The 142,909-nt window shown below is 43.8% G+C and overlaps 9 protein-coding genes across 14 annotated transcripts in view; 5 read left to right on the forward strand and 4 right to left on the reverse strand.

The window, feature by feature from the left end:
• Nucleotides 1-18,485: 18,485 nt before the first annotated feature.
• pax3b (paired box 3b) lies at nucleotides 18,486-40,685 on the reverse strand. Of its 4 annotated transcripts, none has more exons than XM_070906269.1 (9): nucleotides 40,601-40,685; nucleotides 39,790-40,025; nucleotides 39,445-39,574; nucleotides 38,912-39,055; nucleotides 26,279-26,478; nucleotides 25,503-25,668; nucleotides 24,746-24,960; nucleotides 21,672-21,951; nucleotides 18,486-18,520 (listed from the first exon to the last, which is right to left on the reverse strand). In XM_070906269.1, the coding sequence occupies exons 1-9, from the start codon at nucleotides 40,683-40,685 to the stop codon at nucleotides 18,486-18,488; spliced, it is 1,491 nt and encodes a 496-aa protein (XP_070762370.1). The 4 variants fall into 4 exon arrangements, with proteins under 4 accessions (XP_070762370.1, XP_070762371.1, XP_070762372.1 ...); XM_070906270.1 differs by having other exon boundaries at nucleotides 21,672-21,956; nucleotides 24,739-24,960; XM_070906271.1 differs by having other exon boundaries at nucleotides 18,503-18,520; nucleotides 21,667-21,951.
• Nucleotides 40,686-48,058: 7,373 nt separating this feature from the next.
• Nucleotides 48,059-48,829, reverse strand: LOC139285895 (RING finger protein 228). The gene has a single exon (XM_070906568.1). It carries the CDS (start codon nucleotides 48,827-48,829, stop codon nucleotides 48,059-48,061), a length of 771 nt encoding a protein of 256 aa, XP_070762669.1.
• Nucleotides 48,830-50,816: 1,987 nt separating this feature from the next.
• Nucleotides 50,817-61,776, forward strand: sgpp2 (sphingosine-1-phosphate phosphatase 2). Its single transcript, XM_070906267.1, has 5 exons — nucleotides 50,817-50,890; nucleotides 51,991-52,152; nucleotides 57,145-57,324; nucleotides 60,060-60,149; nucleotides 61,041-61,776. The coding sequence occupies exons 2-5, from the start codon at nucleotides 52,144-52,146 to the stop codon at nucleotides 61,584-61,586; spliced, it is 825 nt and encodes a 274-aa protein (XP_070762368.1). The 5' UTR covers nucleotides 50,817-50,890; nucleotides 51,991-52,143; the 3' UTR covers nucleotides 61,587-61,776.
• A 508-nt stretch (nucleotides 61,777-62,284) lies between these two features.
• Nucleotides 62,285-76,475, reverse strand: farsb (phenylalanyl-tRNA synthetase subunit beta). The gene is made up of 18 exons (XM_070905262.1): nucleotides 76,396-76,475; nucleotides 75,895-75,950; nucleotides 75,518-75,672; nucleotides 75,128-75,200; nucleotides 74,862-74,977; nucleotides 74,027-74,177; nucleotides 73,827-73,935; nucleotides 73,667-73,737; nucleotides 73,511-73,572; nucleotides 73,296-73,347; nucleotides 73,126-73,187; nucleotides 72,391-72,598; nucleotides 72,200-72,280; nucleotides 71,697-71,789; nucleotides 70,900-71,017; nucleotides 70,301-70,453; nucleotides 63,689-63,836; nucleotides 62,285-63,256 (listed from the first exon to the last, which is right to left on the reverse strand). Exons 1-18 carry the CDS (start codon nucleotides 76,451-76,453, stop codon nucleotides 62,470-62,472), a joined length of 2,553 nt encoding a protein of 850 aa, XP_070761363.1. The 5' UTR covers nucleotides 76,454-76,475; the 3' UTR covers nucleotides 62,285-62,469.
• On the forward strand, nucleotides 74,998-103,659 carry acsl3a (acyl-CoA synthetase long chain family member 3a). 3 transcript variants are annotated; one of them, XM_070905265.1, is made up of 15 exons: nucleotides 74,998-75,007; nucleotides 84,469-84,851; nucleotides 86,719-86,896; nucleotides 90,754-90,863; nucleotides 91,305-91,443; nucleotides 93,431-93,581; nucleotides 95,141-95,264; nucleotides 95,606-95,677; nucleotides 98,991-99,130; nucleotides 99,242-99,414; nucleotides 100,781-100,855; nucleotides 101,286-101,477; nucleotides 101,865-101,979; nucleotides 103,042-103,199; nucleotides 103,322-103,659. In XM_070905265.1, exons 2-15 carry the CDS (start codon nucleotides 84,477-84,479, stop codon nucleotides 103,477-103,479), a joined length of 2,160 nt encoding a protein of 719 aa, XP_070761366.1. In that variant the 5' UTR covers nucleotides 74,998-75,007; nucleotides 84,469-84,476; the 3' UTR covers nucleotides 103,480-103,659. The 3 variants fall into 3 exon arrangements, with proteins under 3 accessions (XP_070761366.1, XP_070761364.1, XP_070761365.1); XM_070905263.1 differs by lacking the exon at nucleotides 74,998-75,007 and having other exon boundaries at nucleotides 84,477-84,851; nucleotides 91,305-91,457; nucleotides 93,442-93,581; XM_070905264.1 differs by lacking the exon at nucleotides 74,998-75,007 and having other exon boundaries at nucleotides 84,477-84,851; nucleotides 93,440-93,581.
• A 2,775-nt stretch (nucleotides 103,660-106,434) lies between these two features.
• Nucleotides 106,435-108,582, forward strand: kcne4 (potassium voltage-gated channel, Isk-related family, member 4). Its single transcript, XM_070905696.1, has 2 exons — nucleotides 106,435-106,486; nucleotides 107,007-108,582. Exon 2 carries the CDS (start codon nucleotides 107,040-107,042, stop codon nucleotides 107,583-107,585), a length of 546 nt encoding a protein of 181 aa, XP_070761797.1. The 5' UTR covers nucleotides 106,435-106,486; nucleotides 107,007-107,039; the 3' UTR covers nucleotides 107,586-108,582.
• A 24,918-nt stretch (nucleotides 108,583-133,500) lies between these two features.
• Nucleotides 133,501-135,408, forward strand: scg2a (secretogranin II a). The gene has a single exon (XM_070905670.1). The coding sequence runs from the start codon at nucleotides 133,501-133,503 to the stop codon at nucleotides 135,406-135,408; it is 1,908 nt and encodes a 635-aa protein (XP_070761771.1).
• Nucleotides 135,409-136,170: 762 nt separating this feature from the next.
• ap1s3a (adaptor related protein complex 1 subunit sigma 3a) lies at nucleotides 136,171-137,995 on the reverse strand. The gene is made up of 4 exons (XM_070905671.1): nucleotides 137,817-137,995; nucleotides 137,158-137,266; nucleotides 136,284-136,421; nucleotides 136,171-136,206 (listed from the first exon to the last, which is right to left on the reverse strand). Exons 1-4 carry the CDS (start codon nucleotides 137,993-137,995, stop codon nucleotides 136,171-136,173), a joined length of 462 nt encoding a protein of 153 aa, XP_070761772.1.
• A 2,057-nt stretch (nucleotides 137,996-140,052) lies between these two features.
• The window catches only part of dhrs12la (dehydrogenase/reductase 12-like a), a 7,349-nt gene continuing 4,492 nt past the window's right edge, over nucleotides 140,053-142,909 (forward strand). The window contains exons 1-2 of the mRNA XM_070905827.1: nucleotides 140,053-140,108; nucleotides 142,132-142,265. Coding sequence (XP_070761928.1) covers nucleotides 140,053-140,108; nucleotides 142,132-142,265 — 190 coding nt within the window. The remainder of the gene's footprint in view (nucleotides 140,109-142,131; nucleotides 142,266-142,909) is intronic.

Raw genomic sequence — 142,909 nt, forward strand, 5'->3', positions numbered from 1 at the left:
GTATCGACGGTGCCCAGAGGATTCATCCTAATTAATTTCTCTTCATCTAGCGCGCCCAGTAAGGTTCACACTTGTGGTTTTGAGTTAGCTATTGAAATAGATCACCTTGTGGGAAAAGGTCATTTTTCACTATTTTATGACATTTTATGACGAAATGATTAATTGATTAATCAAGAACATTTTCACCAAATTAATTGCCCATGAAAAATAGCTGTACTTTATGTTCAGTGCTAATTAGCAAATGTTAGCATGCTAACACGCTAAACTAAAATGGTGAACACAACATCAGCATGTTACCGAGCACGCTGTCACGCTGACATCACGGTTGGGCGTCACGGTTACCCGAGGAGCTGAATGTAAAACAGGCTAAATGAGAAGTGAATCTTCTGCAGGTTATTACAGTGAGCGATACGTGTCCTATCACAGCGTCATATACTCAGCTAATAGCTCGCAGCTCGTCCCCCCCTCTGTCTGTTTTAAAGTCTCCTCCAGCTCGTCCCTCTCTGTTGCATGCTGAGGGCAACAAATTGCGGTGCGACCCATTTCCCCGGTGTTTGTGTTTCTCCAGCGAATCGCCTCATCTGTTAAAAATGTGTGGGTGATGCATCTGGAGGGATGAAACATTTATCGAAGGACGATTTTTCATTAAGGCAAGGAGAGAGCCTCCATCAATATTTCAATGGCCCTGCCTGCTCACAGTGTGTCAGTGTGTGCAAGCCTCCGTGTGTGTGTGTGTGTGTTCCAGTACATTTTATAATGACCAAATGTCCTCACAAGGATAGACAAATTTCCTCCAAGGTAAGGACAAACGTGCCAGGTCTCACTTCAGCATGGATTTAATCTTAAGATTAGAATTAAGACTCGATTTAAACCAGAAATGGGGAAACTTGTTTTTTACAAACTGCAAACGCAGAAGTCGTCCAGCTCACCCTGTTTCCCTCTTCAGCCTCTCGACCTCTTCTTCACACTCACGTGCCGTCTCTCCTCGTCTGCCTCCCTCTCCCAGACGTCTCTCGGAGCTGCAGCTCTTCCCTGCGTTTTGCTTCTAGGTGGCTAGTTGTAAGCCGCTCTCCTCCGAGCATTTTCAGCTGTCACACTTTTTCAGAGTTCACGGCGCTGGTTTTAGTCCCTTGCATCAAATATTCATAGAGGGAGAGACGGGGGAGGCAGGTTCGCCACGTGCTCTTCTGTCCTCCATCCATCTGACTTCCATCCCTCTCTTCTGATGCCCCTTAAATCTCTCTGCCTCTCTCCCTCCCATCTACGTCCTCCACAGAAGCATCACTATAATATTCCTGTGATGTTCCTCAAAATGTGTCTCTGACACACGATTCTGGGTGTAGTTTTGTAAGAACTTCTATAATATTTGTATGATATTTGACTTGCTATTTATACCTGTGTTTATACTATGGCGCTGGCAGTGGTGGAGGTGAAGTATTCAGAGCCTTTGCTGACGGTGACTGACAGTATTAACTTAATTATTAACTTATATTTTTGGCCACTTGTGGGCAGCAGGACCAGCTGTAAACACCTTATCGTATTATCACTTATTATACATTTGTTATGGTGAACGTGTTAGCAAACAATTAGCCTGTCGACACATCCAGAAGATGCAGAGCAACGTTAGCATTCATGTGCAGTCGTGTTCAATGAAGCTCTTTTGCCTCCTATATGTTTTTTGAGGTTTAAGAACAACTCGCAGGTGCATGCTTCTCACTGGACTGTTGAAGGTGAGTGACAGGTGGTGAGTGTGAGGGAGCATGCTTCAGTCGCATGTTATTCTTCTCCGCTTTCAGCTTTCGCTTAAGATGCCTCAGTGTTTTTGCAATCGTGTTGGAAAGAGTCTAAGTGTTCCACGGCTGCTTTATTATCTTAGCCGTGGAACCGACTGGAATACACATGGGAGAATAGGCTGCACGTATCACTCCCACCTGATGTGTTAACTGCATGTGAAGTGTGACCCATACATGACACACATAACCTGCAGAGAGCATGCTATACGATGAGAGAGGGCGGGAGAGGCATGTGAGGAATGACGTGACGTGGGGGTTAAACACAGAGGTAATGGAGAGATGAGGAGGGAGATGATGGGAGGGCGTATGAATATTTGATCTTGCGGTGAGAAGGGGTTGGCGAGGTGGGGAGGGCCGTCCCAGAAGCCCTTGTGATGAGTGGTGCTGTAAAAATATTTACCTTAAACACAGCACTGTGGGACATGAGCAGCAGGGAGGGAGAGCGAAAGGAGGAAGAGGGGAGCTGTGATGTCCTTCCTTCCTTCCTGCCATCTTTCCTCTCCCTCAGTCGCTGCCTCCTTCTTCTCCTGCTTGCCGTCAGACAAAGTGGGTCAGCATTACACATCAGTACAACACGCTGGAGGGGAGGAAGGGGATTTAAGCTGCGAGAGAGAGATAGATGGGGAGGAGGTAAGAGAGTGCAAAAAGGAAAAGGTGCTGCAGAGAGAGAGAAGGGTGGAGTGCAATGTTGACACTTGGAGAATGAATGTTAAAGCGGAGAGAGGTAGAGGCGAGTGTTTGTAGGAGTTTGAGACAGGAGCGGAGGAATAAAGAGTGAAGAGGAGCGTGGAAGAAAAGGCAATGATTAATTCATCTTTATGTTTCGGTGGGCCACTAACAGCCGCAGGTCTGGCGGCTGCAGGCCCTAAGAGGCTCCGCATGATGGAGGGTCGGCCATTACCGTGTTTAAAGAGTTGCCTCCCAACACTCCTCATCGTCCTCCCCATCCCCTCTCACTCGTTCCTCATTTAGATCCTCGGGTTCATGCAGTTTTGTTTTAAAAGTGTGGGAGATGATGATGCGATAAAGCCTGGGGGGGGGGGGTAGATGGAGAGATTGGGAGCAGGATTAGCTCGGCCATGTGTCAGCCTGCGCCTGTGGGCGTATTTACCCGTATCCAGTATCTCTGAACACATGTTTACCCACCTCGCAGACATCCGAAGGCAACCTCGTCATATTTCCCCCTCAGACGGCTCAGCATGCCCGGCGGGCCAGCGTCTTCTGGGCAGCTGATACAAACACAGGTGAAAATAAAACACGAGGCTTTTTAACCTGCAAGCACGGAGACGGTGATGCTAAACCCAATATAACTCATTTAATTCTTTTTCATTAGAGGAGCAGTGGTAACCATCGAAGTAAGAGAGAAAAAGAAAACATTTATTCTGTAAATTTCTGTTTCAACACCATCAGGAATAAAATCATTACATTCCCTGATTAGGCACCAATATCGACACTCAGAAGGCATTTATATTTTGCCAATTTAAGTTCATAAAGTTTAAACATATTGTTTTGAACTGTAGAATTCAGACTTTTAGCAATTTCTCTTAAAGAGAAAAAAACCTTGGGGGTAGAAACCAAAACGAAACCTGTAGAGATTATTAAGAACATTTATATATATTTATACATTTTTTGGTGATTTGGGAGAAACAACCCTTTAATGTTGTTTGCAAATGTACAACATCATAAATACCTACTTGATATGTGTGCTGAGATAATTCCAGGTCAAAGAAATGACTCCTTATTGACTTTTTTTCTTTAACCTCAATGGGAGAAGTTGGCAAGTTACGGAAAGATTTTGTGATGTTGATTCTGCAACCCAGTGACAAGCGGACATTTTGTACACTCAGTCTAGCTTCGCCTCCTCTCTGTTTACCACGACATCACCTCTTCCACTTTCTGTTTAAGCATCTGCCAAGACAAATCCAGCACATCTAAGGCAGCTGAAACTGTGCAAACCCGGGTGAAGTACCTTTGCCTGATGCCATCCAAACCCACCTAGGTCCCCTTCAAGCCTGCCAGCCTGGATGAAAACATCAGGACTTTTCTCTGGCTTTTCAAAAACTACAAAGCAAAAAGGTCTTTTTAAGTCTGGCGCTGGGACACCGTCGTGAGCGCGTCGCTGAGCTCCTCTGCAACATCAAACGGTTGGCAGAGGGTTTGCCAACCAGCTGGTGCAGATGGCCGGACTCAAACGGGACATTCTAATGAGAAGCAGGTAGGGCATTAGCAGTCTGGGCAGGGTGGCAGCGCCCAGGAGACCGCTGCAACACACACACATGCATGCAAAGACGAGGTTATGTATGCTTTAAGGAGTGAGGAGGAAACCAAGATGACAACTTACTTCATCCTACAGACATATTCACATATCCACACACACACACACACACACACACACAATAGATAATCATCCCATAGCACAGTCAGGCAGCATACACTGTCAGCGCATCTCTGTTATAGTGCTGGGGGTGGGAGGGTGGAGGATTCTCTCTCTTTCTCTCTCTGGGGTGGAAAGTGGGGGTTAATCGGTTCATATGTTCCAGCCAACGGCAGGCTACCACTGCCACCTGCTGGGCTTATTGGGTAAAAACATATTATGTTCTAAAACCCGGCTATAAAAGATGATGAGGCTTTGTAAACTGGAGGAACATGTGTGCTATCTTGTGGACACTGTGAGTAATATTCAAACTAGGACATTAGAATTGTCTTGACATGAAACGCGGGGGTATCTTTGGTGTGTTGAGATGAGGCCGTTCATTAAGGAGAGCCTATCGAAAGACAGCGAGTTGCATTGTGGGAATTGTAGGATCCATGTGTTTCTGGAGCTTGACCCGTGCGGACTAATAGTCAGGGTATCTCGGCCTCTGCTGCAGCAATTTTGACATTTATTTTTTTAATCTGTCTCTTGTGAGTCCCCCAACTTCACGAAAGTGCAATACTGAATCAGCGGAGTGCCTCTGTGGCATGCATCGGGTGGCATGTCAATCACTACAGGAAGATACTTAGCAGTTTAACTTCAAAATTTCACCACCATTTCCTCATAGACAGAATAATATTATCAACCAAAATTGTTGTATATTGGATAATCCAATGCAGGTTGAGGGTTTAATTTGTGCCCAGTGCCCCCACTTGTGCCATTAAACAGCCCCAGTGTGAGTTGGATGGTGTTTACAACAAGTAGCCAGCAGAGGTCAGTGTTCAGCAGTGAATGTCACTGCAGCAGGAAACGGCAGTCTGTGGATAATGCTGCCTTCAAGGTCTCCATGTAACTTTTCCATGTTCAGATTGCAATAAATAATAATAAAATCTTTCTCAGTAATTTAATGTATTGCACATTGACTGAATGTTAAAGAGAAGAGTAAAAATGGAAGCTTGATTTCAAACTATATATTAAAATCATTGACACCGTAATGAAAACTAATCTGTCGTGCTGATGTTTTCTGGCCTCTACGTCACACCTCAATAACTTATCGTAGAAAATGTTCATCCTCCAAATTGTAAATGCAATGTTTCCAACTGTAATTGAAGGCAGCACAATATGGAAATTCCTTTTGAGACTGGAGAAAAGACGGGCTGGAGGAAACCTTTACACTTGGATGTAAATTGAATAAACGTCAGAGAGGGAACAGTTTGAATAGTTTTCTGTGTATTAAGTTGAATTAAATCTGTTTTTCTATTCAACTGAAGGGAAATCACAACAATTTGTAATCCATCTCTGTTTGGTCTGAGCTGAACTTGAAATAACTTTTATATTCTGTTTCTGTTCATGTTGTCGCTGATAATAAATCCCCCTCTCACAGCTGATGAAGCAGTGGGATTTAAATTTGTTTGCAGGCTTTAATGTAGTTTTATGTATTTTCGAGGCTGAGCCTCCTCCATTTGATCTGCTCATAATTATCACCCCTTTGTTCTGCCTTCACGAGGATTGGATTTATTAGATACATGACACCACAAAAACCAAATCCTGCCGCAGCAATGTGATAGATGTCAATACGGCCATATTTCAAGGCAGATTATCTTCTGGTAAACTATAATTAGGCAGTCAGTCACAGTGTATGAAAGTGTGGCACAGGGCTCTGAACGGGCCTGCAGATTATCACGAGGCCCGGTCGCAGGACAAAATCATGGAAATGTTTATGAGCAACATCACAAGTTGTTTACGGAGAGATTATTTATTTTACAAAGTGTGGTCAGTGCAGTTTGTGTGTTTATTTTCGGGAAAATGAAAAAGTGTATGGATATGTGGAATCTTAAAAGACCTCCCAGAAAAAGGCTTTGACCAACATCTTCCAGATAATAACCAAAAGAAATATGCATTAATTTGAAATATTCAGGATACATTATTGTTAATGCCTATTTGTTTCAGCTGACTCGGGAAAATGGCTCATCCTATTAAAATAGCCATTCCAAGAAGTGATTCCTTTATATATTTGTTATGCATATTTGCAAAGTTTTGAAAGGTTTTTTTTGTATTGATTAAAAATAAGTCGATTAAAAAAATTATTTTCTAGAAATAACTAAGCAAAACCATCACATAACGCCTGGTAATTATCTGAGTCCATGAAATGCAGCTCCTCTTCCTCGGCCCATCTCTTTTGTGGCCTGTAAACTGGGATCATATGGGTTCACTATGGGTTGAAATCAGTCACAGTCTGTCTAACTTAAGTCAAGCAGACAGGGATGATGGGCTTTAGGAAACCATTCATTGCAGCAAACATAAACTTTTCAGGCCCCATTGAAACGCTGACCTGCTCGGATGATCTGAGGGCAGAGTATCTGTTGCAGTTACCTCACTGCTCCCTCCTTTTGTCTTTGTTGTTTTCCCCGCTTTTTTAAAAGTTTTTTGTTTTAGTTTCATGTGAACCAACTCATCAACTTATTGCTGTTCAGAACAACAAACAGACAAAATAACGATTTAAAATAAGTGTTAGTTAGTCTTTTTTATTTTTTTAAAGTGTTAAAACTACTTTTGGAAGTTTGAACTCAATACCAAATGAAAATCTAGAAGTTAAACAAAACGTAGAAGTTCACACACGTCATGCTTCTGCCTTGATAACATCATTTTGTTCGTGTGTGTGTGTGTGTGTGTGTCATCTGGAAATAAGTTTTAATACAGTTTTTGTTTTATCCCTGACATTTTGTAGGCTAGATGTGTGTGTGATTTAAATGTTCCCCACAATGTCAAATAAACTAAACCAACAACGTTTAAATTGTCTTAGCAGTTAGTTAGTTGTTAGCTTGCTAACTTAGTTTGGGTTAGCTTGCCAGGTAAAAGACTTTAGCTACTGTTACCAGAGTTTATACAGCGATGCTACAGCGACGCGCACACACACACACACACACACACACACACACAGTACAGTATATGGATGATTAACATTATGTGAACTGGCTGGTGTAGTTTTATGACAAAAGTTATCTGTAGCTAGCTGAAAAAGCTGGTGCTCAAGCTAGCTAGCTAGCTAGCCACAGCCACACACTGGACCATCCGTTGAGCTGCACATACATGGTCACACCCTTCTCATTGTAATATAAGTATTTATTAAAATGGTACATTTTGTGTGTGGAAAATAAGGAATAAATGATTAAATGTTGCCAAGATCAAAAACAAAAGGAAAACTAGAATGAGCCAAGTTTTAATGTATTTGATCAACTAATCAAAAGATATGTTTTTAAAACAACTGATTGGAGGTTAAAGTAGAAAGCAGAAAGCTTAATATTATACTCCATTTTAACAGTATTATCATATATACATTATATATTGTATATTATCATATAGTATTATGTATTGTTCTAATCAGTTAGAATTTTGACTCATCTAATAACCTTTTACTGGCTTTGGTCAGTTTTGGGCTCCATATGTACGTATTTGCTTTCGCTTGCACATAAGAGCCTGTTTGTTCCCATCCTGCCTCTGTGTGTGTGTGTGTGTGTGTGTGTGTGTGTGTGTGTTCCTTCATCCCTGCCAGTCGAGCCAAGGGCCCATCTGGCTCCTATGAGGGCCGCTGCTTCACGGTGCCTCAGCCTGATTCATGGGAGCTGGACAGCCTCAGCTGCTATCCCACTTCCACCGTTTTACATCACATACCTCTCCAAAAAACACTCTGCATACCTCCCAGCTCCCACCGCTCTCCCACCGACAGACCAGCTCTACAGAGACGCTGTATTTCTCTGAGTAGGTAGAATCCTTCCAGAAATGTTGGCCATCATTTCCATCTGCCTCTGTCCATCCGCATTACGAAATCCCTGCTTGTTCCTGATCTGGGAGTTACTCCATCTTTGTTTTCTCCTCTCCCTTTGCTTTCTCTGAGGGATTACCAATTTTCCCTCAAATGCCACAAACCCCCTGTGCCACGCCCTTATGGAAGGATGTGTGTTTGCAAATTACAACCAACTTTCCTCTGTGTGTTGTTTTTCCTTTCTCTTCCTCCGAATTCACTCTGCATCTTAATCACTCACTTTCTTTCCCTTGTCTTTTCAGCTTTCACACTCGCCAACATGACGTAACCACAAATGCGGGGTTGCCAGTTTGTCCTCAGACTGCCGGCCAAACCTCACTGCGTTTGGCTGTGCAACTCGTGGGCGATTCTGTTGCACAATCTGCAGCCACGAGACCCTCATAAAGTCTCACATAAGCACTCATAGGCGCTCCCCTGTCAATCACACAGCAACACCACAACTGGATCAGATTCATATTCTCTGCTGATCTGACAGTATGGCAACATGTGGCCTGTAACACACATACAGAGAGGCACACAGGTTCACTTCTCTTCTACTGCATGCAATATAACATGCAGTCAACACTTAACTGTTCTGAATTAAAAACACTGCAAGATGCATTTATAGTACAAAAAAACAAAGTAGAGCGACTCCTGAGAACTTAACATATGTGATCAATTGGAAAGTCAGAAAGTTCTTGTGTTCTGGGAGTCCGGATGAAAATCTACTTTCAGCGTTGACTCCATGTTAGCTTTAAAACAAAACCTCTATACTGTAAAATTACAGCATTAAATGAACTCTTCCCTTATTATTAACTCTGCAATTAGATACGTTTGTCAGTTTCAAGCCAGGTCGACTTAAATTGGCGTTCAGTCTCATAACTTAGTGCCAGCTACAAAGAGTTTTTAACTGGTTATGAAAGAGTCTAAATTTAATACTGATGCCTCTATATGACCCACATAAGCGAATGAGACCATCAGCGAGAAGATTGGCTATTTCAGTAGAGTTAGTAAAGTGAGTAGTACATTAAAAAGGAAGCAGGAGGACGTTTTTCTTTATTAACTTTATTTTTCATGTGGTTATGGCTGATAGTGGGGCAGGATCAGCAAAGACAAAAGGACAAGAATTGACCGCAGACCGAAAAAAAAAAAAAGCTAAAAGGGACAGTGATAACCGTGAAAACAGATGGAGAAAATTGCAGGATTTGAAAGGATTCAATCTCCTCCTAGACAGGTATGTCTATTTTGTTTATGAAATACTTTACTAGACGTGGTTTTATATCAATAAATGAATTCAGTTTGATGGCTAAAACAAAGCTAGCTAACACTTTGGCTGACGTTAGTTGAACGCAGCTCATGTTACGGCTGTTAGCTTGCACCTTAGCATATAATGCAAATGGCTGTGTACATTAACTGGCTTATAATGTAACATTTTATGTTAGCCTTGTTACCGAGCTATATCTTGAATACAGAAAATTACTTGCGTATGTTGATAACTGTAGCTTTCTCAACCAAAATTACTATTACGGAGCTAGCCATATTGCTAGAGAGCAAGCTAAGGTTAGCCAGCTAGCTGTAACTTAGCTAAGCTGCATGGATCTGGTGTTGGTTGCTTCGTATCGTTAGCTGATAAAGTGATTTGCAAACGGCAAGCTAGCCAGTTTACCAGCCAGATTAGCCCTGGGAGTCTGGATTTTAGCTGGCGTTATCCATTCAAGACAGTATTTTGCTAGAAATTCGTCCACGTTAGCAAGCAAGCTAAGTGGACTTTGTGTCGGGCCCTGTGTTTTTGTGGGTGCCAGTCCTTTGTTGACGGTAGCGGATTGAGCTGAATATGGAGCTAAAGCTAAGTCCTCAGGAGCATGCATGAAGTCCTTTACACAGACATCAGTCCATAGGCTGTTATAGGCAACTGAGAAAGTCGGGGAGGGTCTAATTTTTTAAGTGACGTTACACTTGCTAGCTTGCTAGCTTAAAAGTTGCTGGTAGACAGATTTTGTTACCTTCGGACCGAGCCAGGCTAGCTGCTCCCCCTGATTCCGGTCTTTATGCTAAGTTAAGCTATCTGGCTGCTGGCTGTAGCATATTCAGCGTACAGACCTGAGAGCGCTATTTATCTTCTCATCTAATTCTCGACAGCAAATAAGCGCATTTCTTAAAATGTCATACTGTTCCATGAAACGAACGCTCCACACAGCAACAGAGCCCACAGGTCTGTTCAATTCGTTTTATTCTACTGATGCAGTTAAAGTTTGTCTTTGTCTGCTCGCAGTGACTGTTACTGTTCATGAAATCCCAACAAATCCCAAACGTAAAATGCATCATTTCCTGTGACCCAGAATCTTTTATTTCCAGGAAAGGCCTACTAGCAGGAAAAGACAAACTGGATATTGAATGGCTGTTATCAGCGGGAGATGGAGTAGAAAAACAGATTTGCTGAATTGCTGATTTTTCCTTTAAGCCGAGCGAAACGTCAAGAAGTAGAAGCCATGGCTGAAGCCGTCTGAGACAGAAGTAAATCCACGTGAGCAGGGTTTTGCCGACAGATGTCTATATGTCGGCCCAGATGACTGTCGGGAGAGATTAGAAAGACATAAGCCCTGGCAGGAAGTCTGTTTTAAGTTGTGACTGCAATCAACGCTCAATAACATCACTTCGTCGTATTAAAATTGTTTGTGGCATGTTATTGTATCCTGATATTAATGTTGTTCCTCTAAGTCAAATGTAGCGCTGCACACAAGAAGCCACCGTTTAGCCTCTGACAGTTTCAGTGCCCACAACACTGACACACACACAGGACATGTGATTTTCTCTGGGCAAAATAAGCTTCTAAAAACAGTGCGAGTGCGAGGCCGAAGAGCGGCACAGCGCTCGTATTGATGTCACGTTGCTCTTGTTGTGCTAGCCGTCATTTCCTGGAAATTCCTGTCTGACTTCATTCCTCCAGCCCTTTCCCACTTTCCCAGTCACTGTCTGACAATCGTCATTTTGCCTTTACAGAGAAACGCATGCAAGCCGGAACTCACATACTGTATATCGCTTCCGCTGACAGACAAAAAAACCCCCAGACATATTGTTGTCTGCAATCCTCTGCTCTGTCCCCATCCCTCTGTCTCATCATGTGATTCGGTCCTGCCTTTCTGTTTATATTTTTGCTCAGCTCCCCCTCTGTCAAAACAGTCTTTGGGCTGCTGTGGATTACCCTACACCTACCCTACACAAAGCCTGTCATTTGAGTATCAAACGCTAACCCAGCGTTGGCTTGAAAATGGCTGTAAAATGTCTATAGTTTCCTCTCTTGTGGTCGGCTTGATTCCAGCTTGATGGTGGCAATTAATTCCAACGGTGACATGGGTATCAAAACATCTTTAGAAAATTGTCAAACCACAGCTTCATCATGACCGGCTTCTAAGCTGTCCATCCATATGTTCAGTATGCTCCAAACACTCATAGCTTTGCCAAAATGTGGCCAAATGTGCAGCTGCAGTGCATTTAAAGCTGCTATAATCTATATTTTTATTTCTAATTTATGGAAAATAAGTCTATTCACTTTCTTGCCTATTGCTGGATGAGAAGATTGATGCCACTCACATCTCTCTCCGTTCAATATAAGGCACCCAGTTAGCTTAGCTTAGCATACAAACAGAGGGAAAGAGCTAGCCTGGTTCTGTCCGAGGGTAACGTAATGCACCTACCAGCACCTCTAACACTCACCAATTAACACATATAACACATCTGGTTTGTACAATCCATAAAAAAACAAAGTGTAAAAAGGACAATGTATGGTGTAACGTGAGGTTGTATGCTGAAATATTTCTTTAGTTTAGCTGTTTCCCCCGTTTCCAGCAGATTAGATTTAGATTTTATTTCGAACAACAACAAAAAATAAAATGTACGAAACACAATGGCTCACATGTCTACTTAGTAGTGCTGAACGCACAGAATCATCTCCTAACTGGAAATTAAGTGTTTTTGTTCACTCTCACCGCGTAACCTAGTTACCGTGACGTGACCGAGTTTGGCATTTTGGCCGTTGCCATCTTGTTTTTTTGCCAGAAGTGACCATATTTGGACAAGAGGGTGGAACTGGGGATCTAAGAACCCAAACATGCGTGCAGGTATACACAGGTTGTCGTGGTAGCGACTTGTCAATCACAAGGTAGCGACGATTTAACGTCTATTTTTACTCTAAATGGGAACGTAATTTACGAAATGAACATCAAGCTGTATTGAAGAAGACTTGAAACTAGTGACTGACACCATAAACTCATTAGGAAAATGTTTACTGAGGTAATAAATCAAGAGAGAAGTCGGGTCATTTTGACTTCTTTTTGCAACCAGTGGAGTCGCCCCCTACTGGCCATTAGAAAGAATGCAGGAAGGTTTAAGGCACTTCTTTATTAGCTTCACTTTTCAGACCCAGAGGTTGGTGCTTGTGTTATTTTCACCAAAAAACCTCTAAAAACCCACATACTTTCTTTCTACTGGTTCTATTTCTCTCTGTGAGCCAAGAAAAGATGATTCTGGTAAATTATATTATTATTATTATATTACACACGCCACAATATATCCCTCTGTTACGTATTTAGTAAACATAAAATAACGATTCCCACAGGGGAACTGCAGCAGCAAAGCAATAAATATATTGGAATTGGAAGATATTAATCATTTCAGTAAAAGTTCGGAAAAAGTAGAAGAAGAAGAAAGTTTAAAAACGTACAACTAAAACATGATGAAAACCTTCAGCGTCACCTGAGTTAATTTAACCGCCATGCTTTTTCCTTTTCCTCCTGTAGGTCCTGAAAGGGTTTGCTGAGCCCCAGAGCCATGCACTTCACCTCAAGACAGCCATGTAAGTTCACATGAAAACATCACCAAATCTGATATGGACACGGTTTCCACATGACAAAAGAGATATAGACTCTAAATAGAGTCGAGAGGTAGAATATTTAACAGATTTAATATTCTAACGTGGAAATATATCAATTAACAGTTGTGTATTGTTTGCTGGGTGTCTTCCAGTCTCATCACACACACACACACACACTGATCCCTCATACCCCCCCTTCTTTTTCTGTGTCGATGTGTTTTTCCGTCTGGGGGTCCAGAGGTTAAATTGTCCCCAGCATGTGTTAGTGCTCAGGTCAGCAGCAGCCAGGACTTGTGATGACAGAGTGTGTGAACGCTGGGGAGTGTCAGGGGGTTAAGTGTGTGTACAGGGGTTGTGTGGCAGGCTGGGGTATTATGTAGGAGACACCCCCAAAACACTTCCTTCCACCTGGTTACCTCCTGGGCAGAACAAACAGGTCTGATCGCATGCTTTGAGGAGTGACGTAGGGTTTTTGGTTCGATGCCTGAAATAAGTTCTGTGGTTAACACAAGTTTAAGAGATTTCAATGCTTTGTTCTACGACATAAAATACGTCAGTAGACACCCCCACTCGTGAATTTTGAAGCGTTTACGTGTCTTAGAAAAGGCGGTCGCTAACGAGCGGCTAAATGAGACTACAGAGGTTGTCGTGGACGTTAAACGTCTTAATGCCGAACACGGAAAGTCATCTACTCACTAGTTCACCTTCCTAGTTCCTTTATAGCCTAACATTAGCTTTATACTCCTGGCGATTCCATTTACGCTTCAAAAATCAAAAAGTTCATTAGTGAATCTGATCTTGCTGAACAAAACGTGTGAGTATCATACTCAGCTTGTTTTCTGCACTAATCCAAAATCCCATGTAAATGTCCCGTTGGCTTTTTGTTGTGGGAACCAGGACGGTGTTAACTTAAATTATTTTGCAGACAAAATTTAGCATTGTGCTAATTGGCGTTGGTTTCATACCTTTTATCTTCTGTCAAGTTGAGAAAGAGAAATATAATTTCTACATAAACATTTGTGTTTCTCAGCCTCACAACAGGAAGTGTTTAGATATTGTACGTTTAGATAAACAAGCTATGGTTGGATTGGATACAAAATGAGCTAAGTCATATTATTTTTCCTTAGCAAATGTAATAAAACCTCTGTACAATGAATTTACATCACAGGTGCTTTCAAAAGTTTATACACCCATTCATCCGTTTTTTAACTCATTCTGCTCAGGACTCACATATAGACAGACGGACACATTCACATCCATTTCAGCATGTGTTTGAACTGTAGAAGGAAGCTGGAACATCTGGAGCAAACCTGCACAGACACGGGGAGAACACGGGGAGAATACGGGGAGAACACGGGGAGAACATGGGGAGAATACGGGGAGAATATAGGGAGAACACGGGGAGAATACGGGGAGAATATGGGGAGAATACGGGGAGAACACAGAACACAGGGAGAACACGGGGAGAACACGGGGAGAATATGGGGAGAACACGGGGAGAATATGGGGAGAACATGGGGAGAATACGGGGAGAACACAGGGAGAACACAGGGAGAACACGGGGAGAATACGGGGAGAACACGGGGAGAACACAGGGAGAACATGGGGAGAATACGGGGAGAATATAGGGAGAACACGGGGAGAATACGGGGAGAATATGGGGAGAACACGGGGAGAATACGGGGAGAATATAGGGAGAACATGGGGAGAATACGGGGAGAACACAGGGAGAACACAGGGAGAACACGAGGAGAACATGAGGAGAACATGCACCAGCCAGCTCGTCGTCAGACTCGAACTGAAAACCTTCTGTACTCATCACTGAGTCAATGTGCTAATGGTTTTGACCAAAGAGCCACAGCACACATGGTAGAGACAATCAGAAAGGGTTCACACACACACACACACACACACACACACACACACACACACACACACACACATCTAACGTGGTGAGAATGACAGAAGCAGCTGCTGGCGTGAGCTGGAGGTCATGTTAGATCACAACACTGAGGAAAAAAACAAATTCTTTAACCCAGGGGGTTGTCTAAGATGTGAGTTACTGGATCACATGGTTATACAAGGCTGTGAGTGTTTCCCTCAATGTGTGTGTCTGTCTGAGTGCAACAAAGGCGGAGAGTGAGTTACTGTGTGTGTGTGTGTGTGTGTGTGTGTGTGTGTGTGTGTGTGTGTGTGTGTGTGTAGTGGGGTTTAACATTAGAAATGTTTTACTTCCATTTTATGACAATAATTTCACTCTGAAGTCTAAAACGAGCGCAGCAGGAGTGAATTTGTCTCAGCAGGAGAGTCTTTAAAACCATCAACTCACACTCTGCAGAACATAAAATCATAAAATGAATTAACATGATAAATAATTACACCGCAGCCGGGAGTCACACACACACACACGCTGTGAACTATGAGCTAATGGACGAATGAGGGATGCTACTTTCTTGTGTACGGCTATAAAACAACACAAACAAGAAAAGCAAGGATCATTTAATGCATTCGTAAGGCTATAATGCACACCTGACCAATCCCAGTGGCTTATATATTTTTGTTTTTGGAACATGGATAATTTTTTCTGGTTAGAAATGGAAAATTATAATAATAATAATTTTAAGAAAAAAGTCTTATTTTATTTGGATTTATTTGAATATAGCTGTATGTGTGGCGGTCCTGCTGCCAGCCCATCAATCCAAAAATCTGTCATTATCTGGCAGTGTGAAATACCATGAAAAAAAAAAGTTCCATTTAACTACACTCTGGGGTGTATTAAAGAAATAATAGCCTTTTCAGTGCACGGGAGGGTTCATTAATAAAAATAATGTCTTCGCTTTGGAATTTTGCAGGTGTGATTTGTCTTCATCTTTAATGGTATGGACTGATTAAGAAAGCAAACAGTGTGTGTGTGTGTGTGTGTGCGCACCCACATGTACTTACATGCAGTGTGTGCACGTGTGTCCGCCAAAGTGTGTATCCGAACGAGTGTTTGTGTGTGTGTGCCGCAGGTGATTAGAGCTCCACTGCTTGTACTTTTCCAGAGTGTGTGTGTGTGTGTGTGTGTGTCTCAGTGTCCTCTCATTGGGTGAATTATTCAGGCTTAGCAAACAGAGCTGACAAGACTATGAGTGATCCTCAACGTTGTTATTGACTTAGACTTTATTTATAGAGTGTGTGGTCCGGCTGCACGAGCTGCACGCAGCGGCCGCCCCTCCGAGGCCCGCGAGCAGACACGATTAATCAGAAGAATGTTATAATTAGGCTTAATACCCTCAGGCTGCATGAACCCACGACACACACACACACAGAAACAACACTATACGTGAACATGAACATAATGTATGAATGCATGTGGTACACACACACACACACACACACACACACAGAGTGGGCCCTGTGTACGTAAGCAGGGTGGATGGGTTGCAGAGGTTTTCGGAGGGGCTGGGTGTGCTGTTAGTCCAAAACGCTTTAAGGCTTGTTTTCCTCATCGGAGAGGTTGTTAAACAAAAGTCAGTTTGTTACAGTAGCAGGGGGCCAGCGGGGGTATTAATACACACCAATGCAGATGGCTGAGCATTTACAGCCATCCGTGAGAAAGCCTGTTGTGTTCAGTGTCAAGTCTAATGTCTGGTGATCCCCATTTGGCCGGGCCTATTTTGGTTGGAGGGTTCACATGAGCGCCTTCAAAAGTACACATTTGTCTCCGAGTGCACTCGCACTCTTCTATGGAGGGAATCACAATCACCCGCTTTCTTTTTCTCAAGTCGTGGCAAAAATATATACAAAGGCTCCATTTAGTAATTACCATCAGCCGAACAAAAAGTGAATAAAACAGCGGCTATTTTCATCATTTTTATTTTATTATAAATAGTAGTGATAATGCGCTTGTACACATGACCTTATGTCATATTGCTTTGTCCAATAATACAAAAAAAAAAATATATCAAAGGAATGAAAGGACTGGTTCATTCTAACATAGACAGATATACAAAATCAGAGTGCTGACGGAGGCACTCTGTTATTCTGAGCCGCAGTTGGGTGGATTGATGAAGTATTGTCACTCGCATTTTACACCGCTGACATGCAGCACGTTTGTGACAATAAATATGTCCGGAACGCGTTGGAAACTTATTCAGTATTTCCTGCGTATGCAAAAATGGAAACAAAACAAAAAAAAACGTCCCAAGCAACACACAAAATAAGACACAGTTTTGGCTTTGTCATTCCTGGTAAATGTTCTGTTTACATTGGCTTTCCCTTGATTCATTCTCGTCCTCGTGACACTACACTGACTTAAGTCCTTACAAATGTGGTCCCCTCAGAGTCCTATTACAGCAATATTAACAATGGTTCGCATTTGTTTTGGACCCAAAAGCCTTCAAAGGCACATGTGTTGTTCCTTTAGAGTATGAAGTGTTTCGTAAGACTTTCAGAGGCACGTTTGAGTTTCTCTTTTTATTGTTTTGATGGTGAGGTTGACTCTGAGATACATGATATTGCACTTCTGGTCAGCTGGGAGAACGGCCCTTTAGTCTTAACTCTCTCGGTCTCTCGGTTTCTCAAGTGCCTCTCGGCCGTGACTTGTGACCTGGTGGCTTTTTCTCGCCGGGAGAAGATCTTTAAAGGGTTTTTTTTTTTTTTTTTAACCCTGTGATCGATCTTGCCTATCCCCCACCCCTTTAAAGCCACTCTCTCCGCCGCCCTCCTCCGCTGCTCTCTCATCTGTCACTTTCCCTAAAGTCACCCCCTGACCTCGACCGAGTTCCTCTCTCAAACTACAAAAGGCCGGGGTCCCTGCCTCACCGTCCGAAACATCAATGAGACAGAAGGAGCAAGACAGAAAGGCGAGAGGAGAGAGGGAGCGGGGGAGACAGAGGGGGGGGAGGAGGCAGCAGGAATGTTTGAATGAACTTTCTCTGCAGTACAGCTGTGGTGTACATTAGATTTTCTGATACAATAAAACCCACAGACTCGTTCGCTCACGTTTGTTTTCTCTGTCTCTGGAATTTCTCTCCATGTGTGGGATGCAGAGATCTCAAATAAATGCAATAAAATCAACAAAGCCCTTTTCTTTTCCCCTTTCAGCAGATACAATTTGGGGATTTGGAGATACATGGAATTTCATTTGTACTCATGTGGCTCTAAGATATGTAAACATGCTCCTTCAAGCGTCGGCTCAAAGGATGGCAGTGTGTAGATTTGGGTTTGTTGTCCTCAAAAGGCTCCACAGGCGAGAGTCCACGCATGGTGTTTGGTCCCTGGATGTGTGGAAAGTGTCTCTTTGTGGCCCTGTGGACGGTCAGGACTCCACTCAGCCAACCACGTTAAGCGCCGACATCTCTGCCGTTCATCTACAATACTGATGCAGCAATGTTCACAGTCAACAACAGTTTTTGGTCTGATATTCCTTCTTGTGGTCCCTTCTTCTTCTTCTTTTTTTTTTTCTTTTTTTTTTTGTCCATTTCTCCACCAAGAATGAATAATACAATGTCCTGCAGGAGAGCATGTGTCCCGGTAAATGGTAGCAAAAGTTTGGTCCGTATATTAAAAGGTTCCTGTCGCTGTACACGCAAAATGTCCCTCTGTGAAGTCCAAAGCTCATGATCAGGTGATTTCAGGCCTCAGATAAGGAAGGGCACCTGCAGAAAAAAGGGTTGAGACAGATGTTGAATTATTACCAGCGAAAAAGGATTTAAAAAATAAAACTGGAAAGATGATAAAAGAGATATATGGCTGCAATAAATTTTGGGCATGTGTTTTAGCGTGCAATTCCGCTAACATATGGCTATTGTTAGCATAGCATGTGCTAACAGGGGTTTGGGGTGTAAGGTCAAAGGAGGGAGATGTGCGAACAGAATAGTGTGAAGATGCATCAGATAAATACTATATTTCTCACACTCACAAGCAAATATGCAATTAGAATAAAAAATAACCTTATATCCAGGGTATGATGCGTCATTTAGTGCACATGCTATATAATATTCAAATATTCAGAATATTTTGACCAGGTACCAAAAAAATGTTTTATTTATGTGGATTTGTCGTCCCTTAAGCCTTTAAAGCCTCTTCCACACTGTTAGCAATACAATCCTGAATGATTTGTATATTATATTATATTTATTGGTATTAAAGTAGTACAATTAAAAAAATATATTTAGTCTAAAAATATTGGAATGTGATCTTTTTTTTAAATTGTAGAATGTAACTTTACAAAATCCACAAATTCTATGAAAACAGGGGACATAAAGAATTTCATATATGAATTTCAATGCATTGATTAACCCTTGTGTTTTGTTGATTAGTTAGTTATAATATTAGTTTTCTTTTCTTCTGGCCATATTAAAATGCATGTAGAAGAGCATTAACACTTTGCTTTGCCACAAACTGATCTTGCACATTTGATGACGGTAACAAAACGAAGAGTTATTACACTAAATATTCTGTGTTTTATATGTTATATTGGCTATGCATGAAAAAAAAATATATTCCTTTTATATCCGTTTTTCATATTACAGTATGTCCTACAGAACATAGTGGTGTTACGAGAGGTCAAACCAGACACTGTTATAAAACATTTAATAAAACATTTAAATAAGCATATTTGGGATGAGGGAGGAGTAGTGATGAAGTACAGTCAACACCAATCACAGATACAGAGTAGATGAAAATCTATCCATGTTTTACAGCTGGACCCAAAACAGAAGAAACGCGTTTGCACACTTGAAGTGCCGTGTTTTATGTCTCCGGTCTCTGAGCTGTGACTGCCACCACGGCTGAACAGGTAAAGAAAGTTCATCCAAAGAGACAGACTCTACAGTCTTGGGCACACCGATTGACAGGTGACCTCTGCGAAGCGCTGAACTCCGGTGTAATGGCGGCTTAGCAACAGAGACATTACCCAAATAAAAACAAACAAGGACTTTGTGGACTACCGCTGTAGTTTCCGTGAGGCGGTCCAGTGAGAGCTACGTGTCGTCAAAATGTGCCGCAGTACGGTCCGGCCTCTTACTCTGGAACCTGGAGCAGCACCATTCAGCGCTGCTTCCCCAGCTGACCTCAGCTCTAGCACCTGTTTCTAATAGCCGCCCTGCCAGAGGCTATTAGGATCCGTCCACCCCCAGAAAGGACCTTTCCTCTGCAGCTCCAAACCCAACCGCACACCGGCTATCCAGTCGCACTGATTAATCACATCAAGATGGACTGCTCAGGCTTGTAACTCTGCGGAGGTGTATGTGAGTGCGTGTGCTGTCCTGGTGGCTGCCTTTGGAGTGAGTGCGTGTGTGTGTGTGTGTGTGTGTGTGTGTGTACACGCACAGTGCCACATGCTAGAGGTTTTTCATGTGCGTCGCCTTAATTCTTTATTCTGTTCACTTTGAGATATTTGACCGAGATATTTCATTAGACATTTGCTGCTCTCGGATATTAAGGCAGATATTCATTTGATACCTGCCGCCCCACAGAGCTGCATGCAGCCGAGTCTTGTTGGACCGGTGCCGCGCTCTTTGAAGGGCCCGGTCGTCTCGAGGTTGCCACGGGGTCAGTGGATGAACCTGATTGGTCAACCCCCTGTGGACCAGATTTGGAAATCTGGTAATCACGCTGTGACGGAGAACGACGTTGCCTTCCGAGGTTCGATGGAGGTTTGTTTGAAGTAGATTTTAACCCTTAACGTAACAGTAATGTGAAGTGAAAAGACCCTCTCGCTGCTGGACAGGTATCGCATACTACTGGAGCTCCACTTCACCCTGATGGGAGCTGACACTACGGCCCACCTAACCGCAGATTTCAGTATCAGCGCCGGGCTGATCGCTTCAGATCTGCACAATTAACCCCAACACTTGAGACTGCATGATTGGACCAATGTTGGACAAATGTTCACTGCCTTTAACAAGCGGCACTGCAGCAACCTGTGTGTTGTCTGCTGCATGCACGACTGCTTTTTTTTCTTCCATCCCTGGAATCAAAGCAAGGAATTTGCGGTTACAAGTTATGTGTGTTAGACCACTGGACTACCAGAATGCCCGATAATCATACGCCGTATCGGCTGACTTGGTTCAGATGTTTTCATCTCAATTCTTTCACTGAAAGTAAGTGAAAGGCCACTATAAGACCGGGCCAGCGGTTTGCACTCGAACATTGGAAAGGTCTTCAAATTACATAAATTCATAGATTAAAAACAATCCTGTGGCTTTCTTGTTTTGCGGTTACGTGACCTCTAAGCCCAGAGACAAGCTTTTCAGACATTTTGACAGATATATACATATATAAACAAGTCTGCAACTGCGAGAGCCACTACGACTGCTTTGTAAAATCATTCACATCATTACAAAATGTAAAAGCATCACTGAATCAAGCTATGCAACAATAACGACAGTCGGTGTGGGGTTTTTTTGTTCTGTTTCCAGTAAAGTTTCTAACCCAGGAGCAGGGTTTATAGCAGGAAAAGCTGTGATTAAAGTTGTCGTGGCAGGACCAGGATACCTTCTGTAAAGCGTGTCAAGCATCACCTAAAGATGAAATAACTCCAGTCAGCGAGGATGGAGTTGGTGTTGATAGTGGCAGTGCTGTACTTAAGTTCAGTTTTGAGGTACTTGTACTTGAGTATTTCTATTTTATGCTACGTCATACTTCTACTTTTTGTTACCTGCTCTGTGAAGCTCTTGGTATTTTTTTAAACGAATGACTGAACGTGCAAAGGAAAGGTTATTATCATCACATGTGGTATTGGTTTGAATTTGTCCGTGCAGGGTGTGGAGGTGAGAATAAAAAGGTGAAGTCTATTGACCTTACTTTGTCCGTACTGGCCGTACTGGTAGGACGCCACGTGGTCGACGGTGTAGCCCGGTGAGCTGTAGGAGGGGGTGCAGTAGGACTGGGAGCTGGGCAGGGAGGGCAGAGCCGACATGGAGGGAACGCTGGTGAGACCCTCCAGGCCCTTGATGTGATCCATGCGCTGGCTGCAGCTGGCGGCCATGCCGGCAGGGGGCTCGAGGCCGCCAGTCAGAGGGGAGATGGCGTAGTCGCTTTGGGGCTGATGTGGCACACCGCCCGGGTTCAGCAGACCCATCACCTGATCGGGAATGAAAGAGAGAGAGAATTGAAGTTTTGGGGTGTATTTTGTACTCTTATCAGAGCTCTTTGAATGGCTCTAATGTTGTTGTAGTTAATGCAGGACAGGTGACAATGGATCTGTCACCGTCCATTTCTTTGTCCATGTGGACGTCATCAGTGGAATTATGAAAAACTGGATGCGGTGTGGAATGTTTTATATTGCAGTGATTGGCCCAAACACTGAAAACCTAGTCAGCAAAAAGAGGACATACTTTTACAGAGTTTTAAAGAGTGGTGGAGCATCGTATGTGTAAGATATGTAACACAGGAGTGTGTATAATGAATCAACACACACCGAGACAAACGCATGCACTTAGGAAATCCCCGTCGCTGACATCAAAAGCCCGTCCCAGACAGAGATAGCACCAGAAAGGAAGAATTAAGCAATTTGTCTCAGATGCACGGCTCCACTTATTCTAAAATTCCTTTTTGACACCGCTCCAAAAAAGATAACTTATCTCCGAGAAAGATACGCCGACAAAGATAACACAAAAGAAAGGTCTGTGTGAGCTCGGCTCTGTTCGGCCTCAGAATAGATTTGCAGTTTGAGAAATCCGTTAGCTCTTGACCTGGTCTTTATTAGCAACCAGATAATCAAATTTGGGGGAATATTCCTGGGCCAGCAAAGGACGGAAAAGAGCCGCGGGGCAAAGTGTTTCAACAAAACAAGACTCTCTACCACCACCCCCCTCCACCCCTCCTTCGACGCTCACTGAATTTACCTGTCTATCATCAAAGTGCTCAGTAAACCGTTAATAAGACATAGAGACGGGTTTTATCACATATGAAAGTAGCTCTTGCTGAACCTGCTACCTCTAAATGTATCATATCCCACCTCGTCTACAGAGCAAAGGCCTCGAGGCTCCTCCAGTTGTCCTAATAAGAAGCAGGTACGCAGCTCTTTGGGTCCTCTTGGCCCTCTAAGTGACATATTATTCTACATCCACACACACACATGGTCCTGCTTAAGTCATTTCCCAAGTAGGGGAGGTGAATGGAGGAGTCCATGTTGATTTGGAGAGGGGAGTTGTGTTTCCTCCCATGCCCGGTAACATTTTCCTAAAAAATTAACCTGCGTTTGGAGGGTTTGGTTGAAACAGAAATAGTGAAAGGACACGCTTTGGCGGGTGGGGGGGGGGGCAGGGACACGTGCTCTTCAAACTGGTGAATTCTAGTTTGGTGACTCTCCTGCTTGTGCTTCTATCTGTTTGCCTCTATCTCTTTAACCTCCACCCATCAGCCCTCTCTCCTGAGCCTCTCCCTGCCTCATGAGATGGCTGCTGGCTGGCCCATCCAGGGCGTTTCATATTGTAACGCTGCTGTTGCCAGCGGCCTAAATCAGAGCATCCAGGAGTTAGCGGGGGAAGAATGTCGGGACGGGGGGAAACATCTGAGACGGGACATTCCTTCCCCGCTGTATGAAATATATACAAATAAATTAGAACCTTTGCTTTCCCGTGGAGGAATGTCCAGGCAAACATTTTAAGAATGCAGCCACGAGCAGCGTCCCTTGAGGCTGTAGTATAGTGTGGAGTGTATAACAGTGCACACGTACGTGACCATGAGGATGTCTAGCTGCCTCTATGCACTACTCTGTTTGTAAAGTGTATATAGTTTGTTCATGTTTTATGCATGCAGCAGTTTGAAAGCACGAATGTTGCATAAGGACGGACTCTGCAAATGGTATATTCAGAGGAGCTTACTGTCCCAAACACATACAACTTTGTTATTTGTGAATAAAAATGGCTCCTTTTTTTTCAAATAATACAAATGCAGTAATCAATCTTCCAAATCTAAACACAAGGTTGAAGCGCTGACTCAACCATGTCGTGTAATATTTGTGTAAAAGATGTTGCAGAATCCTTAACTGATCCTCAGAAGGTCGTGGGGTTGATCAGTTATCTGCACTGTGTGTTTGGGTCCCTGTAGTGATGTGGACCTGTGTCTCCGTCTTCACACCGCCTGTTCTCTGAGGAGCCAGACTGCGCCAGGCTGAAATCTCATTTTCTGCCTGTTAGGGTCTCTAAGTCCTCCGTCTCCTCTGTTATACCCTCTGTCTAGGTGCAGGGACCTTGGGACTTCATGCCTGGATAATTGGCTGTAATTGTCTTTTCACTTCTCATTTGTCACACACTCAATTGTCCTCTTGTCCTTCCAGAGTCATCTCACTTTTCTCCTCCACCGGCGAGTGACCCATCCTGCAGTGCTGCCGAGGACGGCGTGATCGCAGAGCGTGCAGTTTACGGCGTGTAGTGGACGAGCGGATGAACCGGTAAGCAGTTAAGCGTGGGCGTTTATGTGCTCCACACCTGGGTGAAATACGACTTGAGAGGAGCGTTTGACTTTTTAAAGCTCTTGATGTATTGTGTGAAGCTCTGCGTCTGACGGGGTAAATCATGCGGATCTCAACCGGGTTCAACTCTTTGAAATCATGTTCAAATCTAATTCTGCCCAGCTCTGGTGTGGCATGTTGAGGGTTTTATCCACGTAAAACTATCTTAGTCTCCTGGGGCATGTCAAACACACGAGTCTTATTCCTGTCAAATGAATGCACTGCAGAAAACTTCAATCTGAGGGCTAGTATTCACTTCTCCTAACAGTTGGAACTGCTTATGAGACGTGCGAATCTCATCTCACTAATTCATTTGCTTTACTTTCTTATAGGAAAAAAAATCTAATAAATTTGAGGTTTAATTGATTTAACTGCTTTGACTCAAAGCAGCTCAAATAGACGTTTCAGGCTGTAGTCTCACCTGAGGAGAGAGTCCGTTTCCTATGGCGGGGTTCATGGGATTGCCCGGTCCTCCGGGGCTCACGAAGCTGTCCGAGTAGCCCGAGAAGGAGTGGCGTCCGGAGGCGAGGCAGTAGGCAGAGCCTCCTTCTCCCTGCCCTCCACCACCGGAGGCTTGGTGGCCCGAGGAGGGAGGGAGAGGCTGGGGCCGGTGCACCGTGCTGGGGGGCTCCGACACTACCAAAGGCATCGCAGAGAAAGTTCAAACACTTTTAAGAATTGTCAGTTAAAAGTCAGTTGCCGCTGGGATCAATGGAAGTGCAACCAAATCCAAAACACCCAGCGCCCACTTTGTCGTTACTGTGTTGAATTTTCAGAAGCAAAACTGCCTGAAAACGTGTTCAAAAGAGTAAATGTTCTGAAGTTTGTTAAGTTTTAAATACAAAAGTCAACAAATAATAGTTTTGCAATAAAAAGCAATGCTTCTGTCAAAATATACTTTGTTTAATATAAAATTATGGATTTCAAAATGGAATAAAAAAAGCGTATATTTACACTAAGGATAGCGATTCAACATAAATCATCAGACTGTTGGTTTTCTAACTACAATTTTAGAATTTATTCTTTTCAACCTCAAATAAATTGTCTCTCTGTGGGAAGTTATTTCGACCACTGAATGAAAAATGAAACAAAGCTGTCTTTCATTTTCATACAACAACATATAGTTTATTATCAAACATTATGTTCATATCATGAAATAAGATTTTCACATCTCTTACCTTGTGCTATAGATGAGGGGGGGTAGGTGCTGTCAGAGAGCTGGTATGGGGGGATGCTGGACATGGCTGAAGGTGGGAAACCCCCTGGGATCAGGTGATTAAACGCCATCAGTTGATTGGCTCCCGCTTGCTTCCTCCACCTTGCCCGCCTGTTGCTGAACCAAACCTAGGAGGACAGTGATGACGACGCGTTATGTCATGTTACACAATCCATATGTTGTTGTTATCAGCCGACATTTATGGAGGGAAAAATCACCACGTGTTCTATGTGACGCTGAAAAGGAAGGCGAGAAAAAAAGATGCGTGTGTGTGTGTGTGTGTTAGATGTGCATCATGAGTGTGTGTGACATGCCGTGTGCACATGGACGGGGTTCATGCTGGGCCTGTTTATGCTTCCCATATGGAGCCTGTGGAGGAAAATTTACTGGAGTCCAGATCAGAAATAGTAAAGTCCAGATTGGGGCCCTGGGAGTAAGTGTGTGTGTGTGTGTGTGTGTGTGTGTGTGTGTGTGTGTGTGTGTGTGTGTGTGTGTGTGTGTAGAGCAAACAGAGATCAGCAGGTTGCCATTAAATGGTCAGAGAGTGTAAGGGTAAGGGGTAAGGACAGGCCATCAAGTGCGTGCTGGTGTGTTATGTTCGACAGATGTGAATGTGTGTCCATCGTATGAATTCCTGTGTTTAACAAGCTAAAATCTGTTTTGATCTCTCCAGTTCCTAAAAAGCAGACATTTTGCATTTTGTAGATATTGAAAATACATGCATGCGTCCCCTCGTACCTGAACCCTGGCCTCGGTGAGTTTGGCCCTCTGAGCGAGCTCCTCCCTGGTGTAGATGTCGGGGTAGTGGGTCCTCTCGAAGGCCCTCTCCAGCTCCTCCAGCTGCTCTGCCGTGAAGGTGGTCCGACTGCGCCGCTGCTTCCTCTTAAGCGGCAGATCGGGCTCCGACTCCACGTCCGAGCCCTCGTCTGAGTGACTCGCTGTTCAAACGCAGGAGAAAGAAAAAGGAGGAAACGGTCAGGATGAGATTTTCTCCCCATATCAGATGTTTGACTGGGAAAAAAGTTGAACATACAACAGAACTGAAAATAGTTTTCACTCGTTTTCTTACAGTTTTCACATGACCACTTATAGAAGGTGGATATTTTCCTTTCTTTACACACTGCCACACACACACACGCACCATCAGGCAGCGGTCTTCCTCGTGGTCTTGTGGCCAAACAGGCCTCCATTCAGAGGGAATATTCTGAGCCTCAGGAACAATCCCACTGGACAAGATTCCCAGGGCACCACAGGGGGGACTGGTGGACTAAAAGCCACACAAAAGGCTAATTTGGATCCAGGGGCCATTCTTTGTGTGTGTGTGTGTGTGTGTGTGTGTGTGTGTGTGTGTGTGTGTGTTGCCTGGATGAGGGACAAGGTAAACGCTGTAGATATGAATCAGTCTCAAGTCTGAAGACATAAGCTGTCAAGAGTCTAAGTGGAGCGTAAAAAGTTTAAATCTCAACTCAAGTCAAGCCTTAAATCCCTAGAAGCCATTATCCCTATATGTTAAGTCTAGTGTCAAACTAACTGAGATTGAATTTAATTTAATTTATACTGTATCTGGGGCTTCAATTATCAGCTATTTTCATTACCGCTTAATTTTTAATGGATTGTTTGGTCAGAAAATAGTGAGAAACGCCCATAAAAACATCTTCAGATCGCTTGTTTTGTCTGAGCAACAGTCCGAAACCCAAAGTTATTACATTTCAAATGATATCAAACTGAGAAAAACAGAGAAGCTTTAACCACAGAGGGACTCATCATCATCATCATCATCGGTGTGATCTTCAGCCTGACTGAGCTGCAGTGATGTTACGTGTCCCGACAGCTTTTGTGTTCCCACTTTTCATCTCTGTCTCAGATCAGTATTAATACTATTGTGAGCTACGTTCTATAAGCCAGCAGCTCAGGTTGTAGCTCAGTACTTCAAACACCCCGTCTAAATTCACCAAGGCCAATGCACCCACTTTTTGTGTTACACTTAATTAATTCCCCCTCAGCATAGGGGAAGTTTTGTGTGCAACACTGTATTAGTTCCCCCTCAGAAGCAACAATAAAATACAAGAGAATCCAAATAGCTCAGGGCCCCTCATGTGAAACTGATCCTCTCTCCCCCTTCGGCGGTTTTCTCCTTGCAACACCAATAGCAGTGGGAGTCAACTTAACATGCATTAGGAGCAAATTGGTAAAGAAACATTCAAGCATGAGGGAGGCAATAAGTAAAATATTTTCAAAGGGGGGGGGCGAGAGAAATGGAGACATTTCCTTAAGCCTCTGCTGAATATATTGCAATTTTGCACTCATAGATTTCTTGCTCTGAGTTTAGCATTTGAACAGGGCTGATAGAGTCTAGCATTAAAGGGGGGTGGGGGGCACATCTCCTCAAATGGATGCAGAGAAAAGAAGCACAAAATCAAAATGGCCACTGTTGCAAGCTTTCAGTTCAATCATCTGCAACTTTTTACACGCTACTTCTGAAACACAGCGACAGCAACTTTGACGGCTTTGCAGAACGCGTCGCTCTCAACGAGAAGCTCGCCAGCGTCTTCTATGACTGGGGGGGTAACGGGACTTTTTAGATGGTGGGGAAGGAATTCGGGGTGTGGAGTGTGGGGCTTTGGAGTTTTGGACAGGATGGCTGAAAAACAAGCGATGAGGCCTTTTGTAGCCTCCCCCTCTCCGGTTCCTGCACGGAGGAGGGCCGCTAGGAATGCTTTTTCGCTTACCCCCCGACTTTAGCAGCATGCACGTTCCTCAGCATTTCACAGGGATTTGGGCCCTGGGAAAGCTGAGGCGGCCGGGAAAATCCTTAATCACTTTGGAATTACCTATCGGTTATGACTGCTACCGGGGTTTTGAGAACTTTTCAAAAGAAGCGACAGAGTGGCACCTCTGAAGTCTCAGGAGTCTGGTCGTGATACAATCCTGAATCAGATCCTTCACAGAGGACTCATTTGTTTCGCCTCACTTCGTTGGATTGTTGCATCACTTGATGTTAAGATACAAGATAAGACTGACGTTGGGCCAGTGCAACATAAAGATACCAGGAGAGCGAATGCTTTACGCTGACAGGTGGAACACCGGGTGATAAAAATGGCGACCAGCAATGTGTGAAACAGCACGGAGAAAACCTCACAGTCGCACATTTTTCGCTTCAAACAACAGCAAACGCTCCCAACAAACGTGCTTTTTGCACTTGGGCACACCACCCTCCTTAAACAAGCACCACCTTCTCCTCCCTCTTCTCTCTCTCGGGTCTCCCCCCTTCTCACCCTCGCTCGCAGCCTCTCTTTGTCTCGCTTCTCCCCATCCCTCTCTTTTCCACCCATATTTCTCTCTGTGACTCTCGGGCTCTTTGTTGCTCCACAGAGCTGAGGTCTTTGCCGGCGATTTCCACGCTCCATCTGTGGAATCCGTCATGGCTCCCTCGGCCCTTCACAGTGGAGGGCTGTCACCTGCCCCACGGGGGAGCTGGAGGGGGGACATAAAGAGGCTCCGCAGAGGGCTTGGGGGGAGGTGGGGTGGAAGGGGGCACAGCCGGGGGCATTCTAGCCCTCCCCCCCCCCCCAACAAAACACCCCCTTCCTCCAGAGGGAACTGTAAGAGCACCTGAGGGGGTGAGAGGGCAGCGGAGAGGGGCAACAGGGGCTGTTGTTGCCGATGTAAATGTACCCATGGGGATAGTCTGTCTGGGCATCTGTGTTGCTTTTTGTTGTTGTTGTTGTTGGTCGAAGCAGTTTGTGGCCCTCTTAAATGCACGGACACTAGTTGAGGTGAAAGGAAGTACGCCCCCCCCCCCCCATCTTCTTCTCTCTTCAGTTACTCTAAAACAATAAAATCCTGTCTGTCTCTTTGTATGTTTGTGTCCAGGACAAAGCTCGTACCGTCAGTTTACTGTGACTGGTTAAAAGGTGAAAATAAGATGAAACGAATATTTAGAACAGAAAAATTTGTCTAGAAAATAAATACAACCTTTTATTGTCCTTTTTAAATTATTTTGAGAAACTTCACTTTCTTATGAAAGCATTTTCTGAGAAGTGTCCTGTTCGAATGGAAATCCCATTTGGGCGCATGTCGACATAAAATCTGGGTGAAAATCAATTCAAACTGATCTGCTGCCTTTAATTTTGGCTATTTTACAGCAAAATCACTTGAAAATCATGAGCCTTTACACTTTAGACGGCAACATGTTACATATAAGATCCCGAGTGAAAGCTGCTTTAGCTGAGGCTTTCAGGTGGGAGACACAACTCAAATTTAAACATTCTCAAATTTTAAAGTCATCAAACAACAAACTCCAAACAACTTCCTGGATTTGTGAGTGTGTGTGTGTGTGCGTGTAACCTGAAAGAAGCATCAACCACACGCCTGAAATTCTAAAATATAATGTAATGCAAATGAAAGTGGCAGGTGATGAAGATTCACGGGGTGACACATGGGGGGTGGAGGGTCTTTTGGTGGCAAACTTGTGCCAAGACGGAGGGCAGCCACCCAATCACCCCGTAAGCTCGGTACTCCCCGCAGCTTGGCTCAGAAGCTCATAAACACACACACACACACACACAAAGACTGTAGCTGCCCAAACACACGCCCTTGTGCACACACGTCCTCAGCGCTGGGCTTCCCCTCATTCTATATGCATTTTAAGGCTACGATAATCGAGCTTGTCAGCCCTGAGGCGTCTCCACTTTAGCGTCCATTAGCAGTACCCCCCCCCCCCCACCCCCCCGCACACATGCCTGTGAGAGTGGCCAAACACACACACACACACACACCGACAATACTTTCCAAAAATGACCTTTGTAACGATGAAATATAATGCCAAATCAGCATCAGGCTATGCATTACCTCTCTTACTGAGACAAAGAGGAGCAGAGGGAAGAGTCGAGGTTGAAACCCCCCCCCCCCCCCCCCCCTCCCCGGATCTGTTCCAACCTTGTAAACCTGTGGTTTCAGAGTGCCCCCTTTGCCGTCATCGCCTCGCTATCCCTAAGATCTGATCACATCGATTTGGCACCGTCAAATAGCCTCGGCCAATCAAATTATCCACTCTAACCGTCATATCGCTCCCTGCCTGTATACATATGCTATATCTTAAAATGCTGTATTTAGAGCCCCTGTAAACACTTGACTTCTCTCTGTATACTTTCGCTCCACCTCGGCTTAAAGGAACGAGGGGGGGTTGCAGACATGCTACTGGCTCTTGTCATTTCATCAAAATAGGAGAAAATATGAGCCTTAAAAGGGTAAAATTATCTGAGTAGGAGAAGGCCTGGAAAAGCAGCCTCGGCAAGATCGCCCGGGAGCCGAGGAGCATTAAGCCACAAAATAAGAGAGGAGCAGTTGGAGGGGGTGGGTGGAAGGGGTTAGAGGAGAAAAGAAAACTGTTTAATTTAACCAAACCGAAGCCCTGAGAGGCACACAGTGCATGAGACCCCGAGCCAAAACAACCTCTCCAAAGCCAAGAAAGCCCAAAATGGATCCTGCCGTGCAACGCCATCCCATGGAAGAGAGAAACGAGGAGGAGAATAGAGGATTTAGCTGAAACAGACTGTTGGAAAGACTTCGGCATTGCTGATTTTGTTTTTTTTTTTGGGGGGGGGGGGGGGGGGGGTCGGATGAGGACACAAAGGCTTAAATATGTCCACTGAGACATGAGGCAGTACGCATTGAGCGTGTGTGTGTGTGTGTGTGTGTGTGTGTGTGTGTGTGTGAGGGAGTGAAAGGGTGTGTGTCAAACTTGGATTTTGGGACTTGGGGGAATTCACTGACCATATGTGGACTATTTACACCCCTCTTCGGACATCCCAGTAACTCTTCTGGGGCTTTGGTTAATAGTGAGGGTAAATTGAGCCTCTGACACGTCGCCCCCCCACCCCACCCACCCCACCTCTTCTCTCCACCTACCCCTCTCAAAAAACACAAAACAAAAGGCAGAGGAGACAAACGCAGCATTTATTTGGGCGGGCCGACCGTGCTGCTCCTATTCAGAAGCCGGGGGACTAAGTGACTGGCCGACTGCATTAAACAGTATATAGAAGTCAAGACGGGCAGATGCTGGGCCAGATAATGGCTCTACTGACAGCTTATGGACCCATCTGTGACTCTTTCTGCTGGGTTAAGAAAAAGATGGTGTGTGTGTGTGTGTGTGTGTGTGTGTGTGTGGGAGGGGTGTTGGAGGGCGAACTCACTTGACTTTCTGAGGAGGAGTTTCAACCTTCACAGCTGCCCTGTAAATGAGAGTGTGCCAGAGCTGTGTGTGTGTGTGTGTGTGTGTGTGTGTGTGTGTGTGTGTGTGTGTGTGTGTGTGTGTGTGTGTTGTGGGTTTTTCAGCATGGGATTGTGATTACACAAAAGAAAAAAGATGAGCAATGACGTCGTCAATCACAGTCTTGTTACGCTACAAAAGAGGATGGAGGAGTCTGATGCTGTCAGCAAAGAATCATGAGTTGTTGAGGATGTGTGGGGGGGGCGGGGGGGGGGGTGGATCAGGAAGTGGTTACCTGTCATTTGGAGCTAAATGTGTTTCTAACCCTGTTTCCTGCGTAGCGCTGGGGGAGAGTGACCCTCCGCGGCCCTCTGACCCTGACTCACAGCTCCAGTCAGCGGGGGAACTTGTTGGAGTCCAACAAGGTGAGCGGCGAGCAGGTTAACCGTCAGTCTCAGTTTTTACAGTTGACGAGGAGGATGTCTGACAGCTTCATCTCTGTAATTCTGCTCCGCGACTACAGCGGCTATTAATGTAAACTTCCACATGAATTTCAATTTCCGAGAACATTCTCAAAGTACTTTCTCCTTAACATCGTGGCCACGCTTTAACAAAAACAATGCAAGTATGATGAGATCTAGCGGGACATTTATGTGCTGTATAATGCTGCATTCATGTTACACGGGTGAGGGTGGATCTGAGTTTCAGATGGTAAATGTTACGAAGGAAACTCCTGGTTTGGCAGTGAATCCCTATTTAAACAAGGAAATACCTGTAATCAGGTTCCACAGAGCGGTACATTCATTCAAAAAAACCCGAACAAAATTGATTATTTTCATCGCACACTGCATTTTGAAGCTCGCGCTGTAAAGCTCGAAGACCAACACGGCGACGAAGTGTGAAAACATAAATATGTCTTAAAACACAGTTGTGAGTTCGCCAGAAGCCTTCAAGTTTGAGTGTGTGCACATCGGTTACTGCAAAAAAATATTCCCACACGGCACGACTACAGCATAAACACACACTTTAAGCCTCTTTCCCGACGCGACACAAAAGCTTCTGGGCTAATTAGTTAACAAAGCTCTGAATGAAAGTCAGGCTTCATCAGTCAGGTGATTGACAGCTGCCTGTCCCCCCATCAGCAGCATAGATGCTGCATTTACTGGCCTCTGGCTGGCCTCTGCAAACTCTGACACTCAACCCTAACCCCGATTACACACACACACACACACACACACACGCTAAAAAACAGCCATGCTCACAAACACACGGACGGATGCACGAGAGGAAAAACACGCACTCACATTCTTCCTTACTTTCTCAGAAACACACACAAACACACTCATGCACATTAAAAAACACCCCCCCCCCCTCTTCCCCCCCAGCTGTTGTGCCTATAGTGCATACTTGCAGCAGATAAAGAGGGGCCTTATTCTAAGGCGAGCCATTCTACTTGACCTTCGCTGGGCCTTTTCACTCTTTCACTCCCTTCAAACCGTCTTTGGGGCTCGCTCGCTCTCAGCTCAATGTGGCTAGTCCATCACGGGTGAAGGCTGGGGCGCTACAGCGGGTCTTGAAGGGGGAATACCCCAAATACCCCCTGCCCCCTCCCCCCTATACACACACGCACACACACACACACATGCACGCACAAGCCCCCTCCCTCTCAGAAATCACCCTGACTTCAAAGTTGGTGTGCATTCATTAATTGCCCTTTGAATTGATATCAGAGGGTCACAATAAGAGTGTGAAAGGAAAAAGAGGCTTTAATGAAGCATAGAGCAGCCATTCATTTGCAGATAACTATGTTTTCATGCTTGAATAGTCATCATGCATGGGCTTATTAGAAAAAGACTCACGAGAGAGGGAGGAGTGCAGGACGAGGAGTGAGGGACAGAGGGACAGAGGGACAGAGAGAGCCCCCGGGGTAGAGGAGAGTGATTTGGTGCTCGCCACTTGGCCCCCGTGCCCCCCTTTGCCCTCGTGCCCAGGGACTCACTGAGTGACACATTCATTCTTCCAGCGGACAGACAGAGCCCTCTTCACCAGACGCTTGGCTCAGGCCAGTTATAGCCAATAGCTATTATAAGATCCATCGAGATCTTATTGGTTCTGTCCCGGTCCGATTTCATGAGACAGAAACACTAAACTGGCAACTTTTTAAGGCTACAACTAACGATTACTTTCATTATCAGATTATCTGCTTTTTTTTAAATTATTCTCCCAATTAGCCGATTAATCATTTGGTCTATAAAATGGTAAAAAAAAAAAAAAAAACACACATTAGAGAAGCTAAAACCGGAGGATTTGGTGTCCAAAAAATGACCTCATTGATGAATCCATCAGCGATCGACCGGTCGGTGAATTGACAAATCGTTTCAGCTTTACAACTTACTGAAATCATTCAAATGAAATGTAACATGGTAAATAGTTAATTCTGCGTGTTCAAAAACATCTTTTGTGATTGTTAACTTTGCTGACCACAGTTGGGAATATCAGAGCACTGATCATTCATGTAGTATGTAGAAACATACACGTGAAAAGTCACTTTTTTTTATCTTGGAATAATGTTTTGTTTTTGTTTTATCAGAAAACACTTTACAGTGTGAGTACTTCAAGTGTCACTGACACTATGATAACAACTGCAAACAGCTGATGTAGAGAAGTGAGTGTGAGTCAGTCTCTTCTCAAATCCCTCTGGAGACACCATCATCATCATCATCATCACGCTGCACCTCCTGCTGTCAGCCCATTCTCCACCTCTGCTTCTTCCTCTCACTCCTCTCTTTCCTCCTCTCACCTCCTCTCCTCCCCCCCCCCCCTCCCCTCTCCTCTGCCCTGGCACTGACCCAGTGTGTGCCCACATATCACATTTGCAGCACGCCATCCTTCACCCCGAGAGGCAGAGAGACCCAAGTTCTTCATTCACTGGCATTATTTACACAAACAAAGTCCTACTCCGTTTCTGTGACAAAGCCAGCTAAATCTTTATGGCTCTTTCATGTATTGTCTGCTCTCGGTTCTCTTTTGTCCCCCGGCCATTGGCCTGGGCCCTGGATACAATGAGCCCGGGGGAATGGAGGCAGATTGAAGGAATGCGCCTCAATAAACCTAATTATGACATGATGACTGCGCTCACCATGGTAGGGGTTTTTCAAAGATCCCGGGCTTATTCAATTAGCCCTTTCCAGGATCTCCTTTCACCAAATAAAGTTATCCCTTTGACTGTTTGCATTGCAGAGTGGAATGTGTGTGCATGTGTGTGCATGTGTGTGCATGCGTGTGCATGTGTGTGTGTGTGTATGTGTGCACGCACTCACACGGCTGGCCTAAATGGAAATGTATCGGCCCTCAACAAGGCTCCTCTGTATTATCTGGCTAATTTCACCTAACGAAGTATGGACTCTAAAAGATACACTGTGAAAATGTGGAGCAGGAGGAGGGGAGGAGGCGGGACACCGTGACTGTTTTAATCATTAACTTTGTCTCCAGGGTTAATTACTCTGACGCTGGGAGTTTGGTACAGCCCAGCAACAGGCCTGCAGGGCCAGCGTTACTGCCAAATACATAAATACAGAGAAAATGGAGGGGTGGGGGGGGGGGTTTGAGTATGAAATTATTTCTGTCTTAACTTATATTTACTGATAGTTTGGAAGATGTGATTAAATTTATATTTACATGTTAAAAGATCACATTTTAATTATTTATTACTTATTACTTATTATCAGTATTTAACTAATCAACAGGCTGTGAGAACATGATGTAGTGGCTCCTTAAAAGACCCATAAACTCCCAGCTTTGACCATATAGAACTAATGGTTACTATATAATAATAATAATAATAATAATAATAATAATGTTCATTCAGAGAATTAACTGAAGGGCTTAAAGTTTGTGGTTTGCACATTTCTTTTATTCGTTAGGGTGCTTTCTTGATATTTAGTGCTGATGATTTATATGTTTAAAACAACTTGTTCCAAAACAGGCAGCTTACCAAATGGAAAATACTTCAATTAGGCTTCGCTGCTAAATCAGATGTAGTTACTGCAATCAATTTTTAGGCCTGACATTTTGAAATTGTAACACAATATATTTAGAACTTGATTAGAAACTTGATGGAAGTGGACTGACTTTCCTTTGTGCGCTCCGCGGGATGGAGCCCAGATATGAAACGAGCTGCGCGCCGCAGGCTGAGACGAGCCGAGAGAGAGGGAAGGAAGCAGGGGGAGAGGGGCGGCGTGGCTCTCCAGATGAAAGTGAGATGAAATAAAAGAGTCGATTTAATCTGCTTGAAGAGATTTGGAGAGCAAGTGGTGGAGAAGGAGGAGGAGCGGGGGGGGGGGGGGGGCTCGGAGCTGTGCGCAGCGCAGGACGGGTGGCCGGGGGGGCCCATTGTGAAGCTGCGCTCCGGGCCAGACCGGGGCTCTCCGGGGAGAACATTGGTCCCCATTCACCAAAAACACTCTTTAATACACTCCCTCCGTCATTAAATGTGACATAGCACAATATCGACATCATTTAGAGGACATTATTAATGTTCGAGGGGGCAAGGCCGGGACTCATCAAAGCATCAACGATAGATCATGAGTTACAGGCCGGAGACGTCTCAGTATATTATTAGCGTCATCCTTCAAGGCCACTTTGTTTTGTTGACCAATTACAGTCTGAGTATTATGGCAAACACAGCAATTAGGCTTCATTACAGCTGCTGAATCGGACAATGTTGTCTTTTCCGTTTAAAGGCGCCGGAATTACAAATGCAGCAGGACAGCGAGTTATTCAACGTTTACTGACGTCAGAAAGACCAAATAAACCCGCAACGTGTATAAATACACGTGTACTTCATGTAAAGACCCGCAGAGGATCTAAATGACTGCTTGTGGTGTTTCTTATTGTCACTTTTGGACTTTCTCTTCCTCCCAAACATGCGCGCACACGTCACACCCCACATTATGTTGCTCTGACTGGCCCGTCTATATCTTAAATGAGGGGGGGGGGGCGCTTTTAATGCGTATTTGTGCGCGTACACGTGCGTTAGAGCGTGGGCGAGCACGCATCCTTGGGCAATACGTGAGTGGATTTCAGAGGCCTCAGTTGTCCGTCTGAATGGCGGCCGGCTTCTTTAGCTTCTTTAGCCGACCCCTAAAGGAAACATTTTGTAGGTGAAAACGGCCATTTTCTCTCGGTGAACGGGCCGCAGCGCTCCCTGAATAATTCATCCTTCATTGCGGCCTCATAGTGTGTTTTGTCGGGCCTCTCTGTGCAGAGGCTTCTCTTTCTCCGGCTGAATTATAAACAGGTCGCCTTCTTCTTTAGCGGCGGCCAAAGCTGTTTCCAAGCTGGCCTTTTGTCCGCGCGCAGCCCAAGCGTGAGCCCCAAATAGACTCTCGCGCCTTTGTCTCCCAAGTTCATCCCTGAGCGTCCCGTTGTGCGCGCGAGGCGTGTCTTTGTGAGGACTTGGAAACCGTTGAACAAATGTTTGATCAACTCATCTGGGGGACATTTTGTCTCCTTCATCTCTCCTCCCCTAGTTTACCGATGAGGACGGAGACGGTGCGCTGAACGTGGAGCCGCTTAAACCGTTTAAAAAGTGCAATCTGCTGAACGCAGCCTGTTTGAACAACTCATTATGGGGGCCGTTTAGTGTCTGGGGGTGGGTTATTACGTGTTAAAACATGAAACATTCAGAAGGCAACGTCGCCAGCTCTAAAATGTTTATCACAACTCCCGTCACCTCCAGCGGTTCTTTTCCTGGAATTAGCCGGCCCCATTTCAATGCAGCTGTCACACTCTGAGCCCGGGAGCTCGGCTCAACAGTCTGATTCAATTTCCCGAGGTGAGGTGAGGAGAGAAACGCTGACATCGATTCAGCCGAGCAGCGCATCACCCGCACGAAGACACAAACTCAGGAGAGGACACGTGTCCATCGTGGAGGTGAGAATCATTTGTGCCAAACTGAACGAGAAGCCGAGCGTGACCAATTTCCACTCTAATGACGTAAGCAAAACGTAAAGTAATGACATTCAGGGGAAAAAAGGCTAATTAGCCCCAAAACGCTCTCAAATGTCCAGTGAGGCTTCTGTCTGAGAAACTGAGTCATGTTTTATTCTTTGGCCTCAAACACATCCGGTGCCACTTTATACAGTTTTCACCCCCCCCCCAAAAAAACAAGTTGTCCTTGTTTAAAAGAGTCTTTGTTAACAAGAAGGTTTTTCTTAAATAGGAATATATTTTGAACACTTGATTTGCAGTTTGTTTATTCGACCTCGTTCAAATAAAAACTAAAACAACTTGAATTGCATCGAAAACAACGTATCTAAGTCATTTCAATTATTTTCACTTATTTTCACTCGTTTAATAAAAAGAAAATGTGATTTTTCGACTTTTCGTCACTTCTTACAGTGGACTCTAAACACTAATAAAAATTGATTTGCTGCATTGAAAAAAACAGCCAAACTATAAACAAACGAAAAGAAATATGAACTAAGTTTCCTTAATGTATTAAGGCATCACACTTGAACGTGGTGGGTGAATGTATCGTGCATCCTCATCCACACTGCTTTTAAACCGCTGCACACACACACACACACACACACACACACACACACACACACACACCCGACTGCACTCTCTCCTTTCCCGCACAGAGCCATCACCTGCTGTTTGATTTACGGTACGGCCTCATGGGAAAAGCATTAGCCGGAGAGATATGGTCGATAAAGGACTCCCAACAAAGGGCGACACGCACTCTCCCCCCCCCCATCCAACAACTTTACAGCATGCTAAAACTTCACGTGGAGGCTAGTTGTGCGACTAAATAAAACTCCTTTCCTCCCTGCTCAGACGCAAGCAACAGGTTGGAGGTGTGCAGACCGGACATTTGTGTCCGTCCTCTGTAATTTAATTCCCTGGAAATGAGCCTAATTAGAGAGCCGTGGGTGAACAAGCCTGTCCAGTTTTCACTGCGCTAATATTTCCCAAAGCACAGCTTAAATAGACAGTTTGAGTCAGCTGAATGCTAATCTTCCCATATGGACTCACTGAGATGATATCTGATCGAACAGGCCTCCGCTGGGCTCTAATAATGTGTGTGAGGTCACTGATATGAAAACGATAACCCTCTCGTGCACCAGCCACAACAACCCGAGCGGTTCACTCACATCTGTCTCCCAAGATGCCCTCGATGCTGTGTTTGGCCCTCCGCTCGCTGTCCTCCAACTCCTTCTTCTCGATCTCATCTTCATCCTCCTCCTCGTCGCCTTTCCCCCCGAACTTACTCCGCATGATGCGACTGATGGAGCTCACTGCAAGAGTCCGTTCAAAAGTGGGAAATGCAAAAACAAAAAAAGTAAGTAAAAGTAAAGTAAAAAATAAAACAAATGATACTCACAAAGTGTTAATTGGCTCTACATTAAAATAGGGCATTCATTTGAAATAAATGCGCGTTTGTCAAGATTCTCTAAAAATTAAAACACTATTTGTCAGATTTGTTTTTATTAATCTACTTATTAATTTTCTTTAAAAAATAATAATAATAAATTTAAAAAAAAACGAGGAGGCTGTATGTCGAATTAAAAAAAAATATGGAATATAAAGAATGATGTCCAAATGGAAAAATAATCTACTACTACTAATAATAATAATATTAATAATCATAATAATATATAAATCCAGTAATTTCTGCCCTTTTTACCTGAAGGCACGTTGTTGCGGTCACATATCCCATCCTTCAGTAATTTATCCCGAATCTCCCAGCTAAACATACCCGGGTTTTCCCGCTTGTATTCTTCTATTCTCTTCTCTACGTCCGGCGTTGTTCCCTGCTTCAAAGGTCAGAAAAGTCGCAGTGTTTGTTCACTTTGTTGTGGCCCTCGGGGCACAAAACATACGTCTCCTTTATAGATTAAAAATCAACAAGTTAATGTATTAAGTTATTATATTTGGAGTTTAGCAGTCAATGTATGAATTTACATCAAAATGATTTATATAATCTGCAAACACAAGTGGTGGTGCAGGAGCCTCCACCTCTGGTTCATACCTTGGGTTTGCTGCCACCGATGGCCCCGGGTCTGATGGAGCCCGTCTCCTGGTACCGGCACAGGATTTTGGACACGCAGCCGTGGGAGACCCGGAGCTGTCGGGAGATGACACACGGCCTGATGCCGTGGTGGGCCATCTCCACGATTTTATGACGGATGTGGTTGGGTAAGGGTCTGCCATTTATGAAAACCCCTCCGAGCTGGTTCACTCGGCCTTGACCCAGCGGGGTGGACACTACATTTAATCAAAACAACGAGAGGAACGTGTGACCAAAGTGGAGTAAAGATTTAACTGAGTGCACCAACAACAAGACTGAAGGAGAACGAAGCAGCAGTTTAATTTAACTGCTCCAGAAACACATGGCAATAAATGTTTTCCTTATTGTATTTTACGCCATAAAGTTAGAACATTATCCCACTGAAAGACTGTCATTATTTATGAAAATACAAAAGTGTTATGTTAACAGCCTATAATTTAATATATAGCCTACAAAGTTTACTAAAAGTTGCTGGAAGCATACCGAACATTGTGAGAAAAGAAAAAGTAAAATAAGCTTCCAGCTTATAGTGAATGCATTAGGAAATATGTCAGTTCAGCTGAGTTGTCCAGTGAGATGTGAGTCTTTAAGACGTTCAGGTCCTGTAACTGTACGGAGTTTGTGTTTCTAAGCCGAGGTCTGGGGCCAGGCTGGATGACAGGTCTATGGCTACAGAAAAGCAACAGCGACTTCTGACTAACTGCTGGAACCCAACTCTCCTCCGTCAACATCCAGAGCTGCAACCTTCCCTCTGGCAGTGTGATGCCTTTACCTTCCAGTGGGAACCCACTGCGGGGGTAGTTCTGAGCCAGCGTGGGTCGCATCATCCTGGGTAGTGACCCCGCCAACGCAGTCATACCTCCACCGACCCCAGTGACTGCAGGTCCCTCCTCCTGACGGGGAGGCTGCTGCTCCGACGCCGAGTGTGCAGCGCGAGGACGCCGTTGAAATCGCCTTTTTTTCCGCCCGTGAGGAAGCTTCCCGGAAGGTTAGCCTCGGTTAGCCTCGGTTAGGGTTAGCCGCACCCGGGCTACAGCCAAGCACCAGTGTCCCGGGACAGCCTAAACCCTCTGAGGAGTCAAATGTGACGACAAAAAAAAAAGAAGAAATTTAGATTTTTGGATGTTGAAGAGTTCGTTTCTGAGTCTCCCCGGTTGTATTCGCCAGGATGGAGGCTCTTGGGAGTGTGGTTACCCAGGCGGCGCAGCGAGGGCGAAAATATTGTTGTTGTTTGTTGACACCGGTTCAAAGTGAGAGGAGACAGTCGAAAGTAGCGCAGCTCTTCTCTCTCCCCGTCGGCGCTCCCGGCTGGGATTGGTCGAGACGGTACACCCGGCGCGCAGCGGGCCGCGGGGATTGGCTGAGGCTGAAAACTTTCGTCCTATCAGAGACGCTGTCACAGTTGCGCTCGGACGGGGACAGGGGCGTCGATTCATAAAACCCAGAGCTGCAGCAGAGTCACTGCATGAACCAGAATATTCTCTAAATCCGCTCATGTGTTGAGTGAACTACACGGAGGAAAGAGAAGCATCAAATGATGACTGACGAGGAATCATTATTTGGTTAATGTGGTAAATTATTTCTTGCTCACCAAACTATTTCTGCACAGACGCACACTTTGGTCCTGATGTGAGCTTTTTCCAGTAAATTACAGTCGATTAATCATCTCTCCCCTCGAGTCTAATCCTACAAAATAACAAAGGAAAGAATTAATACCCGGACTGTGCACGTTTACCACACAGACTATTAACGTGTACCGACCCACAGAAACCCAAGAGTGGAATGTAATCTAATGCAACAGACAATAAAAACACTTCTATAACTTCATTGGTTGTTTATATGAGGTGCACGAAACATTACAAAACACTCTCAGTCTAATGGAGCACCTGCACTGAGCACGGCCTCAAAATAACAACAAAGACTGGACATTTGGAGAAAGTCACAGTTACTTCTGGGCTGATTTTGCGTGATTATTTTGTCGCATTGTATTTTACTTCATTGACAACTGACGCCATCTATGGATCAATGATTTGACACCAAATTCAGTGACGACTGACAAGTCAAATTCATATGTGGTCGGTTGATTTCACATACACAGACCGGTGATCCCGACATGACTTTCTCTTCGGCTTCTCTTCTTCTTCCAGCCTTCTGAAGTTTGCTTCATCTCAGCCCTCAAATGTAGGCTGATTATAAAACCAAGACCAAACATGGGTTCTGGCCTTATTCAACAATACAGTAGTGTAATGAGGCAAAGCCCAAACTTGTGATTTTTGCGTTTGCAGATCTTTACGCATAATTGATATAAATATATATGTCAGTGAGATTCCTCTGTTCCTAACTTTGTCCCCAATCTGTCCGCGATATCATCTGCAGGCTGTTTAATGCATATCCACACGACCCCTAATTTGTTTCCACCCCATGGCCTCGTATATGACACAAATGGTGCTAAAGTGTGTGCACCTCAAGGAATTTATTGCGGTTTTCAGACTGAGCACCGGCCAGCCGAGAACAGTCTGAAGGGGGACGCGCGCCACAGCAGGATACGACGCCAGGGCGGCCGTAAAGCCAGTCTAGCTTTGTGCCACTCAGAGGAGTGCGTGTCTTTTCATCCCCAAATGTCTAATAATCAATATCGTCACCTCCTCAAAAAATAAAAAAAAGAAGCAAAAACAGAACAGATGAGCGAGGAGTTGTTTATTTTAAAGTTCAGCCAGCCTCTCTCTCAGTATCGTGGGTCACAGCATCCTTTAGTCCCCAAACAGTCACTGAAGCAAAGGTTCCGCTGCTGAGACTGAAGCTCGTTTTACTTCACTGTCCAACATCCGAAGACCTGCAGCTCGGCCCTCGGCATTAATGCATCACAGCTAATCCTCTGCACGAGAAGACGGATAAATGTTTAAAAATTTAATTCATTTAATTTGATTCTTGAGACGACGGAGCGGCAGCAGGGTCAACCCTTCCTCAGGTCGTTCAGGTGCGGGTTTGACCTCATGTGTCCAGAGGCAATCCGGATCCAAGACAACAAAGCAAATTGGTGAATATGTATTTGTGATCAGACACGAGACCTTCGTGCAAACATGTTCCGTGTTTTCTGGCCCTGTTCGACGCCTGCGCGGAAAGCCCCGAAACCTTCGTGAGACTCGCGCAAAACTAAATCTGAAAAGCACCCCCCAGCACCTGATCAGCCCTTTCATGTCTCAGCCCGCTCACCTATGGGCTACAGAGCAATAGCGGGGGCCCGACGGGGGGCACCGGAGTCCCTGTCATTCACCTTAATTTACGCAGGGAAGAGAGATATCCCACAGGCTAAGTAGGTTTCAATTAACATTCGCCTCTTTTAGTGGCTTTGGGGAAAAATCGCACATCAAATGTTGACTTTGCTGTCAGAAACGTGCGTGGACAATGGGGGGGGGGGGGGGGGACGCTGGGTTTAAAATAAGCAGGGCTAACGGGGGGTCTTTCACCTGCTAAGGAGGATGTCATTATCTCATCATGCCTAGAAACGAATGAGTCCTGCAAGTTGTCATAACATGGCTCCAAAGAGAGGGGAAATGTGAGTTTGTTTCTGACCGATTTTACATTTGTGATAAACCCGGCACGCTTTAAAGAACGGCTGCATTACTGCGCTGTAGCTGGAAACTATTTGGGTCCCAATTCAGGCCAAATTATCATCAAATGAGTGGTAGTCTATTATGGGCTGCTGCAGGCTTTAGGCAAATAAATGAATAGGCCACTGTTAACACGCGGACCTTATAAATGTTTTCAGCAGTTTGAGCAACAGAACACATTTCAGGGTGAACTGTGAGGCTGTAAAGCACTTATTTGTACTTCATATGTGTTTGTGTTTGTCGCATTTGTACTGACTTGTTCCTGAAAGGTAGAAACCATCAGTCTTTACGCTGACGAACGTGACGATTTGGGAGTGTCACTGATCTTATTGAAATAGGATATTTCAGACAAGAAGGGGGGAAAAAAAACAAAAAAAGAGAGAGGGGGGGTGCAAATGGAAAACAGAGAAAGGCATGATGCATACCTCGGCTCTTTCTTTAAAAGCGACACTGAATCTCCGTGTCCAATCCATTACCGGAGGATGAAATTCAAAGTCAGAAATCTCTCTTGATGAGAAATAAATGAGTTGCATCACATGCTCTGCGTGGAGGGCATTCACAAACACAGATTTGTGAAATCAATTAGTTTCCATTTCACCTAATTGCGGTAATAATTCATACAAAGATGGAGGGGCTGCAGGGCAACGTCAATAAAATAATAGTATATTAATTTATATTATGACTCACAGTGAGTGTGCAGACTGGGGAGATATCTTTTAAATCACTTTAATATTAGCTAACCAGTGAGTATGCAGTTTTATCTGCTATGATAAGTTATTTTCCGTTCTTATTAAATGATTAAGCTAATATAGTTTATACTCAGGCGTGGAAGAAGTATTGAGATCTTGTACTTATATATAAGTAAAAGTATGACAACAATCAAAAAAATACTCCATTACAATCCTGCATTCAACATTTTACTTAAGTAAAAGTAGGCTACTGTATATAAGAAATAGAAGAAATAGGAGCAAAATATACTTTAAATATCAAAAGTAAAAGCTGGTCAAAATGGCCCAGTCAAATATTTATCATATTGATATTATTGGAATGTTATTACAGATTTATAAACTTAGGTAGCGCTAATTTTAACAACTTTATACTCTGCTGGGAGGCTTCATCTGTAACGATGCATATTCATCAACTGATCTTGATTGTAAAAGTAGCTGTGAAATAAATGTAGTGGAGTAAAAAGTACAATATCAAAGAGTGTGTCGCATAAAATGAAAATATTCAAGTAAAGTAGGCTACAAGTAGGACCTACCTCAAGACTGACCTGCACACAGTAGGCTTATAGCATTTTAGCATTTAGGCTAACACTTTATATTGTTATAGTGTGATATGGTTTCGTCTCTACTTTTTAAAATACTCAAATGGTATTTATTTATACTCAAAGCTGAATGAGCCACCGTTGTATGTGGAAATAATGTGTTCATGTGGGGATACAAAACAACGGGAGACATAAATGAGTAGGCTAACAGTAGTAACAGGCTAACAGTAGTAAGCTAGGCTATATGTTTATTTTCCTGTTCCTCAAACACAGCTCGTTGCACGCGGAGCTAAATGTCCACTGAGAGGCATTTAAATTCATTAACCCGGCATCCTTTACAAAAACATGTCGTCGGATTTTGTTTGTTGCCATGGCTAATTTGTAAACACACATTTGCCTCCAACTATTTCCCAGTAATCAGTGTAACTGTAGCTGATTGAAACACACAGCCAGGCTCCGACGCAACAGGCCGCAGCGTTGTGCGGCTGCGCTGGTTTGACCAATCAGCTGACAGAGGCTTGTTTACACGGTGCTGGGAATATGAAAGGTATATTATCTAAAGCGGTGGACTGTGTGACAGCCTGAATTTATGGGGCATGAAGCTTTTGGTTAATGCATGATGTAAAGAAGCCTGTAACTGGATGGGGATTGGTCAACATTGTTTTTTTTTATCTTTTTTTTTTTTCTGTGTGTTTATGAGGGGGAATCATGTTGCTGAATGGATTAATTTATATCAACTAAAAGGGAGCCTTGTGTGGACAGATAAACAAATCTCAGTCTGCGATATTAACGGCACATCAGCCATCCCGTCCATATTGAAAAATGTATTTACTTTTAATCACGTTTTAGCCACCAGAAGTTTGCACAACTAGACCTACATGGCACAAATGAAATGACACGCAAGGGTAGGTTTTCTCTTTTTTACAGCATGTAGCATCATTTGTCTTCCAGTAGGGGGCATATTTGATGCACAGCAGCAAGGGCCAAATAAATCTTCAGTGAGGCGTTAGGGGGGGGGCACCATAAAATACAGCCTTGGTAACAGGCTGTTCTATCAGCTGTTGGCTTCACTGTAGTAGATAAAGAATGAATACAACAGGTAGTCATGTTTCCTTTATTACTGAAATGTGTTTATGTATGTAAAACAGCACATAAAGAACATTTCTCTGTGCAAATACGTTTGGTACTTTAACAACAACCACAGATTCTCATAAAAACCAACGACACTTTCTAGGTCCTCGGAAATAAATACAATATGCTTACAATTGTCAAAGGTAGACCCCGTTACTTGTGTCAAATAAGAGGGTGAAAGTGCATCATCAGAAAGTTGGGAAAAGGTTGAGCAGGATGATTGAAAGCAAGCATGGGAATCAGATGGGGGGGGGGGGGGTCAAGAATCATGTTGGACTGTTGTTTTTTTGTTTGTTTTTTTTGCTTTTTCCCCGTGCAGTGAGGTAGGGATACCAAGGGCAATAAGTGCTTCGATTAAACCCCTTTGGTGTCCGAATTATCTCCGAATTCTTGACTAAATGCTGACGGGAAGGTCAGGGAGCCAGAACATAACACAGGAGTGCAATACACATGCTTCATGGACCATCACACATTTGTCAATATGAGGGTCTTACACTGCACCACAGATAAGGTATCGCTTTTTTTTTTTTGCCATATTCAAGAATTATAAATAAATAATTGTATAGATTGTAGCAACAATTACAGACACAGAATTTACCAACGGTTCACAGTAATATTCATAAGAAGAAGTTTGCTTTTTTTGATTACACTGTGTTGCCTGAAGCTGATTTCACTGAAAAGTTAATTCAGTGTGTCTGTTTTGTTACAGACCCACAATGTGTTTCTGAGGGGGAGAAAAACCCATATAAACCAAATTATATTAAGTTTTAGTTTAGTAAAATTAAACACTTGCATTGTGTTAGTGCAGGCACTGAAATAACACAAACTTCCTTCATTTCTATCCTCAGCCACACAGTTCATGGGGCTCTTTACGTTTGCAGAGGTAATTATGACTCCTGACAATCTCAGAGGAACCAGAGTGACACCAAATATATCCTCTCATAAGTTGTTCGCTGTGTCTGGCCTGGCCAAGACACCGATCCTTTAGATTCTCACATGTGGCTTTGAAGGAAGAAGAGGAGTGAACTTGAACATGGAAGCAGCTGAAGGTGGACTTTAGCCTGGATTGTACCTGTTTAACAAGTACTTGTAGTCTCCGGTATCACTTCCAACCTTACTTCAAAGCCAGATGCAGAGACCCCTGTGTTTCACAAGTATAAAAAGGTGCCAGCTCCATGTTGGAAACCCTGTTTTCAACTTCCGATGTGTGAACGATGTGACAGAAAGAGGAAATCCCTGCCGACACCCCAGCTGGACGCTGTCCGCGGCAGGAGGCCCGTGCATGGTTTTGATCACGATTACAGTGAAGTTTTGCTTCGTTCAGCAACAAGGTGAGGCACACGAGTCAGGAAACACATCGTCCCTTCTGTTAAAAAAAAAAAAAGAAGTAAAAACAGAAAGCCTTGACCTTTCGGGATCCTAACATGCACAAAAGTAGCCAAACAGCGGGTCAAAATCACAAGCCATCACTTTGAATCCCTTTGAAAAACCTGGAAGAGGTGCAGTTTCATTGTGATAAAGGAAACAGTGCCATCCAGTAGGGTTAGGAGGGTCTTCCAGGAAGGCTGATCACGCCTGTCCTGAACCACTCACCACTTCTCTGTGGACTATTTACAGTTTGGATTGTGGACTCGACTTCTTTGTGACAGAATGACATTTTTGGAGGCTTCTCACATAAACATACAGGCCTCCATAAAAACCAAAAGCCATCACCTGAAAACTCAGACGTGAACATCGCCAAACATCTGTACAACACAATAGTGCTTTGTAGAGATATAAGAGTGAATCATCATGGACAGTTATCATACAGTGAGTGGCAGAGTGGGATATGCATATCATTTACCAGGAGAGGGTGGGGAGGGGATCAAACCCTGGAAATAAGCACTTCACATTCAAGTCATCAAACCAGCCACCGCTTAGACCGACACCAGGGGTCTAAGGTCTTGGACAAGTTCACTCAACAAGACGCCCAGTCAGCTGGGCCTACTGTAAATTCAAGTGCACAACTTAAGGATAAGATTATCGAGGATCATGTCGGCCTATTGCTCCAGACAACAGGAAGGCCTTTGGGTGTTTGCTGTACTGGTAAAAAAAGGCCATTTTGGACGAGATTGATTCCTAGAAAAAGTAAAGGGAGCAGGAGTATCAGTTGTCAGCATTATGTACATGGTCACACACCCACAGCACAACATCTCCACCAACAGTCAGAGCCAGCAGCCTGTCAGGCGTTTCTCCGGGAGTTGCTGGTGGCGGATGAGCGGCCGGTCTCATGATCCGGTCTGTATTTGAGCCAGCAGATGAGCCATGTGACGACCACCGAGAACATGGCCAGGATGCTGGCTACAGACAAGCAAATGGGTCCCGCCGGCGAGGGCGGAATGCTGTGACTGTGCACAAAGATCAGGCCCATGAACAGCAGCACCAGCATGGACAGGAAGGAGAAGATCACGCAGACGCAGCCGGTGGTCAGCGCCACTCTCTTGCAGCTCTGACAGCTGTCGTAGCGCACCGAGTCCTGGGAGAGGGTCGTGGCCGTGGACACGGTGGTGGACGGGGTCGCCTGGCTGACGCTGGACGTCCCCGACGCCTCCTCCCGGCGGAGGGCGACGAGGGCTGGGTGCAGCGGGGGAGGGTACGGCGGCAAAGCGTCCTGAGGCAGGGGGTCCGAGTCGATGTAGAGCGGAAAATCCTCCGTCACCTTGGTGTTGTTGGGCAGGTTTTGTATCCGATAATCCGGCACCGGAGTCCGGTGGCGACAGACGGGGCAGCTGATGCGCCATGGCCGCTCCTCCCGGAGGTGAAGCGTGTTCAGGCACTCCTCGCAAAACGTGTGCAGGCACTCAAGGATCTTAGGAGCCCGGCGGTCAAGGTCGAAATAATTGTAGCAGATTTTGCATTCGTACTCCTCGTAGGGAAACGCAGAGGAGGCCTCGCCGGGGGGTTCCGCTCCGTTTGATGCCAAATCTACCTCTGCCATGTCATCTTTCGCCATTCACATTCTCCGGTGAACACAAAGGGAGCTGGCGGACAGATGCTGATGACGGTGCACGTCTCTCCTCCTCTCCCCCTCCTCTCCTCCCCGCTCATTGAAACGCCATCATGATGTGTTTTAATAAACCCCGCCGCGTCCTTTGCGGAGCGCGGGGTCGTCCGCTGCTCGGTCCAAACGATCGGGATCCCGGTTCAATTATTTAAAAAGCTCTCTCGTTCCGCGTTCGGCTCTGTGGGAAGAGATGATGTAATGGTGGTGACTCCGACGCGAGGGCTCATCCGTCCAGAGAGTCCGAGCATCCCACAGAACAGGGAGGGAGGGAGGGAGGGAGGGATGTGTCGCCTCAAAGTCCCGTTAAAGAGAGAGAGTGTGTTGTTGTTGTTGTTGTTTTCAGCGCTGTGTGTGCGCAGCGAGCGGCTCTGACAGCCATGCTCGATCTACGTAGACCCTGTCAGACCAGGATGCGCTAATTTGGTCAACTGGGGGCGTCGATTCACTGTTTCCCGTAACAAAGAGAATGTAAAGTCACACAATGTGCCAACTTCCACTCAAACAGGGCTCTGCGTTGTCTCACCGGGGGACTGAGCGGAAACACGGCAGCTGACTTTATTATTATTATAAATCCATATAAAAAACGACGAAGGGGAGCGGGTCTGACAGTTCCGCATGTGTTCAATAAATCATGCCAGAATCTCAGCGCGGGGCTGAATTAAACCACAGATATTTCATAATCTACATTCTGTAGAACCTGATATTTATTATTCGTAGCCTCTTAGATGCAAATACAAGTTGTATTGCTGCTTTTAGGTTGTCTTTAAAACATTTTCTAGTCTTGTAAAACTCACTAAGTTAAAGCACATTTACTCCAAAGTGTGCACATGGACTTTCAAACGAAGCATCGTGTTTTTAGAGATTTCACACAGGCATTGGAAGGAGTGAGATGGTCATGTGATGAACTTCAAACTGACACTCACAAGATGTGGTGATTAAATAAGTGATCAAGTATGCTGCTCTGACCGATGACACACGTGTGTTCTTCAGCAGTTAACAATGAACAGTCGCTGGATCTCTGACGGCAGCTCTGCAACAACACCAACAACCCTGTAGGGCCTAAAGCCTGCAGCATCCAATTTTAAAGCTCCATTACCATGGTGACGGTGATGATGATGATGATGATGATGGAGAATCATCTTTTAATAATACAGTCTCTCATTTAACCTAAAACATATAACCACATTTTCTGGAGAGAAGAAGAAAAAAACAGGATAATAAAATGAAATCATTTGAATGAGAAATAGAATAAACAAATCCCACTTTGCATTTCCCTCCTTCACACATTCAGTCTGTCTGGATGTTGGCCAGAAGAAAAGCAGATTACTGAACATGAGTTGCAGAAAATAAGATTAGAGCTTTGTGGTATCATTAATCATCTAAGGCCTCGCAGAATGACCTGTGCTGATCCAAAGGCTGCACCCTCTTCTTCGGCTCTTCAGTATTTCTGTGTCATATCTCACTTTTTAGTCTCAGACTACTTGAACGGCCTACACGCTGAAGAGCCTACATTATAGTTACAAGCTGCAGACGTGCTGCTATCATGGAGTTGTAATGAACTTTCCGCTTGCCATAAGTACTTTGTGATAACATCTGAACCATCCCGGTATAAAGGTCGTTCAAACGTATTACTACTACTCCAGTCAACCGGTTCTGCCCCCCTCTAGCCCCGCCCCACTGCGCACACCTGTGGCGCACAGCAGCCGCACCTGTACGGAGCTCCGCGCCCTGCCCCGGGCAGATATCACCCTCCATTAGCTCTCCTGCTCCTGTCTCGCGTCTCTTTCTCCCGACACGCTGGAGCTCCTGGCTTACCTGCATGACCCGGAGCTCGTGGCCCGGTTCCAGAGACGATGCGGCCTCTTCCTCGTCGAAGCCGAGCATCACAGCGGAGGGAGCACGCGCGCCCCGGTCCACGCCCATAAACCACGTGGGCAGCTGAAGGGGAGATGGGACCACCAGGACAGGAACTCAAACTTTGAATACAAGGAGAATGGATGTGCCCCAGCTGTAAGTCCTTTACTGCAAAAAAAACATCTCAATATTTAAGTGCTTTGAACCTTAAAAGGTCATTTGATTCAAAATAGAAATCAAAATGTTCACTGGAGTGAAGAAGCCTATTTGCATTTGATTCTCACAACATGAGTCTGATTTAAAATGAAGACATAGACAAAGCTGGTATTAGGGCTCTGGTTTGCATTATTTTACAACACTGCCGTCGACATCTTGAAACACAGGAAGTAAGAGACAAACACGCAGGTCTCAGAGGTCAAAGAACCCACTCAAACAAACATTTAAACGTGTTTAGAGATGTTTAGATATGCAAAGCAAACTGTGACCGGCTTTTCTCGTTTGTCTGGGCGTCTCTGTCCGCCACCAGATCCTCATCTGCACCAGGACAGTCCGAGTGGGACGTTTACATTCTTCTCTGTCTCCCTTTTCTTTGGCAAACAAGTTATTTAGGCTGTTAAAGTGAAGGTGACCAGAGTCAAGTCACTTTGTGGCTTTGGAATTCAGGATTCCTTGATAATGTAATTGGAGTTCCTGTACGATGTTATTCAGCATGCACATTGTTTTATTTATGAATCCACAAAGAACAATATTCATTTCTTTAAATGCTCATGAAGCTCAAATAGCAATATGTAATATATTCCCATATATTAGGAACCAAAAGCAAGTCTGAATGATTTGAGCAAATATAAATGTAGAGACCACCGGTTACAATATGAAACTCTTAAAGGGGCTTTGTCAAGAAACTACAGATTTGTAACAGAAAGACCTGGAGGTGTGGGGTCCGGCACAAACTGCGTGTGAAGGGAAGTGTGCCAGGCTTGAACATGTAATTACAACCTCCGGGTCAGTCACGTGATGCAGACTGGCCCAAAAAGACTTTGAATGAACGGGGCCCCGCTGCCTCCGGCGTTGTATCCAGCTCTCTTTATACATCCATTTAGGAAGCACAGGGGTCTAATGAAAGAGCCAGTGGTTGTGGAACTTGATGCACACTACAAAAAAGGTGACGTGTGTGTAGCCAAAAGACTGCAAGGTCACGATGAAGCCATCTTTAGGCACCTGGTCCCATCGTAGTGTGTGTTCATTGTTCTCTGCAGGGCTGCAGCAGGCCTCAGTATGAGGTGAGGAACTGGCTGCTGCACTTCCTCTTCCTGTTCTCGGCAGGCCTGGGCCATGAAGTCTTCTATATCACCTGTCTGCCCTGCATACACTGGAACCTGGACCCATTCCTGTGCAGACGCCTGGTCAACATGTGGACTGTAAGACGAAGTGTGTGTGTGTGTGTGTGTGTGTGTGTGTGTGTCTCATGTCCGTTCGCTCCACAATGCCACCTCTCTTCCCTTTTGCTCTTCGTCTCCCTCTCTTCACCTTTCAACCTCCTTTCATCCCTCTCCCCCTCCAGTGACCTGTCTCTGACACCACCATGTTCGTATATCCCCAGGCCTGGGGGTGGGGGGTGGGTGGTGGGGGGGGGGCACTGGGGCCAGCCTGTCCGGGGGCCCCTGACATGGTGAGAGGCCACACATGAGGACACATCAGTGGAAAAAGACAGCTCGGATCTCCCCTTTAGATGTTTATTCTGATAGAATCCAGCACATTGCGACGAGAGACCCTGAAAACATGTCACATGTGATCCCAGGAGGAGTGTATTTGACACGTCCTGAGACACAGACAGCCATACACCCTCACTCCTACAGTGTGTGTGTGTGTGTGTGTGATGGGCAGTGTGTTGTTGTGCCCTTTGTGTCCCCGCCCCGAGCGCTTGGTGGGTGCCCTGTGTCTGAACCCCTTGTTTGGCCCCCCCAGGGGAAGAGATACCATTCTTCTGGCATCCTGGCTGCACCAGGCCTCTGTGTGAACTCCTTTCAAACACACATAAACACCAACACACACACACACACACACACACACACATGCTTGGCTCCCCACCTCGCCTGCTAAACACACTCATTGCCCTCCCTCTAGTTAGACATTACCAGCTTTACTCTGCGTTCTCCTCCCCCTGGTCTACCAGCAGAGTGTTTTATTATCAGCGCTCTGAGCTTACTCTCTCTGGACCGACCATTTGGTCTGTCAGCCCTCGGGGGGCTTCACCCCGCACCTCTAACTTCTAACAGCACCCTGCCATTGTGCTGGTGGAGTTATCTAAGGTTCATGGAGGGCTGTGCACTCTCTCTCTCTCTGCTCAGTCTCTGTTCTCACACACAAGACTGGCAACTCACGCCAACGACTGAAGTGCACCCATGCAAATTAAGACTTGTATGCTTGAGCAAACACATTACAGGCCCATGAATGACACACACACACACACACACACACACACACACACACACACACGTGTACCTTTGTGTCCTTGGCTACTCTCCGTCGCCTTCACTTGCAGGGTGACTTTGGTTGACTTAGAGAACAATAACTGTCATTAACCATATGCTCATGAATTACATTGCCGCGTTGTATTATTGTCGCATAGTGTTATGCAAATCACACACACCGACTGTGCTGTTTGGAATATCAAAAAATATTGTACCTTTTCGTAATGAGGGCATGCTCTGTGATGTGGGTAACTGAAAGAGGAACCTGTTATGCTTTTCCTTATTTTCTGTCATATGCATAGTGTTACAGTGTCGGCTATTCAAACTGAACGTTGCCAGAGTTGCCGAATAACGAGATAAATGTATGTAAAAGTGATCCCTGTGAGCCTCTGAACGCTCCGTTTCAGTTTCTTCATCCGCCGTGTCCGTCTGATGTCAGACAGGCACGGATGTCCTTATATGGTATGTCTGCTCCAGGCACAGACCAGATGTTTACGTTTATGTCAACGCTGCTTAGTAACGTTAGGTTTACAGTTTGCCTTTGGAAATTCTTCCAAAGACTTCTGGAACTTGGCCGGCCAATCAGAAGAAAGTGGGCTGTTAGGGAGGCGGGCCTTAAAGAGACAGGAGCTCAAACGGTTCGTTTCAGACAGAAGGTGAACTGAGGGGCTGCATGAAGGGCCAGTTGAAGATAAATCAGGGCTTTTCTGAACTGTGAATCATGCAAAGCTACTCTATGTGGCTATGTGGCCTTCTTCAGTCCTGGATCAGCCATCCGTGATGAAGGCTAGACATCGGAAAACATTTTCCAGCTACCAGTTCAAAGTGCTTGAAAATAACCAGAACAAACATTTACAAATTGTAATTGACAAAAAAAAATAATAAACCATGAGCTATAAAGTCTGAAGGCAGGATCACACGTTGCAACTGATGAGCCGACGAGTTGGACGAGGTCTGTTCCAGTCATAATCTTGTGTTAAGTCATGTTGATATTTGCGACTGACTTGTGCACTGGACCAATGAAATGGACCAACCTCTGCACTTTTGTTTCTCCTTTGTTGGTCTTCTCAGCGCAAATGGCTGCATAAAAACGGTGCGAGCTGCTCGTTGACGTCCCTGGTTTGGTTTGGTCGCCTACAACAACAAGCTGGACATTTATTGCAGTCGTTTACAGCCAGAACTCTGTTATTACTGACCAGCTGTTCAGCGTGTTGTCTAGTGTATTTACTCATTAGTTTATGCTCCTTCATGTCTGTTTGTCCAGTCGTTGGAGGTTTCAGCTAGTCTTCAGGTTCACAGCCATACTAGTGGCTCCGTGAGGTTATACTTAGGCACAGCATGGTGCTTTGAGTAAAATGCTAACGTCAGCATGCTAACTAATCACAACGACAATGCTAACATGTTGATGTTCAGCCTCCAGGTATAATGTTTACCATGTTCGATTTCTTAGTTTAGCGTGTTAGCATGCTAATATTTTCTAATTGGCACTAAACACAAACTACAGCAGAGGATGATGGGAATGTCCAAGTGTTAACATTTTGACTTGAGTGTCATTGCCATTGGGAGAATGTTAGCATGCTGGCGTTAGCATCAGCCTCACAGAGCATTTGCTATATGTTAGGGGGTTTTTGTATTAATGAAGCAAGACAAAAACTGTACAAAAAGGGGAAAAAATATAGGTTATAAGTTTCTAAAAGAGCACAAGAGGATTGTAAGTGAACGAGCAGGCCAGTAAAAGCTGAACGCAACCTTTAAACTGGACCCAGGAGAACTTCCTCTGCCTTATTAAGACTGTCAGGATCCATGCTATGGGGATTTGGCATAATGGCTCAGTCATATTATAGAAGAACTGAATTTGCAGAAAATAGGCCTACTTCTTGGTTCAAGAGAGCAGGCAGCAGCATTACTGCACAAATCTACCTCTATTATGTGCTGCTGATGAGTTCAGTTCAGTTCAAGTTAAACTTCTACTGGCTTTACTGTTAAAAAACTAAAAATTCTAAAACTTTATTCTCGGATATGTTAATGTTTTGTGGGCACTGATCATTTATACCAGTGAGAATATTAATAAAGTGTCATGTATCATCACCAGTGGAGAGTAGCTTTCCAAAATCTCAGCTTTATTTTCCTGTGCCTTGGTGGTCACAATCACGTCACAGTGAAACAAACGTGTGTTTTCTCCATACAAACAGTGACCTGTGCAGTAGACCCTACACACACACACACACACACACACACACACACACACACACACACACACTCACTCTGATCCACATGTTGACAGATCAAAGTCCACAGCTCCACTGGCCTCGATCAATACACTTATTCATAAGAAAACACCACACCCTAGCACAACTGTGTGTGTGTGTTTGTGTGTCTTGACCTGTCTTTAACTCTTCCCTTAATGTGACCGGACTGTCCCTGGGTCAGTCCTTTGATGTGACTCATAGTCATGGGGGGGAGGGGGGGGGCACAGGGCGCAGTGGATGTTGTGCACACAGTATGGCTTGTTGTATGAATACACAGTCATGGTGAATGGATGAGGTCAGACGTGCTGAATGGGTTTACCATTGTCTGTCCTCTGTTTATTGTCGACCGCATGGTACCAAGTATTCTGTCTGCGTGCATGTGTGTCGAACTATTCCTTTAAGGTAACTCTTAACGCCACAGCATATTTTAGACAATAGTGTGCTTCTAGCTTTGTGGTTCCTGTTTCAACTTGACGATATCCACGTGCGCAAAGCCAGATTCACGAATTGTTTTTCCCAGTTTGGTGTGGAAGAGCCCTGACCTCAACCCCATCAAACACCTTTTGGGATGAGCTGAAACACCAACTGCAAGGCCGGCTTTATCCCCCAACATCGGTGTTGTTGGATCTCCCTAATGCTCTTGTGGCTGAATGGGAACTAATCCCTGCAGCCAGGTTACAAAATCTTGTCCAATCTCTGGCTCCACTCTTCAGGGAAATATTTTGGACAGTTATGGCAGCCTGTTCATTCTCATGGTTTTGGAGTGTAATGTTCTGGTATCCACATATTTCTGACCATCTTGTGTACTTTCATTTCTATCTCTTCCTCTGTCACTCTCTCATCCCTCTCTATCTGCCTCTCTGTGTCTACTTTTATATCTCATTTGCCATGGTAACAAGCGTTTCCTGATTACAGTGTCAGTAGAGACGGTAATAACAACCTCTCTATTCTCTCCCTTAAACACACACATTAGTGTCCTGCTCGCTCTCTGTGCGCTGCCTCCCTGCTCCTCGCTAAGACAGCCATTCATTAAATATACAAGGCCGAGCTTTAAATAAACCTGGAGCTGGAGCAGGCTGCCCCTCCGAGGGCCGCTGGGGACCTCATGAAAGAGAATAGGCAGCACATTTGGCAGGACGCACACACACACACACACACACACACACACACACACACACACACACACACCTTGCACTGACTGTGTCATTGTGTCAAGAGCCGTCTGTCTGACCCCACCAGCTGAAGACGCTGTGTCAGCAAACCCTGCCTCCTTCAATCCTCAGTTCCTCACAATAGATTCTGTTACTGTACGACTGCAGCATCTGCACTTTACACCAGGGTGGCTCTCATTTTTCTTCCTTTTTCTTCTTTCGTTGAGTGGGAATGGTGATTACTTATTCATGAGAGTGTGTGTGTGGTTAGTTTTAGAGCAGAGCCTAATCAGGATTTTACTTCCTCTGCTCATTATTTTATTATCATCTTCCTCCATCTCTAATTTGTGATTTGTGGCCAGCGCACTGCAGTACTCTTCTGTAGTCCTTTCTGGTACTTCATTGTAATGATGCTGTAGATATACTCCATGAGGCCAACAATGTTAAAATCTCTGCATTCTTTAAATAAAAGCTCAATGTTTTCCTAAAAATGACGTTCGGTGGGACTTTGCTTCTAAGGGTCCTCTTTCCTCTCTCAGATGGTGATGTACGTCGGCCAGGTGATGAAGGATGTGCTGAAGCTGCCTCGTCCTCTCTCACCCCCTGTGGTCAAGCTGGAGACGCGAGTCGATGCAGAGTACGGGCTGCCCTCCACCCACGCCATGGCCGCCACCGCCATCTCCTTCACGGTTTTACTAAGCGCTCCCTCCAGGATACAGGTGATCACTGGCAGCTGCGATTAAATACAGTAATAAGTACTCTTGGCAGTTCTTACTCACAAACATGATGAGTAAGCTTAGTACTTGTTGACTAAATGTTCTGTGAGATTCTTTCAACCACATCTCACGGGGGCTTCATTCGCTGAAGAAGACACTGAGATACGATTGAAAGCTCAGAAAAGCCAATAAGTGGACCTTTGAGCTTAGATTATTAGCCACGCTAGCGTTGTGGCTTTATTTTAGCCACAGGAGGATGAAGCCTAATGGCTTTGGTGATCCCCTGACCTTTCCTCTAAAGCCACCACGAGGTTGGCGTTCGTGGTTTTGAGTGAAATGTCTCGACAATCATTGGGTGGATTTACATGAAACTTGGTACAGACATTCATGTTCCCCTCAGGAACCAGCACCATGGTTCCTTCATTAGCTCCAGCATAAGGTCAAAATTTTATTTTGTCAAGTACTTCGACTTTTGGTTGACATTTTTCTGTTTTTAGTGAAATGTCTCGACAGCTATTGGATGGATTGCCGTTTAATTTGGTACAGGAATTAAAATTTTAATTTTGTCCAATACTTCAATTCATGACCAAATACCTGCAAAGCTAATGACCTTCCCATCAGCTTCTGCTGTACGTTACGTGTAGTGCTAATTAGCAAATGTCAGCATGCTAACATGCTAAACTAACACGGTGAGCATGGTAAACATTATACCTGCTAAACGTTAGCGTGTTAGCATTGTTATTGTGACCTTGTTAGGATACTGACTTTAGCATTTACCTCAAGGCACCGCTGTTTCGAAGTATAGCGTCACAGAGGACTGTAGACTCGTAGTCTTGTTTTGCTATACTCTCACCAAAGGTGAAAAAAATGTATTTCCATGCTTCCATTTTACATGATTTGTTATATTTTCTCTTACTTTCAAAATCTAAATGCATAATATCTCCTGTGAATGATTATGGAAACAAAACACCACTCTTGTGACCCCTGATATTTGTCACGATTCGACTCAATAATGACCAAGTAGATCGATTACTTCCGCGCAGAGAAAACTGACGAGTAACAACTTCAACAAGCTACAACATCAGTCTGACATGTGGAGATTACTGTACATCGTTTCTTGATTGGCAACTGTGACATTATCACTGAAACTGTGGTCACTGAACTGCGGTCACACTACTCATTACTATGAAAAATGATATTACCGCCATTGCTGACTGTGAAATGATGTACTTACACCTCATTAGAGCTAGGAGGCGGTGGACGTTGAACTGTAATTGTGACCCTAGGTATCTCATTAACGGTGCTATTAGACTGCCATCGAATTTTATGGACTCCTGTTAAGGTTAGCGAGGCAGCGGCTAAATTAGCCGAGCAGCTTCACTCAAATCAAAGTGTTGAATGCAGGGCAATTTGAGGCACTGGGAGCCAGTGGATGGCAGCTTGCTTACTGGTAGCAGAGTGGGATGAAGGGAGTGGCCCCACTGTCCATCACTGTGTCCTGACTGAGCTGTTGGACAATGGGCAGGGAGGGGCGGGGCCAGCAGTCACTATCAGTCACCATCAGCCCCACCCGTCGAGCTGCTGTTTGGTCTTCTGATGGACTCAAGTGAGTCAATGACTGTCAGTCCACGTCTCCACCTCCCTCCTCCTCCTCCTCCTCCTGACTCTTCCCCTCTTTATCTCTCCCACTCTGCTGCCTAGTCAATAAAACACTCAGTGGCTCAATCATAGGCTGTCTTAATCAAGCACTGCTGTTAATGAAGACCTGAGGGAACGCTCAATCCTTCAGTCAGGAGTTTACGACCTCTACGGCTGTCAGCCTGATTTACGGCCACATCATTTCAGCTGTTTGCCTTCACTTTCTTGCAGTGCCGTTCTCAACGTCAGAGAAATCCTCTCAACAGCCCAGAGACACCCCCGTGTACAGTGGAGCACTTAACTGTGGCCTGAAATTCCTCAAGGATTCCCCTGAAAGAAAAGAGCATGCATAGCTATAGATGAGTAGCGGGTTGTTGCAGAGGCTCCTGAATGGCCACGAGGCCTCGGGGCAACTCGCCGGGTTCCCGGAGCAGGTCAGGGGTCACGACAGTCAATCACAGAGTGACCCCCCCTCCTGTCCCCGGCGTCCTTTGTGGCCATTCAAAAAAAACCCTCTCTTCATGAACTACCAGTGAATAGGCTTCCAGCTGCAAAAGACAGGAAAAGACACAGGAAAAAAGGCAGAGAGGAGGGGTGGGGGTGGCACAGGAGGGGAGGGTGGAGGAGGTGAATGAATACACAAGGCCTCTCTTCTCACTGTTATTGAAATGGAGGGGGAACAAAAACCTGCCGCCATAGGTAAAGGAGGGAGGGGAGAGAGGATGGAGAGACAGTAGAGGAATAAAGGAGCAGTGACTTGATGACGGGCACTACGTCAGCCCGGCAGAATGGACGAGAAGTGGCAGAGAGGAGTTACAGTCGCCATTAAGACGACTGACGAATGGACCATTTGATCCCAAACTCGCAGGAGAAAGAGGAGGAAGGTTGAAGAAGGACCAAAATGGCAACTGCTCCTGTGTTTTAGCTGAGGAATGTTAGGAATGTTAGGCACATGTGACATTCTGCTTTCACAGATTTCATCTTTTATCACCCGAAACAGGGAGTGGGTCATCATTGTGTGTGTGTGTGTGTGTGCGCAAGGTGTCTACATATCAGTTGCTGTGATGTTCGTGATCTAAGTGTGTGTTTTGGTGTCTCAGTTCCAGTTCGAGGTCGGTCTGCTGATCGCAGTGACGCTGTCGTCTTTGGTGTGTCTGAGCCGCCTCTACACTGGCATGCACTCAGTTTTGGTGAGCTAGTCCACACACACACACACACACACACACACACACACATACGACAGCATAAAACATTCAAGCTCAACGCAGGATTCATAATTCATATCTGTGTCTGGTTAAAAACTGTCTGGCTGAGGAGGCTTTGATCCAAGACTCAGCAGGCACTTCATGTTGCCTTTCTTTCATTTGAAAATCTTGATTCCATAATAAAAAAAAAAGTTATATAAGTGTTTAAATCTGTTATGTTTAAGTACACATTTATCACATTTATCATGCCGGCCTCTTCATTGAAACACTGCTTTGAGTAATGTTTTTTTCTGAAATATACATAAAATAATAGTTCCACATTTTATGCTTATTCACTTTCTTGCAGAGAGTTAGAGAAGATTGATACCACTCCCTTAAATGTCTGTTAAACATAATTAGCTTAGCGTAGCTTAGCAGAAAGACTGGAAACAGCTAGCCTGACTCTGTCCAAAGGTAACGAAATCCACCCATCAGCAGCTCTAAAGCTCACTGATAAACACATAATGGGTATGTGAAAAACCAAAGCTTTACTGGGAGTTGTGTGTATGTGAAGTTTGGGAGGTTACTGCACCCGGCCAAGGAGTAGTGGGGCACATAACCCCCACAACCTGTCAGTCTTTTCAGATTCAACTAACAAAATGTGTTCATTTGTGAGCTTTAGAGGAACTGCTGGGTGGATTTTGGGTTTTTTTCTGATGAAGTCAGGTTAGCCGTTTCCCCTGTTTCCAATTTATCTAAGCTAAGCTAACTGGCTGCTAGCGGTAGCCTTATATTTACAGACAGACATGCGAGTGGTAGCAGTCTTCTCATCTGACAAGTGTATTTCAAACTATTGCTTTTAGTGTTCCTGATAAAATATTATCGTTGTGCTTTCAGGATGTGATCTGTGGCGTTTTCATCTCAGCCGCCCTCCTCTTCCTCACCTACCCATATTGGGAAACCTTGGACCATTTCCAGCTCAACAGCCGCATCTCCCCCGTCGTGGCGTTGTCACTGCCCCTCCTCCTCAGCTACACTTACCCAGAGCTGGACCATTACAGCACCACGCGGGGGGACACGACCACCATTCTAGGAGTGGGGGCCGGGTGCTCTGTGGGCTACTGGGTGAATGAGCAGCTGGGGCAGACGTTTGACCCCCAGGGGGTGTTACCTGTTCCCCTACCCACGCTGACGGCGAACGCCCTGTCACTAGGTGCCGCCCGCTTCCTCGTGGGAGCTGTAGCATTAGTGGGAACTCGGCAGGTGGTGAAAACACTGAGCCTGCAGGTGTTGTATTCATGGTACCGAGTGCCACAGCATGACGACGGGGCCAGGAGGAGGAGAGAGATCGAAGTGCCGTACAAGTTTGTCACATACACAACTGTCGGACTCGTCAACTCTATATTGGTCAATAGAGTCTTCATTCTGCTGGGGCTGCTATGACCTATCAACATAAGACTGAGTTATCACCAGCTTAACTTGCAATAACAAAATTGTACCTCATATTTATTTCAGTGTGTTTTTCACCGGTTTTTACACGGTAACTTTCTTACACAATGAGCTTCTGCTGGGGACGAGTGAGTGTACTTTACACTGAGCTGAAAGCAAATAAAATATTTTGCTCACTTAGCAATGAAGTGTTTATGACTTAATTCCCAGTCTGATCATTCCTTACTGCACATTCCCGGTTACCTCTTCCAATGGGAGAACCCCACATAGAGCCAGACAAGCTCATACCAGTCAGGGAAATCCTATCAAAACCAGTTTAACTGAAACAACTTCATGTCAACGGCACCTGTCTTTGTCTCCGTCCTCTAATTCATATCACTCTGCGGGTTAGGACAGGCCATCTGCTGCACCATATGGGCCTGGTTACTGTATCTTCAGGCCCGACTGGGCAGGAATGAAAGAGTTAAGCTCCCTTTGCTACAGTAGGGTTTGAAGGAATGCCGGAGCACCTGTCAGACTGAATTTACAGGACGGCTTGTTATCTGCACGGCTCACTTTCATATGGGAGGCGACTGGCTGCAACAACTACCCTTCAAATTGACAGTAAGGCATCAACCGATACAGTGGAGGTCTGTGTACTTGTACCTGATAAAAAAAACACGCACTACACAAGAAAGATTGAAAGCACTCAGTCAAAAGTCAGAATGGCTTTATTTGATGTTTGAATGTTTTGTTCTTGTATCAAAGGATAAACAGTCTTTTCAAATGAAGGACCTGAGCTTCGGTTATTGTGTTACATGGACGTTGGAATAATTACATCAAGACCAGAGAACATCAGATGGTACCATTCAGGGAATTTATTCTGTGTCGGTATGATTCAGATCTTATTGAAGGCTGCCACATCCACAGACTGAACATATTCCTCGAAGGCGGTGATGGCTTCCTCCAGCAGATCCGTGCCCACTTTATCATCCTCCACCACGCATCCTATCTGGAGCTTCTTGATGCCGTAGCCCACTGGGACCAGCTTGGACTGCCCCCACAGCAGCCCGTCCATGCAGACGCTGCGGACGCACTCCTCCAGCTTGCCCATGTCCGTCTCGTCGTCCCAGGGCTTGACGTCAAGGAGGATGGAGGACTTGGCGATGAGAGCCGGCTTCTTGGACTTCTTGGCGGCGTACTCGGCCAGGCGCTGCTCCTTCACTCTAGCCGCCTCTGCGCTCTCGGCCTCGTCGTCCGAGCCAAATAGGTCGATGTCATCGTCGTCGTCGTCGCTGGCGTCGTTTGTCGAGGCCGGGGGAGTTGCTGGGAGGACAAGCTGACTCTTAGCTGATGGGAGGCCAGCTCTTTCCCTCTGGAAGGACTTGATGTGGTTATACCAGCGCACGAGGTGGCAGAAGGTCGGCGAGGGAGCAGACGGGATGGCGTCGAACACTGCAGTGTCAGCCTGGGACGCTGCGAAGCCCTCCATGTAGCTTTTGTCCGCCAGAAAATGATTGAGAGCTTTGAGGCCGGCTGCCGTGCTCATGTCTCCGAACACAGTTTTTGTGGATGTCGGGCGAGAGGACAGGGCCCGCAAGGATTCATCTTGCGTGGGGAACTTGTGCTTGATGACTTCCTGCATGGGGACGTCGTGTGTGAGGGTGGTTTCAGCTGTGTGGCCACTGGAAGAACCAAGGCAACAAAGCAACAGGTAATGAGTCACTGACTTTAATTACCATGCACTAACCCCAAGGCACAAGTAACCTAAATTAAGACCAGGCATGCATGTACAAGCCCACACACAGATGCCAACCATTCACGTTATAAAACACAATGGAGACTTGTTAATTTTTAATTCTTCTGACTTCAGTTAAAAAAAAAAAAAGAAAAGAAAAAAAGAGCCTCGTTACTGAGATATAAAACACAACGGCTGCACAGATTGGTCCTTTAGGCTTCAGATTATCTGCAGCACACAAAAACCAGGCACCCGTTATCTTTTGAACAAATTTCAAGCCTTATATATTTGCCTTATAAATCTCAATGCCTTCTGTTTTGATCTGAGAATATAGACGGCTACGTATTTATTGAGTTTAGGTTTAGGAAGGTGAAATCACAGGAAGGGCTCGATGTCCATCTCCAGGGCCGAGCAGGGCATGGTCAGCTCGAAGCGGCCGATGACGTCTGGGTGGAGGACGCCGAGACGCCCAACGCTCTTTCCACGGACGAGGATCTCTGCGCAGCGACCGGGGAAAAAGGTGGAATCTAAGAGAAAAAGAACAGAAATAATATAAAGATCAATCAATACTTTAAGGGTTATATTTATTGAGTGGATAACACCTACACCTGGAACTAACTTCTCCTTCTCTTACTGAAGCCCAGACTGTCAAAGCACTTCACATCCCTTTGTCGCTTCCAACAGTTATAACCTCCATTAGCTTGTTTGCAATCTGTTTGTATCCTGACAAACTATTTTTGACCAGCGTGTTACTAACGAGCCATCTGTTGGTTCTGGGTGTTTCTTGGATCATGTTTCTGATACTATAGAGTTGCACACTGAAGCGTTCGTTTTTCTTTTTCGGTATTGATGTCGAGTGTTCAGCTTGATTGGTTTTTGCACAGAGATCATGAGTCAATCACACAGTGTGGGCGGGACTGTGCTGACGTTCTTGTTCCTTGATTTTCTCTTGACGATCATTTGTTCACATTGGTTGTCAATGATCAGTTCTGTATCAAACAAACCCAAGACATCAAAAGGCATCACTTCCTGTGCACCAATGAAAGCCCTTTCAGATGTGAAAGGACAAAAGCGTTGATGAACAGCTGGATCGCTGTTGTTTAATATCAATCACTGACAAAGCAGCAAAATGAACACTGTTTATGTGAAACTGTCACAGTTCATTACTCTAAAGCAACGACCTCCGCCGGCCATTTGACCATAATTAGATTTCCTGTCTCAGTCACTTTCTCACACACACACACACACATATTTCTCCTTCTGATTAAAATCTGATGGTCCAGTTTGTTTGTCAGTATCAGGAGTAAAAGGTCACTTCAGTCCGGATGGAATAAAAAAAAATTAAAAAAAGACAGATGAAAAAACTCACTTATCAGAGTGAGAGGCGTTTGCTCACTTTGTTTGAAAACACTGACATGCGAACGGACAGAAAGACAGACTTTGTCAGAGATTTAACAAGATACAGGGGTTGCCATGACAACAGCCCCACACACAGAGACATGGCATTCTCCCATAGTGCATCGCTGCTTCCCACGCTGCCTTGCTAATGGGTTCCAGAGCCCACTGCTTAGATGTTCACTCATTACTATGGATGAAGGCTTACAAAGCACACGGACTGTACTTTCAAAACGTGTGTGTGTGTGTGTGTGTGTGTGTGTGTGTGTGTGTGTGTGTGTGTGTGTGTGTGGAAGGGAAATTCTACCACTTATTTTAGTTGCCTGTTCTGTGTCTGTTAGGTGTATTGAATCGGTGGAATGTGCTTGCGTCGGTTCACACGTCATCTACTTGTACCATGAGCGGGATGCCATGGCAACTATATAAATAGCTCTGGTACATCTTAAATAACCAATCAGTCAATGAAAATCCTACACTTGAGCTAGGCCACTTTCCGCCCACTCTCCTCCAACTTTCAGCAAAGCTTTCAGCGGAAAAGGAGAGTTAGAAGGCTGCATCAGACAACCAATACAACTGGCTGATACTGCCATCACTTTGCCAAAGGATTTATTACTATTTCAGACAGCTGGGCAGAGAGCTCATGCAGGTTCTTACCTGAGCAACAAACCTGCAGTGAAACGAATGCCTCATCCTGCAGTAAGGAGCTGCTAATCAGTGACTCTGAAGGGCAATTAGTATGTTTTCCAGGCTTTTCCATGTGGGATAGAATACATTTCATCATAATTCCAGTTTAATTCCAGATCTCGTTTTCATAGTTTTGGACATTATTGCTATGGGTCATGATGGCATCTTTAAAACGAGGTCTGAAGAGGAAACCGCCGGGCAGTCAGACCATCAGTTACAGGATAAGATATTCTATATTTTTGTTGGCATCAACAAATCCCAAAAAGAAAACTAACAATGTTATTCCGTCTCTCAATATTTTCCAACTTCCAACTTTTTAAAAACATGTCAAGAATATTTAGTTTCATTCAGATGAAACGATTTTCTACAACAGCTGGGCACTGCCATTGTTTGAACAACTGTAACTCAAATAGAAGAAAATAGTATATTTGTTGGGGACTATTTTCAGCTGCGGATTAATACACACTTGGTGCTCTCATGAGTATTTACAGCAGCAGGGTGGTGTGTGTGTGTGTGTGTGTGTGTGTGTGTGTGTGTGTGTGTGTGTGTGTGTGTGTGTGTGTGTGTGTGTGTGTGTGTGTGTGTGTGTGACCGAGTCAAAATAAACTACAGTGTGTGTGTTCATGGCAAAGAAGGAACATGTCCTCCAGTGCAACAGTGTGGCTCATTCACGTGTTTTTAATAGTTCTTAAACAATGGAGCTCTATGGCACAGAGGAGGAGGATATATCAGGCTTTAGATACACAGACAATACTTGTTAGTGGGGTCAATTCATTTTGGCTTTTTTTTTGGTCTTTTCATGGGATTTGTTGACAATAACAAAAATATAGAATATCACCAGATTAGCTACTGTAAACCACTTTATTTGCAGATGAACTGAAACTCAGCACTTCCAAAATGTTGTTAATTATCCCTCATTACACGGAAAACTGTTGAGTTCAGGTGGTCCGTAAGCTGTGATGGATGTTTACAGACAGTTATTTTACTGTTCTCTTCGCTTCCAAGTAAATTTGGATAATCTGGGGGTTTATTTAATCATCTGACTACTTCTGGCCCTGTTGGACTTCTTTTTAGCAATGCGGCCTTGTTCCCAGATCTCAGCAATTCATTATTTTGTACTTACAAGATTGACGGGCAACACTACGAAAAGAAGATTGTTGATTGAACACTGTTTTCGTTCACTCTCACCGCTCTCATAGCGTCGTTTTTCAGTTTTCAGCAAGTTTTGACACAGTTAGCGACTAGCTGGTGGAACATAGCGAAACATTTAGCTAGAGGGCCAGATACTTCCCTCAGGAGTTGGTATAGGCCAAAGACAGAGCTAAAAGAGAGAGAACATTGGATTACGATCGAGCCCCAAATGAACGATCATGCTGCTCTGTAACTGCTGGATGTGTAAATAAATCAGCTGTTTGCCAACAAGTTCACCATAACACCTTAAAAAGGTGATGACATGTCAATGTTGTGTTCACAACTTGTTCCTGCTGCCCTCAAGTGGCCAAAATAATCAGTTATTGCAGGTTTAAATAAAATACACATCGGTACTAACCTTCAAAAATACATACAGGGCGAACACTTCAGAACGCGGTCTCTTTCCTAACAAAGGGTGTACGGGCCAAGACTCTGCATTGGACACAGTTGTTAAGTGAAACACAGGCATCTGTCTCTTAAGTGGTTTCTTCCTCCACTTCTGATCCCCTGACTCGTCATTTCATCCCTTTCCCCCCGCTGAGTGGAGGAAACTCAGCTGACATGTATTCCCTCGGCCACTCACTCTCCCTGTGCTGGGAGCGATGGGGAGTTAGCTGCAGTGCTGTTTCACCCTGCTGATGGACACATCCTGAGGGTGCGTCTCTGTGCCAGGTGAGCTCTTAGACCGGGGTCATGACCTTGTAATGGGGTTATGGACATGCTGACGTGTGTGTGTGTGTGTGTGTGTGGAGGGGTGGGGTGGGGGGGGATTAGGCTAATGGTGCATAAAGTGTGGAAACAAACAGCAGAGAAGATAGACAGAGAGTGTGTCCAGTGTGTTGTGCATTAGTGCGTACTGTGAGGAGCATGTCCATTTCAGCTCCCTTTTAAGTGAGTGTGTGATGTCAGATGGACAGTCTAAGCACCCGTGGGTGGGTGTTGTATGTGCCAGTCTGTCTCCCTGCTCAGCACTGCAGTGGGTGACGTGACTCCCATGCACTCTCCCCACACTGCAGACTTTACACGCTCTCCTAGCCTTTCTTGCTTACGCCTCCAGCCGCCGCTCTGTCGCTCTCCTGTCACCCCCTCCCTCTCTCTCCAGTCTCATCTCATCCCTTCTTCCGCTCCCCTGTCTGCCTTCCCTTCTCCTCACTGCTCTCATTCACTGATACTTGAGCCCATTGATTTGCAGTCTGAATGGGCCAACAGAGCCCAGAGTAGATATCCTGCAGAGTGACCTTGGAGCATGCGAGCCAAGGGGAGGGAGGCTGGAGAGTGAGAGAGACAGTATGGAGAGAGGAAGGAATCCAAAACGCAAATGATGTATGAGAGTCTCTCTGGGAAAATGGGAGCCAAAATGCATACAGATCGGCCTGCGCAGTGCTTCAGACCCTAAAGTCCAACCTTTCTGATTACTAATCTCACAGGAACGGATCAGACGCAACAGAAAGATGAAACCCATCCCTCTATCTGCCTTTTAAACACAACGTCATTGCAAGTGATATTGTGCCAGTCACGTGTCACCACAGGTTACTGCAACTCTGCTATGAAAAATTAAAGCAGCTTGTTCTCTGCAGTTTACAGGACTGTTGTTCTCCGTTCAGAGGAAAGCTCATCGCAGCGCTGATGCAACACGACTGACCGAGCCGTCTCATTCATGGTGACTTTGGAGAGAAGCCCTTTGAAAATGTGCGCTCTTACTCAGATGCATTTCATCATCAGAGGCACAGTGAAGTTGTCTGAAATGAGTTCTTGGCCCACAAAGCAAGAGCCACGAGCGGCGAAACGACACCTTTGATTTTCATTGAGCAAAACGATGACAGAATGTTGCACGTCAATGCTATTTGGTTTCCCTCATCGACGGAGCAGAGTTACCCTGATTTATTAGGGTATTAGATGACGCAGCTGGTGATTTTGGAGATAGAATAGAGGGCAAATTAAATGGAACAGAGTGAATTGTGGTTTAGAGGGGATAAAGAGCGAGTTTCCCACAGCGGGCCAGAGATTTCTGTTAAGTCGGAGCCCATGACCTAAAAATGACGCCTGTTCGCTCATGGCCTGTTATTGTCTCTTTCTTTTAACTGGTTTCTGTTGCAAATTGGTTAAAGCCTATCAAATAAAATCATTGAATACAACAAGTTGTCAAACACGTTCTACCATAACCCTGTAAAGTGTATGTGTGTACTTCCCTGATTTCCTCCTACCCGGACTAAAACCTTTTAAAACTCTTAAAACCTAAAAACTGTCTTGGCTAGTTGGGACTTTGGAAGCTGCAGTGATGGCAATTCTGCCAAAAATAATGTTTTTATATCTGTTAACAGGCGGTGCCATTGTGCCCATTTGACTTGACGTACACATTGACTGGTCTTTTTTAATCATTACATACTTTTTTACAACATTTTGGTATAAAAAGTATGTTGGTTCCTTCCACAGGCAGGAGAACATGGAGGCTCCACGAACAATCTCCAATAACAGTATGACTTTACAGGAGGGAAGTAGTTAATTAGTTAGAGCTTCAGCAATAATGCTAAAGTGGCATCTGTTAGTGATGTTAGCATCAGTGGTTTTATATAAGCAACATCTGTTTAGTGTTAGCTTGTGTCCACTGCGCAGAGAAACAGAGACGACACCAGACAGCGTGAGAAGAGGGGAAGGATGAGAGCGCACACTGCACATTTCTATTCTAACTTTTCTGGCTAAAGACGTACAACTGTGTGTATTTAGGGTCTTTACGATGCTGCGTACAAGTCTGGCACTATAAAGACAGTGTACCTAACGGTTTAGTGAATGAAATATCACATTGGGTTCAATCCCTTCTGAGCAGACTAGAGTAAACAAGACCATATTAACCATATTCTTACAGCTCAGATTCTCAATTTACTCATTCCAATAATTTAATAACTATTACAATTATAGCACAGACAAATCTGGATTTTTGAGGCTGCTATTTATCTAACATAAACAAACAATCTTGATACGATTCCCTTAAATTTGAATTTTAAAGAATTGTGACCAACGTACATTTTACAGTGTAAAAATAATCTTGCTCTCTGGTGGACAAACGATGTAATGGTGACACTAAAAGGCCTCAAACCCTTCAGATTAGTTCTGTGTCTGCAATAAGCTAACGGTCTAACTCTAGTTACAATACAATGAAGCGGACAGACCCACAAAAGTGATGAAGCAGCTGAAAGCCGCATTCATTTTTTTGAAGCTCGTCAGAACAAAACAAACCACCTCATCAAAACCAAGTACCTGATTATAAAAGTAAGCATTGTCTCTGCCACCTGATCAATATGAGATGTTTTCTCTTCTGTATCAGATTCTTTGTCTATCTGGCCACCCATGTTACAAGTTCATTTTGAGTTGAAGCCAAATTGTGCATGTCACTGCCATGGAAACGGCGCCCCTTCAATAAAGACAGGGTACATGACGCCCTGGCAACAAACACAACAATGCAGTCGCTGCTTGTCATAGACTGGATTTACATAATCTGCAACAAAACCTGCCTTTTAACCTCACGTGACCCAGATTCATTTGTTTACCAGCTTGGCGAGTAAATACACATGTTCTAGAGCACTAAATCCATCACTGGGATTCCTCCTCCGTGCATAAACTCAGAATATTTACCAACTAAGTTAGCTCTTCAGTATACTCCTATAGACCTGATTGCTGGTTTCCACCCCCCCTCCCCTCCCCTCCCCCTCTCAAGGCATCTTACCGTCTGCAGCCTGGATGTGGTAGCCATCCCCCCGGACTGACTTCACCTCCAGCAGTTGCATGGTTCGGTCCAGCAGGCCGTGGATCACCTCGAAGCCTGGACTCTTGTTGTAGTAAACGGCACAGAAACGCCGGCTGTTCCTCGCCCCGACATCTGGTTGGTGGGATGAGGGGGAGGGAGTGTTAGAGAACATACTAATCTCTTACTGTTATATCAGCTCAATATTGGGTTTTAATTAAAAATATAGTAAGTGTCATTCTCCTTCTGATATGATCACCATTGTGCTTTTTTGGTTTATTGTTCTTATATTTAGGGAAAATTTAATCAAAACTACAATGATATGACAAACTCATTACCAAAACTGGTCATATTAAAGACACTTCTTGTTCCTTCCTGTTCAGAGCTGTTTAAATCCTGGTATTTACATGAGGTTTCCAACCCAGCAAGGAACAAACTGGGTACTTTATTTTGCATTACCATTGTCATTACATCTTGACCAGCTATTATCATCGTCTGCCCGATAACATCAGGCATCAGTGTGTATGTCTTACATAAGACTGACAAAAATAGACCATCACTTCACACATGCAGACGCCTACCTTTGGTCTCGTCCTTCAGCACCACGTCAGATATCTCAAACAGTCTGAGGGGAAGGGGCATCTTCCTGTTGGCAGCTATGGTTTTCAGCAGGCCTGGCAGCAAGGTGGTGCGCGCCACCTGGTGGTGACAAACAGAGGTGAAGCTGGATACATAGCTACAATCTTTCAGAGAGGAGAAGAGTGCCCTCTTCTGGAAAAACAACACTACAACACTGGGAACGTCTATCATTTGGATTCTGGTTGTTTTTAGACTTTTCATGAATGTCTGTCTTATTAAATGATTACTTTTCCTCTCTTTCCTCATTTTTAAACGTCCTTCCGAGTAATTTTCAAACATTTGTTCACAGAACAATAATGTTCATACCATTCAATGTATGTCCCTGGACATTATTTGCAGTGCATACTAATCTGCAAACATACTAGTTTGCGCTGTTAGATTGGTTTCACTTTTCACTGTATTGACATTAGTTAGCAAGGTGATTTTTCAGGTGGCACAGAACTACCTTAAAGTGTCCACTAAGCTCATCCGCTCCTGCACAACTGCAAATACATTTTAGAGCCAGAGGGACAGCACAGGCCTTTAGATCACCGTGAGCCTTGTTACACAAACTGAAACCGCCAACTGAAACGGCATTAAAGTAGAAATTAAGGCTAAAAGATGACTCTAAATCAATAAAAGTGTATATTTTCTTGTTTCAAACTATGCTCCGGGTGTAACAGCACTGCATTACATCTACATCTAATATATTAAAGCATTGTAGAGTTGTATTTATAGAATCTGTTATATTCTTCTTTACCTGGAACTCAGCTGTCTTGGGGTTGGAGATATGAGCCGCCCTGGTCTCTGAGATCTTCTTTCCAAGCTTGTCTGCTATATCTTCCTGAGAACACTACAGGAAGAGACAGGGGACAAATTCCTTTGAGAGCATTTCAAGCAAGACAACTTTATGGCTATGAGTGACGGTTATGGGATAATGCTGTTTACATTTAGCTAAGTGTACTGTAACAGTAACACAGGTGGAGCGCAGTCATAAAGTTAGCGAGGTGACTCAGTAATATCCCTTACACAACAATATTTCCCTAAATTTTGCAAACAGTAGCTAACATTAGCCACCATAAGACACTAACAGACCAAATAAGCTTGTAGCAGCAAAACCAGTGTTTTGAGTCGTTTCACTGCTTATGACTTCAGCTTTTCATTTGTAAGAGGAAGATTTTATTTTCTTCCTTCAAAAAGATGCATAGACTCACTTTAAGGGGGGAAACTGTTGACACTGATGTCTTTGTGTCTTTTTCTTACCAGGGCAAAGTTGAGGGCCTCTGTGAATCCAGCAGCTGCCAGGTCTTGTCTCAACAGCTCTGTCAGTTTATTCAGTGGGAACTGTGAACATATAGAGCAAATACATAAGAACACACAGCATATTTGATGAGATACAAATGATACGTGGTTACACACACAGACATCAAACATGCAGGAGAAAAGCCAGGCACCTGGTTGGCTACGGTGTAGGTGCGCGGTGTAGTGCGGGGGATGTTGTTGAAGCCGTAGGCCATGGCGGCGTCCTCCATGATATCACAGGCGTGGATCACGTCCGAGCGCGTGGGTGGGATCTCGACCTCGATCTCGTCACCGACACCGGTAGCCTGGGAGCGCAGGCACATCCTGGTCAGCAGCTGGGCGATATTCTCAGTTGACTCACTGTCAAGAGAAAACAAACAAACAATGTTCATTAGAATAAGATTACTTATCCAGCTGCTGAGGATACACTCGATACAAACGTTTTTTCCTTCTTTTCATTATTTTATTGGCATATTTTGGCATGGAAACAAATAAAGGCCACAACTCAGTAATTCAGGCGGAACGTCCTCCGCTGTACCGGACCCCGTATATACTTTCATCGTCGTGTATCTCCATGACGGTGACGTCCCCTCAACCGCCTCCCATCTGAGTCATGAACCGCTTTGCTTTAGCATCAAACTTCATGTCAAACTATTCCCTCTTCATTTCTGTCACTCAATACAGCGCTGCTCTGATGGCGCATTAATGGCCGCTGTACTAATATTTCAGGTCCCCCTAATGTTGCAGGGCTACTGTACTAGATTGTGTTAGGTAGTACCTAATCAAACTGGTAAGTCTGTGAATTTGCTGAAACATGTTGATGCAAAGCTCCCGACTAAAGCAAAAGCTTTTACTTTCATCTCGACTTGATGCTCCCCATGACTTACTTAATGCCAACTTTTCGGTTGATGAACTCGCTGGACAACTTCTCCTTCCTGTAAGCAAGCTCCTAAAGTACAAACCAGGAAACAACAGCAGAGAATAATAAGACAGAAGTAAAGAAATTCATGTCACATTAAAAAAAAAAAGGACTAGCTGATTGTAGTGAATACAGTACTGGGTATTTGCAGGTCTTGCCGTCTGGGTACACCACCTCAGCCTCCTCCACCCTGAGAGAGCAAGATAATATCACCTTCACTGTAATGCTTTTACTTTAAGTTTACACATGTTTTACAATAACCAGGGGCTTTCATCATGTTCCACCTCAACATGCTGACATGGGATCCCAGTTCTTGATGAAAAGCTGGTATTTGAGACAGACGTGTGACTTACGTGAAAGGCTGTGAACAATACTCGCTGAACATTGTCACCATCATGTCCAACACGATCTTTGCCTGGAGAGAACGAGGTCAAGTTAACAGCAAGTTTTCCTCGATAACATTGACTGAACAACATATAATGGGATTGCTGTGCTCCTCTGAGTTGTACCTTGGTCAGGTCTGTGGCCGTGCACTCAACGAAGACGTTCTTTGTCTTTAGGGTGATTTTTGAATGGTTCCCTGGGAAAATAAGGAATAAATGTGTACTATTACCTCGTATCTATTGCGTGTTAGAGAGGCAGACACATGAAGACACAGACAGTACTCACCATTGATGATGGGAGGCATGGACAGGACAACACCATTGCTGTCGTAGATGACGGGGTACACAGGCTTGTCTTCAATAATGTGAAGGTAATGCCTCAGGTGGCTGTCTGTCTGTATGAGTCAAAAGAACAACACCAGGTTAGCACTGCTCAAAAGGGGAAAACTGCTCTTCTAAACCACATAAAGACCCTTAGCTGTTCACCTTGTAGAGGCTCATGAGCTGGGTGGCAGTGTACTCCTTGGTCTGGTTGAGGGGTTTGAAGCAGATGTCTCCGGGAGGTTTGGCTGTGTATGTGAAAGGACCAGAGATGGTGTCCAGGTCATGGGTCCCGATGGCCACCAGGCTCCTCTTCCTGAGCACAAAACAACAGTTAACAGTTGAATAACATTAAAGTGACAAGTACATTTTCTTAAAACTACTACCAGTGGTGTGTTTTTGTATATCAGGCTTTGGCTACATAGAATATACTTCAGTGGGATAAGTTCACCATTGCTTTTGGTCTCTTCAGGAAATCTCTTGACAATAATAAAAAAAAAATCAAATGACACAAGCATAGTCCTTTAAATAGTAACATGTTATCCGACTTCATTCTTGGAAAAGCAATATTTCTTCTCACGTTAATCACTGAACACATTACAGAAACGGATGCTAATAAGTACTGTTACTTACTGTTGAAACGATTAATCGATCAACAGAAAATGAATCAGCAACTATTTTGATAAATCGATAGATCTCTAAGCAAAAATGATGATCAGAGAATTTGCTGCTTCTCTCTTTCTTTCATCACTGTAAACTGAAGCTCTGTCTATACTAAATCTAGAAAACATCTAAACTGTTGGTCTGAGAAAAAAAACAATTTACACTTTGGGCTGTAGAAAATTGATTTATCAAGAAAATAATTGGCAGATAATGAAAATAATCAGCCCTAGTTAATTGCTCACATAATTCCATTAAAGCTTGCACTCTGTTACCACTTAACATGAACATGTGGCCAAAACAGGTTGGCTGTCACAATTAGTGCAACAGCTAATCTGACCTGCAGATGTTTTGGTGGAGTTTCTCCTGCAGCTCGATGAAGCTGTCATAGCGCTCCTGTGTGAAGGTGATGTTCCTCAACACTGCTGCCACAGCGTAGGGCCGCACCGCCGCCGTCTGCACAGAACAAACATATTAGCAACAAACTAAGAGGTTACCATGGTAATACACAGATTTATTTGATTTACAAACCAGGCTAATTATAGCTTCGGGAAAACATTAGTTTTTAAATATTTGTTTTCCATTAAAAATGATGAATGTGACCACCTCCTTAGTAATAATCAGCTTCTGAGGCTCCCCGCTGGCTGGGCTCACACGTCTGTAGCGAGGCGCCTCTAGCCTGCAACACAAATACAATCTCTGTACCAACAGTGTGGGAAGTTGGTATCCACTACACCCATAATGGAGAAGCACCTTGTTTTTAAGCAAGTCTGACAAAACCAAAAACTTCACCTCCCCCACATAAGAATATTTCACAGCCATCAAAACATAGTCACACGTTTTATAACTAAATATATCCATCCGGCTCACTTTGGGCACTGAATAATGCTGGTATGCTTCTCTGTTGTCAGCAGCCCTGAATGAAACTGGTCAACCTCGGCATGCATTTAGCAACCACAACAGTATGCCAGCTCTACCGTACAAGATACCACTCACTTATTCTTGAAGACCTGCAGTCCACGGACCAGGCCTTCCAGACACAGCAGGTCATAGCGGTTAGCGGGTACATCAATCTTGTACAGGATGGTGTCAGACGCTCCTGATGCCTTGGAGTCACCCTGCTCTCGACTAATTAACTCCTTCTCTGAGGTCTGTAATGGGGTCAGCGCGGAGTTCATTAGTTACACGTCATAGTTCAGTGAATGTTTTTGACACAAATGTAGTAGCAGAAATGGATTTTCTTTATTTAATGCATTTTATTTATGACCAAGTCAAACTGTACGCCATTACAAAGGTCTACTGTCTGTAATCATGAAAGAGGACAGATATTAGGATACACTGTGGTTTGACATCTTTTAACGTCGTTTACTCACAATCTCATCCAACTCCAGCCCAAATTCAAAGCACAGCTCGTCAAACTCCTCATCAGCTAAAACAAGAAGCGAACAGGCATTATTAAAAACATTAAAAACAGCTATATAGAGCGTTATCTTCCCATGACTGCTCAGATTTAAATGACAGGAGCCGGCGGAAATGATGCAATCACGTTGATATCCAACACAGAGATGTCAGTGCACCAACTAGGACTACTTTCTTATTGACACTAACATCAGCAGAAATTAAAATCAAATTAAAATTGTTGTTTGACACGAATTTAAATTAAAAAGGTGTATATTTCTCATTCAAGACAGTCACAGTAAAGCCAGATAACTAGGCAAAGTTAGCCGCTCGTGAGCAGCTGCTGCGTTGCTAACCATCAAGCTAATGAGTTTCGGCAGTACTCTGACGTCCTCTGTCTTTTAGAGACAAAATTACATTTAATAACCCGGCAAGCAATGTGTCCGTTACTTGAATATGTAGTAAATGTGACTTACTGTATGTGCTGCCCAAAGCTTTGAAGAGAAGATCCCTTTTTACTCCGACAGTCGGCATGTTGGCTGCTAATCCTCCACAGCCCAGCGGAAAAGGACCCCAACAGCCGGCTGTAGGTGTCTGGTGCGATGCCTGCGTGAAAACTACTTAACATCATATCCACAAATTATTTGTCGCTATAATGTCATCCATTTGATTTTAATCCAAGAGAAAATTAAAATGAACCCGTATTTATTTGTTTGTTTTTGTCAACATACATTTCTATTTTATATATAAGTATATAATTAAAAGAATCATAATTAGTGTTGATTCTTTTAATTAGAACACAAATATTGTAACTAATTATCCCCTTTAAAATCAATAAATTACAAAGTGCTCTCCAGTAATGCAACAAATCTTGAAATTTAGGATTAAAACCATCAGAGCACTATAAAAAACAATATGCAGCACAATGTCTTGGAAGTGTAAATTGTACTTACAGGTGACAAGAACTATTAATAGGACATCATGTAAAACAGACTGTTCAATGCAATTCAACTTTCATGAGTGACACAATATATAGCTAAAATGTACTAAGGACAACAGCCTTGAGCAGGGCAACCTTCAATTGAGCAATAGATAAAACATTTCAGTTTGAAAAATGTAATTGTTTGTTTGTTTTAGAAATGGTTGTCTAGAAGAACATCAGACAAACGTCAGTGATATAACACACAGGACTTATACTGAAGAACAGAGGAGTAAAGTGCTCTTGTCAGAATCAACATGTATTCAAATTTAAATTTGTGAGCCTGAAGAGAGCAATCTCAGTGGACTGTTTCCAGTGAAGGCCAGATTGGAAATCCAAAATATATTGCTATTATCCAGCATGTCTAAAAGTTGCCTAGAGACCATGTTTTCACGGATTTTAGACATGAAACCAAGCTGGAGATGGACCTAGAATTCTATGAAAGTAAATACTCAGGAGGCAACAGGGGCTGAATGTGCTTGAAATAATGATGCAGACAGTGTGAGCGTAGTTATTCACAATATCAAGCCTTCATGAACAGCACCAAAGATCTCTTTTGGAACAGATTGTGGCACAGCATGTACTAGATGACATCTGCAAGTAAGAAATGACATAACAGATGACAGGACCATCGGGTTTATTCTCACTAAAAGAACAGTTAAAAGAACAATCTTACATCCAATTTTTGTATTGCTAACAAATTATGATATATATTTCCCTCGTGCTTAGAGGAGATAGCCTAATGAGAACAAAAGTGTTATTATTTCAGCAGGACAGCAAAAAAACAGATGGCGTTCAAATTATAAATTTGAAAGAATCTGCTTGAGTCATCTGAGTTGGTGCTTAGTGATTAAAACTGACGACAGATCCAATCCTGAACTGATGAATTAACCATTCTCCTATTAGTAATCAGTTGGTGGAGTGCTGGGAATAAAGGATTATTATTAAAACCCTGATGAGAAAGTGGAGACAGTGGGCACAGCAAGCCTCATTTCACCATTTAATTTTTCCAGTAATAAATCTGTCAGTGAATCTGCTTGTCTTTCTGTCTCCTTGATATATCACACTGCCTCTGCATGACACTGCAGAGTGAGTCATCACACTGCCAGTGGCACACTGTCATAGCTCCATTTTCTTAGGTCTCTAACAATACAACTGTCAACATGAAAACATTTTACATCAGATAAACTGTACTCACTCTCTGCTAGTTCAAATCTACTCATAACCCTAGACATGGATGACAAGCGCACTCCCTGCCTTGACCAGCGCCTGAAAGTAGATATGGAGGTACATTTTCCCCTTAGTGTCATGGATATCTCCTTTAAAACAATGCTTTGACAGTCGGGCATCCCAACTGTGGCTTTACAACAATTCTGCGTCAAGCCAGGATACTAAGAATGGGATGAGTAGTGTTTTATTTAGTTCTGCATGATCAAGGTAGTGGGTGCAGCGGGGTATTCTATATTCTGGGGTATTAAGTTTGAAATTGTTCAATGTCCCTGTCGTGATGAGCCGAGGCCCCCATTCCCACATGAAATCAAGTCATCATGTTTAAATTTAGACCATAAGCACACACATAATTATCTAGACGCACAGAATTGTTTTGTTACTGCCACGGCTCATCTACAAAACTAAATATACCCCACGGGCCCAGTCCAGGATGCCCACTTGGATCTCATCCTTATCCCACTTGGGTAAACTTAGGTGGACCCTTTGAGGAACCTGAAGGAAAAACTCCTAATTTACCTAATTATTCATACATTTGTATTAACTTTCACAATAGTTGTGACCTGCAGAACAGGAGCATCACATATGACACCTTTAACATTTAAACATCCTCTTTATTATCCTGATTCAACTGGCAGTCCTTTCACAGTGTGTGTGTGTGTGTGTGTGTGTGTGTGTGTGTCAGAGTCCTTTAACAGTGTGTGTGTGTGTGTGTGTGTGTGTGTGTGTGTGTGTGTGTGTGAGAGTGAGTGAGAGTGAGTGCAGTGCGCGTGGCCTCTCGCTCCCTCTGACACTCAGTAACCCATGCAGTCACCTCGAGCCCTCCTTCCATCTGGACCGGCCCCTAGCACGCGCCACCTCCACGAGTCCAATCATAACGCGAGGAATGCCCCCCCCCCCCCCTCGTCCCAACCCGCCATCCATCCTCGCACAACAACACGACGCACGTGTCACTTCCGGGCTCCGATGGCAGAGTGCGTTATCAACGTTTAGATCAGAGCCGGTGGATGAATTCATTCGCTGTTTCGCACAGGGCGTGACCACGAGACTCTGCCGCTGTAGCCGGGACAACCTGACACATTCACAGGTAACAGTTCGGCGTCTTTGTCGTTTAGGTGCCGGTCTGTGATGCGCGTTTATACCCAGATGTGCGGGATGCTGCAGTTGTGTCAAGTTGCCGAAGATAGACAGAGGCGATTCTGGAAGTAACGAACCTAATTGTTCTTAAAAAAAAATTAAAGAGACTTTCTGGGCTCCCTCGGTGATGAGTTTATTCCATGTTGTCGTGAATGTAGCACGTTAGCTTCTTGCTAGCTCCTTGCTAGCTGCCCCGGCTACTGGCTAGCTAACTTAAAAGTGTCGAGAATAGAGAGGGAGTGAGTAACTAACTTCATATGCTGAGAACTGAGGATATGGATGTATGTGCTGTTCAAAGGGCATCGTGATTAAATGACAATTTAGCTGTTAATTACAAGGCTATATCTTCTTACCTCGTATGTCCAGTGCTTTTAAATATTGTCTTGCCGTAGATTAAATTCGCAGTAGTCAAAAATGTCTCGTTATTATTTATTTTGAAATTGTAGACCGGAAGTTATGTAGCCATTGCGGGGTTCTTCACGCCCGCTAGCTTGAACGTCTGCGGGTCTTCGCTGAGACCACTGTAATGCTAACGACATCTAAATCCCACAATATGTCGCGAGTCTTTTGTTCGCATTATTAAGCTTTAATAGATTTAAGGAATGATTCATAAGTGTCATGTGGTTTTCAGTATTTCTGCATTTGAGCATGCTCACTAGCTCATATAATGCACATATATATATATATATACATTTCTTTTTTACATGGAAGTGAACTTTTCTAAACATCTTCACACTTTTTTTGTTGTTGTGTATTTCTTCACCAGAAATAACAGCATGTGTTTCAGTCAAACCAGTGAGAATCTGTGATGCCTCACAACAATCTTAACACTAACTTTTACAACCTTAGGATCTATTTGCACAGCTGAAGTGAGCTGGAATGTGGCGACGCTTATCAAGTGATGCAGGTCCATTCGAGTGCTCCTGCACCTACAGACAGAGATGCTATTGTCTGGCAGGGATGGTCCGATGTGATTAGACGCACACTCTTTCTCCCTGGTAGCCATATTTCTCAGAAGTCACACAAGTCTGCATTATTATGGTGTTTTAAAACATATTTCAAGTAAATACATTCATGAGTCTGCTGGGGGATGAGTGAAAAGAGTAAAAGTTTTCTTGTTTTTTTATTTACTTTACTTATTTCACCTTGCTTTAAACAGAATCAGATACTTCTTATTGACTTAGCTGTGGTATAAATAACCATAAACGTCAGTCAGAAGCATTAAGAGAGCTGACAGTAGAGAAAGGAATAGGTTGTGACCGGCATGTCGGCCAGTAGCTTGTGTCACCATGTGCACACAAAAGCAGAGAAAAGCTGCAGTCTGATCCACATAATCCAACCAATTGTGTTTTGTGCTTTCACTCTCAATGAAATCATACTTAAAACTCTTCAGTGGTTTTGCAAGCTTTTGATTATGTCACTAATTGAAATGGACAAATACACCTCATGTGTGCAAATCTGTCCTGCACCCCCACACACACGCCCACGCACATGCACAAACACACCACATACATCTCCCCTTTCTGTTTCACACACACACACACACACACACACACACACAGTCTGACCCTTGGGACCGAGTCGTGTGTTTGTGCGTCGCCTCACCACAATGGCCATGTTGAACTTTCTGCAGGAGTTCAGCCTGCCTGCTTAGCTGAGTGGGTGAAAGCACGATGACGTCGGCACACAAAAGACCCCATTCACACAATCTCTTGAGGAAGCAATGATTCCCTCACACACACGCACACACACGCGCCTGCTCACCCCACCACTACATCAACTGTCACAATATTACTCAATTAATCCAGTGAGTGCATGCTGCCTGCAAAGCGCCTGCTTGTTACATAAAGCTACCCATTCCGCAACTACTAGTCTACATTTTGCAACTACCCGTTTCTTACTGTTAAAGGTAAGAGATTAGAGTCAGACTTGCTTGTGTGTTGCTATGGTGCAAATTAGGGTCTTGGCCTTTTACAGAGACAGAGAGGAGTTGGTCTTGTTTGTCAGTTTGTGTGTGGTTGGGTCTTTCAGAAAGCCCAGGGTTGGACTTCCTTCCTCTGGTCGGTTAATGGCTAATCAGGGCTGCAAGTGATGCGTATCAACGAAAAGGAAGAAATTACAGGCAATTATGACTGATGTTCTACTCACGCAGATGCATGTTTATGGCAAAGCAGTTCGGTTACAGGTGGATCTCCATTGTTATTTGTGCAAAGCTTAGCAGACATTCACAATTCCAACAAATCCTCCCCTCCGTGACGGCATCACCTTATCTCTCTGCCCCAGTGTTACCTGGCTCTGCACACAATAGCACTCCCCACCGTTACGTCATACGTAACATACGTAATCATGGCGTAGCGGTGAAATGATTAGTTGGTCGTTTGACAGAGAATTAATCAGTTTTAGAGTAAACCTGTGAGAACATGACGTCTTCTGTGGCTCTGAAGGGAGCTTTCCAGAGGATGAAAAGATCTTGGATGGAGGTTGATACTTCAAATTTGTAACTGGGTTACAAACTGAGTTTGGAAGGCGTGGGTGTTTACCACTCAGGGTAAGGAGGGTCTAACAAAAGACGTTATGAGGTTGCATTATGGGAAATCTAGGGTCCAGTGTTTCCAGAGTTTGACCCATATTAGGGAGAAAAGGGTCGGGATATTTCGACCTACGCTCCCCTGATTTTAACCCGTCTTTTGTTAAATCTCTCTTAAGTGTCCTCAGATTCGATCTATAGTAACCACTCCTCAACACTGTCGGTTAACTTTCTGTTTACCGAACGTATTTGCAGGAGATAATATCCTGACATAATGAAAAATGATGATGATGATTTTCAGCGGTCTCCACGGGGGAACACGGTTATATGAGCGTTCGGAGTCGAGGGAAAAATGAAAAGCTTTGATAGCCGATATGAAATTGAAAATGAGAAACCCAGTTATTGAGCTGTTAGTCAAGAAAACACAAGCATGTCAGTCAAATCGTGGGTGCATTTAAAGCTGTTCTCCCAGCCTAATATTTTTCACAGCAGACCTAAACCTTCTGTTCATCGTCTTCAACAAACTTTCGTTAAAGAAGTTGAAGTCTTCCAGCATCATGCTCTGTTGATTCTTCTCCTCTAGCCTGATAGTTTGTTCACCCCAGTTCATCACACGCCTCCTCTGTGCCCTCCATTTCATCGACCTTCACTTTCTGCTAAAAATAAAAAATAAATAGGAATTGCCAGAGACAGTTAAACCAACAAGCAAACAGCGGATGATAGCGGGCGATGGGGTAAAGCATCTGTTCCACCAGGGTGCAGTTTTGGTAAGCTGTGGCGTCCTTTGATGAAGCAAGGCACCCAGGCTAGGCAACAAGACACCGAGCAGAACAACGGCTCTGTAGAGGATCCCACAGGGAACAGATGGTAGTCTGGGAGAGCACTGCTGGTAAAATCTTTGATTTATTTATGAGTCTCAAAGGGACACTTGAGGGATGAGTGTATTCGGGAGTCAAGTGTGTATGGTGTGTGTCAGTTTTGGGAGAGGAAGGATGTGGTGCTTCGGGGGAGCTAGATGAGCCTCTCCCTCATATGAATAATGAATTACTGCTGCTAGAATAGACTGTTGTATCTGCGTCGTTTGCGTGCTTGTTTTGTTTTGTTTTTTTGCTGCATAATTGCAAAGACCGTTGATGTGACTGAGTAGAAATGTCAATACGCATTATGGTTACTTCTCATGCTGGTGGCCTCAAATGGCAGTTTAAGAACCTTATTATCCAGAAATCTTGTAATGTCTGATAGGGCTTGTGATAATGAAGAGGCTCAGCTCTCTCAGTTGCAAGAGAAGCACTTTTGCAGTTGTGCTCAGCTCAATAATAATAGTCATATTAATCATTAATAATCACTATGTGGTATCTCTAAGGGTATGGGACACCCGTCTAGGGCTGGCAATAAATAGGGGTGGGAATCACGATATTATCACAATACTTAAGTCATGATACGATATGATATTGCGATTTTAAACATTTTGGGATATGCTGAGTATTGTGATAAAATATATTGAGATTTATTATCTTTATTCCGATTTATTATCTTTATTCCGTCCCCAACGGAAAACAAACATGTATTGTTTTATTTAATAAGATAAAATGTTCAGTCTGTTCATCTCACAAAATGGGATCCCTCACAAAATGCATCCCCTTCAGCAACTTTGTATTTGCAATATTAATCATTTATAAGATCGATTTTTGGCATCTGTGTATCAATACAATATTTCCATGCACAATATCACAATACTATTGATTTTCTTTTACAGATTCGTGAATCTTACATCACAATTACATGTCTAAATCCAATATGATTAATATAATTGAAGCTCCCCCTCCGCTCAAAAATATGTTTTGCTTATTGTTACTTGACTTGGATGTCTGTGCTTCACTGTGCAGAATGACGTGTGTGTAGAGAGATTTTTACTTGTTATTTAAACTGATTTGTGGAAAACACAAAGTATTATTCAAAGCAGAACATTTATACGCGTCTTAAAATCTGTCTAGAGGGGATCTTTAAACTGAGATTAGCTACAACAACCAGTGAAATGAACCTCCCTGGTCAGTTTTTACTTGGCAGAGTTGTTGCGTGTGTTGTTACTTGTGTTTAGACAAATTTAACATTTAATAACTTTCATGTCTTTGTTAAAAGAAAGAGGGTTTTATAGAAAACACTGATCTCTGTCTAGTGGCTCGTCGGCTGTCGCACACACACTCCCAGACGCTCATTCAGAAAGCTCTTGTATACCATCTCGCACTCGGCGTCGTTCACGTCTGTTAGAGACGGTCTTTTCCCGTTTCTTTTCTGCACTTTCTTCTCTCTTTTTTCTTTGTCTCTTTGCCTCTGACAGTGCGTGACACCAACAGTTGCTCGTGCTGTATTCATGCTGTTTTCTCAGCGAGTGCACTGGATACGGGGGCTGCAGGGAAGAGAAGGAACATTTGAAACACAGAGCCGGTCTATTTGTCACACCGTGGCTTGCCAATAACAAAATATCTCTTCTGCTTTTTGTGAGCACATGTGACTCATTGTTTCAGTTTCTGAATGAGATTGCTGTACTTTAAGGCTCATTAGAAGTACATGTATAATCTCATTTTGAAACTAGTTTAACAATAAACAGGAAGTGAATGTCACTTGTTTCTCTAATGCCAGGTTAATGTCAATGTGTTATTTCGTTATTAATGCTATTTTCCACCAAGATGAAGCTGAAGGAGGACCTGAACCCGATGCTGCTGCTCCTCTTCCACCTCATGGTATGGATCTACACTGTCATCACCCTCCTACCGTCCTACATCCTCAGCTGGGTCTCCCGACCTGACGGGGGCTTCTACGGCTCCGAGGAGGAGCGAGCCAAGAGAGCGAAGGCCCGCTCGGTGCTGGGACGTCCCCAGGGACCCTACCGAGCGGTGAGCGCTACAAAGAGGTTGGTGACGTCGCTGCACCCCGGCGTGGACACCCTGGATAAGATGTTTGAGTACGCTGCCATGAGGTTCCCACACAGAGACTGTCTGGGGATGAGGGAGGTGATCAGCGAGGAGGACGAGCGACAGAGCAACGGGAAGGTGTTCAAGAAGGTAAAGTGTGGTCATAGAAACAGCAAGATAGTAAGAAATCAAATAGAAGTAAGTGTAAAAGGGACATTAAACACAACATTAGAGGTTGTGCTGGATTACGGCAGTAAGGCCCTTGAGTAACTCCAAGAAATACCCAGCAAAGTAAGGAATGCCTAATTTAACTATTTCCATTCGCTTGTTATTGTGCTACATAGAATGTGCAGAATAAGAAGGATTACTCTAATCCTAGGTGTAATTCTTACAAATACTATCTCCTCTGCATTTAGCATAGATAATACTAAATTACCACCAATAAAGGCCCGACCATATAAAACTGTATCAGTGGTGGCTTTCAGCCCCAGGCCCATTTGTTCCCACTGAAGACATGCATTTACAGCAGGGGACTGTTTTTAAGTGCTAGTGAGTATTTCCAGCTCCAGGACAGATTGACTCAGGATTGAAGGAACATGTCACCCAGTGCAACGGTGTGGCCCATTCACAGTGGAGCTCCAGGCACAGAGGAATAAGATTTATCAGGCTTTGGCTACACGGACATGTCAGGAGGATCAGTGGGGTTTTTTGTTGATGATAAGAAAAACATAGAATATTATCAGACTTATCCTCTAATTTGTGTCTGCTTGGGGATCTATACTGTAGTATGAAAGAGATCCCCAACATTATGGCAAATTAGTTTTTTAAAAGCAAGGTGGGATGAGTGACAGAATGAAAGACTGCACAACCAGGGTTGGACATCGGTTTCAAGGCATTTGTGTCCCTCCCTCTGATCAAAATGGCATTGTTTAAATTGTCAGCAGTCCTCACTTGAACTAGAGAGCGAGGCGAGCTCTAAGCTAGCTCTACTCAGCAATATCTCAGCCGTTCTTCTGTGACTTTCTCTCGACCCTCTTGCTAGAAAAGCCTCTTGTACTATTTCCAAAGTTTAAATGAAATGGTTATTCTCATTGTTACTCGTTCGGCTGACAGCTTGTTATTCTTTTAGACGACCTAAATTCCATTGACTTTACAAATGTTAAGAGAGGGGAGAGCAAAGTATGAATATGGGATGAAAAATGCTTTAAAACAAGGGAGACAGGACGGAGAGATTGGTATTTGAATGAAAAAGAAGTCGCATTCTGGCGAAGAACAGACAGTTTTGGTGCTAACTTGTAGGCTACATGTAGCGTGTTTTGCGACTATGTCATCTATTAGCTTTTAGAAAATGTACTAATTTATACAAACAAAGTTACATCAGCATTCAGTGTAAACTTTACCCAAGCAGAACACTTTGCTTGCTGTATGTTTTGGAGTTTGCACGCTGCCTGCAGGAGTCTCAGGAGTTTTCTAACTTTGACGTTACCTCTGGATTACCCCACTAATCCCAACAGCCTGATCCTGCTGATCCATTTAAACCCCGCTGTTGAAATACTTATTGCTGCAAGAGAACGTGTCTTAACTATTTAGCTCCTTGCTATTGTTTCCCACAAGTGGAAAACAGTGCTGTATAGTCATCATTTCTGTGTGCACTTCCATGTATTAACCTTTAGGAGCCAGTATAACCTCACTGATACATACAGGAAGCTCCTACGTGCGTTTGTGGCCTTTCACTGTATGTCATCAGTGTGTGAGTGTTGAAGAGTATATCCAGAAGCTTGTGTTTATCTTCTTCACATGCAGATGACGACCATGAAATGTGTGTGAGAATGACAGCAGAAGAGGAAGAAGTTCTTTGTTAATGAACACTGGGTACCGGACGTTTAATTGTAATGACTTGGAACACTGCATACGTGGACCTTGGTACCTTTTTTCATTCCCCCTTTCCTTCATCACCAACAAAACGTCACTGTACTTCTCTCTCACACCCGCCCACTCCCCTCTCTCCCCCCTGCAGGTGGTTCTGGGTGAGTACTGCTGGCTCTCCTATGAGGAAGTCCTCACGGCAGCGTCCCAGCTGGGCAGCGGTTTGGCATCACTGGGTCAACGGCCAAAAAACAACATCGCCATCTTCTGTGAGACACGTGCCGAGTGGATCATCGCTGCCCAGGCCTGCTTCATGTACAACTTCCGATGTAAGTCCAGGATGTCTGTGAGTATGGATGCAGAAATACAGAATGGAGGGTGGACAATTAATGTTAATACCTCATGAAAAGGGCTTAAACATACGCTGCAGTAACGGTGGATCATGTGTTTCTGTCACATCCACTTCTCTGCTCTGTCTCGGCTCTTTGCGTGTGTTTGGCATATGTTGTAATTTTGTCGTTTTCAAGCATTTCCTGCTTGAAAAATCACTTAAATGATTAGTCGATTATCAAAATTGTTGCAGAATAATCTTCTGTCAGCCGACTGATCGATTAATCAGCTAATAGTGCAGCTCTAGTTTTTATATTATACACTTTCTTTCGACGGTCTATATTCGGTTTCAGACATTCTACTAAAAAAGTCTAGAAAACACTGAAATCCCTGGAGACGTGTATTTCCATTGAGTCAGTGGTGTAATAATATTATTATAGTCTTACTTTTTTATAGGAATTAATGCTTGAAAATCTTTCTTTTAGTTTAAAAGAGTATTTTTGAAAACGATGGCCACTAATGGCAGCAGCAGAGACGTAAATCTGTCCTTTACACTGCAGTGTACTTTGAGTTTAGCTTGTTCTGTACTGGTCTCTTCTGTGTGGTCTTTCCCACTGAGCATCTTCCAAAAGTGTCTGAATTAAGCTGATTTATAGCCGTTTCTGTTGGTGTGTGTGTGGACATGTTAATGTTTGCTGTGGACAACTTGTAACATGCAGGGCCCAGCTGAGACAGAAGAAGGTCAATTTGTCCCTTCTGCTTTGCTGTTATATAAGTGTCCCATTTCTCCTCCTTCACTGCTTTTTTTTTTTTTTCTCTGTTTCATTTTCTTGTGAAGGAAACGCACTCAGCTACTGACAACGGTGCATTTTTATTTTATACATGTGCAGCGTCGCCGCTTATACGTTGGTTGTACTCTTAACAAAAAGGCTTCTTTTGTACAGGAAGATGGTTCTTATCCGCTTGTATCACAGTAGCCATCACTTTTATGAAGAAACTAATCAGAAGTGTTAAATGCTGTACCTGTCAGCCCAAAATACTTCTTGGTTTGTTCAGGTGACCCGGTCCGGATGAATCATTTAACATAGCACAAGGCTGATTGTTACAGGGAACATGAGAAGAACTGTGCCATTAAAAAAAAAAACCGCAGGATTACTTTAGATAAAAGTAAAGAAAATCTGCGATATGTTCCTTTTGAATAAAAGAAAGAGCTGTTTATGTTTGTGATGTTAATGTTGAAGGACGAGTCGACGCTGTAAACCACAGAGAGGCTTTAAATGTTCTTGCAACCTATAAAGAGCAGTGCAGCAGCAGCTTTTTGCACTGAGGGATTCTGATTTACTCTTTAATATTTTCTGTAGCAAAGATTGCTTTCCTTACCATGAGCATCCGCAGCAGCACTTTGAGTTCATTAAATCTTTCAGATTGTCCTTGAAGGACCCTTTATTTCCCCTGTGTGCTTTAGTTGATGCTCCATTAAACTGTCACGCTTTGAAAATACGCAGCAAGTACGGGCCAATAAAGCATCTTTATGAAGCATCTTTCTCTATTGCAAACACAAACACTGGGACAGTGGAAAGCCTGGGGCAGTGGATAATACATAGTGGGGGGGGGGGGGGGGGGGTGGAGAGGAGTTAAAGGTTGGAGAGAGCGATGGAGGGAGGGAAGAGAGGAAGAGAAGTGAGGGCTGATGGCGTCAGAAGAGGGGTGAAAGAGTCTACGTGAACATCTGATGTTGACAGAGGCATCAAGGAGTCAGCCAAAGGCCCCCAGTGAACTCAAACACTTGGTGTGTGTGTGTGTGTGTGTGTGTGTGTGTGTGTGTGTGTGTACATTGTTCATTTACTGTATATTGCCTCTTTGTCAAAAGGCAAATGTGCTCATCATTTGTGAGTTCTATGCACTTGTCATATGTGTGACTTAAATAACTATAAATAATCAGCAGTTACATTCTCAACATGCTGCCGTTGTCATATAACAACCTCATAACTCCAGATTTTAGTTTCAGTTGAAGGATTACGCGTTCCTCCGTGGAGTCGAGGAAATTTGACTCCCGAGACCCGGAGTGACCAAGTTAACGCGAGGCTGAAGATCTCACAAACTGTGTGGGACTTTTCTCTGTTAGAATGACTTGTAGTGAGTCGTGTGCGATGGTGTGGGTGTTCGTGTCAAGCTGGGGCCCAATCTAGTGTTTAGATCTCACGGCTGGAGGTGTCATGGCCCTCATCCACACACACACACACACACACACACACACACACACAGTAGCAGAGCAGGAAGTATTGGAGCTCCATGACGCAAGAATGTGATGTCACTAAGCCCTGTCCCATAAACTCCTGTGTCTGTGTCAGTGTAGGGGGTTAAAGACTGTGTTACTCTCTCTCTATGAGTCTATCTTCTGTTGTTTCCTCCTGTCACCTTGCTCTCCTCTCCCTTTCACTTCTCTTCCTCTGGCCGTCACATAACCAGAACAGCAAAGTCAGGGAAAAAAAATGCAAACTTTTTGGAATTTTGGGAGAAAAGTTCAGTTCAGTTTCGGTCAGTCTCAGTCTCAGTCTCAGTCTCCGCTGCACTGCCGGCCCGACACCAGGCGCCTGACATGCGCCTCTGTGTCACCTGCCAGGTGCAGGAAGGACTTGACTGTCCTGCACTGATCCAGCACCCTTTGGGATAAACTGGAACACAAACTGCGAGCCAGACCTTCATCACCCAACGTCAGTGTTGAACTTAACTAATGCTCTAGGGGCTGAATGGGAGCAAATCCCTGCAGCCAGGCTGTATGAAAGCCCATGGTTTTGGAGAGACGTGTTCAACAATCACATATGGGTGCGACGTTCGGGTGTCCGCAGTCTATCTCCTCTGTGAAGTGTAATCTAAAAGGTACTGTGGGATGTGGAAGACACTGGAAGCATCAAACTCTGGACGCATGTAAGCAAGCACGCATACCAGCGCTCCATCAGACATATGCACTCAGTCATAACACGCTGACGCCCTCACTTACCAATGCTGTTTATATCCCCAAAAGAGCTTATCAGGCAGTGAGAGCTTGCGTCCCATTGGCTGAGAGGCTGCACCGAGGCCTCTTGAGGTGCCTGATGATGTCATCAGTGTGGGAGGGGCTGAGCGGTGCAGACAGAGTGCACGTACATTGTCCATCTCCACACATGCTTCACTGTCTATGTGACACACACACACACACACAGATCAGTTTCAAGAAATACAATTTATTCATGTAGTCTGGATGATTGGATTACTATTTATTCACAAATGTAGATATTTAGTCCTATTTCTGTTGATTTATCCATGTAGCATCACCACCACTAAGTACCACTTCAGAACATACCAGAAATAGAGTCAACACAAAACCAGCTATAGCAGTAAAAACAGTAAAACAGGACATTTTAAGGCTAACAGAGGCATTTCTATCTCTACCCATCGGCCTTAAAATCCTAAGGGTTAGTTTGGTGACACTTCCCTTGAATTTGGCTTCGACATCTGGCTGACATTTTGGGAAAAGGCACACAGATATCTCAGTCACTGCAGACAGTGAGTCAGATCCCAGAAAAAAAGTCGTCAGAGTCTGTTTCTTCCAAGAAGTTTGACTTATAACCAGGAACCCTAGTTTTTCCATTGTTTTGATTTACTGTAACCTAGTGCCATTGATTTATATGTATTTATGTATTTTTGTAATAGTGAAGTTGCAGCCCAGCAGAATTACAATAAAACAATAAAACAGTCAAAATTAGAGCAGCCTAATTTGGTAAAGACATAAAAAAAAAAAAATATTTCAATCATTTCATTTTTGATAATATTCTTTTTAATTTTTTTTCATTTTTGTTATGGGTGTGTGTTACAGTGGTCACCCTTTACTCCACACTGGGAGGTCCAGCCATTGCTCACGGGCTGAACGAGACTCAGGTCACCCACATCATCACCAGCAGAGAGCTCCTGGAGACCAGACTCAAGGTCAGAATAATACACACAAACGTACGCTGAAAATGTGATATTATTCTCTACACGCATTTAAACACAATAGGACATGTGACACAAAGCTCGAGGCAAGCAGCAGTATTTGGGCACGGACAAACAGTCCACTTGAGTATTTGGCTGTGATAGAGGGAGGGTTACATTTTGAGAGACATTTGCCTTCATCTCAGTCTACAAACTCTTTACATAAGAACAACTGGATGTTAAGCACCGTCCTCAAAGACAAATGGTGCTCTGCCAATTCATCTCTCCTTTTATCACGGTAACATAAACACAGCTCCTCTGCTTCCTCTCACTCAGCCCCTCTCAGCCCAAATACTGATGAAGATGATGTTAGTCTAAGAAGAAACCTGGTCTTCATCATGTGTCCACAACATGTGTATACTTGTCATAATATGTGTGTGTGTGTGTGTGTGTCAGGCGATCCTAATTGAAGTTCCGAGGCTGCAGCATATCATCGTAGTGGACAACACACCGACCTCATGGCCCGGCTACCCGCGTGGCATCAGTGTCCACAACATGGCTGCCGTTCAGAAGCTGGGAGTCAGGCCTGAGTATGGTAAGCTTGTGTGTGTGTGTGTGTGTGTGTGTGAGTGTGTGTATATATACTGATTTAAGTACTGAGTTCACTCCTGTGAGGGCAGTTTTAAAACATTTAGCCACATAAAACTATTTAATTGATAGAACTATGTTTTAAAAAAGTTCTTCAAATGAAGAAATACCCATTTGATCCATTCTTTGTATACAAATATTGATTAAAGCAGCTTTAAGGCAGATGTTAAATGTTTTCTTGACACATGCCTTGGAAGGCCATTTTTACACCTAAACCGAAAGACACAATATCAGAAATATAACCTCCACTTATCAAAGCTTCACCCGAGTTCAATAATGTGCATCTCTGTTGTTTTAGTAGCGTAGCGTAAAAGTTAGTAACAGATAGTCCCGCTCTAAATGGGATGGTCATGGAGGGGTTTTCTTGGGGTAGGAGGGTGGGGGCGGATTGGTATCAGTCCCATTAGGTCATGTGAATGAGGAAACGCTCACATCTGTGTCAGATGAAGGTCGATATGATGCTTATTCAGTTAGCGGATTGGATGGATGAGGAAAACTCTTCGCCCCCTCTTTGCCATTTATTGTGGCCCCTTGAACTGACTGACCCCAAACAAGAGATGCTGGTAGTGTCATGTGCAGATAAAGAGGGAAGGAAGTAGCTTTAGGAAGGGAGGATGGAGCACTGGGATGTAGGGGAGGGTCATGTTTACACACAGCACTGTTAACTTCACATGACATCAACTCTCAGAGCGCACACTCCTACACGCCTCGAATCTGAGTAAGAGGAAGAAGAGAGGCCTTCCCCCTGTGGCTGTAATGTACTTTACTCTCCCTTCCTCTCCTTTAAGCCCCCCTTCATCCTCTGTTTGGTTTTTTGGGGCCTGCTGCGCTCGGACGTCTTAGCTCTGTTTGTGTTCTACAAAATGCTGAACCGAGGAAAAACAAGACTGCTCTCTCATGTCCCACATGAAGAGTACGCCGCTGCGAGCCTGGTTTTTAAACTGATTTGATCATTACTTATTTATTCAGACAGGGGCTCCGTGACAGGGATCAGAAGGCATGACATTCAGACGTGCAACTGTCTCATATCTCATATCTCCTAGCTATGATTTCAAAAGACACTCAAACACCACAACCTTTCTTGGTCTTGATAAGATGCCCCTGATTGTGAGCAGACAATGATGCAAACAGTCCATCAACTGTGTAACTTCATGCAACAACAGCAACGGAAATCATGGGAAAAAGCCGCTGCATTGGCCAGTCAAATACATGCAATCGCACATTCCTGATGGCTTACTTTGCAACAACAATGTATTTGTACTGTTTACCTCACGACCATCGCAACGACAAATAACAGTTACTGCGGTGATAACTTTCTGGAGTTGTAAAATCCTGTTTCATAGTGTTATACATCGCTGTGCAGCATTTTGGCGTCTGATAAGCTTTCAAAATCACTGATACTCACACTGGACCTCCTGGAACACACCAACACAGCCCCTGGCCTTGTGTAAACTCAGAGAGAATAAAGAACCAGATTAAAGAGGAAGGACAAAAGAAGAAAGAGCAAGAGAGTGGGAGGAAGATGAGATGAAAGAGGAGAGATGAGTAACAGAGTGGAGATGGTGTTTGTTGGCCAGCAGTCAGACACAAACTCCGCTTTGGACTGTTTAATATCACAGCTGATTATTTTCCATCCATGTGTTTGAACTTTTACGCCGACTCTACTGAATTACAGACACTTTCAAATATGTCCTTGGCCTTTGACACCCACTGCATTTGCTTTTCTCAGACACTGTTTGTCCTGCACACATGCAAGACTTGGACAGACGGAGGCTATTGCTTTTATTGCAAGATTGTATAAACATGGATGCATTTTTGTGCATGGCTGTTACAGTTTAGCGTGTGTTGTTTAGTGTGTTTACTGTGATGCAGTTCTGTCGTAATCGGCTCGTGTATGTGTGTGTGTGTGTGTTTTCTCTCTGTTCACATTACAGCAGCACGAGAGCGCAAGAAGCCGCTGCCTTCAGACATCGCGGTCATCATGTACACCAGCGGATCCACGGGCGTACCGAAGGGCGTCATGATCTCCCATAGCAACATCATCGCTGGCATCACGGGCATGGCCGAGCGGATACCCAACCTGTGGTAGGCAACACCAACTCACCACTAAAAACCATACGTCACACACTAGGAACTGTGATATATGCATGAGGGACTTTTTTTCCCACTTGTACAGTATGGCTGTATACATGCAACACATTTCCAACAATGTCTGGTCAGATTTGTGATCTAGTTTACACATTCTTTGATCAGATAGATCAACAGTTTTGTCAATTTAAACTGAATTTTTGGTTTTAGGCAAGGTTCCTGTATGGCTGCTTGTGTTACTCAGCAATTAACATTTTAGTAGTCTGACTTCATTTTGTTAAATCAAAACAAGATTTAGTAGAAAAACATGTTTATATTCCTCAAGGCAAGGTATTATTTAAATAAAAAGTTATTATTTTCATATCAGTACCAAAACAGATATCTTATTCGCACTAGTATCAAAAAATTCTTATTAACTTTCTTGTTAAAAGTTAAATGAGAAAACTGATATCACTCTCACATCTGTACACAAAATATGAAGCTACAGCCAGCAGCTTAGCTTAGCTTAGCTTAGTATAAAGACTGGAAACAGCTAGCCTAAACGCTAAAGCTCCTTCAGTCAGCAGTCACTGCCCCCAGCCAAGAAATAGTCCAAAGATATAATACACAATAATACACATAGGTTTTTTGTACAGATTGAACAAATTACATATAAGGTATGAATTTGTAAATTTCTGGTAGGCGGATTTTGTTACCTTTGGACAGAGCCAGGCTAGCTGCGTTCCCCTGTTTCCAGTCTTTATGCTAAGCTAAGCTAACCGGCTGCTAGCTTCGTATTTAGCGCATAGACCTGAGAGTGGTAACTCTTGGCAATACAACGAATAAGCGCGTGTCCCAAAATGTTGGAACTATTCCTTTAACCTAAACCAATTCAAGACATTTGACTGGTGGAGATTTTTGTGGGAGGTGGGCTGCCTGGGAGGAAGTGATGTTTCCGAAGACAATCCAGAGCAAAAGTCGTATATTTGTACTTGACCAAAATGAGCATCCATGTATGCCTCCGCTCAGTGTATGTGAAGAAGAGACAAGCTGTTTAAATTGCATTATTTCAACACAGTGAAGAGATTAACGTCCTCTTATCTGCTGTTTTATAGTCTTTGACTTCCTCACTGGCTAAAATACCGTCGGCTGTAAGGTCGTGTGATGGCACTGTGTTTAAGGAAAAAAATGCCAAATGCTCTTTTGGGTTTAACGTCGTGGTCGAGGCTTCCATGTCGACTGAGCACGTGCACAAGCATGAGTCAGCCAGCTAGTGCCGTCACACAACACAAGCGTTTACATTCTCTCTGGTGAACGAGACGGGGGTGAGAGGAAATGCAGGAGGGAGGGAGTTCAGCTTGGGTGGAGGAAAAAAAAAACTGGGAGGATGTGAGTTAGGGTGAGAAGGATGGAGGTTCCCGGGGTTTCTCTTCTAAAGATTGCTATGATATGATTTATGACTCCAGAGATCGTGATGGTTTGTATTACATTTATACGTTTAATCAGCGTGTTGAACTGAACTAAGATGCTACTGATTACTTTCACAGCTGTTTATAAGAGTGTCCCTGTGTTGACAGTGAGGAGGACACCTACATCGGCTACCTGCCTCTCGCCCACGTGCTGGAGCTCAGTGCAGAGCTGGTATGTGTTTCTCACGGCTGCAGGATCGGCTATTCCTCCCCTCAGACTCTAGCTGACCAGGTACAGTAAGACTGAAACAGGACATTTTATCATGAACTTAATGAATCCAATGTTCCAGATGACCTCTTTTAGTCAATTCTATTGCCCTAGACTTCTGTCCTTGTTGTACAGCCTGGGCTGGTTATCAGAATCAGAATCAGACTTCTTGTGGCTAATGCATTTAAGAAGCTCGGCTCATTTTGTTAAATGAATCCGATCAATTGATCAGCCTGAGGTCTTTTAGTAGCACCAGCAAATGTATCGTCGTGTCAAATGATGAATGAATGCTTTCCTTTTATGGCACAAAGTTGAACAAAAAACAGTGGAAAATAGGTTTCAAGTCGTCTTTTTTCCTCCCAAAGTCAACCAAGATCAAGAAGGGAAGCAAGGGAGACACCAGCGTCCTGCAGCCCACTCTGATGGCAGCTGTCCCGGTACGTCCAGACAGTACACAGTATAGTGTAACAGTATAATGTTTGAGAAGCCTCAACCTTTACAGTGTCTGGTTGCAGGTCAGATTTCAGTCTGTCTTTGTCTGTAGTCCAGCTGTGGAGTAGTAGTGATGGAGTCCAGCAGGCCTGGACTGACTGTGACGTAAATACGCTCTGCCTCCTACCGCTGGCCAGTGCTGCTCTTCATCACTAGACAATGTCAGACAGCTAAAATGGCACAATAGAGGTGATGAGTGATGAGTCCATTTCAGCAGCGATGACCCCAGGATGGGCCTTACTCAGAACCTTGCGTGGCTCTATTTATTTTGTCAATCAAAGAGCTTCTTCAGTGCTTTATTAGTTTTAGGAGTTTCGTTTGAGGAGTCGAGCACGCAGTTTGAGCTGAAAAGTGAAAGTTTGCATTCAGGGTGTCATATACAAATATATGAGGATTAATATGAATTAAAATTTTAAATGACTGTGTATGTGAAAGGGATTCCTCGTAGTGACAAACTCACAGAGAATTGTTATTCGACTCTGCAGTTCCCTTCAGCTCTACGGTGCTTTTTAGCTTCTTTCAGCTCAAAAAGCTCTAAACCCCGCTGTACGCTACCTGCCCAGCACCAAAGGGCAGACAGACAAAGCAAGCGGCCAGCTGGTGATCATAGTGGAGCATTTAGCAGCTAAAGAGCCGGATATTTTGCAGACCAAAACAGAGCTTTACAAAACAAGCCTAGAAATGAATGACAAGAGAAGGCAAAGGCAAATGTATTTTGTATTTGTATAGCACCTTCCAACAACAAAGCTATTCAAAGTGCTTTATAAAAGGCATGAAGAGATGAAGAAAAGAAAGCTAATGTCGCTCCGTTAATGCTCGACGTGTAAACACGCAACAGTTCGCTGAAGTTGATCATGTCAACTTTATAAAGTGATAATGTGTAGGTGTTGGGTTTACAACTTATTTCTGCTGCAAGGTTCTGGTTCTGGTTATACTTTTGTTGTTATTCAGCTAGCAGTAGTTAGCTAGCTGGCTATGGTTTCTACACTTCAGTTGCCATGCACCACAATACAAGATACTGCTCTCCACGCCTCAGTTATGTACTTTCTCTCTGTTTTAATTTGCATAATAAAAAGGGGAAAAAGTTTCCTACTTATTGTGAAATATCTTTATGTATATTTCATTATATTCATTGCATAAAAAACAATAACAGCACAGAACAATTAACTGTACAATTAACCTAAACAGTGAACGTAATACCTAGAATTTCCTGTGGATATTGCAATATATCAGACAATTCTTCCTTATATTCTCAGGAACACAATTCTTTGTCTGTATTATGACTTTCTTTTAATTTCACTATCATACATGTGTTTTAATAGCTCAAGCAGCCTGGCTTTATAATACAGAAATAAAGGTATAAACCTCTAAAATAACCTTTAAATATGGTCGTCATCTTCACAGAAATTAATTGAATGCATGTATATTATATTTTATATATATAAAAACTCCACTGCTCTCTCTGTTTGTTTGACAATATTTTCAAGCTTTTATGGTTTTGACTTCAAAACGCCAAAAATGAGCAATGTGATGTTTTTGTATTGGTCAATGAAACATACGTAGATATGATGACATTTTGATTATTGCCATGAAGAAATCTGAGATGACTAAACCCCTGACAGCAAGTTGCTCATGTTGGCTAGACTGAACGCCGGCTAGCTCGATGCCCTCGCCGCTGTATTCTCTCCGTCTCTCTCATAGCATGAGCTCAGCCCCCCCCCCCCTCCATCTCCCAGTGGTCGTAGTGTAAAGGCCAGAGGGCCCCAGTGTCTGGAACCATTCACAGCTGTAAACAGAACGTGAGAAAGCCCCATGTGGTTATCCCCACGACACACACACACACACTCACACACTCATTCTCACACACGCATACAAATTGTTTGCTGTGATATGACAACGGGCTGCTGCATGAATCCTGTGTCGACTTCCTCTCTCACTGCTTTAGCTTCACACACACACACACACACACACACACAGGGACCAGCTGGTTTTTATTGTTTTTTGTTTTTTTTTGTTTGTGCCCTTTACCCCATTTAACTATGAATCCAGCTTTTGAAGACACTCTGCCGATTTGGATGATGAAGTGTTCTTGATCTGTGGGTTTCAGTTCTCTCCACTACTTTCCCTCTGGCAGTCGGAAACTCCAAAAACCAAAGTCACATTCGGCATGCAACAGTGTATTCCTGTTCCCAGCACAGTCCTGTTCCTATCACCAGTTCACCCCACTTTATCCAGTTCATCCCTGACTAAGACACCCAAGCCAGGTAAAGACAATTAACTGAGTTTACTCGATCTCAGACGCAGCCAAAGTTACTGAGGGGCTGGTGACATTTTTCAAAACCAAAACAGAGCTAAAACAAGAGTATATTGGTATTGGTATATTGTTTTTTCTGCCCCCTAGTGGCCACCGTTAAGAAATGTGTTTTCCAACTTAATGTTTGTAATTTTTGCCAACGTTTTCCTGTTTTGCAGTAGTCAAATTAATTTGTACATTCACCCATCTCATCTACCTTACACCACACCCAACAATCTGATCTACAGAGTCTACAGGTGGAAGAACTTTACTGCAGCTCTCGTCTGTTTTTCATTGAACTTACCCAGAGATTCGCTCTTGTTGAGATTCCTTTGGTTTTCCTCTGGTCTTGTGGGTCACTTGTGAGTAATCCATTAGGGAGTCTTGCTGTTATACAACCACACACATGTTCCACATTGTGCTAATTTGTTGTATTTTCAGTTCTGTACGAGCTGTGGCCCTCGTAAGTTTAACATTCAGTTATTGATAGTTGAAGAAAACTCCTCCGTCTTGTGAATTGAGATTGGGTGACAGTAAGTCTGTGCAGAGCTGGGACTACAGACCTAACTCCAGCTTCCTTAAGCAGAGAACAAGCCCTAAATAAAAAAGATATCCCAAATGTCTTTTGGGTTTGACCTCATCATCATCATGTTTATATGTACTATGCCTCTGTACTTCAGATCCAGTACTTTGGTTTTGTCTTGGCAGAATCTGGGCTCCATATTAGGAGCTGTAACGGCAGTGAAACTGTGCTGCAACTCGTATCTCTCGAACTCGTGTTTTTTCAGCAGGCAGATAACTGCAGAAGCAGGACTTACCACTCTTCTTTATCTTATCTCCTACTTTTTGTCTTCCTCTGCATCAGTCTTATATATTTACATTTATTAGTCTCACTCTATATCTCATCATCTCTCTGTCTTTCTGTCTAGCTAACCTCTGTTTCTGCCCCCCCCCCCCGGTTCCAGGAGATCATGGATCGTATCTATAAGAACGTGATGACCAAGGTGGAGGAGATGAGCTGTGTCCAGCGAACACTCTTCATTCTGGCGTACAACTACAAACTGGAGCAGCTGGCCAAAGGATACAGCACACCTCTGTGTGACAAGTGTGTAGCTGAGTTGTTACAGCAGCACTTTGACGAGAGTTTTTAAGATTTAAAAGAGCCCGTTCCCCCCTCCCCTGTTAATCTACCCCTGCCTTCTGTTTGTCCATTCAGGCTGGTATTCAGGAAGGTTCGCTCTCTCCTGGGGGGTCGGACGCGAGTCTTGTTATCGGGTGGAGCGCCCCTCTCCGCCGCCACGCAACGCTTCATGAACGTGTGTTTCTGCTGCCCGGTGGGTCAGGGATACGGCCTGACGGAGACCTGCGGTGCCGGAACCATCAGCGAGCGTGAGCAGCAACGAGCGCCGTCCCACAGATATTTAGGAATATACAGCACCAATATACACCTGTCACTGTAACTAAGATATGATAGTTTATTTACAGCTGTGTGCTGGACAGCAACCCATGAAGGAAGCCAAGTAGTTTTCATGACCAACGTAGATGGGTCGTTCAGTCCACCACTTTGGTCCTGACTGAAATATCTCAGCTACGATTGGATGGATCGCCGTGACATTTTTTACCTAATGACTTTGAAGTTCCTGACTTTTCCTGTAGCGCCGCCATGAGGATGGATGGAGGGTGATGAAACACTGAGGATGAATTGTAACAGCGTTGGGGATCCTTTAGTTTCCGCCAGCAACATCATCAAAAAAGGTTTATTTGTCCAATACGTTGGTTTATGCCCAAGTAAACTAAAGACTAACTAATTCCCATCATCCTCAGCTCATCTTTAGCGCTAATTAGCAATTGTTAGCATACCAACATGCTACACTAAGATGGGGACCATGATAAACATCAGGATGTTAGCATTGTTAATGTGAGCTGATGTGAGGCTCTGTGGACTCGTAGTTTATCTGCAACAGCTCAGTGTGAGAGGACAGCAATATATCAGCAGTTTAACTAGAATGAAACTAAAATAGTCATTTGAATTTGATCTATTGACTGGAAAAGCTGCTCGTTATTGAGCAATTTTGGGAAGTTACGGGGGGGGGTGTGGGAGGACATGAAGTGGGAGGACATGAAGAGGGAGGAGGGAGAGTGAGTTGTGCAGCAGGGATGGGAAAATGAATGAGAGGAAAATCATAAGTAGATGTATTGTGCGTGGGTTGTAGGTTATCTGTTTTGAAAAGCAAGAAAATCAACATTAGGAACAATTCATACTCTGAGAACCCAGTTAGTTAAATTTAAGGGATTAGTTTGTAAAATAAATACAAACATCTGTTTCATGTAACAGAATCTCGTAAACAGGGAAATCATTTTCTTATTTCTTAATAATGTGCGTAAAAGAGTGCCACTCATATCTGCGGTGGTGGTGGTGACTGTCCCAGTGACCTGTTTTCAGCTCTGTGGCTTTTCTCTTGGCTTTCACTGCCGACACGTTTGTCCCGGCCTTTCCCAGGCAGACTAAACCAACAGAGCGGCCCGCTGCCCGTCACTCTCCACCGCGGCCATTTGAGCCAGGAAAACACTGTTTTGTGGACATTCCTTTGGGATGAGGTTTCCATGGCGAGGGAACAAGTGAGGTCGTGTTGCTATGGTAGTAAATGTCGTGCCTTGATGCTAGTGTGCTTCCTGATCGTGTGTGTGTGTGTGTGTGTGTGTGTGTGTGTGTGTGTGTGTGTGTGTGTGTGTGTGTGTGTGTTGTCTGTTCCAGTGTGGGATTACAGCACTGGGAGAGTGGGAGGGCCGCTGGTTTGCTGTGAGATCAGGCTCAAAGACTGGGTGGAGGGTGAGTGAGACTGGGAGAGGAGCCACACACACACACACACACACACACACACACACAGAATCCATGATGAAATGATGCACAATGTCACGTGGATTCACAGGGACATGCACCAGTTTACCGATCCATCCACCGTTAGTCGTGGAGAGATCACTGCAGCTGGTCCATAACCTTGTAAGGAACACATACTTATTTTCCTTCCACTCCTGTTGAACTGCCATCTTTTTACATAAGGGATCATAGCTCATTTTTATTACTCGATCCTTATCAAGCTGAGTTTATTGCTTGCTTGGCACGCAGAGCAGAAATAGAATTGAAAGTAAACACGCTGTCAAGTTCTTATCTCCACAAAACGAGTATGTGGCAGAACTGAAGGTTCGTTTTTTATTGCAGTTTTCATTTGCTATCCGCTGAATTCAAACCCTGCTTTCAGGTGGTTACCGTAGCACTGACAGGCCGCATCCAAGGGGAGAGATTCTGATTGGTGGACCCAACGTAACCATGGGATACTACAAGAACGAGGCAAAAAACCAAGAAGATTTCTTTGTAGATGAGAACGGCCAGAGGTGGTTCTGCACCGGGGACATCGGAGAGTTTCACGAAGATGGGTGCCTCAAGATAACGGGTGAGGAAAGGTGGATGGAGGGGTGACAGTTAAGTGCAGAGGATATATAGGTGCTTTTATAGATCCAGATTACCACTTGGTTAATCGGTCCTCGTTCGGATGCTTCTACATCAGAAGCACAAATGATCAACATTGTGACCCAGATTCAGTCTCTCCAGCCACCAGACAGGAAACCTTTTAACAGATCAGATCTTTCCTCACTTCCCAGAATTACTCCCCAGTCCTGTTTACTTCAGAATTGTCCCCTGCTATCTGATGACACTGGTTAGAAATACACAGTTCAGTGGAAAATGGCTCCTTCTCTTCCTCTTAAGAAATACAAGTTATAGATAGTGCACTGGGGAACACGCGTGTTATTACAGGCAGCCGCCTCTGCTGTGTTTCCAGATCGTAAGAAAGACTTGGTGAAGCTGCAGGCGGGAGAGTACGTCTCTCTGGGAAAGGTGGAGGCCATGTTGAAGAACTGCCCTCTGGTCGACAACATCTGCGCCTATGCCAACAGGTGCGTGTTTCTACTACAACGTGATTCTATTGTTGAAATGTATTTATCGACACACAAAACATGAAATACAGCTGGAATAGACGCGTTCTTGCATTTTCAGTTGGATGCTTTTAGTTTTGGTCTTACAGTTTGCAAATGTCCCTGATTGTTCAGTGTCACCACTCTCATCAACCCCAACCCTGTTCCTATCAACAACATCATCAAGGCTCCTGCTCGACAATAACATGACTGCAATGCTTCTGGGGAAGCATCAGCATAAGTTTCTACATCTTATGAGTCACAAACAATTTTAAGAAATGAAACCGTTGATGTGACAACTTGATATGTAAAACCAGTCCTTTGTGTGACAAGAACTAAATACTGGTTTGTTTAGTCATTAAAGGAACCCTGTGGAGACTTTGATCGTCTGTGTGTGCGGGTCCCCGCTTTGTTTGCACACGAGGACACACTAACAGGCAGGCGACAAGATGCTCGTTATTATCCAGGAAGAAGAGAGAGAGGTGAAAAGTACAGTATGAGGATGTGGAAATTAGTGATTATATGCCAATATTAAATCAATGTGATGCTTTGAAAGCACAATAATTGTATTGAACAATGAATATTAGGTTAGAAAATGCAACATTTGCCCGATTTAACGTGCCTTCTGGTAGAAACCACACCCACTTCCGGTATCCTCTCCGGTTACAGATACAGAGACAGATAGTTTTGTTGGTTGAACAGATTCAAATACAGATAATGATGTTTTTTGTGCACCTCCAGTGCCTCCTGCTCCATTTGATAACAAAGAAAGCGTGAAAAGTGCCTGAAAGTGCAGCAGATACTTTAGATATTTGGAGGCTGCCGTCTGTTCACGCTCTGTCCAGGCATGTATTGTGTTCATTTCCTTTTATGGACAAAGAATTATTGTTTGGTGCATGCACACGTTTGTGCTCCTTCATCTTATTCGGCCGAACATTCGGTTGCCTAGAATACACACAAAGACCAGCGGCGCTTAACAACTACGCTCTGTTCGTCTTTCGCTTTGACGTCCCTCTTGTGGTCTCCCCTCTCCCCGCTCTGCAGTGATGAGACATACGTGATTGGCTTTGTGGTGCCCAATCAGAAGCACTTGCTGGCTCTGGCTGACCAGTACGGTATCCGAGGCTCATTGGAGGAGCTGTGCGACAGCAAGGCCATGGAGGAGCTGGTCCTGAAGGTCATCACTGAGGCCGCTCTAGCTGGTGAGAACAGGGTCAAAGAAGAGGTCAAACCTTAGCTTAGAAAAGGTCCGACATGGAAACGTCTGCACCGACTTGTGTCTGTGTTGAGTCACAAGTTAATGTTTCGCCTCCTTCTGTTGCAGCCCAGCTAGAGCGCTTTGAGATCCCTCGCAAGATCTGTCTGAGCCCAGACCCATGGACCCCAGAGACGGGATTAGTGACGGACGCATTCAAGCTCAGACGCAAGGAGCTGAAAACACGTTACCAGGACGACATTGAGAGAATGTACGGTGGGAAATAACGGACGACATTGTTCACTCTCAAAGTACAGACCAACACTTGACTCTGAACACTCCCAGTACCCCCTCACTGCTCCCCGGTATCCCTCCCCATGAACATAAGAGCCACCTTGATCTGTTGTAAATCTTAACACGAGGATAGAGTGTTACCAATTCCAACATGGAAGCGGCTTTGACTTGAATTTGTAGCTAAAGGCAGGCTGGAAAAAGAGCTCAAAAGACAACAAAGTGTTGAGGAAAACACAAAAGATGCTGCCTTTTCCCTTTTTCCGCCCAGGTGTGTGACCTCTGTGGGGAGATCTTTATTGTTCCAGATGGGAGTTATGAAACAGCTGATGTTGCCTGTTGAACTCTTTCTGAGTGCCACAGCAGAAGCTCAGGTTGGGTTGACAGGTTTCGTTGCTTAGCGTTCACCCGTGAGACACCAGATTGGTTATGTCACGTCTCTAAATCTTTCCTTCATTTTGATCCTCCTCTAAACGTTTTGTAACTTCAAAGGTTTCAGCTTCCCTCGTCCTGCAGGTCAGGAGACGGTTAACTCTTCTTTTGTTTCTTTCTTTTTTTTTGTTCACATGTTTTGAGTTCTGCCGGTGGTTTATTTTGTCTCCCACCCACAGTCAGACTTTGACTCCCACGGTCGCGGGACGTCTCTCCAGGCGGCACGTCTCGATACCAAAAGCACGAAGTCATTTGAGGGCACATGAGAGCAGGTTGATCTGTTCTCTTTTCATCTTCAACATTGAGGCCATTGTCCTTTTGGAGGAAAAAGATTGCACCTAACAGTCTTATTTAAAACGAAACAAAGACGCACTGTTGTTTAGTCGATTGTATTTTCCTACAGTGATAGAGTATACTTTTTTATGTGCTGTAAAGGCCACGTTGGGCTCAAAAGTGCACACTTACATATTACAGCTGAAATGCGTAATCATTGTCACATTTGATAAGTCGTAGTGCAATATGAAAATGTATAATTTCTGTCCAAATAAGGCCGTCGATTGCAGACACAAATAAAACCTTCTCAGTGTGCGTCGGCGCTCTGGGTGAAGAATTAGCACACTTCTAAAAGTGCGACTTCTGTGTGTACGGCCACCATTTATTGTGCAGGACTGTCATCACCAGCTGAAAGCCTCGTCATCCGCACGAGTGTGACTGAGTGAGTGACTCACCGTGTCCATACACGGCACAAACATGGACCCCAGCATCCCTCACAATGTGACACCTGTTGCCTTCTCTTGTGATTCCGAGTCACGTCTTTCTAATTCCTGGCTGCTTTTGAATTTGATGTTTCTCCCGAAGTGTACATATAGAGTATGAGGAGCTGTGATCGGCAGAGGAAGCACACGCATAGCCTCTATTTTAACTTAAGCTTTATTGTCATAGACTTGTTTTGGAGCTCCACTCCCTCTCTGTGTCGAGAGCCTGCCTTGTAACATAAGTGCATCCAACTATTTATTTGTAATTTGCCTTTGGAAAAATGCTCAAATGAAGTAAATAAAGATTGTGTTTGGTCTACATGCAGAAGTGTTTTATTGTTTTGGAGAAATACGTTTGCTATATCTGCCACAGTCACCAAGTCAAAGTAATAAAGTTGAAAGTATTACGCGCTATAATTCTTTTGTATTCAGTCTATCAAAAGACAGAAGACAGATGATGCCATTTATTTATGTCTGTGAGTGAAATCAGCCTACACGAGTGACTGGAACCTAATCCAATTCAACTATTAATGCTCACCATTTATTATATTTAGTGCTGTCAGACTGATCCGTGGCTGCGTCTGGTGAAAAGGGAGGAGTTCAGTCAGCCTATCAAATTAAATCAGTCATCTGGGAGATTGCATTTGTAAAAGAAAAGGAGCCGCCCTTAGAGTAAATAGAAGAAATCATGAACAGTTGAATCAAACGCTAATGAAACCGGCAATAAACCAGCAAAAAGATGTCCTCCGCCTGCGACTTTGATACTTATGACGCTCTCATAGCTTTTATTTCCGGATGAGCTTTCTTTTCTGTCGTCTCAGCGGACTAGGCGTCACAAAGTTGGTGTTGCATGCACTAAGAATTTGGAGTAGTAGAACTTAATTAACTCAAGTACAACTGTTAGCCACTCAAAATACTCCATTTTATACTACATCATACTTCCTCTCTACAACATGTCAGAGGGGACTTTTTACTCCATTACGTTTACTTGACAGTTCAGACTTCACATTGAAAAAAAAACAATAAAATGCAATGTTAAAGACGAAAGACGAGAAGCATGCGACCACTGTCATGTTTCAGACGTCTGTGAGTTATAAGCAGTTAAAGTAATTTCCCTCTAATCTTCTCAGATTGTGTCATTTAAATAACAGTTTGAAGCCCAAAGAGGTCAAATGATCAAATATTCCACAACAAAAGCAAAAAAAACACAAGTTTGTGTTGCAGAACTTTGTTTTTTCCTGTTTCTTACTCTGTTAATTATCCTGCTCCCAGACTTTCCCAGAGAAACATGACTAAACCACACGATAAAGTAGTAAATAAAGTAAAACCACATGAAGTAGTTCAAACTGGCTCCACCTCGAGCAGCTACAACAGCAACATGCTGCTCACACATCAGTTTCATCTAATAATGTAATGATACTAATATATCAGTTACAGGGGAATGAGTACTTTTGATACTTTAAGTACATTCTGCTGATAATACTTTTACTTAAGTAAAGGACCTGAATACTTCTAACTTCTGTGGGACTCCAGAGATGGTACAGTAATTCTTCAGTAAGTTAAGTTTAATAAACTCGTAGCATTAGATGAGTTCATACACATCCCCAAGAGGCGTGAATAATGTTAAAGTTGTTCCTTCCTTTACTTTTTTTTTTAAGTTAACATCCCTTCAGGGCTCATCTTACAATCTGTCCCCGTCACGTGACTCATGATGACACTCCAGGGTCTTTATATAAATAACTCCATCCATGTAGTGGTGCTGCAAAAACTCCAGAAGAGCCGGGAGGGTTCACAGGAGACTCCGCGCCTCAGTTTGGTGAGTAGACTTCACGACTTTGTCTTATTGTTTAGTTTTATATGAACTAAACTGGACTTTTGGTAACTTTTTCTAAACGTTTTCTTCAACACAAAAAAGTGCGGAGATGCCAAATTAAAAGATAACCTAATTACAAACCTTCAAAATCAACAAAACGTTTGTTAGATGAGAAGCTGTTTATTCAAACTGAAGAATATAATTTAAAGTTGCATTTTTAACAATAAACCTCAAACTGAAAGTCATTTGCAAAGTGTGTTTTCTTTTCTTAACATTGCAATGACCGCGCCTTCGGGCTCAGATGTAGACTTCATCAGCAGTTACAAGTGAAGACGTTGAAAACGTTGACGTCATAGCTGTCGGTGTATTATGGCTCTACAAACGTTTTTTTCGTAGTTTTTCATCACTTGTGCAGCAAAACTCCGCTCACCGGGAACCTATCCACGTGCGTAAAGCGCGCGTAAAGCGCGCGTAAAGCTGAAACAAATCTCATCTTTATTGATGTACTTCTGTGTCTCTACAGCTGCCTCCACCGAGTCGGCTGCACTGACAGACAATGGAGCACCTGGAAAACTCCACAGCTTCACCCAAACGCCTCCCGCTGCACACACAGAGCACCGCGGCCTCTCAGGCGGACAAGAGCGGCGGCAACGCGTACCTGTACATACTAATAGTCATGTCTTTCTACGGGGTCTTCCTCTGTGGTATAATGCTGGGCTACTTCCGCTCCAAGAGGAGAGAGAAGAGGAGGATCAACATCTTCACGCGCCTGGTGCACGAGGAGGAGCAGCGGGAGTGGGGCGCGCTGCCCAAGAAACACAGCCTCACCTTTCCCGCCGCGGCCTCGGGACTGCGCTCGGTGCAGGTGTCCCTGCCTTTCTGCGGTAACCACGGCAACCACCTCGGACACCTCCACTACGAGGGCGCGCTGCCCTCTCCGCTCGCATGCGCGCTGTGCACGGAGCAGAGCAGCATCAGCTCTCTGTGCTCCTCCGCGGACACGCGCTTCGCCATAGAGGAGGAGTCGGACAGCGGCACGGCGGAGGAGCCGGAGGAGACCGCGAAGGGAGGATCCGAGAACAGCGGGGACGATTCAGGCTGAACTCCACCCAGAGACAAACTGTGTGTTACCCTCCACGGCCACAAAGAGGAGAAACATCAGCTGGAGAGAGAAGACCAGGAGGTTCTCAGAGGCTCAAACAGTCAAACAACAAACATCAGCCGGTTAAATCATCTATCTGCCATAAAAACTCCCCAAACCAACACCCACCATATGACCCAGAGAGGGGCTGGAAAAAGTCAGACCGTGTGGCCAATGTGGTCTTCATGAGACCGTATACCGTTCAGAGGGGGCATCGGCCCAGAAAAGTTTTCGTTTGGTGTGTTTTGAAGTGATTTCTGAACTGAGATTTGACTCCTCACACACCACTAACAACATGAAACCACATGTACACACCACGCTGGGCCACATCAGTTCTGTATTATATATCTTTATTTATCCCTGTAAGGGCAGTTATATGCAGTAGCCCCCCCCCCCCCCCCCCCCCACATGCTGGAGTCATTAACACAGACATGAATAGAAAAATATGAATCACCAAATAGATAGAACACAAGGAAAGACGGCGTACAAAAGGATAAAACAAGACATTAAAACGTAATGACACTATTATGCCGTATTATTTCATTGTATTGTATTCAAGTATGACTTTGCCTCATTTGGTGGTGACCCCTCCCTGCCTGAGCCCCCTCCTGACGCCACATAGAGAACCAGCTCACTGGTCTGGGCTTGATGACTCACCCTGCAGGGGGACCGAGTGAGAGAGACTTCTCTGGCTCTTTGGACTGAACTTGACTTGCTCCTGCCAACATCTGGCCTGGAGTATCGAAACGTTCCTGGAACCCACTTGAAAGATCGGCTGGACCAAAATGCGTTTTGTTGTAGCTTCACGATCGACACGGTTCATACGCAGACGATGATGTAGGTTTACTCAAAGAAAGCAGCGCACTGTACATATTGTTTGTATCTTTCACTTCACAAGGCTTCATTTAAGATGGGAGTCTTTGTAGTGTTTCAGATCAAATAAATGCTTATGAATTGACACGATGGCCTTATTTTCTTTTCTTCTCATGTACTCTATTGTTTCACCAGTGGAGGGCACTCTTATAGTGCTCTCTGGCCGTGGTTGCTTTTAACAAATGAGGAAGATGAAAGGAGGCAACCGAACGAGCGACTCTATTATTATCATGTTATTTTTAGAGATAGCCTACATTAGATCATTAGAATAATGCAGAATAGGGCAGATAATAACCGAATCAGTAACACCAAAGCACCATAAAGCTCATGTCCTCAGTTAAACCCGTCTCTGACCCTCTATTTCCTGCACAGTGACACAGCAGACTGTGTCCCAATTATCCCAATTATGTTTAAAACTGACAATTAGGGAGCCTGAAACAGAAAGGAGATGGTTTCTTTTTTCATTTATTTATACTGTTTCGTTGGTGTGGAGCTTTATGGTCCTGTGAAAGACACCCAAAGGGATCGTGGACTCCATTTACAGACCCGTCAGACTGAGGCTGAGGCTTTTCCCTCCTCTGTCAATGAACACTTTTCTTGCATCAGGGAAAGACGCCTGGTTTTCTGTTCCTCTAAGGTGGCGTTCTTCTGTGTTTTCTCTCTGCTGCGTCACTCAACCCTCGCTCTCACACACACACACACACACACACATTCACACACAAACACAAACACAGGCTATCAGCAGCGCCGCAGGCTCTCAGGGCCACAACTCACCGCCGTGACAGCTCACCACACCAACAATAATGGCCGGAGGGAATACACACACAGATTTTATGACGTACATGTATTGACAGTGTAATAGCCCTTAAAGGCCCAAAGGCTAAATGGTAAATGTCTACAATGGCCTGGGTTGTGTGTGTGTGTGTGTGTGTGTGTGTGTGGGAATGGATTTCGATTTCCTTCTTCTCTTTCATTCAGGAATTTTCAATTCAGCACCATTGTAAATAAATCTTTGTGAATTGAATGGACTCTGAGCACCATGAGGCACAACAGCTGGCAGGACATCAGCTGCATTGTCACAGAGTATTTGTTTATGGGTTTTTCCTTTCAACGCGTGTAGCTTTGGCTTTATGCTTGAAGTCTAAATATGCTGTTTAGTCTGACGGCCAAAAAGCTCAATTTTGGTCACATCATCACACTAAAGAACCTTCTTCCGGCTGACTTCAGAGATGTCTCTCCAGATGTTTTAGGAGAGTCTTTCTCTTTGCCACTCTCCCATAAAGCTGCGACTGGTGAAGCATCCGGCCAGCTGTTGTTGTGTGAACAATGGCCCCGTTCAGACCTGGTATCAACATGTGTCCTGGGTGATCCGATCACAAGTGGACAGCTCCGGGTACGTCTGTGCCTCCTCCTCCCGGCGGTCCAGAGCTCCTGTGCTAACACCAACGCTCCCCCGGTGCTCCGAGCTCCCAGTACAGGCAGAGAAGCGCTAGCTGCTAGGCTAGCTAGGCGTCTTCTTCTTCTTGTTTCTCACTTTAATGAGCGAATGAGGACGTCAGTTGAGTAGGCGGTCCTTCAGTGTGGGACACGTTCACGCACACACTGCTAAAAGAATGTGGCCATATGCGACCCAGACCCCCTCTGAATGTGGTCTGAACGATCAGATCTCAATGCGTCTTGGGTGCATGATCGGATCACCCAGGACGGATGTCAATACCAGGTCTGAACAGGGCCACAGTGTCTCCAGTCTGAGCTTCTGAAGCTTGGAACTCCTTCAGAGTTGTCAAAGGTCTGTTGGTGTCCTCCCTCTGTGGTCTCCTTCTTGTCACTCAGTCTTTAGCCATGCTAGCGGCATCAGTTGATCAGTCCAACGCTTTGAACTACTCTTAATGAAACTTGCTCATGGTCAATTAAATCAAGTAGTACATTCTGTTCCTATCTGTATCACCCAACCACTGATTGGTCACCAGCGTGAGTCAAGTTTGTTCACAGAAAGAAAGCGTGAGACCTGATCAAACAGCGCTCTCTCTCTCCATTAACCTACTGAGGTGTCGCAAGCGTCCGACAGAGATAGTGGGACAGAAAGGAAGGGAGTTTTGTTCTCAGGAGAAAGAAGGAGTGAGAATAAGAAGCAGATGTGATGCATGTGAGTGTCTCGGCACCGTGAAGCAGGATGTTTGTCATTAGTGTCCCCCTGTGGGAGTCGATGGTGGGGCCTGTGCCCTGCCTCAGGCCCCACACATACACACCATTAGTGAGTCTGGAAACGAGTCACTTCAAACCCACCATCTCTCCCCCTCCCTCCACTCGTACCCCTTCCTCCCTCGTTAAACTTCTTTTCATTAAGTTGATTTGTGAGTGTATATAATTGACCTATGTTCACTGCACCGGTCGTCAGTGGGAATTTCTCTCGATCGTATTCCATGTAAGTATAATTAGTATTAGTATCTATAGGTTCACTCTCTCCGCTCTCACCAGCATTGTTTCCAGCAGCTGCACAAAGCTTTTGAGCCAAAACAGCTTTGATAAATCCACTGTACACTGCCTGCACATCAACAAACTACAGACAAGGTTAGCAGCTAACCAAAACAGATGTATTGGCATCTTTCAGCTCATTGCACAGACAAAGTTAGCGACTAGCTGGTGAGCTTATCAGCATTTAGCAGCTAAAGAGCCAGATCTTTCCCTCAGATGTTCATGGAGACCAAATCAAGTCCAAATGAATGCTAATGTGTCCCCGTGTATTTGCTAACATGTTGGCCATATCAGCTTTATAAAATCCTAGTATTTCCCTCAGCTCGACTGAGCTCTTTAACATCTTTAGCTGCTAAGGGACAATATTTTGGTTGGAGGAGACCAAAACAGAGCTTAAAGAATATTGGACTTACATTAGTCAGGTGACCAGAAACACTAAATGAATGCTAATGTTGCTCAGCATTATAACAACTTTATAGGGTGATAATATGTCAAAAAAAAAAGTACATTTAAATCTTTTGTCTCTTGAAACGTAATACTTTCATGGTGGGGAATCTGGGAGTAACTCATGTCCTTCAAGTGAAATTTGCATTTCAGACTTATTTCTTGAAATGTTGGGATATCGATATCAACCTACAAAAACTCCATGAATGTACCCTTTTTGTTCTCCAGCAACCTTCCGGCGGTATGACGCTGGTTGTTTAAATCAGTCCATCTGATAAAAGCCGATATGCAAACCTGCACCGCCTGTGATAAATTACCAGACCTTTTCTGGGTCATGGAGATTGAGCAAATTATAACATGACATCAAAGCAATTACAGCGATGTAGCAGGTCTGCATCGCCCAGGCTCTCACCAGGCCTGACAGTTATTACTGAGGAACAACCGGAAAATCTGTGAAAAAGGTAACTTCACTCGGTCAACCTGCAGTCGGCCTCGAACAGCTGGAGTCCAGTTAAATGAAGGATAACATACCTTGTGTGATCATTTTAATTCTCTTGGTGTGTTCTGTTTTTGGAAATCTAATCTATAGCTGCGTTATTTTCATGTTCAAAAACTGGACTCACCTCCATCAGTCTCCTGCTGTTGGACGTTTCAGCATGTCCCTCTAATCCTATTCACTCTACATGCTGCCGCAGTTATGGAAAATGGATGCGAGGCACTGCTGATGGCGACTTTCTGTGGAGTTCCCCTTTCGACTGTGACCTTTTGATCTTTATCTCAGAGACCGTTAGAGTCTAATCTTAGAAAGCTTATCATTATATTGTGTGTGTTTAATTTGCCTGAGCAGATCATAATAACTTCCTCAAACAGTCACTGGCGTCTGCAGGAGACACTTAACCTTGACTGAATGAATGGGATTTCGGCTTGGTGTTCACCTTCTCCTTTAGATCCTGTGGCACAATTTCTGTTGGCTTGTGCGCCGACCGTCCTCCTCTTTGAATGGAGTAACTCATTCTGTCCGTTTTCGCCAGCAGTCCTTTATCCAAGAAATGCACTCGCACGCCTGTCAACGCGAACGAAAGAGAAAGCCAATGTGTTGCTTTCAGAGTGTGGATCGCCTTGCTTTCCTGTACACAAACAGCAGTCAGGAGTCAGCCTTTTACCTAATGAGCGTTACTATGGAAAGGTAACACAAAGGCTAATTTGCATCTGTGTTGCCGGTCCGGAGAGATCAACGCCACAAGTCAAGACCACGGAGAGCCTCCAAAACAGTCACATAGATAATGTAAATATATTCACAGAGAGTGTTGATGTTGATTATTATGTTGATTTCCATTTGTTCAATGGACAATCAGTCTGAGACTGTAGATTTGGACCAATATGCTCTGCTGGCTTTGAGTCCTTTTTATTTAAAATTCTATAAAACAGTTCATGTAGTGTATATAAGAAGGCCTTTGCCCAAATGTACTCTTAAAGCTGCTCTAATTAACATTTTTATGTTAACAGCTGATCGTAGTGTGTTATGAGAAACAAAATTAGCGCCTCAACCACTTCAGCTCTACGGAGCGTTTTAGCGCTTTCCAGCTAACAAAGTTAACAAACTGACCATATATCATTGTCACTAGTTGGTGGAGACCAAAGCAGAGCTAAAAAAAAGAGAGTGAACATTGGACTTGTATTTGCCAGGTAGCCAAGAACACAACTCTAAATGAATGCTAATGTTGCTCCGTGTCTGCTGGATGTGTCAATAAGCAACTGTTTGCTAATACCATGCAGCTTGCTGCATTTCTGCTGCAACGTGGCCAGCTTTAAGTACCTCAGTCAGCCTGAAGAGTGTAATGGCAGGATAATGCTTCTGTTTTGTGGATAATAGCTTTCATTTGGGGAAATACACTTATTGATGAGAAGATTGATAGCACTTTGTCCAATAAATATGAGACTACAATCCAGCGGAAAGTTAGCTCATCTCAGCATAAAGGCTGAAAACGGGGGGAACGGCTAGCCTGGCTCTGTCCACCTACCAGCACCTGTAAAGTTCACTAATAACATGTCATATCTTGTTTGTTTAATTGGTCCAAAACAGTAACCTTCTGGAGACAGAGCCAGGCCTGCTGGAGTCTTTATGCTAAGCTAAGCTAGCCGGCTGCTGGCTGTAGCGTCATGACATAAGAGTCATCTAACGAATAAGTGTATTTCCCGTAATATTGCACTATTCCTGTAATGGGTTCTTACTGTATATTGTCACCATATTCATAAAAAGGTTCATGTCAGTAAACTGGAGTGTTTTCTATCCTTTTGTCATTTGTTCCAAAACAACACACTCTTCTTAAAAGTACCAGAGATATGTGAAATATCATGTCACCCACTGCATGAGCTGTCCCTTTTCTAAAAAGAGTCTGACTAATGGGAAACGTCGAGGCGGTGGGGGGGGGGTGGTGGACATCAAGCCGTGACCAAAATACTCGGTCACGGCTTTGTTTGCGATGTGTGTGAAGCTTCATTAAGCCAGTGGGAGGTGTTGTTCCTTCCTGCCAGTTTTGCCTGGATCACTACTAATGAGCATCAGTAGTTCACTGTCAAAGTGCAGAAAAGCCAAATCTCGCCGGACCGTGTAGCCGGCACACGAACAATCCGTCTTTAAACAGACAGCAGGAGACGCGGCTTTCTGCCGGCTGCTGAAAACACAACTGTCTAATGAACGGCAAATTGCGCCACACTGGTTAATTACGCGTTCACAGACCTGTCCCCTATAGGCTTGTTACCATGACAACCATACGCCAATGCAGGAGCCTCCGTCATTATCTGCATGAAAGCTGCACTGCGTTAGTAATAAACACAACTGATTCTTCTGATTCTGCAGATAGACCCTGTGACTGGTGCGGTGTGTCTACTGAAGTCAAGAGTCTGAGTCACATTCTGTGAGTACTTTGCTGTGGCGCACACTGGTACATGGTGTGCTGGCGGCTGATGCATGCGGGAAATGTTTCCCCTGTGGAGCTTTAAGTGCCTCTGATGCCTCTGCAAGGTTGCAACAGCTCCGTCAATCAGTTTCTACATCGCACCGTGTCCGTGTTCAAGTCTGGAGCACAAGTAGGCTAATTGTGTATTAGCTGCCGTACGGTAAAAGTAATTATGGGCTCAAATTTCATTACGTTTGGGAGGAGAATTTAATAAAGCCCGTTAATGTGGCAGCATCTCGAGTGATGCACGTACTGTAATTTCACAATTATTATTTCATCGGCGGGTGATTAGCGTTTTATTAGCTCAAAATAAGTTGACAACCAGTTCAGCAAAATAGTTTCATTACATTCTGAAGAAGGTATTAAATGATCAGGTGGTTATTACATCATTAGTCTTCATAAGGAACTTTCTGTGTGGTTGAACTGACGGCCGTGAAGTGCTGAGTTAAAGCTACAGCAGGCAAAACTATTGAATCATAATTTTGGTTTAAAAAGAATTTGTGTCTGTGAGCGCCCACTGGACCTGGATCAAAAACTGGACCAGGTCTGAATCAAACAACCAATCAGGGTGAGCTAACAGGTGACTGGCCAATCACATCGACTCCGTACAAAGAAGGGCTTCTGCAGAATGTGTTTATTGAGGGGGATTCAGTCTCTCAGCAGAATCCTCGTCACGAAGAAGCTTGTAAGTGGACCCTGAGAGTGATAAGGAGTCATCTATGAGGGTCTTTGGTGCTGCAGAATGAAGTGAAAAGCAAACACATACCTTCTGATACATATTTTGGGAAGACTATTGGTCATAATGAATAATATTTTAACATCAAGGTAGTTATAACTTTCCAATTTGCAGCTGCTGGTTTCTTAAGTCTCTAAACTTTCTTAAAGGTTCAAATTCTGAGAATAAAGCTTGATGATGATTTTGTCTCATTCTGCGCATCTTTTTTGTCTGCACTTGTCTTTTCAGTGTTAGATTCCTCTGATTATTATGTTTTTGTTACTGTACCTCTGTACCAACAGCACCCCCCCCCCTCCCTGCTCCAGTTGGGTTTAGTTTCTAATTTCATTTTGCTTGATTACATGTCAGTTACACGTGCTCATTTTAATTGCCTCTGCAGATATTGAAGGGGCACTCTGAGACACTGAAGAAGAAGCAGCTAGTGTGGGTCAAGCTCCAAAAACACTGGATCCTACTTTTTTTATGCAACTTAATAGCATCTCTTAATTATAATTAGACCCTCCCTGCCCAGTAAATGCTCACGTAAATGGGATGTAAGAAACACATCACAAAGATTTATTTCCTCAGAAATGCTATTTATTTATCATCTAATGGTCTTTCCACAAATAATACATTACAAGGTTTGGTAATGATAAAATAATGCATTTTCTTTTTAATTAAAATCATTTAAATGTCATCTGAAACCTACTGCCTGTCTCTCTCCCTCAGTCATTTTTAACCAAATCTTTTCTGCCTCACTCAGTGCGCTGTTTCCTGAAGTATGGAAGATGGTTGAAAATGAGTAGTGATAATAAGTGTACTGATAATAATATAGATAAGATGATCATGTCTCTTGACTCCTTTACTGCCATTAAACGTGTTTACTGCAGTTGCAGCCATTTTGAAAGAGAAGAAGATGTGCTTTGTTGGCCGAACCCCCATGTGTGTTACATCACTTGAAAGCCCAGGGTGTGCTGTTCATAGCACCTCAGGACTCATATAAACTGCATGCACGGTGTTTGAAACACAGGCCTCGGTGTCGTGTCTCCCACAGAGAGGACAAATATGAATTGCCGGCTCTCAGGAGGATTTATGTGGTTAATCCCGGGATCACGTGAAAGCTGATCTCAAAGGTTACTCTTACACTCGGTCGTAGGAGTGAGTCACTTCATAAATGTGTTTTTTAAATTGAAAATCGACAGTTAGGCACACAGGCGTGTTTATAGAAAATAGGAGCATGACACTTCTATTAAATGTTGATGTTATCCTCATCTAGTCAAATGTGTCATCACACCAAAACACACAATCACATCACTTGGTTAGTGAGCTGAAGCCAGTCTGTATTCTGCAACTGTTTCTCATCAACACCAAGATCGTTCGACATTATCTGCCTAATTAGCACCAGGCAGGCAGCAGTTTCAACAGCGAGCTGCTGATGTTGCAACTGGCTGTTTGGGGACTAACTGCATAACAACAGTGTGTACAGTGGCTGAGGGGAGGCAGGCTGTTTATGGGCCTGGATGGGTCTGCAGAGCACTTCTTTATACTAATGAACGAGGGCTGTGCAGAGGTGTGTGTGTAGTACAAATTAGGGAAAGATGGAGAGTCAGAGAGTCAGACAGAGACACACACACACACACACACACACACACACACACACACACACACACAGTTTAACTTAGCTGAACTGTGGACTAAAAGTAAATCCAACCAGAAAGACATGAACCGGCTCCTCCCCTGTGAAGAAGACAAGACAACAAAGGAGCCCAGTTGCTTGTGTGTCAATTCACAATCCCCCAATTATGCCTTGAAAAATGCTTTTTTGGAAGTTTGTTGGCATGAAAATGTTCAGATTTGAAGCTGCACACAATATTTATTATATTTAAAACAAGTAAAATTAAAGGTGTCTCTTATAGTGAGCCAACACAGAATTATCCACTATTATTCATATATTGTATTATATTATATTATATATATATATATTATTCTATGAAATAATACATACGACAAAACAACTTTATAAGTGATAAAATGGTGGGTTTTATTTATATATTTCATTGTTTCGTTGGCTATAAGTTTACCCTTTTTTAATCATATCAACATGTATTATGAATAACAACTGAATATAATCAGTATTGGCAATTAAAAATCCAGGAAATTGATCAGCCCCTTTGGAGGCAAACACAAATGACCTGGATGCCATCTCTCTTTCTGAGAGGACAGTGGAGACGGGAAAAGTTAGTATTTAGTATTTTAGTATTTTGTTTAATCGCAGTTTTCGTTTTGACCTGAGTGTGTCTATGTTGCAAGGGAGAGAGAAAGAGATGCAGCATACAAAGAAAGTATAGTGAATTATGACTCATCCACTCTGTATTTATAGACAAAGGGACGAAACAGAGCGATAATCATCAGCGGCGGATGTCCCCTGCAGTTGATGTCAAGGCAAAAGAGAGTCAGAGAAAGAAGAAATGACCTTCCAAACTGGCACATTTGAGCGTTTTTCTGACCACTGTTAAAAGAAACCAACAACGACTGTTGGTACAAGAAACAGGAAACAATCTCCCGTGTAGAAGTTCAATGTTTTGTTGACGGCCTCCCTACGAGGCACCGTCACCATCATGGTCAGATACCACCAGGGGTATAAGAATAGAAATACTTTACTGTGGTGACATGATCCTTTAAAGCCACATTTTAAGTCAACTTTGAATTGTTGGGAACTCAAGGGAAAGATATTGGATGTGTACAGGTAGTGAGTGGATTGCAGCAGTGACACCCTTATAAGACTTTAAAATAAAGTAAAGAAAACCTGAAAGTCCCACGCCATTGTTCCCATAATCCACACCAGACAGACGTGTTGACCACTGTAGCCTGACAATCTAATCCACCTCCACCACCATGTCTCAGAGGAGTCTGCTCTGCTAACAAGATGAGCTCTGGCCCTTCGAGTCTTCCCACTTCATCCCCTGAAACAGTTTAGGAGTGAACTAAAAGTCCTCTTTCAACCGCCCAACAGTATCCCCAGCTGAATGCGGTGGTTCTCCGCACTTAATGAGAATAAAATGTCTAACCTTCACCTCCTCACATCGCGGAGTAGTTTCACAGTATCGCAGTTTAGCTCAATGCAAACAAAGCCGACGTTTTAAGAGTGTGATACTGTATAATTTACTCCCACCTCACACACACACACACACAAGAACCTTTTATGAGACGTCTTTCATCACGATGGCCCTGGACTTTTCTCTGTTGGAGTCTCTCTCTTTCTGTCGTCAGTGACCTTTACAGGAAAAGGCTTCTTTTTGACAAAGCCGAGTGTCAATGCTGCTGCTCGACAAGAACTATTACATAACATGCTTCAAGTGAAGTGTCAACATATGTACTGTATATACTCTCGAAGCACTAAAGCAGCCCTGTGAGGTTTCCTGTTGTCAGTAAGTTACTACATTTGACAGACACCTTATGAGTCGCAGAATAATTTATATCCTGGAAACTTCTCGTACTTGATACTTTTAACACCAGTCTGATGTGTGGAAAGAACTAAATGAATCCTGTCATAGTTAACACGGGGGTTATTGAGCCATTTATAATTACTGTTATGATGAATTACTTACAGCTTTATACTTATGTATTTATTAATTTGGGTTTTCTTTAACTCCTTTGACAAAATGCTTTTAGTTTGTCACACTTTGATGGTTTCCTCTTTGCTCACCTCATCTCAGCCTCATTGTTTACAGTCTGATTAGCAAATATCTGAACCTATCAGCTGTCATCCGACAGCGATTTGAAGGCAGATACATTTTAAAAAAGTTAATAAAGAGCTAATCTCTAGGGTTTGATGAAAAGCTCGTCGTCAGACAGTAGAAGAGTGAATATTAGCCTTCAAATTAATTCTAATGTTGTCCGTGCTGGATGTGTAAGTAAGCAATTGTTTGCTTACACGGATGAATGCAAGTGAATGCAAATTCATAACTAATCATGTAAAAGCTCCTTCTCCACAAATCACTCCGGCCTATTTGAAATTATATCTAATTCATTCAAATTTAAATCCTAAACTTTTGAAATTATTCATTAACTTTGGTGCTTTAATACACACCAAATTCAATGTCTACAATTGTGAGCGGTGACTCAATGAAGTCGCAAAAAATAATCTTCAAATGTGTTTCAGAAAGGAGACGTTAGCCACAACATCTGCGCTCGTTGCTCTTCTTCTGCATTACAAAACAATAAAGTTAGAAACTAGAAAGGGCAACATTTTAAGGAAAGAAACGTACGTTTGCTCGCTGCTGAAAATCCAAAGTTGAAGCTTTGGAAAAAGTTGTTGCTAAAGTGGCAGTCAAAGTAGAAATACTGAAAGAGGGTGTTGAAAGAAGTTTCAGTTTAAGTGTGAGCGCAGAATGAAGTTGAAGTCTCACTTGAAGTGAAAGTGTTGAAAGGGATTGAAGATTCTGTTAAAGTTCAAGAACTGAAAGGAGTTGACGTGTCAGTGTCAGTGGCAGTCGAAGTAAATTGTGTAAGAACACTGGAAGTTGTGTGGGCTAGAGGAGCTGAAGAGGTTTTGTTGTTGTTGTTCAAAGGTGAAGACCTGAAAGGTGAAGTGTTGGTCAAAGTTTTTAATTATTGAAGGGAGTTGAAATGTCAGTTGAGGAGAAATAAATCAATGCAGTTGAAATTTCAGTTGACGTGTAAGTGGTGAGAGCAGTTTAACTGACATTTGAAGAGAAAAGAATAAAAGCAGTTGAAGTGTCAGTTGACATGTTGCAACTGAAATCAGTTGAACTGCCCCTTAGAGTGTGTGAGGTAAAAGCAGTTGAAGTGTCAGTTGAGGAGTAAGAGATGAATGCGGCTTAAATGTCAGTTACTTCAAAGTATTCAACATTGCAGTTGAGGGTCGATGTGCTGAAAACAGTCAGTTAGTAGAAGTGTGACACTTCATTTTTGAAATTGTGTGTGTGTTTGTGTGTGTGTGTGTGTGTTTGTGTTGTGCCTCCCATGAGTCTCACAGCCGATCCAATGACATTACATGTTAGCCGCTCCTCGGGAGGGCATTCATCCAGAGAAGACCCATCTTTGGTCTCCATGGATACGAGCTGTGCACCTGAGCAAAGTGGAATTCATCGTCGTCGTCGGAGGAGGAGGAGGAGGAGGAGAGCGAAAGAGAGAGATAATGGGAGATGATGCATGAGACCAGCAGGTGTGTGTGTGTGTGTGTGTGTGTGTGTTCTGGTAGCTGTTTAATTGAGTATAACATGACGATGTAGCAGTGAAAACACAGTGTAGTATATTCAATAGACCATGCTCCTATAGGACACACACACACACACTTCTCTCTCCAGTGACTCAGTATAATTGCAGTCATTTTTCTCCCTCAGTAATCGAACTCTTTGCGTGGGGATCAGCATGACATGACACGAAAAGTACCGGCTCTCAGTTCTCATTCTCTGGCGCTAAAGGAGCTAATTGAATTCACAATGAACCTCTGTCAGCACACCTCCGATAATTCATTTGTTTTGACACTTTCCACAATGAATTCCTTCCACCAAAATGTACGTGTGTGTGTGTGTGTGTGTGAGCTCTCAGTTGTTCTGTTAGGGGGGGACATAAAATAGAAAGAGGAAGCAGCTAATGAAGAGAGACATCAACTGAGTATTTCAACCATTGTTGGCCCTGCAGCCGTCTGATGTGTGACAAGGGAGAGGAAACGAATGTGCGTACAGATTCTGACAGCCAAGAAAGAACTAATTTGTTGGTCTGCCAGGGGTGGTTTGTTAGCTAAATGATTTCCTGACTGGTCCAAATGTCCTGAGGAGAAAGATTAGAGAGACAGAAAGAGAGAAGACAGTTTAGCAATCCATGGAAAGGTTATAAAACAGGATGCAGTATTGGCTAAGTATGTGTCTATTTCAAATCAAAGTCTGTTTGGTTTTCAATAACTTTCAGCGTGGCCAACTTTTATTAGACTTCATTGATCTGGATGCATCGACCTCTCATATTGAAAGACGGTCTCAAGTGGTTAAGTCCTTGCAGCTCTCCCAGATTAGCAGCCTGCTTCAGTTGCAGAAGATGAGTGTGTGTGCTGCATGTGTGTGTGTGCGTCAAGCTGTAAATACACCCAGCTGACTGACAAGGCAGCCGACCAGTCGTGACACACATCAGAGCTCAGACAAACAAAACAGTGTCCGAGGGGAACTTGTTTTGGTGGAATATTTGCGCGTGGGGAGGCGAGCCCCGGCATTAAAATGGTTAAATCCCCTCTCAAGAAAATGTCACATAAAATACATGTAGACTATGTGATTTTACGACTGTGATTGTTCTGATCGATAAAGTATTTCTGATTGTGATAAATAAGACAAACACAACTTGACCATGAAGCCTACCTGTTCTTTAGCTCTGGAGGAGCTCACTGGACCCTGTAAGTTAGTGGCAGGGGAGGAGAATGGAGACCCAGCAGCCTACACCCGGTGAGCCAGACTACTGTTCACATTACACATAGTCATTTGATCCATTGTAATTAGAAAAATATTGATTACAGCCACTTTATTATAACACTTTTGTGAATATTGGGAGTCCATCGTAGCTTAACAGAATGAATCCGGTCCCTGCTGGGTTTTGCTCACTGCAGCACACAGAGCACCAGAACCGATGATCTGTTGTGATCTTTGCTCATATCATAACTACTATCTTGTAAAATACAGAGTACTAGCAGTAATGCAGGGTAATCAGGGGGGTTAGTAATGGCAGAGACTGTTTCATAAGGTCACCTCTGAATAGCTTCATGTTGAAACCTCCCCGAGCGTTACAGCGAAGCCCGCTAACTCGCTCTGTGCGTAAACTGAACGGAGGTGGACTCACGTAAAAGTAAATGTTCCATCAAAGAGAAACATCACTCTGATGTATTTTCATAATCAGTGTCGTAGAACTGCAGTCAGTGAGTGATTCATGGACTGACGACACAGAGAGGAGGGGCGGAGGGACCCGAATGCTTTTTGCTCTCCCTCAGATACAAATTAACACTGAGGCACAACTTTGCATAATGTGCAAATGCAGAGACGCACACACACAGGTACACACACACACACACACACACACACACACAGGTACACACACACACACACACACACACACACACACATTCTCATTCACTCACACAAATCTGACCTATGAGTCATTCTGGCTGTGCTTCCAGACCCCTCTCTCCCCCCCTCCCTCTCTAACCCACTGGATGTCACAGATGGATGCTGCAGACAGCCGCAGTCTTAATGCCGCTTCCTGTCTCTCTCTGGGCACTTAGCAACCGCTAGGCTCGGGCTGAGTTTAACCGGCAATTAAAGGGGCGATTCGTCATCACTCACCACCACGGAGAAGGTGCAGGACTGGATAAACCCAAACAAAAGCTTTGAAAAATGATCCACACACACTGAATGTCACAGTGGTTTTCAATCAAGGGACTAATGTGTGAAATCAGCTGCAAAAGTGGAATTAAAACCAGCAGAGTCTTTGTTCAGAATGACTCATGGCTTTATGGGAATTTGAAATTGGTCAGTCTGTTTCCCGAATTGATCTTCTGCGGTCGGGTAATTGCTATCCGCAAGTTGAAAAGGCACCTTTCTGCATGCCTCTGGGCCAATCACTTACAAATATATCTGCAGGTCCTACATGGAAGATTTAAAATGCCTAAATAACAACAATACAAACAAAGAAATTGAGTGAAATACAATTCCCATTGTCGTCCTTTTTATGCATGCATTTACTATGCAGTGTTAGAATGTGTTTAGTACAACTGTATGCACTGAAGAATTTGTGACACTGCATTCCTTCCTTCCTCGCTGACGTATCATCTGGTGTTTCCCGTGTTTTAGTTTTAGGAACTTGAGGGGGTAAAGGGGATATGACACCATTGACAGGCAACCAAAATAAAAACAAAAACATAGGTAAAGTTGTTTTTTTTTAGACATTTTAATGCAGAAATGTTCCATATTATGCCTTTGAACCAGTGAGTGTTAACTGTAAGCTAACACTAGCTAACTAGCTGTTAACACTTTCCTCTAGTGTCTGTACTAGTGGAAACTAATGACTAGAAAAAACTATTAATCCAGTTATTAAAGACAAAAAGGTAAATAATTGTCATTTTGTCATATATGACAATGACACAGTAAATGCATGCATAAAAAGAACATACACATAAAAGTTGTTTTTCATTGTTTTTCTTTTTTTTAAATTTATTAATAATTTCAAAATTGCCTGAATTTATGCCAAAGTTTGTTTATATGATATTTTTGCATAAATAACTGAAAGGTTTGAGGACACTGTCTTTAGTGACCCAACAAGACATGTTATTGTTACTGTCAGTACCTGTGGAGCCTATAAACTAACATACATGTGTAACAACATACATCAACTGAGTCAAACTGTAGTATCTTCACAGCTTCTAATGTGAGAGTGTTATGACTGTGGAGTTGATGTTCTTCCCATGTGACAGCTGAGTGTGGTGCTTCAGACAATAAGTTCCCAACAGGAAGTGTCACAGCTGTGTGAATGTAATATTTTATGGCAGGTTTTTGGTCCTATCCAAGTCTAGAGGGAAGACTGTAACACCGGAAAGCTTCGAAGGATTGGTTTGTGAGGATGGAAGCTGTTGCAGACATACCCTGCAAACATTTAGGCTTTTTAAAGATGATCATTCGGGGCATTTTTGCCTTCATAGTTCAGACTTCAGAGACAGAGAGGAAACACTGCAGATCGGTATCAACAGGTGATGTGCACAATAAGATAAACAATTTCACCATAAAGTATGTAAAGACAACATGATCGAGAAGTCTTTAAAGTGCTAAAAGTAAAAAAACAAAGTGCTTTTATGCCTTTATTAGAGAGTTCATAGTTGAGACGCAACAGGAAATGAGGGCAGAGCGAGTCCAGACAGGGACCTCTGTTGGATCCCTGAGTGGAGAAGTTGTGATTGATGGCACCCTCAAACATTTCTGTGCCTCAATATCATGTAAAGAGTAAAAGACGTAGTGCCTGAAGCCGGCGCTGACACCGAACATCCTGACATCCATCGAACAGCTTGCTGGAGATCGGCGGGGGTGAAAGGCCACAGCCCTGCCAGCGTCCTTCCATCACAGACAGTATTGTTGACTGATTCTCTGAGAACTCTTTCTGGTGCTGCAGCAAGATACTGACAGCATTGACCACTTTATGTACCCACGGGGTGTTGAGGACCGAGGAGAAGCCAGGAAAAAAGCACCTGCAGAGGTGAATATATTGACAAAAGACATTTGGGTCTTGTATGTGGGAAAACACACCTGCCAGCCTGGGGGGTATCCAGCAGTAGCCGTGCTTACTGGAAGTGAGAGCTGTTGTTGTGAAAATGTATTTTTTCCTTTCTTTTTCCTGTGATATGAGGAGGGGGTAGAGGGCAGGAAATCAGTTCATCCCTGACTTTCAGTGTACTTTCACAAAGTCTGAAAGAGTGTATACCCTCCCCCGCACGGTGATTCTCTAGTCATAGCTTAGCAACCACAACAAGGAACCATAATCAAACACAAAATTGTAAGGAGTGGATTAAACACAGGCTGTATTCAGAACCGCATACTACATACTACTAACAAATGCAGTATGGAGTACATACAGCACACTGCTTTCAGATCAGATCAGATATATTACATGAGTGAAGACTCAGTAACTGGGTTGCTTATTTCTCGCCTCAAACAGCTCAAACGTAAGCTGCCAATGTTAGCATGTCCGGCTAACTAGCTAGGTGACGTTAAGAGTCCATTAGCTAAGAACATTTTGTGGAGATAGATCAGTTTTTTTTTTTAAAAAGTTATCCGGAGATGGCGTTTTCAACCAGCTCATGGAGCTAACATTAGCTTAACTACCTAGCTACAGCTTAACGTCAATGTGAAAAATGACTACTAACTTTGAGTAGTCACTGCAAACTGCTTATGTGCCATGCAAAGAACAGAAAGCTTGACTAATGGGGGGGGGCGAGGCTTAGCTAATTAGCAATTTATAGTTGTTTATCTACCTTTCACCAAATGCATGCTGGGTTGAGTTCATACACGGATGCCGCTATAAAAAAAAAGAGTCAAATACAGAGACATAAAACCACAGAAGGAATACTGAAGCACAAGACATTAATTATAAAGTGCAATTAAATGTATAAAAAAAGATGTGCAAATGGTGGCTATATTTTTAATTATGATTTAAAATTGTCAACACCATTAGTGTTCCTGTTCCAGTGGTTGATTCGTTTGTCAGTCTGTTTACATAGAGAGGTGTTGTTTTACTGTTGTAAAAGAGTCTATATGGAAAACAATGCAACAACTGAAATGCATGGCACAGGAAAAATAAACAGAGGTTGGTGTTTTTTATATTACATCAAAACACGACTATGTAATATTCTATTCCTACAACATAACGTGCCAACGGATCTCCTCATTCATGCCTTTGGGAGTAAAAATCCAACACAGCACAAGGACCTGTAGCTTTGCATTTATTACTATTCCTCTCACTGTGTTTCTATGAATTTAATTCTGCAAGGCAACCTGCACAACAGGTAGTGGAGGCCGGAGAGTAGGACCTGACGGACTGTATTCTGACCTGAGGAAGGAAATAGCTGATAATAAATGATTCAACAGATCTGTGCAGTGGGAGCTCTGGGACGGAGAGGAGAATCAATAACCAGAAGCAACAGAAATCAGACGTGGAGCAGATTTATAAAATGGAATGAAAAAGAAAGGTTGTAGAAGCTGCAGGTTAAAAAAGTGCAACACAAGACGAAATGGAAAAGGTTGAACGACAGAATTCAGCTGAATATCTGATATTCAAGTTATGATTGTAGCTTCTGCTTCTGCTGTTGGCTGGTTTATGTTATGTAGGCCGTGTTATGCTCCGTGGTCACATTATTCTCCCCAGTCTTTATATTTACTCCCCAGTTCAGATGCTCCTCCATTTTATTATTTTAATATTGAAATGTTTTGGTCTATTTTCATTATTATGCTCCAGCATGAATGCTGACCTCGTGCAAAGACCTGCAATGTCAAACCTCGTACAAGCTTCTCAGCCAAAGCATCTGTTTAAGTCACAGTTTCAGATTACAGATGTTTTTCCAGTGGCACAACGTATATTGGGGCTTCCCTTTGCTGTCTATCTAATTGCTGTCCTCTCTGGCCCGGAGGCAGAGGGTGAATCCCCTGCAAGTGGACCACGAAGCCAGGGAGCTCAAACTGGAGGTTTGGCTTTATCCCTGCAGAGAGACTCAACTATCAAATCCTGTGTGAAACCAGGGCTCACCCTTTTCTCTCTATCTCATCGTAGTCTTCTCTATAAGTGTTAAATAGCATTACAATAAGGTTTATATCAGAAACCTCCCATTGAGACCCCCCCTGCTCCTTTCCAAGTATCCCCACTGTCTTCTGATGTGTCGCAGCAGAAAGAGGCTGCTTCTCGGAGATGCCAGCGGGGTAGCAGAGGAGGGAGGGGCAGGTTTATTTTTGTCTTTCAGGAGGAAGTAAACAACAAATATTCCCTTACGTGCCAACAACACAACATCTGCTCTGTGACTTTAAGGTGGAGGAATGAAGCAGAGGCCTTATTCAAACACAGCAACATCAAAGCTCAGGACCATGAAACGGCAACACGAGGCTGTGCGGTATTTCATAAGCAACCACATGTGGAGTTCTTTTTATATTCTGCAAACAACATTCAGTGAACCTAATACTGTAAGCCGGCAGCAATAACATGAGAATAGATGCTAATGCTTTAAGATGCAGAGGTCTATAAACCCAGGAATTAAACAAAATGTGCTCCTCTCTTTATAATCCTGGGAGACAACTTCTTTTTATCTGTGTTTTTAATCTTCCCTCTTCTTCTGGGTCTCATCAGCTGCCTTAGGCAAGACAGACCGAGACAAAGGGGAGATGTGGAATACATCAGGGAAGGAAGATCATGCACCATTGTACCATTACTGTGGTAAAGCCATGTTGCTGTATGATGTGTTGTGACAACACTGACAAAGAGTGGCCGAGAATAGACTCAACTGAGTAGGTGGTGGACAAAAGGGAACATTGTCTTATAGAAATCATTTAGTTCTGTAAAGGTTTAGACAAGTTAACTTCACAGGCAGTTTAGTTGTGACAGAACAATAACACGGATCCAGTAAGGTATGGTGCCACAAAGTGCTCAACATTAAATTAAATCATCACATGAAGAATTTATATTAGATCTATACATTAATCAATCATTTATGAAGTCATGAAGAACTTATTAAAACTAAACTCATTGTCACATTTTAACTGGAGGCAATTTTAAGTCTGTTTTTAATTTCATAATGGCATCTTTCCCAATGACACTTTTATTTCTTGTCACGTTTTATATCATACTGTCACTCTTCATGAGTCGCAACTGCTATTAAATGTAGCCAGTTAGCTCGTGTTAGCTCGAGCAACAACAATGTCAAAGTAATTCTGAATCAACCAAGTAGCCTTTAAGTTAAGCTGCTGTAAGTAAACAGACACAATAACTATCTTCCCCTTTTATTCATCTTAATAAGGCTGCACATGCTACCTAGCTTGCTGGCTAACTAGCTTAGCTGGCTTATGAGCTTTGCATCACAGTGAAGAGCCAGTGTTAACGGCGGTCAGTGTTTTGGTTCTAAAGCTGTTTCGCACAGAAAGTCGCACAGAGATGAGACAGCCTTTCTATGTGGTTGCTCTAGCCAACAGCTAGCTAGCTAATGCTGCTGACACTGGCTGTTCACTTAGATGCTAAGCTAATTCAAGCTCGCTACCCAGTCTACAGCAGCTAGTTAGCTGGCACAGCTAACACTGGCTGTTCACTTTGATGCTAAGTTAATTCAAGCTCACTACCCAGCCTACAGCAGCTAGTTAGCTTTGATGCTAAGCTAATGCCCCATTCATTCCTATGAACCCTGCTCACTAGGAGTATATCATGGATGTATTGAGGAGAGCAGAAGCCAAACGGGTGAACCACTGCTGTCACTACCAGGAGCTAACTGAGGCTGGGGACATGTGATTGGCTGAAATGTGAGGGGGCGGAGACTGGTGACAACACCACTGTCATGAAAACTGACATTATGAAATAAAATAAAATGTGACATTATCAAAAAGCAACATTATGAAATAAAATTTGGCAGGAAATAAAAGTGTCATAGGAAAAAATGCCCTTATGATATAAAAACAGACGTTTGAAATAAACATAAACGTTAATATAAGACAGAAATAAGAATTTTCAATAACATTTCATGATAGTGAGGTTGACTTTGAATGATTTGCTAATTTATTATTAGACAGTGTTTTCGTGTGATTACTTATTTCATGATGTCATGTAATGTTTAACACTTTGGGGTTCCATAATCAAGCTTGTTAAAAACATTTGGTGACATGTTGGAGTATTAAACAGCGCTATTATCTGTGTAACGATACAGATCTCAGTTATACCTCACTACTACCTGTTCAAATCCCCTCCTACATCATGCAGTTCCTGTTTTAATTTCCCATACGTGCTGAAGGTCCTGACAATTTCATTTAGATTTTCAAAAACAGCCTAACTGGTCTGATTGTTTCTGCCGTATTCTCCTCACAAAGCAGCGTCAGTGAGTGACTCATACCACACACACAAATCATTTTTACCTGCAGCGAGCCTCTTCTGTTCAAACACAACATGAAAATGGATTTGAGCACAGTTACACGAATGGTCTTTCTGGATAAAGCACTTCAAAATTAGCACCCTGGGGTCTCTTAATGGTTGTGTCAACATTTTATAAATGTCTTTGTGTGCATCCTTTGATCCCCTTCTCGCTCTCTCAGCAGTGCGTGAACCTCACAGACAGATGTGAAGCATGTGCGCACGCAGTTTTGGGAACTGAGTGATTTCATTGTTTTCATCGTTTCAGGGAAAGGTGACAAATGTGGTGGGGAACGATCTGTATATCTGCCCTGGTGTGCTATAAATGCCTTGGAGAGACTCTGCCACATCTCACATTTCACAAAAGAGCAAAAATTGATGCATCACACCTATTCCCAGACACACACACACACACACACACATAATCGACCAGAGAAAAGAGGCTGACGTCAAACCCATTCACAACCTCTCTCTCTCTCTACATTGTGCCTGCCAAGCTTCTGACAACCTGAGTTAAGCAGCAGAATTATTGGCTGTCAAGCCCAGAGGTAATACATGGGGGGCAGCCGGTCAGTCGCCAGGGGAGGAACACACAGAAAGAAAGAAAAGGCAAAGAGGGGGGAGGAGATGATGCCCTCGACCAGGAGAGGCGAGTGTTTGTGTGTAAAGAGTCCACAAACATCCTGATTTAATCATTTAAACAGTGCACACATCACCTTCAGTGTTATCTAAACCAGCTTCTCACTGTGAGGAATGGGGTCCTACATGCACACAGTTTTAGTTTTAATAAAAGAGTCTGTCCTCTCCTCACTGGTTTTAAGTGGGTTGAGCTCAGTTGAAGACAAAGGTGACGTCACTTACTTTTCGTGCACCCATCGGCGTTAAGCAACGTTTGAATTAAAACGTGATGGTTGTTTGTTTTGTGTTGCCAAGCTGCTGTCAATGAAATCTGATCAAACCGCACCCACACGGGCCTGATGAAGGAGATTAGCTGATTATTTTTACTTTGATTCTTGCTTATTTTGTCATAAATAGTTCATGTTAGAGAGAAATCATTAAAGGGAGAGACAGACAAATTTACATTTTTAACTGACTTGTAAATCAGATGCTAATTGCTTCAGCGCCAAGATGCAGAGACATTACACCATTTCATTGCAGACCTGCACCAGTGGATGTAGCTTTGAAGTTTTGGGCTTTTAACGACGTAACAATCCCAACTCCACTTACTCGTCTTTTCCAGAGCTTTCAGCTGTATCAAAAGGTCTTCATCGGTGGATAGAGTTGCAATGGAGATGGGTCTGTTGGAAGGCAAGCTTCATCCACAGCACTTTTAGAACTTCTCGTCCCTGTTGGCTTTTTTCTGGAGCTTTCAACCACATCACAAGGTCTTCATCTGCAAATTGGGTTTATAAAGTTGAGTTTGTAGTACTGATAAAGTATGTATTTTTTAAAAATGTATTTTTTTCTGTGTGTAATATGATTAAATGAAAGAAGCCAGTAAGTGGACCTTGAGTTGGGATTGTTTTGCGAAACTATTATTTAAAGGTCAAGAATGAACTTTGACACTTCGCTTAATGACATCAGAGATGACGGTAAATCCTTTCCATCTTCTTTCGGGGTCACGGTAACTTATTATTCAGCCTTGTTTTTTTATGCAGGATAAACTCATATCAGTCTTATACCAAATAAAGAGCCACACCAGCCCCTTTACGTTCTGTATAATAAGACTAACCTGAGGTGAAAGTAAATGTACTTCGTCCTGTGCTGGAAAAGTTTCAGATCCAACATCTTACAAAAAATATGACCCCAAACAGTCACACCAAACTGCTGCTGTGTGAAAAGTGGAAAACTACTAATTGCCTGGAAGAAACTTCTCATTTGACCTGAGAAAGAGCTTTTTGTTTTTTTAGTGGACAGGCAGTGGAAATGGGGGTGGAACTGAGCTGTAATTGGTTTCTGTTTACCAGTAATCCGGCCACAGACACAACCACGAGCAATTAGCCAGACAGCTCAGGCTTTATCAGTACAAAACTGGCACTGGGTGTGTGTGTGTGTGTGTGTGTGTGTGTGTGTGTGTGTGTGTGTGTGTGTGTGTGTGTGTGTGTGTGGACGCGTATGTGCGTTAGTCATGAGGGAAAACGTAATTAGGCTGAGGGAGACATGAGATTAAAATCAGCTCTTTTGTCCTGGTTTCTTTTGGTCTCCTGGTGCTGAAACGTCTGGTATGACAACATTATAAAGGTAGACTTACTAAGGAAGGTTACTCTCACTGCGATCTCTCAGAAACATAGAGATCAGTACGAGGTGTGCCTCAAGATGAATCTGTATGTAGATGTTGTTAATGTTCCTTAATGACTTTGAAGGGATGTTTGTGTATGACTCATCGCTCTTTGTTTTTCTCTCCACACAACAAACGCAGTAATTTTCAAAGCTCCAGAAAATGATTAATTTGGTTTGTAATATGACAGAAATCTGAATCTGGTGCCATAAGAAGTACTTTATGAAGTGCTGATCCCAACCAGAAATATACACACTGATTTCTTCATCCAGATCCAGTTGTTTATATGTGTATTTCAACAGGCAGATGGTTTATGATTCATGGAACTATTCATATACTGCAACTGTGACAAAGCTGCAAACGAGATATCAGACAAGCAGGTCAGTGGAGGAAAGCCTGAGCTCACTTCAAACACAGCAACGAGGGGGATTTATGAATGAAACTGCGAGCAATGCACACACACACACACACACACACACACACACACACATATGCACACTAGACAAGATTTGACAGGCAGCCAAAAATAGAGACCACAGTGCGCGCTGGCTGACGACGAAAGTGCTCTCTCTCACACACACACACACACGCACGCACGCACACGCACACACACGCCTCTGCAGTCCCTCTGTCACCCCGCCCGTCTCGGGCTTTGGCGGAGTCCGTATGTGAGTCATCGGTGGACTTTAACTGTCTCTGTCCCTCAGTGCCGCAGCAGAGACGCGCCAGCAGTGAATGAGAGTCTCTACTACAGCGGGACATGTCTCCTGCAGGGAAGACACGACACCTGTCAGAGAAGACGTGTACTCATCTCCTCCACGGGGAGACCGTTAAAAGGTGAAGAAGTGAGTTTAAGCTCTCAAGCATGTGACGACTGGTGATCTTTGACTAAACGCCCATTAGGCCTTCACGGCTTCTTAATAAACAGGCTCATAAACAGTCTATATAACAGAACAGCCTCATCAGCCCCCCGGTCCTAAATATAATCCCCTTTCCGTACCGGGTCACAGGCAGCTTCGGCTCGCGCTCACACAGAGAAGCACTTTTGTTCGGCTGACTCAAATTAACTGCGCGCGTGCGTGCCGTGTACGTGCGCGCGCGCGCGCGGGGGGTTTGCGTATCTCCTCGCTCTCTGACGCACGAGTCAGGTGGCTCCTCTAATAGCACGAGGAGCTGTCCGCGGTGCTGAAACCAGACTCACAGCGCGAGACGAGAGAGATGCTCAGCGCACTCACGCGCCTCGACAGAGACTGAACAGCAAGGTAAGACTGATGATACCGACTGCGTCACTCGCAGCGCGTGGTCTGAACGGAGGCTTTTCTCTCTCACTTAGCTGAGCTTCTGTTCCACGAGCTGTTTGCCAACCTGATGCACCGCCACAGATGTTGTTGCGGTGTGTTGCCCGCAGTTTCTTTGTTCTCCTTTCTGCTTCAGCTCATTCAGACCCGCGTGCGCTCTGTGGCTCCAAAGTGCTACTTTTCTGTCGCGGGGTTAAAAAACAACAAACAACAAAAACCATAAACGACAAACGTGCAGTTCAGAAATTCAAATTACGGTTTGACAAATGACGAGAAAAGTGACCGTCAAATCATCGCTGGCGCGTCGTCGCGTGCGGTTTTTTCTTTCCTTTCTCTTTTTCTTTGGAAAACAGAAGTGCTTGTGATCAACATCAACTCAGCACTCATTCTGCACGAATCTGCATCTGCATCTGCATCTGCATCTGCATCCTTTTCATCAAATCAAACATTTGAAGGAATTCTGCTCTCGGGTCTCGTCTCTGTCCGCGCAGGCAGATTTCTTTCAAAGAACGAAGAGTTAAAGCTCAAAAAACAGTAATAACGGGAGTTTAGAGGTTCTCGGCGGTTTAAGGGAAGGTTCCATGGGAACATCTGCCATACCGGGTTACCTTGACAACGGGGCCATGACTCACGGAGCAGCAATTTGACGACTAATGAGATTTGCACGGGAGCTGAATGCCGCTGCTGTTACTGCTGCTGGCAAACAGGCGGCAGGATTCCAGTATGATCCTCAAATACCAGCAACAGGCAGGGACACAGACACCTTTTAACTATTTTATTAATATACCACTTCCACATTAATACCATCATTATTATTACTATTATTATCAAGTAGAAGTCAGGCCACCGGTTGCTTGATGCACTGAGCTACATGAAGCATGACAAAAAAATAATATTAGTATGATGTAAGAAATCATAAAAAGCATAATTAAAATAACTAAGGTCATTTTATTTGTATTGAACTGGATTTTGTGACGTGTTTGACGGTTTACACCAGAGCAGAAGTCATGGATCAGATCGGATCTGATCTCCTGCCTTTAAATCAATGCAAACGTCTCGGTGGTCTGTGATGTTATCATCAGACCAGACATTTAAGAAATGCCAGAGCGGAAACTGTCGCGAACCTGTTAGCTGAGCGTGTAAAGGTCAGCGCTGACATGTGCCTCTTTGTCTTTCCTCTGCAGGCGTCACCATGCCGTCACTCCGCAAGACCTGCACCGCAGGCAGACCTTTCCTCATCTGTTTGGCCAACCTCCTCTTAATCCTCCTCTTCCTCAGTTCCTCCGGCGCTCAAGGGGCTTCTCTCAGAGAGCACAGACTGCGAGGAAGTGAATCAGACGTCCACCAGGCTCCTAATGCCGACATGCTCAAAGCTTTGGAGTACATCGAGAGCCTCCGTCAAAGAACCGGCACGGACTCCCAGCAGCACACCCCTCTCGCTACAGGGTACGACGCCGGCCACATGGATGATGCTGAGAAGCTGCGTGCCATGCTGAGACTGGCTTCTAACCCTATGCAGAGCAAAGATGAGGAAGAGGAGGAGGAGGAGGAGGAGGAGGGGAGGGAGGATAAGAGTGAAGAGCTGCTCCAGGCTGTGCTCAGCACCCTCCAGCAGACGGAAAAGGCCTCCAAGCCAGCTTCACTTCGGCCCAGCGCTGAATCTGATCCCAGGGTGCAGCAGAAGCAGCATGGCATCAGGCCTTACAAGAAGCTGCCGCTAATGTTCGAGGACGAAGAAGAGGGTGAGGGCGATGAGGAAGAGGGTGAGGAGGGGCCGGAGCATGAGAGCCCCTTCAAACGCACCAACGAGAACGTGGAGGAGAAGTATACGCCTCAGAACCTGGCAACGCTGCAGTCTGTGTTTGACGAACTGGACAAGCTGACTAGTGCGAAGACCATGCATAAACGCCAAGATGAAGAGGATGACATGGAGGAGGAGGACGAGGAAGAAGATGACGATGAATTGTTTAACGTGAGGAATGTTGCATACGATGATGTAGGCGGGGATCTCGCAGACTGGGGTCCTCTACAAGACCAGGAAGAGGAGGAGGAGGACGAGGAGAGGGACAACAAACACGAGGCCAACCGAGGGCTTGATTACGTTGACGACAATGACGAGGAAGATGACGATGAAGAGGAAGATGATGAAAGTTACCCGGTCAAGAGGTCAAAAGATCCAGATGATGTTGCAGACCTGGTGGACTATTACCTCCTGAAAGTGCTGGAGAAAACAGAGGAAGAGGAGCAGAAACGAGAGATAGAGGAAGAGGAGAAAAAGAGGGCTGAGAGGAGAGTGGCTCAGACACAGTATAGAGATAACATAGATCCACAGGCCATCTACCAGCTCATTCAGATCTCCCAAAAATACCAGATTCCACCTGAAGACCTGGTGGACATGCTCAAAACCGGAGAAGCGACGAATCAAGACAAGTCGCGAAAGAGCCATGAATTAGCCAGAGCAGAGAACAAGCTGTCTCAGATGTCCTCAAAGAAGACGCACAAGATCCCTGAAGCTAAATTCTACAACAGACGCTTCCCTGATAGACAAAAGAGCGCAGAAGAGCTGAGGACAGAGGAGATACTCAACATCCTCGGGTTAGGGGCCGCGGAGGACCGAGCTCCTGTCAGGAAGCAGAAGCAGTACAAGAGCTCGCTGTCACGACTTCACACTCAGCCTCCAGGGCGTTCGGGGGAATCCGCTCCCACGCAGCGGCGCCTCCCCGGCACATTAAAGGAGGACTATGACGACACCGTGGACGAGGATGAACTGGCAGCATATCTGGCGGCTCAGATGCTGGCACAGTATCCAAACCCCGTATACAGCAGCAGCAGCAGCAGCAGCAGCAACAAGGCCAGCCAAAAGCGGGACGATCTTGGACAGAGCGTGACGGGCTCCTTTGAACAGGCGATACAGGATTATTTTGACGAAATGGACTCAGCTAAAAGCCCAAACGAAAAGAGACAGTCAGAGGATGATGAGAGGGCTGATGACACGCAAACACAAGGTTTTGATAATGAGGCTGTGATGAAATTGCTGAACTACCTGAACCCAGAAACTGAAGAAAGTGATACTGATGCCAAAACTGCCCAAGGAATATAAAGAAAGCTGTAGATACATATACATATATATATGTATATATATATATACATATATATATATTGTTTTGGTGGAGGGAAAGGGTGAATAAAGTATTTTGAAGAATAAAACATGCAGTCAACTTTAGTTATTCTGTAGGTTTACAAAAGTTCCTATTTATTAGCAGAAAGTGTTCAGACACTTAACAACCCGTACATGTGACTCACCAGCCTCACATTTCACTGCACACACACACACACACACACACACACACACACACACACACGACCAAAATCAGTGTTGGATCCCGTAGATTCACTTGTGTTTTTTGGTAATTCTTTCTTAAATGTGGTCATGTGTGACATACCTGAGGTTAATAAAGCATTGACTTTATTTTTTCCTTACTGTGAAGTGTTTCTTCATTTACTCACCATCACACATACGTTTAAATGTAAATTAGTCTTGCCTGACTCGAATTACAATTCAGATTCCAGAAACATGTTTAAATATGAAACTGTGTATTTAGATAAACTGGGGAAAAAAAGACAGTTTCAGGTCACGTCTCCTGTTATAAAACCCTGAGATTAATAAATATGAGGCTTAAAAAGGCACTACAATTCTTAAAACTTAAGTAGAAACAAGAGAAGTCACCAGGACTGTGGGTATTGTATGACCACAGCATTACACCAAATTAGTCATTATTAGTCACCAAATAAAAATGGTGCGGAGTACCCAGAGTACCCTTTTTGCTTCTTGAGATGTGAGCCGTCCTCGTCTTCTCTCGGCTCAGTAGGCGGGTTTGCTCATGTATTCCTCCATTGTCTGTGATCAGAGCGGGGATATGTGAGTAACAAGAGAAACCTACGTTCACTAACAGTCTGTTAACAACCTTAAAGCACCTCTTGGAGTGTGTCAGCCTCCTCCATAGATACACCCACAGCTACTTTGGACGTTTCTAGGATTTCTCCTCCCATCAGGAATTCGTCCAGGATGAAGTAAGCCTTCTCGAAGTTGAAAATGATGTCCAGCTCACACACCTGAAACAGAATAATACACCCATCCATGGTGAGACAAGAGGCTAAATATAGAAATGGCAAATTGGTGAAAGAAGTAAATAACCTTATGGACACCAGGGGGAGTCACACTGGCAAAGAGCACAGTGAGTTGTAAGAATATAAAACATGTCTTCATAGGAGAAGTTATCTCAGCATCGCACTGATGAAGCTTCTTGGATCAGTGGTCTCTATTTTCTTTAAGGGAACGTTGGTCTAAATATCTGTGGCAGCAGAACAAACAAAATGATGCATTTTTAACCCTATTTCTCTCTTAATTATCATTTTGGATGAAACAATCCTCCATTATTTATCTTATCTTATTTTTATTCTTATTTTACTTTTTATATTCCACTTATTTGTTATCAAAACAATAGCACTTTCAGACCACAGCAAATTCCTTGTAATGTTTGTTACTTGGCAATAAACAGTTTCTGATTCTGATTCTGATTCTGATGAAAGTATGACACAGTGTAAAACACATAGTTTAAAGCTCCCGCACACCTGCAGTCCACCCACACAGGTGTTTCTTTACGTGATCAGACCTTCTAACACTCTGCTGTTAGAAGTTAAACAAAACTAAGACTAAAAGTTTGGTGGCCTCACTCCAACCCAAATGAATCTGAGCAGAGACGGTCAGAATAACAGGGAACACTCGAACGCACCCATGACGCTTTAAACAGTCTCTTAACAACCAGCTCCGCCTGGGCCCACGACTTACGTTGCCAAAGTATTTATCCAACAACTCGACATATCGGTGCAGTACTTCGAGGCCCAGCAGCTCATTATCCCGGTCCTCTAGACCAGCGCAGAAATACAGGCTGGCATACCTGCATTTGAAGAGGGTAAAGGTCAAATGTTACAGCAATGGTTGCCACAGTGTTGTGAAGAAAACTAGGAAACATTTCCCTGCATATATACGTATATACGTATTAAAAATTGCCCTTGTGAGAGCTTCATAAAGGTGCACTTTATTCTAATCCGTCATTGCGCTGGATCACATTATACTGTGAGGTGTTCCTGTTATTTTGTCCACACCCAGTAACTCTACTTTTATTACAAGGTTGTTACTGTGAGTGAAGGGGATAAAAGGCCTCGAGAGGATAAGCACCGTGTCCCTATCGTGGTCCCGGCAGTGATCTGGGTCACGCTCTGTGTGTTTAATTAGACCTTGACTCTCGCCAGGTCTTAGCCCCTTGTTGAGAACGGGTGTGTCTGTTTTTATTAGCATAAGCAAAGAGGACACACAAGTTAAGTATTAAGCATAAACAGAGTCAACACCAAAGTCTGTACGTGCCGGGAGAAGACTGACAAACATTTCCCTGAAAAGATTTGTAATCGTGGGACAAATGAAAAAGCAGCTGCGTCTCTTGAAGGCACCTCTTGTAAACGATCTTGAGGTCCCTCCACTGGAGGAAGCTGCAGGAACGCGGCGGCCGGGCCAACACCAACATCATCGTGTCCCGGATCACCTTCTTCTTCTCCCGGTCTGTTAATGGCGTGAACCACTTCTGCAGTCGCAGCTTCCCCTGCCGGCTGAACAGCAACAGGAAGCGCATCTGGAGAGGGCGGAACATGGGGGGGGGGGGCAATATTAAGGAAATATTACGAGGGTTGAAGACACATAACTACAACGTGGTCAACGTGTAGCTTATCAGCACATAAAACCAAACACAGACACACAATGAAGCAATCACATACACGCAGTAATAAAACCCCCACCTACAATCAGAGCCTCCTGCAACTAACACAAAACCACCCATAAGTGAGGGTTGCACCAAACAGCAACTGGATTTCACAAGTAGAAATGTGAATGAAGATTCCCAGAGAAACTTAACACATGTATATCACCTTTGAGTGCAATAACAGTAAACACAACGTGTGTGTTGCGCAAGAGCAATTAACGAGAGCTCTTTGCCCTGAGGCGCAGCCGCAAGCAGCGCTGCTTCTGCCTGCAACGAGATTAACCAGGACAGACAGGAGTGCAACTGTAACGTTATTTCTATTATATATCATTATTTATTTCAGATCTATCTTAATTATATTGTTTGATAACCTAGTTCAAATCATAAAAAGATTAAACTTCTGCAAACGAAACCAACGTTTGGAGATTTACATTAATTTGCCTGTCAAATCTTCCAAGCTTTTCACTTCTAACAGCTCATTTTATAATGCAGAGTGTCTGCTGTATTTTATAGTATATATATATATATATATAGTATAATATAGTAAGTATAATAAGGATCTTCAGTAATAACTATACAGTATCAAGTGCATGGCCTTTGATTGAGGAAGTACCAAACTTGATTTGCATTAAGAAAGAAGGAAGATAATCACCTCCACCCGTTGTTTGCGGTGGAGTAGCCTACCTTATATTCTTTATACAGGTGCGTGAATAAAACTGCAGCAACGAGCTCGGATACTCACCATTTTGTCACAGCAGCCCGAGAGAAGTCACACAAGTTCAAATCCTCCAGGTTTATGATGAACCCTATCCCAGACTCCCGCAGTCCTATCCTACTGTACGTCGTGCGTTTTTGAGATGCGGCGACATTGCTGCTCTTCCCAGAAGTCAGTGCGCTCACACCTTCTCCAGCCAGAGCCGCGCCCTGATTGGCTGCCGAGGCGCTACCGGACGAAGCGGCACACAGACAGGTGAATCAAGGCGGTGCAGTGAGTGAGGAGGCAGCGTCAAGGCGTTATGTACGGTACCGTCCAGACTGCAGGGATATACATGTTTAGTCAGTCAAGAGGCACATTTCTGTCATATCAAACAACCGAAAATCCACACAGTTTAGTTATTTTGTCATGTTATCCAAATTTGGGATTAACTATTCTAAAAGAACATGGCAACATTTTGTTTAAAATGTCAATAAAAATGATTACAACAAGTCAAAATGATTAGATTCTATATCTAGAATGACAAACTGTATCATCAATTTAATAATATACTCGGCTCCTATTAGGTAACGTTACCTCTCATAGTTTTGTGTATCTTTTTGTACTCTTCAGTATCATCAAGTCTGAATTTACTTGTTTATATATATTATTATATATATATATTTCAGTGTACTGGCTCTTTTAAAGTGAGAAAGTAAAGTTTTAACTAACCGCTGCTAGCTTAAAGTCCCGGTAAACTAAGCTAACGAGCTAGCTAGCTAGATTTGAGCTGGAGCTAGCTAGCTAGATTTGAGCTGGAGCTAGCTAGCTAGCATTATCATCTACATGGAGGTTCTGCTACAACAATCAGTCTCCGTCAGGTCACGTTTCATGTCGTATTTTACTACAAGCCCGTTTGTGTTATTCACCTGTAGGAGAGGAGCTAGAGTTTATTTTTTTTACAGAAACACCAAATAACAATATCCCTATGAAAGTGTAGGTACAGTATGAATAACGTTAGCAACCGGCAGGGACATTACAAGCCTACTGTGCATGAACTTGTCTGTAAATAACGCTGCTCCACTGAACTAATGCAGCCCTCCTTCCCGCCGCCGGGTGGCCGGTGGAGCTGCCGTCGCCCGCTGATGTTAATTCAGCGGAGCGACACGTGGTTTGGGTCCCGGGTAAAAGCGGGAGGAGAGAGCTCAGCGCAGCGAGAGGCTCCCGGAGCAGCACCATGTCTCTGTACCGCAACTCCGCCTGGTTCCTGAAGGGAGTGACCGAGTTCACCAGGTAAGATGCATCACTGTGGAGTGAGTCTCCACTGTGTCTGTGCATCCTCCCCAGGGTGTGTGTGTGTGTGTGTGTGTGTAATCTTAGCTGGAAAGGATGCATCAGAAGATCATCATGTGCACTGTATAATTTAAGAAACTCAATATGGAAGTAAACGTAAAGAATGAATGCTTAAATGTTTAACTGCTAATAATATTGCCTAATATTTAATTGAATGTAAATGTTCTGTTCTTTGCTCTTTGCTTCATGATTTTATTGTATTTTTGATTCTAAAGGGAGTAAACACTATAGGGCACTTTGAGTTGTTACCATATCATATTTAACGCTTAACAGGCGCCATTTTAACACCAAATCGTTTAATGTGACACTCATATCTTTACACTATAATTGCCTCGTTTGAAAAATTGCAAAATATAGGCCTCAAATTTACATTTGAAAATAGTTTTCTTCTTGCCGTGTCCCTATATTACTTTATTTCTAGTGCAATAAATTGAGTTTGTGTATATTTGAAATGAAATATGTATTTAGCAGTATGGTTGTCTATATGAAGAGATCCTAAGAGATGAGATGGGTGTGGGTCACTCCATTACAGAACTAGCCTAGCTCAATGTCTAGAATAGAGACAGGGAAACCCAACTAAACTGCTCTCAGGCCTTTTTTGATTTAAAGATGCTCAAAGTTTTGAAGAACTTTCTTATAAAAGTTAACGCCATTAGAGGCACCAGCAGAGCTGAAACGAGGAGTCGATTAATCAATTAGTCGAGCAGCAGAAGAAGAATTTCAAGCAGAAATTCCAAGTATTTGCTTATTCCAACACCAAATGTGAGGGTTTGTTGCTTCTCTCAGTTTTATACCGCTGTGAACTGAATGTCTTTGGGTTTTGGACTTTTGGTCGAACAAACAAGACCCCTGAAGATGTCACTTTGAGCTCTGGGAAATTGTGGTTATTATTTTTATTCACTATTTTCTGACGTTTAACAGACCAAATGATGAATCCATTCATCAAGAAATTAATCAGCAGATTAATTTATAATGAAAATGATTATTTGCAGCTGTTTATGTTTCAGCAGTATCTAACTGAAATATATAGGTTCTCTGAGGTTCTATGAGGTTGGGTGAGGTCGGTTATTAGGGTTATTATTGTGAATAATTGCTGGATCTTTGAAAGGGATGAGATGTATAGCTTCATATATTGGTGAACAGCTGATGTCTGTTTCTACCGGTGGTTGATGAGCACTGACTGGAGGTTATAGTTTGCTGAGATTTATGAATTGAGTAAAGTTTACAGTGACTCAGCAGGATCCATGTAAGACCATAAGTCAGTTGTCCAACCACAACGGGGCTCTAAATGCTTTATCAGTCCGATCTGATCTATTGCAGCCCGAAGGCGCCTTTCCTCATCAGTACACAGCCAGCCAAGTTGTCTGAAGAGGTGCTTTTGTGATTGTTTCCCATCTCCCCTTTGTTCTGTGTTATCTCTTCTGCCAGAGAGCTGCCCGGCAACCCGCTCTGACCCTGCACTAATAGCTCTCTGCATGACACCATCGAACAGAGCGGGCATTTAGCCTCAGTATTACCCACCTCCCTGACCCCTTTATCCCCCCCACCCACCCTTCGGCCGCCTTCAACAATGGCATCCAGGACAATGGGGGGGATTGAAGTCCTTGGTGCCACACACGCTCACACACCCTCACACACACACACACACACACACACCAATCCTGTTGTCACTGTCGGTAGTCTCACCCCAAACCCCTTCTCATCAGAGATGATGCCAGGCACACTCTCGTCTTCATTGTGTCTGTACAGTAAAGCTGTGAAGGGTCGTACAGTAACCGGGCTGACCTCAAACACTGACCCATTCTGACCTGAACACACACTTTCTCTTGTATGTCTGAATCTCATTTTGACCCCTTTAATCTAAATATATAAAGCCTCGTCCCAGCGTGACAGTGGACGCATGGACACATTAAAGATGTGCTGATGAACGTGAATATATGAAGCAAATGTTCACGTCCTGCAGGAATGCCTTCCTGTCAACCTCCAAGAGGTTTGTGGAGAAGGACCTGGAGGTGTCCGTGGCTGGACGCGCCTTCATGATAACAGGAGCCAACAGTGGCATCGGGAAAGCCACTGCCATGGCCATCGCTAAGAGAGGTACCAACCGTGCTGCCTGTTTTTCATCAAATCCACTTATATATGAAGACAAACTTCAGTGTTGTGATTGATACTAATCCCTAATACTACTGTTATTAGGAGGAGTTATTGATAGCAGTAGTTGTACAAATTGTCATGACACTTTCCCATCAACTCAGGGTGTAATACTCACAATACATTAACCCAACACCATGTGATCAGCACTTCATGATATAGCACAGGCCTGGGTTACGGTCACACTGGTGCAAACCAGCCCCCAGGGCGCCCACAAAGGACCTGCGTTATTAAAAAAGTTAAAAAAGCATGAGACACTAACACTGTTCAGATCTGGTGGATAATAATTAGCACTTGCCTGGAAATAAAAGACAGAGACGATTCAATTGGAGCACAGCAATTTCACATGTTCTCTGGCTATATGGCTCAATACCAGAAACGTATGATCTGTTCACTTCATCTGGAGGGTTACTGTGTCCCCAGCTTCCTTACAAATAGCAATTATGTCATTAAACAATGACTTATCTATTGTGTTCAAACCCGTTTCCCTAATAGAAATACCAAGACATGGCTTTGCTATTTGAACGTCACATATGAAACTTTAAAATCATAATTTTTCTTTTATGAGTTAGGCACCAACGATCTGAAAA

This window comes from Enoplosus armatus, chromosome 5 (assembly GCF_043641665.1).
Source record: "Enoplosus armatus isolate fEnoArm2 chromosome 5, fEnoArm2.hap1, whole genome shotgun sequence".
NCBI lineage: Eukaryota > Metazoa > Chordata > Actinopteri > Centrarchiformes > Enoplosidae > Enoplosus > Enoplosus armatus.

What these genes read in the sequence shown, in the direction of transcription:
- pax3b (XM_070906270.1), bottom strand. Translation starts at nt 40,685, where the DNA reads ATGACTGCGTTGGCGGGGTCACTACCCAGGATGATGCGACCCACGCTG. An exon ending in TCGGTGGCAGCAAACCCAAG is followed by an intron (nt 39,575 to 39,789) that starts GTATGAACCAGA and finishes TGACCTTTGAAG; the next exon opens with CAGGGAACAACGCCGGACGT. An exon ending in CCCCTCATCTATAGCACAAG is followed by an intron (nt 24,961 to 25,502) that starts GTAAGAGATGTG and finishes TGCCTTTGGTAG; the next exon opens with TGTCGGAGCCCCCCAGCACG.
- LOC139285895 (XM_070906568.1), bottom strand. Translation starts at nt 48,829, where the DNA reads ATGGCGAAAGATGACATGGCAGAGGTAGATTTGGCATCAAACGGAGCG.
- sgpp2 (XM_070906267.1), top strand. An exon ending in GCGCTCCCTCCAGGATACAG is followed by an intron (nt 57,325 to 60,059) that starts GTGATCACTGGC and finishes TTGGTGTCTCAG; the next exon opens with TTCCAGTTCGAGGTCGGTCT. An exon ending in CTGGCATGCACTCAGTTTTG is followed by an intron (nt 60,150 to 61,040) that starts GTGAGCTAGTCC and finishes TTGTGCTTTCAG; the next exon opens with GATGTGATCTGTGGCGTTTT.
- farsb (XM_070905262.1), bottom strand. Translation starts at nt 76,453, where the DNA reads ATGCCGACTGTCGGAGTAAAAAGGGATCTTCTCTTCAAAGCTTTGGGC. An exon ending in CTGCAGGTCTTCAAGAATAA is followed by an intron (nt 75,201 to 75,517) that starts GTGAGTGGTATC and finishes TTTGTGTTGCAG; the next exon opens with GCTAGAGGCGCCTCGCTACA. An exon ending in CATGCCTCCCATCATCAATG is followed by an intron (nt 73,738 to 73,826) that starts GTGAGTACTGTC and finishes TTATTTTCCCAG; the next exon opens with GGAACCATTCAAAAATCACC.
- acsl3a (XM_070905263.1), top strand. Translation starts at nt 84,477, where the DNA reads ATGAAGCTGAAGGAGGACCTGAACCCGATGCTGCTGCTCCTCTTCCAC. An exon ending in AGTATGGTAAGCTTGTGTGT is followed by an intron (nt 91,458 to 93,441) that starts GTGTGTGTGTGT and finishes GCAGCACGAGAG; the next exon opens with CGCAAGAAGCCGCTGCCTTC. An exon ending in GAGCGGATACCCAACCTGTG is followed by an intron (nt 93,582 to 95,140) that starts GTAGGCAACACC and finishes CTGTGTTGACAG; the next exon opens with TGAGGAGGACACCTACATCG.
- kcne4 (XM_070905696.1), top strand. Translation starts at nt 107,040, where the DNA reads ATGGAGCACCTGGAAAACTCCACAGCTTCACCCAAACGCCTCCCGCTG.
- scg2a (XM_070905670.1), top strand. Translation starts at nt 133,501, where the DNA reads ATGCCGTCACTCCGCAAGACCTGCACCGCAGGCAGACCTTTCCTCATC.
- ap1s3a (XM_070905671.1), bottom strand. Translation starts at nt 137,995, where the DNA reads ATGCGCTTCCTGTTGCTGTTCAGCCGGCAGGGGAAGCTGCGACTGCAG. An exon ending in CTCAAGATCGTTTACAAGAG is followed by an intron (nt 137,267 to 137,816) that starts GTGCCTTCAAGA and finishes CTTCAAATGCAG; the next exon opens with GTATGCCAGCCTGTATTTCT. An exon ending in AGGCTGACACACTCCAAGAG is followed by an intron (nt 136,207 to 136,283) that starts GTGCTTTAAGGT and finishes CTCTGATCACAG; the next exon opens with ACAATGGAGGAATACATGAG.